We start from the raw sequence: 144,179 nt of genomic DNA, 5'->3' as shown, positions 1-144,179 counted from the left end.
CTATTGATTGCTTATACTGCTTCTTTCTTCTATTTTGTTCAGCCCACTGATAAACCCACCAAAGTATTACTCATCTCTGATAACATGTTTTCATTATGAGCATTATAATTGGCTTATTCTGTTCTGTATTATGTATGGACTTATTTATCTGTACATATTTGTTGTTCCCCTTTCAAATTTCAAGCTGTGTTCCATTTCTGAATTGGGTTCCATTGACTCTCTCCTCTCTTGATACTGTGTCACATTTTCATTAATTTTTTAAAAGATTTTATTCACTTAATTTATTCATTTAAAGATTTTATTCACTTATTTGACAGGGAGAGAGAGAAAGAAAGCACAAGCAGGGAGAGTGGCAGGCAGAGAGGGAAGGAGAAACAGGCTTCCCACAGAGCAGGGGGAGCCCAAAGTGGGACTCGAACCCAGGACCCTGGGATCATGACCTAAGCCAAAGGCAGTTGCTTAACCAACTGAGCCACCCAGGTGCCCCCATTAGTTTTAAAATAAATTCTCTAATATTTGGTTTGAATGTAAGGTTTCATAGTAAAGGAACAATGAACACTGAAGTAAATAATACTAATACATTATTTTCTTAAGATTTATTTATTTTAGAGAAAGAGAGAGTGCACGTGTGAGAGCAGGGAGGGGCGGAGGGAGCAAATCTTCAAGCTGATTCCCAGCTGAGCATGGAGCTCAGCATGGGGCTCGATATCAGGACCTATAAAATCATGACCTGAGCTGAAACCAAGAGTCAGACACTTAATCAACTGAGCCACGGGGTGCCCGAATACTAATATATTATTTATAACAATAATATGATCCCCAGAAAAGATCATTGGCTGTCTTTCTGTCAGGCCATCAACATGTGTCATAAAGTCAATTTGGCCTGGAGCTAAATTGGGTCTGGGCTTTGCAGTTTGGGAACAGAAGCTTCCCTCAAGTGATTTAAATTGCAGATCCTCTTCCCTACGCTCAGACATCAGCAGGCCCTGTACCTGCAACTCAAAGGTCCTTTTCAGGCCATCTGCATACACCAGTATATGGTGCCCCAGCTTGGTTCTCAATGCAAGGTGGTTGCCTATGACGTTTCTTTCTTTGCTCTTTTCTACCTTTAGACCTTAGCAGACCCTTTGTGCTTAATCTTTAGTGGGTAAAAAAATTTTTTTCAACTTCCTTAACTATCTTTCATCTGCAGATGGCTTAGACTGATCATGGGTTTCTCTCACTTGCCTAATACCAGATTTTTGCAAGATTCTTCAGCATGCACCCATGGAGGACTCTCAGCTTTCCTCCACATCCCCTCCCAAATGGGAGACAGCTGTTGCCTCCTACTCAGTGTGAAGATGGAAGTGCCTGGAGACTGTCTCTGGGTTCTTCTGTTCTACTCTCAAACTTCAGCACTCTTTCCTCAGAGGAGGTCTCTCTCCACCTCCTGCTTTTCTGCCAATCACGGCAGGAGCGCTCTGGGGAATCTATGTTAAAAAGTGGAAATTGCATGGAGATTCCTGTTGTGTCTGGGCCTCCCAGGGACTATCATGCCAGACCACCCTCAGCTTTTACAAATTTGATCAATTTCATCAGTGTTCTTACTTGCATCTGTGGCAGTACGTTTTGCTTCCTGCTGCTTTGCCAAGAACGAAAGCTACTGTGGGTTCCTCCTTCCCCAAAATAGACTTGGCACTTTTTGGATTGTAGTTAATTTGACTCTTTGCCCACTAAGCTCTCAGATGTTATGTTCATGTTGTTAGGGTACAAGAGAGTTGTCTTGTGACTCTATCCTAAAACAAAAGCAGAAGTTTTGTTTTTAAAGGTCAATAATTACAGTATCTCAAAACTGCACACTTTGAAACTGTTCTAATTATGAAAAGCTTCAGATGTCAAATTCAAAATGACACACACATTTGGACGTGCATTTTACTTGAAATTTTCTCTACAGTGTATCTGGACAATGATGCTTGGTAACCACAATTCTAAGGCATTTCCTGATAATTGCTATGTCCAATGATAAAAGAAAATGAGTGATTACAAACCCTAACACAGGCATAATATCAAGACAGCTAGACTTCAAGAATAGAAATTCTGGTCTCTCCTATCCCCAAATAAACAATGCAAGCCATTTGGAAAACTAACGGAGCACACAAAATATGGTGGAAAAAAGTCCAAAATACTAACAATGATCAGTTGTGTAAATGAGAACTGTAGCAATAGTTATCTTCACTCTCACCTTCCCTCTCCATGCACAACACATATAAAGAGGTTGGTGCTAGAGGGTTGTTTGATGATCTTTAAATTATAGTAACGTAATCATCCCAAGATGGATAAGGCAACTAAAAGGATACTCAGTTATCTTTTGAGGAAATGTCTATGCATAGTGTATGTGCATGTGTGCACATGCCAGGAATAAGTGAGATACATTAGGTGGGAATAATTATTGTTTCTCTTATTATTATGGGAATTTTTATGGGTAGGTAGTACACTGTATAGATCTTCAGTAGCAAACCAGTGTGAGGTGTGGGCTTATTAATTCTCAGTATCTATTCTCATGCTCTCCTAGGGTGCTCTCCTGAATAGTAGAGACTGAATGTTCATAATTACTTCTTTTCTACTCCTTGTGGTTGCATCTGGGCAGCAGTTACATTCTAGAGTAAGAAACATTTGTTTGATATCCTAAAAGATGTTTAAGAGGAAATTGAGCCATCTTCTGCTGATTGTTTTTTTGGCAACAAGCCGGCATTTTAGTGGCCACCCACTAGTCCATTTCCAAATAGCTGCTGAGGCTATGATCCCTGGCTCATAACAATGACCATTGGTGGTTTGGTTTTGTTTTTCATTAAAAAAATTAATTCCATTTTCTTTTCCATTTAAAAATGTTTTTAAGACTTTGACACTGTTAGTATTGTATACTTGGGTTTGGACAAAAGTATGATATAACCATCATTAGAGCCATCATTTTAGGATACAGGCTATTTCCACTGTCCTAAAACTCTTCTGTGATTTGCTAATTCATCTCCCCCACTCCCACCCATAGCAGGCACTAATCTTTTTATTGTCTCCATAGTTCTGTGACTATTTGTTCCTGAATTCATTAATTCCAATGATGGATCTTGATTGTCACTCCATCTGTTGATTTGTAAGACTTAATACTGCCTTCACTGATGACCTTTCTGTTTTTTATACCTAGAATATTTCTGTTTCCTGGCACTTGTTTATACTGTTACACAAAGGAAAAGCTCATATAAATAGAGTAAACAACTTATGAATTTTAAGTATACAACTCTTGAACCCACAAATTCAGCAAGTTTCTTCCAATCTAAACTTTGATGTGCTTTGAAAAAAAAAAAAATACAAGGGACACAGTGATAGAAACCTGAATGGCTATTCATTTCATGATTACATGTATGGCTCTCCATATAAGCACGAATGGTTTCCCTTTGAAAGAACTGCTTTTGCAAATACGAGGATCAGTCAAAAATTCATGTATGCTACATTCACATACAAGAAAGTATAGCAATAAAAATATAATTTAAAAAATATAATTTCTCTCATACAGCATTTCCATGTTTCCTATGGCAAAATACTATAATTATAAACCTTATCTGCCTTATTAATATTACATGTGAGGTGCCTTCAGGAAACATTTTACATAATCTGAAAATCATCCTATTTCAATATGCCAATGTTCCCTCTCAGCTCTTACAATTACAATGCTGGGAATCTAGCCCAAGAAAATAATCCTAATATAAGAACAGCTTCATGCATTCCAATATTCTTCCATTTCATTTATATTAATAAAAATGGAATTTATCCCTTAATACTAAAAAATAAGTTTTTGATTAGGGAAGACATAGGATGACCACTCTAAATTAGGGAATTATTATCTTCAAATTAATATTCTGGGTTAATAGAAGATTCTTATTCTTTATTGAATGAATATAAGGAGCATGACAAATTACATAAAATAGAGCTCACATGGAAAAGTGGGGGAAAGCATGATTTAAAAATTACAGTGTATTCAGTTTTTCTGATGTGACACTGACTAAATTGTGTTTTAAGGAAAAGAGTTTTTAATTTTATTTTTTGAAACAATCATATTATTAGCATCTAAATGTCATGAGAAAAGATATGAAAATTGATATTTCAGCAAATGTGGTTCCTGCTGTCATGAAGCTCATGTGTAGTTGGGAGAAGAGACATTACTCAGACCTCCCTACAATTAACATAACTTTGATAAGCAGTTTGAGAAGTTGATAGGTGCTAGAATACAAATTGAGTTTTATATACCTCCAAATATCAGAGAATGTTTCAGGAAAAAAGGTCTAAAGGCATATTAAATGGATACCTGAAAAAGTATAGAAGCACACTATATCTCTCTCTTCAACCACTATTCCATTCTGCATCATATTTTTATTTCTTAATTACAAGCCATAATCTGCTCAGTGTAAACTTCTTGACAGTAATGGACGTTGATTTCATTTTTGTATTGTCCATATAGTGTGGTATAGGTCTTACATTTGGTCTTCTATAATACTGTTTGATTCAATAAGTTAATTAGCCTTTGCCAGCAATATTCTAAATAGGGTACAAATTCTGCAAAGGCATATAATATGTTTTATTTTCTTGTGTTCTCCCTTGGACAAAATGGCTTTCTACATGACACAAAATTTAGTTAAAACTCAGTATGTAGTCATTACAATGGAGATAGTAATAGACAGTAGTTAGGAGCATAGATTCCACGATCAGATTACCAGGGGACTTGAATACTAATTTTATTTTATTTATTTATTTTTTTTTATTAAAGATTTTTATTTATTTATTTGACAGAGAGAGAGATCACAAGTAGGCAGAGAGGCAGGCAGAGAGAGAGAGGAGGAAGCAGTCTCCCTGCAGAGCAGAGAGCCCCGATGCGGGGCTCGATCCCAGGACCCTGAGATCATGACCCGAGCCGAAGGCAGCGGCTTAATCCACTGAGCCACCCAGGTGCCCCTTGAATACTAATTTTAACACTGAACTTATTCTTTAACCTCTCCATGTCTTAGCATTCTTGTGCGTAAAATGAGAATTACCAAACTTCAGCTAAGTAAGACTCAGGATTTGGTAAAATCTAAATCTGTAGTCAAATTAGTCTGTAATTAAAATTCTAAGGTTGTCAAATTATTCACGTTGGATATTCCCACAGAATATAGTATAGGAAACACCCTAAAACACCTATTTTCATTTAAGGGGAACCAGATTTAAAACAATACTAGAATTTGTACATATATGATTATATGTATATTGTGATAAAGGGTAAAGCTAATTTTATTAAGTTTTTCAGCACATAACCTCCTATTTCTATCTTTGCCCTTACAAATATTTGATAAATGACAAAATTGAAATTGTGACAATAAATATTAAAAAAAACCTCAGTGGATGTCTTAAATGTCAGATAAGCCATAGTTGAAAATATAGGTAGCAATGAACCAATGACTTGAAACAAATTATAGAAAACTTAAAAATGGAAATATAAGAGAGAAGCTAGGAGACATGGGATGTTAAGACTTCCAATAGACATTTGTTCCAAGAGACCACTGGGAGAATAGGAGATAGACAATATTCAAAGCTCTAATGTCAGAGAATTACCTAGACTATAAGAAAGTCATGGAATAGGGACAAAATAATATTACTACCTAAATATGAATCACAGTCTCTTCCTGACTCACCAATCAGATGTGGCCTCCAGAGTGAACTCTTAAGCATTAGTTTTTGCTTGCCTGGTTATATAATGTGAAATTATAGTATTCTCTGTCTCCTACTTACGTGTTACCAATTGTTACCAATAGATACTTTTTTTTTCCCTCTTGTCTCATGGTTGTTCTGGGTTTTTTAGTTGTTGCTGTTGCCTCATTTTTTTTGTTTTGTTTTTGCTTTAAAGATTTTATTTATTTATTTGACAGACAGAGATCACAAGTAGGCTGAGAGGCAGGCAGAGAGAGAGATAGGGGAAAGCAGGCTCCCCACCGAGTAGAGAGCCCGATGCGGGGCTCAATCCCAGGACCCTGAGATCATGACTGAGCCAAAGGCAGAGGCTTTAACCCACTGAGCCACCCAGGCACCCCGCTTCATTTTGTTTTTGTTTGTTGAGGATGTGTTAAGGAATTCAGAATAAAAGAAATCGGGAGTTCTTATAGAAATTGTATATATAATTGTATATATAATTCCAGGGACAAGGAAAATACTAGATGAGCCTGGGACATTCAGTAGTGTGCCATGAAATAAGAAAATGCTTTAAAAATTAAAAAAAAAAAAAGGAGGAGGATCATGAATATAGGAACTAATCTGAAAGAGCCCTCAGTGATCGAAGCTAGAAGAAAGTGAGCAACAAAACACAATACCAAAGAAAATAATTTATAACTATGATGGAATTGGGGCTTTCTTGATCTTGGTTGCCTGGAATAGATTATGTTGCATAGCAAAAATAGCTTTGCAAATATAATTAAAGTTATGAAACTTAAAATAAGGAGATTATCCTCAATTCTCCAGATAAGCCCAATCTATTCACATAAGTCCCTAAAAGCAAAGATTCCTCTCCAGCTGGGCTCAGTCAGAAAGATGCATGAGAGGAGGTGGCAAAGGAGAGATTCAAAGCATGAGAAGGTCTATAATACCATTGCTGGCTTAGAAATAGACTGAATCAAGGAATGCAAGGGACCTCCAAAAACTGACTATGATGCTTGACTGACATCCAGTATGTAAACTTCAGCTCTACAATCACAGGCAACTGAATCCTGCCAACAACGTGGACTTGGAAGTGACCCTAGAAAGGAATTCAGCCCTGAATACACCTTATTTTCTGTCCTGTGAGTCTGAGAGCAAAGGAACCAGATGAGCTGCACTATGGCCCAGACTCCTGATGCATAGAAACTATGAGATCATAAATGAATGCTGTTTTAGCTGCCAAGTTTGTGCAATATTTTTTTTAGGTTTCAGTAGAAAATTAATAAATAACAACGTATCCATCTGATTAAAATAAAGGGATAAAGAACAAATCTTGAACAATTCCAAATAACAAACATACTGGGAATGTCAGGAACAGAAAAATCACCATTTATACGGGGAATGTCAGGAACAGAAAATCACCATTAGAGGATGCCTGGAGGGCGCTTAGTCTGTTAAGTGTCTGCCTTCAGCTCAGGTCATTCATGACCCTGGGGTCTTGGGATCCAGCCCACAATGGGCTCCCTGATCAGTGGGAAGTCTGCTTTTCCCTCTCCCTCTACTCCCCCTCCCCTGGCTTGTGCTGGCTCTCTTTCTCTCTCTCTCAAATAAATAAATAAAATCTTTAAAAAAAAGGAAAAAAGAAAATCATCATTAGAATAGCACAATAGTAGTTCCTGTAGGTAAGAGCAATGATGAATAATAAAATTTGTGAAGAAATATTTTAGGAGAAAGATATTTGCTTAGTTGCAAAGTAACTCTCCCAAAAGATATATTAATTTCTGAGTGATTTTAACACATGTCCATATAATACTTCATAATCCTCTCACTAGGATTATTGCCCCTCTGCTTGAGTTATGGATACTTAAATATTATATTTCCATTTTTGTATATTTACAAATAATATGTGATAAAATGTAATTAAATGAACAGAACAATAGTTCTAGAGAGGCTGGACCAAACATCAAAGAAAGTTCCAGAAAATAGAAACACATATATAAAACTCAATGAGGTGCAATCTTACTTTCATTTGGTAAAGTTGGGCCAGCAATTACTCCTAGAATTTGGAATAATTGAATCACAAAGTAAATTAATCAAAAAGGGTACCAAAGGCATCTGAAATCACACAGATCAGCACTTGCTGATGTAAACCATTGATAAATTATCACACAGCTTGATTTATGCTAAATGCATATGGCAGAGATTTGATAAAAAAGAAACAAGTAAGTGTGCACAACTGGTTATAATTCTGGAATAAATAATATCAGCAACATATAACAGAACTGAAAACATTCAAATAAATAAATCATAGGTTCAGATGCCTATTTCTTCTTCTTGGCTCAGGTAGTTTTTGTTTTTTTTTTTTTTCCATTTTATTTATTTTTTCAGCATAACAGTATTCATTCTTTTTGCACAACACCCAGTGCTCCATGCAAAACGTGCCCTCCCCATTACCCACCACCTGTTCCCCCAACCTCCCACCCCTGACCCTTCAAAACCCTCAGGTTGTTTTTCAGAGTCCATAGTCTCTTATGGTTTGCCTCCCCTTCCAAATTTTTTTTTTTTAATAAACATATAATGTATTTTGATCCCCAGGGGTACAGGTCTGTGAATCGCCAGGTTTACACACTTCACAGCACTCACGATAGCACTTACCCACCCCAATGTCCATAGCCCCCTCCCCCTCTCCCAATCCCACCTCCCCCCAGCAACCCCCAGTTTGTTTTGTGAGATTAAGAGTCATTTATGGTTTGTCTCCCTCCCAATCCCATCTTGTTTCATTTATTCTTCTCTTATCCCCCTACCCCCCCATGTTGCTTCTCCATGTCCTCATATCAGGGAGAGCATATGATAGTGGTCTTTCTCCGATTGACTTATTTCACTAAGCATGATACGCTCTAGTTCCATCCATGTTGTCGCAAATGGCAAGATTTCATTTCTTTTGATGGCTGCATAGTATTCCATTGTGTATATATACCACATCTTCTTTATCCATTCATCAGTTGATGGACATCTAGGTTCTTTCCATAGTTTGGCTATTGTAGACATTGCTGCTATAAACATTCGGGTACACGTGCCCCTTCGGATCACTATGTTTGTATCTTTAGGGTAAATACCCAGTAGTGCAATTGCTGGGTCATAGAGTAGTTCTATTTTCAACATTTTGAGGAACCTCCATGCTGTTTTCCAGAGTGGTTGCACCAGCTTGCATTCCCACCAACAGTGGAGGAGGGTTCCCCAGGCTCGGGTAGTTTACTTCCATTTAAGGACTCTTAATTAGATTAGATTAGAACTTGCAGTGGGATTAATCTGTCAGGTGATATTCCAAGATCTTCAACCATGGGCCTTGAACATAATGAGGATGCAAAGAAATGAATATTGAATGATAGGAAGTGAAACAAATCTGTTAATCCCAAGAAAACAATAAAGAAGGGGACAGGAAAACAATATAAAGAAATTAGTTTCAGCCATTAAAACTGGCTGGTTTAATCATTATATTGAAGGGAATGAAAGGTAGTCATTCTGAATCAGTCTTCTATAAAATGTTGCAAAGGTTAAATGAAATAGTATGGAAGACATGGCTAAGGAAACTTCCTTTTTCTTTTTCTCTTTTTTTTTAAGTGGAAACTTATTTCTGTGTTGGCTGAAAGAGGTCTCAAATACAAGATAGTCTTATTAATAAGATGTCCTTCTTAATAATTTATTGAACTGAGAGCTTACTGTATTATTCAGAAACTCAAATCCCAGTTCTGCGGAGGAACAAATTCTCAAGAGCATATTGGGGATTTTGGTTGGCAACTTGGTAGATTCATCGCCACTTAACTTCTGTACCTCAACTGGAGGCAGAGGCCACTTCCTAATTGCTAAGCAAGTACCTCAGAGGAGAGTTAAAATAAAAAATACTAATTCAAGGCCCTGATTCATATAGTGTATGATAGTAAACTTGCAGTCATGGTGGAGATAGACCAAGAAAGTACTGAAGAAAAGGCTCAAGAAAGTCGTAAATATTCAAATTGCCTCCTCTACTGACTATGCTACAGTTACTGTTCGCTAAATGAGGACACTGGAGTTGATTTAACTTAATCCATTCATTTATAAAGTTTCACAGCTAAATGCCTGAGACAAGATAATAGTACAAAGGTAAAGGCATATTTACCATATAAAAACACACACTGATATTAAATTTTAGAGCAATCAAATTTTCTAGTTTTAAAAATACCATGCTATACAGAAAATTATGGTAAATAATTTATTTTATTAATAAAGATTTGAAGAGCCAAGAAAAACTATCTTTTTTATTAGCAACCATGCTATTTGTATTAAGTAGTTTCAAAGGTATAGGTGTTTGATAAAGTTTTAAGTTCCATTTAAAATTTTTTTTTAACTCTTTAAATTCAATTTAATTAACGTATACTGTAAAATTAGTTTCAAGGGGGAGAATTTAGTGCTTCATCATTTGCATATAACACCCAGTGCTCATTACATCAAGTGCCCTCATAAGACTGGTTCGCTGTTTACCCCTCCCCCCATGCACCACCTCTCCAGCAACCCTCAGTGTGTTGTATTTGAGAATCATAAAGATGAAAAGCACAAAATATTCCATTTATATTTCATTATGTTAGAGTGAACTTTCTCCTTTATTTGAGAAGTTTGAGTTATATATTAGTATAAACACTGTTCTAAGAAAGTCTTATACTTTTTAACTTTTAAAAACTGAAGAATAATTTTGAACCAGAATTCTTACATTCATCTCCCTGGTTACTCAAACTAACTGACTCCCAGGTTAAAAGGTCATAATAAAAATACATTATATTAAATAAAAACAAATAATTATTATGTTAGCTAACTGCTAGAATTTTTGGTTGAATACTTTTTTAGCATTTAGAATTTATATCTTTTGGGTTCTATGCATGATTTGTTTGGTTAATTGATTTTTGTACATTCTCCCAGATTTATGTTTATTTATCTATTAATGTAATGCAAATGATGGACAGCTCATGAAAAGAACATTTAGATTTTGCCTAGTTGCCTTGAATAAAAATAAGTTCAGGATAGAAGATTAAACCTTTGAGACATAAACTATATTTCTCATCAGAAAACTTAATCCCTTACCACATTGTAGAGGTTAAAAAGTTAGCTTTAATAATGCACAAGTGAATTGGAAATTTATATTTTCATTGACTCAACATTATAAAAAATCACCAAGTCTCAACATAGAATGCTGGATTCGTGATATATTCCTCAAGTTAAAAAAAAAAAAGGGAGAGTAGAATATTAAAAATACAGTGATTTATGAATAGCCAAGATAATTTTTCACATAATTTTTTCCAGAAAATAGTGTAAATGTAAAATGTTTATACCAAAAATGAAGATTTTTTTAAAAAGTTACTTAAATAGCAATTTGTATTCAAAATTTAAATAAAAGTATGTGGAAAACTTAAAAAAAAAACTCTGGCTATAAGGACAGGTCAAAACATCTGATACATTCTGCATTTAAAAATTCCATTAAATTGCGGCACCTGGGTGGCTCAGTGGGTTAAGCCCCTGCCTTCGACTCAGGTCATGATCTCAGGATCCTGGGATCGAGCCCCACCTGGGGCTCTCTGCTCAGCGGGGAGCCTGCCTCTCCCTCTCCCTCTGCCTGCTGCTCCCCTTGCTTGTGTTCTCTTTCTCTGTGTCAAATAAATAAATAAAATCTTCTTTAAAAAAAAAATTCCATCAAATTTAATAGCAAAATATAACTTTAAGGCCAATATAATTAATCATGAGAGAGCTCATGTTAACAATAGAAAATAGTAACTAAAAGAATGTTTAAAATATGTGTTAGATTTCTTGAGTTATAATGTCATTATAAAAATAGTAGGTGTTGGGGCGCCTGGGTGGCTCAGTGGATTAAAGCCTCTGCCTTCAACTTGGGTCATGATCCCACCTGGGATCGAGTCCCATGTTGGGCTCTCTGCTCAGTGTGGAGCCTGCTTCCTCCTCTCTCTCTCTCTGCCTGCCTTTCTGCCTACTTGTGATCTCTGTCTGTCAAATAAATAAATAAAATCTTAAAAAATAAATAAATAAAATCAAAATAGTAGGTGTTATTGGAGTTACAAAGATTACATTTCAACTCTGATTAATATTCAATTAACAAGTAATATTAGATAATATACCATGAACTACAATGTGAATATACCATATATCTCCACATTTACATACTTATATATTCACAAGTATATTGCTATTTATGATAGAATACACTATATTATAATGATATACATTAAATATTTTATATTAATTCAGTAATATATGGATGATATATTATCTAATTGTATGTTAAAATATAATAAAATGAGTATTTGTTGATTCCCTACATTTTGTGAAATATAAAATTTACCATCATTATGTTTTTTAAAAAATTCTAAAACTCAGTGAGATACAGATTATTTTTTTAAATATTTTATTTATTTATTTGACAGAGAGAGATCACAAGTAGATAGAGAGGCAGGCAGAGAAAGAAAGAGAGAGGGAAGCAGGCTCCCTGCTGAGCAGAAAGCCTAATGCGGGACTCGATCCCAGGACCCTGAGATCATGACCTGAGTCGAAGGCAGCGGCTTAACCCACTGAGCCACCCAGGCACCCAGAGATACAGATTATTTTTAGCTCCATCTTACATTTGTGAAAATTAGAACTGAAATTCCTTTGGCCAGAAAGTACATAATATGAGCAAGTACATTATAGTGTGAGAACTTACAAAATCACACATCTCTGACTCTTATTTACCTTCTTTGTATAAAGAGTTGAGATAAAACAATGTGCTTTATTTTGAGGAAAGAACGAGATGTTATACCAAGCCATTTTTATATTGTAGACAGATAGATGCCAATTATGCAGAACACCTCATACATTATCTTACATGTGCTAAGCACTCAACAGGATAAACACATTTGCTATTGCTACTTTATCACCATCATTATTATTAGACTGGCTGCTGTTACCACTTTTCTGGATATTATTCTGCTATCCTAATGCTCTATCATATTAAAAAATATATAAATATATTTGTATTTAGTCATGCAATATATTTTATATATTATTTGTTTTAAAATTTATAAACTATGGTGGGAACAAACCTTTAGACGTTAAAACATTTGATATTATATGTCCACAGATCACCCTGCAGCTTCTGATACCTCTTGCCCAGGTTAAGTTTGCCTGACTGTAGTCTAGCACAATAAAAATGAAAGTTATTATAGTTTTTTCAGGGGCTTAACCAACTAAAAAAAATGAAGCTTATCATTCTAAAATGTACTGTCTTTATGAAAAGTTTTTTCTCTGCTTCTCTGATCTAACATAAATTTTCCATTGTTATGCACATGATCTTTATTTATTTGTATGATTAACTACATAGGAACATTTAATTAAATTTTTGTAAGTTTAACATACATTCTGATTTCATGATATATCAATTATACACACATACACAAGCATGTTGATATTTTGATCCGTCTCCTTCCCATATATTGTTAATAAGCCTGAAAAATTGAGTTGTCAATGTTTGTTAAGAAAAATCTAGGATTAATAACATTGGTAAGTGAAAGAAAATTTTGGAAAGGAAAGCGCTTTGTTTTGAAAACACATTTTAATTTTTTAAATCTCTTCAAAATCGATAATACTTAAATCCATCACTATTTCTAACAGGATTATCATAGCCTTTTAATTAAGTGATTCCCTTGCTTCCACTGTAGAACACAGTAGTCCAACCTGCATACTAATTTCAGGAGAACATTGTAGGAAGGAAATCTAGCAGAAATAATCATGAAGAATGTACAAAGAATTTACATAAAGAAGTATTAATTGGGGGCGCCTGGGTGGCTCAGTGGATTAAGCCGCTGCCTTCGGCTCAGGTCATGATCTCAGGGTCCTGGGATTGAGCCCCGCATCGGGCTCTCTGCTCTGCAGGGAGCCTGCTTCCTCCTCTCTCTCTGCCTGCCTCTCTGCTTACTTGTGATCTCTCTCTGTCAAATAAATAAATAAAATCTTTAAAAAAAAAAAAAAGAAGTATTAATTGGGTATTGAAGTACCCATTTGAGGAGGTTTAATAAGTGGAGAGCACAACAACGTTTTGGATGAGAAGGGAATGGTACTAAGATGTCAGTTCTGTTGTAGTTAGCTTATAGATTCTATGTGAATTTGATCAAAATCACATCGTCTTTTTAGTAGAACATGACAATATATTTATAAAATATATTTGTTAAAACTCAAAAGATATACAAAACACTCTGAAAAATAAAACATGATTGTGGGCAATTCTGTTACATACCATTTTTTTTTAACAAGCCTGTGGCAATAAAGACATGTTATTAGTAATGGAGTAGGGATACAGAGGGAATGAAACTAATATGGTGCTCATGAACATCTTTCATATACGAAAGAGCTAAAACTATAAATAGGAAAAGAATGATTATTCAACAAATGTTGGAGAAAAAAACTAACAATAATAATAAATAAACTATGTATATGGTAAAAAATTAACCCTTACCACACACTCTACACAAAGCAAACTGAATAATATTTAAATGTGAGACTGACACCTGAAACAGGAGGAGAAAATGTTATGCAATATTAAGTAGAGGTGGATGAGAAGAATTTCTTACAGAAGCAAACAAAAAGTAATTAAAGAAAAAACCCAATATGATCATTGCTTCTACGTGCCATGGTAGATTTTTCCAATTGTCTTATTTATTTAAATATAGAATAAATGAATATTAAAATGATACATTTAGAACAGAAAAAAATCAATAAAAGCAGAGTACATTTTTGAAGATCATAAAGGAAAATGCTGATACATTTAACTACATGTATAATTCTCCCCTCTTGAGCTTGTGTGGAACTTATGAATATGATAGAATTGTCATTCCCTGCATTTAGCTATAGTATATGGCAAAGGTGATGGGGAAATCTCTTTCATGATTAGGATACGTTTTATAACATTGAACTGTAGCCAGCTGGAGGGGGATTCTCCTGTTGTCTTTGGAATAAGCTGGAACCTTGTGAAAAGGACCATAAGGGTAAGACCATGAGTCCTTGGCTAGGACCTGAGTGGAGCCACTAGGAACTGAGAACAACTCCCGACCAATAACCAGTAAAAAAAAAAAAAAATGGGCATTTTAGAACTACAACCACAAAATATTAATTTTGTGAACAACCCGAATAATCTATAATAATCTATTTATATATCTATAGTAATATCTATAATAATCTATTTATCTCCAGATGTGAGTACAGTTTTGCCAGCACTTTGATTTCAGCACATGAGGCCACGAGCAGAGAATCCATCTAAGCCACGCCCAGGTTTCTGTCCTGCAGAAACTGATACAATAAATGGGTGTTGTTTTATGCCATTAATTAAAAAATGTAGGGGTAGCTTTTAGTACAGGAAAAGCCATCAAGAAAGACAATTTTTCATTTACAGCATCCATTTTACCCATGTTAAGTATCCAATACAATACTTACAAGCCCCATTGTGATTATTTATCTGCCTGCCATATTGCATACAAAAACAGCATTTTATTCAGGAACTTTACATTTTATTCAGTAACAGCATTTTATACAGTATCTTTAATAGCACATTTCATGACACATCGTATATGCTTAACATACATATATACAACATTTTATATGTTATGAAAATGCTGAAAATGAATAAATATAAATAAAGAAGCATGAATTATGAATATGTATTTAAGACGACTTAGGAAGGAGTAAATGAACAGACTGAAGACTACATGTAAGTAAATATGTACATATGTGTATAATTTATGGTGGTTATATAAATATATTAAGAGCCATTTCTTCAAGGTCAGTTTTGAAGTAGAGACCATTTGTAGGTCTTTTATCTTTGGGGGTTATGACTTGGGAAAAGACTTAATTGTCATCAGGATGATAATTAAAAAAATATTTATTTAAACCAACAAAACGACCATTCTAGAGTACCCTTATTTGTGAAAAAGTACAACAGGTATTCTTCGTTCATTCAACTGGTCAGAGTAAAGTGAAATCTAATTGAATCCAAAGATTCAGATTCCCTGTGACAAAATATTCTGAAAGTTCATTGGCTAATTGAACATTTTTATCTGTGTCATTATTCCAGAAACTATACTCTGTCCACAGGTAAATCTGGGCTGGTAGTCCTGAGTTCTAAAATAACACCACACATATTAATGAATCATTGGTTACGGGTATATTTAAAAAAACACAAATCTACAGGCTATGGATTGGGGATGGGTAAATATTAACAACTATACTGAGGAAATTAATTAAACTGGTAAATATGACTTATTCGATTTGATTATATATCCTCAAAGATACTTTTTTCAAAGAAAGATTAAATTGTATAGAATGAGGAAGTAGAAAAGAATATTTCTTGAACTATCCTAATTAAACAAATATTTATCATAAAAATCCCATTTTCTTTTTTTTTTTTTAAGATTTTTTTTATTTATTTATTTGATAGACAGAGATGACAAGCAGGCAGAGAGGCAGGCAGAGAGAGAGAGGGGGTAAGCAGGCTTCCTGCTGAGCAGAGAGCCCGATATGGGGCTTGATCCCAGGACCCTAGGATCCTGACCTGAGCCGAAGGCAGAGGCTTTAACCCACTGAGCCACCCAGGCGCCCCAAAATCCCATTTTCTTACGAGACTGTAAGCTCTGCATGTAGCACAGTCACACTGAAACATACAAGCACAAGTTTGATTTCATTGCCTCCATTTGAATTCCTTATTTTTAAGTTCACAAAACTATGAGTTACTTGTTACACAAGAATGACTAAGGTATGCTTATACCTTGAAAATAAGTGAATCTGATTGCCTCTGAATCCAAGCACATTTATCAAAATAATGTATTAAGAATAATTTTTCAATATCAGAACTTGGTTAAAAGATTGTTTCTTAAATTTTGCTGATGATGATATGCAGACTGAATACTGATGCCATAATGAAAAGAAAACCTAATTTAAATCTCACTGCTTGTTGTATGTCATATGAACAGCTCAGGTCTTTATTTCAGGTTTTCATATTCCTGTAAAATCTTTTTTTCATGGAAAAAAAAGAAGAAAAAAATATCACTGACCTCTTTCCAAAGCAGTCTTTGCAATTTTTGTAATGTACCTTCATATATATATATATATACATATATATACATATATATATACATATATATGTATGTACATATATGTATATATATGTATGTACATATATGTATGTACATATATATATATATATATATATATATATATATATATATGACAGAGAAAGACACAGCAAGAGGGAACACAAGCAGGGGGACAGGGAGAGGGAGAAGCAGGCTTCCCACCGAGCAGGGAGCCTGATGAAGGGCTTGATCCCAGGACCCAGGGACCTGAGATGAAGGCAGACGCTTAACGACTGAGTCACCCAGGTGCCCCTAAAATATATACCTTTAAATCAAAATAAAAGGTGTGATCCTAGTTATTATTTAAACTACCACTTTACTTAATAACAAAAAAAGTTGAAATTTACCACTAAATTTCAAGACACAAGCTGGATACAGGTAGCAGAGTCTCTGTCCCCAAGAGCACTAGCTATCTGGTGCCTGCTACCTCCCAAATTATCATGTCTCCCATTAAATTACCCTCTTCCCCAGCTTCCCATGTGTATCTGCCTACAATGATTCTCATACGAGAGTGCTTTCTATTTTTTGTTACTGCCCTGAATGATACAATAGTCGTCTAGGACATACTTTTTATCACTCAGAATTTTATGTTGCTTTCTGTACATAGCTATAGTTTTTTCATTTTCCTGTTTTATAATATCACACTGTGTGAATTTATTATATACCCACTGGTTGAAGAGTGATTGACTGTTTCTCATTTTTGCTCTTATAAACAATACTGCTATGGATTTCCTTATTGAAATTTTCTGGTTTACATATGGGAGTTTTTCTTGGATATGAAAATTGCAATGAATTATTCAGTCATGGATTATATTCAGAGTGTGAAAGTGTAAATTATTATAATCTCTTTTTGGGTGGAAGGGCTCTTTGATAATATAAGCAATTGGAATCTGGAATTGAAAACTACTTTCACATCTCAAGTGATCATAATTGCATATGATTCAGCTGGAAACAACTTAAATATTTGCACTAGTGATATCGTTTAATAAAGTATGGAGGATAATTCCACTAACTTCATACAGGTATTAAGCATGTAGCAGATGTTCTTACAACCACATGATGCAAAATAAGTGTATGTAAATTTTTAATTGAATTATAGGTGACACAAAATGTTACATTAGTTTTGGGTGTACAATATAGTGATTCAACAAGTCTATGTGTTATGCTATGCTCAACACAAGTGTAGTTAACATACAACACTATTACAATATGATTTATATATGGTAAAATCTTTAGTGAATGTTACATTCAGGGAAAATGCCTTAAAAATAATTTAATCCAGGGAGTGTGAAAAATATATTTAGTCTTCTGCATTGCTTGTGTGTATTTTTATTTTTATATGAATTCTTGTAATTTCCAAATATTCAACAGTTGGTATGCATAACTTTTTAATCAAAGCTTCCTCTCTTTGTAGCTACAGGATAAGAAGATAGCTATAGAATATAAAGTCAAGCTCATTTCAGTCCAAATCCATCAGGAATTTTATGATTTAAGGCTCAATTCCTAAACTCTGTTTCTGACCCTCTGCATATAATCCTATCTCTGCGTTGTACTTTTTCATAATTTCAATGGTTACTTCTAGTCTTTGCCTTTATCTCGTTTTGCTTGTTGCTCCAAATCATCAAAAACAATTTGGAAGATCCTAACACTTAACAAAATTACAGTCCATTTGTAAGAATAGGGGTATATGAGAAGATAATGAACTAGAACATAATATGATCAGGAAGCTTAATTTTATTGTGGATTCCACATCCACATATAAATCCCATGGTTTATAGATATAGGAAACTGGTGCATGTCAATTTTCCTCTGGTAAAAGGTTAACTCTTAATATCTTCTTCTGATTAATATGTGACATACAAAAATAAACACTAGGAATTAGAAGGACCTATACTTGAGGAATCTAAATTATCTCTACCTTCTTCTGGTTTTTGTCATTATCCATAGAGACCAAAAATTTTTCCAGAAAATGCCAATGCTTTTAGTATGTTCAGATACATTTTAAGTCACATATGGATACTCTTTCTCTTTGTGTAACAATATGGTGATAAATAGTTTTATTTCTCCAATTCTAGAGATTTGGGCCACAAATCACTGAACAATATTTTTCTTTTTCTTTTTTTTAATTTCTCTTTCTTTCTTTTTATGAGAGATAGAGAGGATGGGGGGGAAGGGCAGATGGAAGGGGAGAGAGAATACCAAGCAGGCTCCACCCCCAGTGTGGAGACAATTGTGGGGCTCAATCCCACAACCCTGAGGTCATGACAGCCCAAGATCATGATCTGAGCTGAAATTAAGGGTCAGAGGCTTAAATGATGGAGCTACCCAGGCAACTCCACCAAACGGTATTTTTCAAAAATATCATGAGTTATTTTTTTTATTGAGGAGAATTTTTAAGACACCAAACATTATCTATCATGGCTGACAATGAATGAAAGTTATGTACATAATAAATAGAGATTTATTAAAAAAATAACAACAGGCAAGATTCTAAATTCCAAGTGCAATCAGAATTATAAATGAGAATTTTTGACCTGAATTATTTAAGAAACATGTTTAAGAAAATTCTGTTTTATTTACTTTGAGTCTCACTATTTGCATAAACTACACTAGACAAAGCAGATATTTGGAAATTGGTATAATTCAATATGTTTGCTTCATTTTGGCACAATATATGACAGTTCTTTTTCTTTTTTTTTTTTTAAGATTTTATTTATTTATTTATTTGACAGTGAGAGATCACAAGTAGGCAGAGAGGCAGGCAGAGAGAGAGAGAGGGAAGCAGGCTCCCTGCCGAGCAGAGAGCCCGATGTGGGACTCGATCCCAGGACCCTGAGATCATGACCTGAGCTGAAGGCAGCGGCTTAACCCACTGAGCCACCCAGGCGCCCAATATATGACAGTTCTATACTAAAAATGATATATAGTAAAAAAGTCATTGCACTAATAAAGAGTTCAGTTTTCTAATCTATATACTTATAAAACTTTTAGCATGGGTCTTTTTATTCCTTTTTCCACAATCACGTGGCCAACAACAGTAAAAACTAATTGAATTAATCATAAACTGTCCTTTGGTGTAGTCAGAAAATCTTTGTGTTATATACATTATTGACAATCATAAACAGAGTGAGATGTAATATTTTCAGGACAGTATTAAACTTTCAGTGGATTTATGACAAAATATCAAGTATTGATATTTATAAGGAGTAAGATGACTGTCATTTTTAGCAATAATTAATTAAGGCCTGACTTGTTTTTAGATATAATTCTATTGCACACTTCATAGACTATAGTATAGTATAAACATAACTTTTATATGCACTACAATACCAAAAAATTCATTTGCTTATTTTCTTGCAATATTCACTTTTTTTATTGTAGTCTGGTACCAAATCTGCAATGTCTCTGAGGTATGCCTGTATTATAACAATAAAATTTTAAGTCATGATTAAAATAGGTAATGATACCATGCTAGATGCATGATTATATAACACCAGGGTATGATATTAATATAAATAGAATAACTTTGGGATTTTTATAGTTAATATTAGCATGGATAGGTAGCCAAAGAGTAAGTAAAAAGATTGTATCTTTAAATAACAATATCTCTGACTATGTTGTAACTAGGAATTGAACTTTCCCTCAGATATTGGAAATGATTTGAGATTTGAAAATCTGAAGCAACTCATTGAATAGAATCATAGTGACTTCTTTTCTAGTGTTAAATAGGGCATTTTTAACTTTAACATTTGATATAATACATTGAGTAATTATTTATTTTTAATATGTGTATTATACAAAGTTAGAAGTAAAAATTACAAACCAAAAATAAAAGAATTAGGAAAACATAAGCATAAAAATTACAATAACTTTCTGGGACTGTGTGCCAGTGTGTATCAAATATTTTTAAAAAATTCAATTAAAATATTTATACTATTTTATAACTTACACTATCCTATTAATAATAAAATGTAAATTTATATCACCATGTTAATGGTTATCTTTACAAAATGAAATCATTAAACATTTTTAACAACAGGGGTACCTGTGTGGCTCAATCAGTTAAACATCTTGCCTTCAGCTCATGTCATGATCCCAGTCCTGGGATGGAGCCCTGCATCTGGCTCCCTCCTTAGCAGGGAGTCTGCTTCTCCCTTTCCCTCTGCCACTCCTCTTGTTCATGCTCTGTCTCTTGCCCTCTTTTTCTCTCTGTCTCTCTCAAATAAATAAATTAAATATTTTAAAAAATTTAACTACAAATTTATAATTGCCAATGACATCTCTTCATGTGGATAAAGTTTTCCTTCAAATCACAAACTATATATTTATCTCCAAAAGATCCATTGTAAGATGGTTTCTTAGCTAATAAAATTATTGGGATAAAAAGGACAGAAAGAGTCTTTTAAAAGAGCTGCAAAAAGTAATACTGAGTTGTGATAATCATGGAAAGTTTATGTTAGAATTGTCAAAGAAAATTGACAGAGGTAGGTTTTCAAAATTTATATACACAGACTTGAGCATAAAATGTAAAGCATTCTATCATTTTTTATAAAGATTTTATTTATTTATTTGACAGAGAGAGAGATCACAACTAGGCAGAGAGGCAGGCAGAGAGAGAGGAAGGGAAGCAGGCTCCCTGCTGAGCAGAGAGCCCAATGTGGAGCTCAATCCCAGGACCCTGGGATCATGACCTGAGCCGAAGGCAGAGGCTTTAATCCACTGAGCCACCCAGGCGCCCCGCATTCTATCATTTTGAATATGAAAAATTATCTAAATATATTTTATAAAGGATGAATGATTAAAGAACTCATAATTTAATATGAAGTATACAAATGTATGAGTGCATTCCTTTTTTTTTAAAGATTTTATTTATTTATTTGACAGACAAAGATCACAAGTAGGCAGAGAGGCAGGCAGAGAGAGAGGAGGAAGCAGGCTCCCTGACAAGCAGAAGCCTGATGTGGGGATCAATCCCAGGACCCTGAGATCATGACCTGAGCCGAAGGCAGAGGCTTTAACCCACTGAGCCACCCAGGCGCTCCTATGAGTGCATTCTTAACCACAGTTGCTTGATACTTAAATGTCCATTTGATTTCCACCTTCATTTCATTTCTTAGAAAACTATTATATCCTGCTTAGATTGTATCTCTTTTTTTTAAGATTTTATTTATTTATTTGACAGAGAGAGATCACAAGTAGACAGAGAGGCAGGCAGAGAGAGAGAGGGAAGCAGGCTCCCTGCCGAGCAGAGAGCCTGATGCGGGACTCGATCCCAGGACCCCTGGATCATGACCCGAGCCGAAGGCAGCGGCTCCACCCACTGAGCCACCCAGAGGGTAATTTTGGTGTGCTAAACAACTCCATCTTTAACATACAGTGTTATAATCTAGAATGCTGTGTTATAAATCCTGTAGGCTTTGCAGTCTCATTCCTAACATACATGCACAAATGTAAAGGAAAGACAGAAACTATGTTAGTAACAAAGGTTAAGGAAGAAATGATACTGGCAGATGTTAAAGTGCCTGTTTCACTAAATTCACCTCTCCATAAAAACTAAGGCCCTCCATCAAAATGGATGAATACTTAACATTTACATGAAGGTGGATGGAACTGGAGGGTATTAAGCTGAGTGAAATAAGTCAATCAGAGAAAGACAATTATCATATGGTTTCCCTCGTATGTGGAATATAAGAAACAGCACAGAGGATCATAGGGGAAGGGAGGGAAAAACTGAAGGGGAAATCATTAGAGCAGGAGAAAAACCATGAGAGACTCTTTTTCTTTTCTTTTTTTTTTTTTTTTTAAGATTTTGTTTATTTATATGATAGAGATCACAAGTAGGCAGAGAGGCAGACAGAGAGAGGGCAGGGAAGCAGGCTCCCTGAGAGCCTGATGCGGGGCTTGATCCCAGGACCCTGAGATCATGACCTGAGCCAAAGGCTTAACCCACTGAGCCACTCAGGTGCCCCCATGAGAGACTCTTAACTATAGGAAACAAACTGAGAGTTGCTGGAGGGGCGGAGGGTGAGCGGATGGGGAAACTAGGTGATGGGCATTAAGGAGGGCATGGGATGTGATGAGTACTCGGTGCTATACACAACTGATAAATTATTCAGCACTACATAGGAAACTAAGTATGTACTGTATGTTGGTTAATTGACTTTAAATTAAAAAAAATAACTCCAATGAACCCCTTTAAAGTGTTAAGCAAAAAGTAACATATGTGAAGAAAAATTGCAATTATAGGCCAAATTGGGAGTATTTTTCTTTATTAGTGAATTTTAATTTTTTACCCCTTAATGATTCAAGGTAATAATTTTTAGTAAATATAATTTTTAGTAAATTAAGGTTTAGTAAATTTAACATCATAAATTGCAAAAACAAGTACAAAGCACGCTCAATCCATAGTCATAAAAAAAGCCCAGCTACTTTAAAGTATTATCACATAAAAATTACATTCGTCAATGAGGGTATGAACAGTATTTGATAAGAAAAATCACATACCTCCATATTTCATTTTCCTACGTTCTTTGAGTGGCAAAGTGTTATCTTGCTTTAAGGCAGGGCCTAGAGGACAATAGTTTCCTGCTGTATATTTCTGGAAATACAACTCTTCAAGAAGCAAAGGCTTTCAAAGCTATCAAGGAATTTCAGCTTTCCAAACTTTATTTTTCTCAGAGTTTTAGTCATCGATGATAATCTACAGACAGCACAATGTTTTAAAAGAAAAATTCAGTTTTAAATTGAAGATAAGGAGAATCAAAGAATGCTAGAACCCAAGTGACCTTAAGACCCACGCCTTCCTCTCCTACAGTCTTACTGAATGGAAATTGCGTCCCGCATAGTCTAAATATCTTGCTTGAGGTAAAATATAAAATATACAGTCATTGGCAAGGTCAGATAATGTCATCAGGACTCTGGTGTCCCCTTGCAGTATTTCTTAAACACACCTTCAGTTTTCAGAAAGAATGGTATATATTATATATGTGTTCATGATATATATCTATGTATGTCCATATGTATATGCACATACTTCTATGTGTCTCTGTGTGTATATACATGGGTGTATGGATATACACATATGTAATATGCATTTTTAATTTATAAAAATGAATCGATATCATTGCCTTATTAAGGACTTTCTTCTGTTCCTGCGATGACTCATAAAGATAACAAGAGGCGTTCTTTACTTCTGAAATAATACACAAAATTGGCTATTATAGTCACACACATCTACGTATTTCTTTAAAAGTGTTTGGAACCTAAAGTAGTGATTGCTTCATTAAACTCATAAACTAGACCACCGAGATAAAAAGAAACCCAGTATTCATGGTTACAGGTCCAAAATGTCAATTTCTCTTCTTCACCTTTTACTGTGAGTTCTGCCTTGATGTCTGATAGAAATACAGAGAAAAATACACTTTCCAAGAAGGCCCTATCTGTGTCTCCCTTACAAGACTTCTCTTTACCTGAAAAGCCTCAAATATAATATTTCAGCTCCAGTTCTGCTTACATCATAGACTCTTCATTTTGAATGATCAGTTTCATAATTATCTTATTCTGAAATACAAAATGGAAGAAGCTGTTTTGCAAATTTAGCATACCTAGAATATATACTTCTTCCTATTGTATTCAGTTCTGTGGTTGAAATGCGCTTACTAATACTGAATTTTCATGCCCCATAACTGTTTTTCCTCACGTAGTTCAAGTAAAAAGAAGAACAACAGGTTTCCATGTGTGCTTTGTTCTGAGTGAATCACAAATGGTCAAATATTCAATTACAAAACCCATGTCTCTGTTGTGAATGTAGTACATGCCAGCAAATGTGTACTAGGTCGGTCTGATTCCTGGAGTGTCTGCCAATGTTAAGCAGCCAGTTCATACTTCAGATATGGCTGTTTCGTGCGCTTTAGTTGTGTTTTTATTTGATTGATAGTAAAGATTTGCTAATATGCTCAGCATAATAAGCGAATGTCCAGTTATGAAATTAATAGTCTGCTAAATAATGATATGGGCTATAAAAATGAGATCTCTTTGTTGAGATTAGTAGTAGAGGTGAATTATTTAAAATATTTAGATATTTTCCTTATTCCTGAATGAGCAGACCTTAAGCAACTGGCAAGCCATGTAGCATGCAACTTTAGGGATGAAACCCAAGGCTTGATGATGACTTGTTTGTTTCTGTGTCTAACAGAGGATCTAAGTATTAGTGGCTTGATACTGATCCTAAGTATAAGAATATCCTGCCTATGGAATATTTTTCCTTTTCACAGAATAGACCATTAAGTTTTGATATAAGCACATAAAAGAAAGAATAAGTTTTTTTGTTATTTGTTTTGTTGTTATTGTTACTGGTTTTTTTAAAATATTTTATTTATTTATTTGACAGAGAGAGAGGTCACAAGTAGGCAGAGAGGCAGGCAGAGAGAGAGGGAGAAACAGGCTCCCCACTGAGCAGAGAGCCCGATGCGGGGCTCGATCCCAGGACCCTGAGATCATGACCTGAGCCAAAGGCAGAGGCTTAAACCACTGAGCCACCCAGGCACCCCTGTTACTGTTGTTTTAATCAAGCCTCTGGAACAGAATGTATATAAAATTTTACACCAGTGTGCCTAAAGTGTTAATGTGTGCTAAACAAATATCAGCATGGTAGATGGATTTGGTCTTCAACTTTCATTTGTTAGTATCCAGGAGAAATTATGGAGAACTATAATTCTAAACACAGGTTACCCCTATTACATACTAAATTGACTCAGGTCAGTTTAACAGAATAACCTTGAAGTCACACAAAGAAAGTTCATTTGTCCCAGGCTTCCTGAGATATGCCTTGAATCATGCAGTTTAGGTATATGCAGAGAAGGCAGAGCTATGTTTCTCTGACCCTGAATATTACATTTAACCTCCATAAAATAAGTCCAGTATGTCCTTGAGATATCTGCTTCTTATGTTCAATAGGAATAACTAAGCACAAGGAACCAGTGGAGTCATGATTGCACGGTGGGAATTATGAGAAATATAGGGAGAAAGGAGCCACAAATTTATATTTAGCGGTTAACGTGGGCCCTAGCTCTATATTGCTAATCCCAAGACAGAATTCAGACACAACTGAAATTAATACCATTAATTTGCTGCATAAGTAAGGATGTTCTTGTCAACTTAATTTTGCCTAACTCTCTGTTAATCCTGCAGAGATACAACAAAAGGCTTGAAGACAATCACCTTAGCCCCAGTTGGGCAACCACAACAAAGGGGCAAACTGGCCTCTTTTTCATAATGAAAACAATGCTTCGATAAAGCAGAGGTTCAGAACGAGCACTTCTGAGCTTTACATCACTCTCATTTTTCTGTAACTTGTAAGTATTTGGATTATATATTTACATAATTATTTTAAATTTTTCATCAGAGTCTTTGATATGAAACATTTCCTTTTTCATTGTAGCCATGCATAATTACTTCTAGTTAAGCATGAATATTGGGAAATTTTTTGCAGAAAATAAAAATAAAATATTTCTTCTGCATTTATTCCAGTTTCATTAAAGTGTATGCATATACTTAAATAATACAGAAAAATAATTTTTAATTATTTTAATATAAGTGTATATAATTCTTAAATGCCTTATCACTTCTCTAGAAACAACACTGGTTGCTTCAAAGCAGTTTCTTATAATTAATAAAATTATTCATTAAGCCTCATATTAGCAACAGATTCATAATTTGATTTCTTATGAAAATATTTTCCCCAAAAGTTTCTCAAGTATTTCTTTTGATTAAATACTCAAGCCTCATAAATCTTTGGAGAAAAGTTCAATTACATAAAAAAAAGTTCATTAAATAAAAACTGAATGATTTCTGGTATTTTCTTATTTAAGATGTAAGTTCTTAGAAGGCAAACATATTAGTCTTCATAGATATTAATATACAATAAGCATTTTTAATATTTATAAAACTAAGTTCATAGCTACTTTTCATAATAAATAAGAAAATGTCTTTTAAGACACATACTACATCCTTATCCCTTCATAGTTTTAGAAATTTATTAATTATTCATGATACTGAACATTTTAGTTAATTTAATTCAGATTGAATCTGTATAAGATTTTGAATTATAGAAACTTAAAGATTGGAGATTACCTGTAGGAATTAAGAGAAACCTGAACAAAGAGACATTTTATTTAAATGTATTAGGAAAGAGAAATGTTCATTGTCCTTAAAGGTCCCATTAAAATTGCTTTGACCCTTCTAAGTTAAGGATTTGATTCTGATTAAAATGAAAACATTGAGATGAGTAGTACTTTTAGCCAGAGTGTGAAACTGAGATTCCTAGCTGATTCAAGCAGATGTGATGTAGAAGGTGAGGGTGAGTGTAAGAAATAGAAAACATATGAATCATTTTTGGAATAAGAAAAACAAAAACAGGGGCACCTGGGTAGCTCAGTGGCTTAAACCTCTGCCTTCTGCTCAGGTCATGATCTCAGGGTCCTGGGGTCAAGCTCCACGTCAGTCTCTCTGTTCGGTGGGGAGCCGGCTTCCCCCTTTCTCTGCCTGCCTCTCTGCCTAGTTGTGAGCTCTCTGTACAATAAATAAATAAAATCTTTTTTAAAAAAGAACAAAAACTAAACACTAAATTTATTTCCAGGGTAGGAAAAAAAAATATTTGTTGAATTTGAAAATTCACTCCTAAGGCTATCACTATCACTGATACATAGCAAACTCTTGAAAAAAAATAGAACAGTGCAATTCTTTTTTTATTTTGGTAGATTTGTGAGAAGCTTCTGAAAGCTTTGAAAGATGATTCTTTTGTTGGAATGATAAGGACTAGAAGACTAAGGACACCATATGACAAACACATTCTGAGCATCAGTTTCACATTAAAAACTTCATATGAGGCTAGTATAAAGTAAATGGGAGAGTATAGACTCCAGAATTACTCTGACACAAACATTTTAACTAGAGTAATGAAAACAAAGCATGAAAGCTGGTTCATGAGATGATATTCTTTCATCTTATCCAGAAGCAGCAACCCTAATAGAATTATGGAAAGCTTTATTGAAAACTCAGCAAAGATATCATCTTTGAATATCACTATACAGGGTTGGAGTATCTAGAATGTAGAATATGTATCCGAGAAAGAGTATCAAAGGAGTGGACCCTATCATCCATAGACTCACATCTCTATTTGCAATTTTATCCTACAAGATTAGGTTGTACTGGATTAGAAGTGAATGTTTCTGAAAAGAGACACAGGAAAAGGACAATGCCTGTAAGTTGCAACTACTAAGCTATGATTTAACCTTAATCAAATTTCAATTATCCATAAGTTAAAAAAAAGTTACATTATTGGCTGGGGTATTCATCCTGAATTGCAATACGGGTCTAGGGTTTTAATCACAAAACAAGGCAAGGGTGATTTCTCTGGAACCCAGTAGATTGCTTGGGACCTGACTTAGTATGTCATGCTCAGTAATAACTGCCAATGACCAATTACATTACACATAATCCAACAAAACAGGATCATTCAGGGTTGAAGTTCCAGGTTACACCACCATCAAGCAACCCACACCAGCCAAATTACTAGTTAAAGACAAGGGTATTATGATAAGTGGTAGAAAACTAGATGATGGTTATCAATTACAGTTTCAGAACCAGCCTGCCTCGCTAATTAGCAGCTCTGAAACCAATCACTTTGTATTTGCTTCCTAGATGTCTCTGCTTTACTTCCTTTCCCCCTTTCTTCTGACCTGGGATTATATTGTACAATAAATAAAGCATGTTTCAAGTTCTATTTTCCAGGGAACCCAAAGACACTCCCTAAGAACAAAGTAATATTAATAGATTGGAGGTAGTTCCATTACTAAGTACATAAAATGAGGTCTTATTTAGTATAAATCCAATAGGGGGCAGTCTGGGAAACAAAGACTTATATTTACACCAATCAAATATCTGGTTAAATAGAAGACAGCCATAGTCTTTATTCATTAACATTCTTCACATAATCAATTTCTCCTTTTTAAACAGTTTTACTTTAATTCAAATATATCTGAAACCTAGATATTTTTTAAATGTTCAATATCAAGCATAGAAATTCTACAGAATAAAAAGCACATCTATGTAGCAAGCAAATCAAAGGGTAATTAATATAGAATAGACAATGGAATCCCCTTCACAAAAGAAGTCATTTGGGATCATAAGCGCCCTTTTAACTGTTGTTCATGTTACAATAGACTTCATTATGCAACCTCCAAAGATTTTTCTAAGGTCAAAAGAAGTGACTCTGTGAGTCTATGTGTGTTCCTGCAAGCATGATTCCCCCCTCCGCCCGCAACCCCTGCAGCTTTCTAAAAGCCCATTTAAACTCTTTGTCCCCAAGATCTCTAGAGATTATATCCTGATTTAAGGGCAGATGAGAACTTTCAAGTCAAATCACTGTATTGTAACACTCTGTGAGCATCTGTCGGTGCCAATGAAATGTACAAAGTTTCAGGCGATTCTTAAATATTTAGTGTTAATACTTTCTCATGAATTGGGAAGAGAAGGAGTCAGGAAATAGGCGAGGATAAAGGGATAGAAAGTGCATTAAATAATCTTCCAAGATAAATTAAAAGAGTAATTCAAATAAAGTCCATAATCTTCTGTGGATAAATTGGCCTATTCTCTGTAACTTTCCCACATATAATCTTTCACTGATTTAACAACTTTCCTGTAATACTCTCTGTGGCACTTGGCATTTATATCTATCATCTGTAAATGTTACTCTGTTATTCCACTTCCTATCTATTCTTTCAATCGGTCCATATAATTTTAAAGTTTAGTATATTATACACTTCCTTCTAAATGCTGGATGCTACAGTAGTTTACAACCCAGTAAAAACATAAGCACCCCCATTCACCCTTCCCCAAAAGCAACTACAGGTTAGTGCAAAAACAGTGATGAAGGCATATTAAATTTTTATTGAAACTGATCAGTCATATTTGCCCAGTGAAATGCCTCCACTGAGGAAATATGGATTAATCTGAGAATTGAAGGGTGAGCCATACTTGTTAACACAGTATTTGTATTACAAATGAAAACTAAAATATTCTCAATAGTTGACAGTACACTAGATTATAAATATGTTCAATGTATGTCGATTTTTTTTACAAACTTCATTTATAGACATATTCTGATACATTGAACAATGAGATTTGATTTCTTATATAGGCCGGAAAATAAATTTACTTTTGAGTATTTGTGTGTACGTGTGTTCAGTGCTTTTATCCAAAGAGATGAGTTGAGCAATAAAGACAATCAAAAATTCCCCTTGTATTAAAGGCTCCATAGCCAAGAATATTCCACAAGCATATTACTTACCTGTGAGTTATTGTGAAAAGATATCCAAGACTGAGTATAACTTTTGTTTTTGTCATCTTCCTCCTTCTCGACAAGCTGCTCCTGAACAATGTAGCACATATCATTCCTTTTGTTACTAAAGTATAATGCTCCCTATTAACCTTTACTTACATTAGTAGATGTTCGTTTCTTAATCTAAACTGTATAATTGACCCTGCGAGTTTTCGTTCTCTGTGTTGGTAAATATAGTTTAGTATTTCAACTAGACTGAATAGATTGGGATCCTCATTTTCCTGAGTCATTCTAACCATTTCAGTCTTACTTATATGGATACACTATCTTACATCTACATTCTGTTTTAGTTCTAAAATTCAGTGATTCGATTTAATGATTTTTAGATCATTTCAGGATTATTATTTTTTGTACTTCTAAGTTTCATTTTAACAATTCATATACTAAGAACACACAATCAAATTACAACCTTCAAGAAACTACTGTTTAGGATTGTAAAAATAATGACATATTGTGTTTTTGAAATTAGGGTATATAAACACATAATATTCTAGATACTGCACTAAATAATTTAGAGTGATAATGAATTGCTGGATAGCTATAAAAGTTTGAATATTAATTTAAATATCAAAATTTTAAGAACTGCACAAAAACTGTTGAAAGCAATATCATTAATAAGAGTTATATGAATAAATTATTTAAATGTATACAATGTTTTTTAAATTTAAAAATAGTTTTAACTGACTTAAATTTTGTAGTATATATATTTATAGGCTAATTAGTATACTTAAAACCAATACACCTTATTTTAACAGAAAAATTAAATCTATACATACTTACTTTTAACTTGTATATTTCCAGAGGCACTGTAAGTTTGTTAAGAGAAGCTTTACCAGTATTCTTACCCTCATTTATTATTTTAACCAATGTTTATTGAGCATTAAGCCTATTTAAGGATTAATGGCAGGGACAGTTAATTTGCTAAATATTTTTTCAGCCCCTGTTATGTGACAGGTAACAACACCGGCTCCTCCCCCGTCTCCTTCCTTCTCCCCTTCTCCTCCCCCTCCCCTTCATTTTTCTCCCTCTTCTTTCTTCCTCCTCTATTTCCAAATCTTTTTGGAGAGAAAAAAATTATTTTAGTGTTTTGTAAAGTTTATATATAGTTATATATATTTGTCCTAAAAATCATACCCTGGATTTGCCATTTAATCTATTTAAAATAACAATTTAAAATTTAAGGAATTAATAGTACTATAAGAATCCATATTTTTATTCCTTTTATAAGAAAATAGATAATATGTTAAATGGTTCTAAAGATTATCCTTAAAAGAATTTGTAATATCTTGGGGGAAAACATATTTTTAGCCACTTCTATTTAAAGGTGAATTAACTAGGGTGCCTGGATGGCTCAGTTGTTAAGCATCTGCCTTTGGCTCAGGTCATGATCCCAAGGTCCTGGGGTCAAGCCCCATGTCAGGAGTTCTGCTCAGGGAAGAGTCTATTTCTCCCTCTGTCCCTCCCCACCTACTCATGCTCTCTCTCCCTCTCTATCTCAAAAATAAATAAAATATTAAAAAATAAAATAAAGAAAAAATAACCAAACAGGTGGGAAATAAGTGGTTCATTTGCTTCAGAGGAGCTTATTTAATATCGCTATTTTACTTGACATGAGGTTAGATATACTGTTCTGGCTACACACATATCATCAGAATGATCTGCAGATGAATTAACAATTGTCAAACTTTGCTATTACATACAATTAAGTATACATCATGTCACGTATAATTTACTTTAACATTTCATTTTCTTATGGCAGTGTATATATAACTAGCATTATAAGGTAGGCTTACAGGGCCTGAGGAAATACAATTTAACAAACCAGTCAAGATACATAATTCCAATTATTGAATTACTTAAAAATCCATTTAGTACCTGGTATGTTCAAGTCAACACAAATCTAGAAAGGTGAGTATAAATTTCTTACCAAGAATTTTACTTTAAATAATAAATTGTTCATATAGGTGTTTTAAAAGTTATCTCCATGAATGTAAATAATGGGGAATTGATTAGAAGCAAGAGGATATACTTGGCCATAGCCAGGGAGCTAAATTAGAGCAATCATTTGCTACAACTCCAATATATGGGGGAAAGGAAATAATACATACATACATTAGACTACACACACATACACACAAACAAATACACACGAATTTACCATGAAAAAGAAAAATGCAAGTAAACAAAGAAAAATCACCATTAGACGTTATTCCAAGCAATACACCATTTCACAACAATTTATTTTAAGGAATGTCAGGTAGTGAAATGAATAAGACAAGTGCATTCCTGTCCAACAAGGTATTCAACACCTGGAAGAAAAACAGGTAACATAAACATGATCAACAAAATAAAGAGAAATACAGAGAGCTGTGGAGCAACTAAGTGATAGAATGAACCCAGTATGGAGTAGCAGCATTCTAGAGGAGCCAGAAAGGACACATAGAAATTAAGTGACAAATTGGAGGTGAGGGGAAGGAGAGCAGTGCTAGCATTGTGAAGGCTCTAAGCAGGACTACATAATCTTCAAAAAATAAATGTAGTTTCACATCGCTGGAGCAATAAAAGCTTGAAGGATTGCAGCTATTTTTGATACCAGGCATAAACAAATGTACAAAACCATGCAGGGTATCATAGATCATAGCAAAGATTCTGAACACTACCTGAAGGAAAACACGAAGCAAACACATTTAAGTGAATTGAGTAATGTACTTTGAATTTCAAAATGATATCCTGTTTCAATGGGAAATAGTTGGCATTGGTGAATAACTGAGTTGAGAGACCAGAAAGTAACTTACCTTCAGTAGTCCAGGGGTGGGATGGTTCTCACATGGATTGCAGTAGTGACATTGGAGATAGAATGAGAGATGCAAAAGGGATCTATGAAGAGTAGAACTGACCAAATTTGGAGTCTGACTACTTCGATTTAGAAAGAGATTCAATTTTGAAAAAGGTGCTGCCTTTTTTTTGGGGGGGGGGTCATAAGCATGTTTAGTGGTCAGGAAGACCAAGAAATAAGAAAATTTGCGAGTTGAATATTTAATTTTAAAATTTAATATTTAATTTAATTTAATATTGTCTATGAGTCTGGATACCATGAAATGCCTCATAGCCATTCAAGTTGAGATACCCAGTGGCGAGCCAGACATGTAAGTCTGAGAATGAGAGAGGGGGTCAAGACTGAGACAGCTGGGGTCGCAAGAGTCGACACAGTCACCTACAGATGATGTATACATTGTGAAGGGAATAGACACAGAAGAGATTACTGAAGAACTCCAGCAAATAGTGACTGGGTAGAGAGGCCGGGGGGGGGGGGGGAAGTAAAGGGCATTAGCCAAAGATGATGAGGAAATTCAGGAAATGTTGTCATTTTACCTACTGGAATTGACCTCAGAGAGAAGAAAAGATAAATGTGATTCATTTGTAGCTTGTCATAACCTGGTGGGAGAAAGTAAAAGGGGTTCTTTTCTAATGCCTTCTCCCTGACTTTATTTTCTTTCATTTTAGACCATCATCTGAGACTGGAGAAAGAATAAGAATGTCCGATTGGTTAAGAGTGGAAAAAGTTCAAAACAGGATAGGAAAAACCAGGTATATTGATCTAGAATTGAGGGTTTTGACTTGTAAGCATAATAAAAAGGATAAAGGGCAAAGGAAATTTAGTAGATCATCAAAGGATACATTCAGGTAAACCATTAATTCTTAACTGAATGAGATCATAGGGGCTTAATGGACAGGAAAAAATGGATTAACTTGCTCACTCATCATGGGTTGGTTGAATATGGAAGCAAAATGGACAGGAGATTCTCCTCAGACAGTGAGACATCCGACATAGAGATACCAGAACGTAAACAGTACTTGCCAATGATAGATTCCAGGATGAAGCCAACCATGGGAAGGTTAACCAATAAAGAGGGAGAACACGATCTTTGAATCTGATCCCAGGATCTCTGACTATAGGTCAGTATGGATGTTGAATTTGTGCAGGATGAGGAAGAACTGTATCACAGAGCCAGAGAGGAGAGACTGAATTAACAGACAAAAATCAATGAATGAAAGGGTGTTTTGTCAATTTACAGAATTTAGCAATGCAGAGGGATAGAGAGTACAAGAGGAAAACAGAGAACCAAAAAGAAGAGTAATATTTAAAATAGTGAGATAATTATTGTCTGGAAGTAGAACTGATGAGTTTCCCTAAGAAACAGAGGTTCAGGGATGCCTGGGTGGTTCAGTTAATGAAGCGTCTGCCTTCGGCTCAGGTCAGGATCCCAGAGTCCTGGGATCCAGTTCCACATCTGGCTCCAGGGAGTCTGCTTCTCCCTTTACCTGCTGCTCCCCCTGCTTGTGCACTCACTCTGTTTCTCTCTCTCTCTCTGATAAACAAATAAATAAACAAGCAAACAAACAACAACAACAACAAAACCAGAGGTTCAGTAAGAATAAGCATTTTACATCTAAGAGAACTGGAGAGGACATTACCACCTTAGAGGTGAGACCCATTTTTATTAAGTCATAAAAATATGGGGAACATTCAGTGAATTGTTTCAGATACAGAAAATTTTTTGTTATGATGTGGGAATTCTGGTACTCACAATATAAGGAATTAAAAATGATGCCAGAACTTGGAATTTGGCACAAGAGAAATGAAGGGCAGAACTGGAAGAGGTTTTCTTTTATAAATGTTTATTCAGTAAAAGCCACTATTTGATGAATTCTGACATTTTACTGGAGGTGAGGGGGCAATGCCTATTCTTGAAAAAATGAGAATGACATTTTTTATGCACAAAAATGCCTATTGTTTTCTGTTTTTTGACTGCATCAATTTTTCATGCAAAATACTTTCACTGCCATCTTAGACATCCTTATATATGGGGAACAAGTATCAAGTAATTAGATCATAATATGAAAGACTAATTGAGGTCCAAAATATGTCTTCAATAGAAAGGCTTACATTTATGCTATTCATCATTTGCATTTTGGTGAAAAATAGTTTTTCAAGATATTTTCAAATACCGAATTACAAAATGTTCTGATTATTTTCCCTTTACTAATAAAGAATGCAAATAACATGCATTTTCCTATGAGATATTTGTAATTACTCACAGTTTATGTAAGTTATGGGATTTGCATTTGATTTTGCTAAGGCTAACATTTTTATGTTAGACCTCCAAACCAAGATGAAGTCCCTTATGAAAAGGACCAAATGGAGATGGTCAATGCAGGTGCATAAAGGAAATTTAACCTGATCTTGGAGGAATTTGTGTCTCCTCTCAGAAACCAGTGGAGGATACCAGCAAATCCCCAGGCACTAAGTATATTCACCTCATCTTGACTTGACCAGCTACTGTGATCCAAAGAAGAAGCCTAGGCAACCCATCAACAATAACAACAACAACAAAAAACAAGTTACTTCCATATTTATCTCATAGAAGTCCTTCAGTCTGGGAGCGGCTTGAAGCTCATTGCCCTGGTAGTCTTGAGTTTCCCAGCTTGTTGATTGAAGGCCTTACAATAAATTCATCTTTCTGTCTTGTTTTATTTAGAATGTAGAGTTTGTTTTCGGACATTTCTTGAAGTGGCATTGGAAGTAGCAACCCTGGTTACTTCCCTCCAGACGTCCGACATGGGACGTGGTACCCACCAAGCCCTTTAGGCTCACTCTCTGCAGTGAATCAGGAGTTGCTGGAGGTAAGCTTTCTTGGATTCTGGGTTGTGCTTCTATGAGTTGAGAGTTGACTGAGTTTGAATGCAAGTTTGTTTATACCTGGTGCATTCTGCAATCATGAGGTCTGGCCACACTGAAGAGGCTGCTGTTCCCTCCAGAAGTCTGGCTCATGTCTATTTTTGTCTCAATGGCACAATCTAACAAAAGACAGTTTAAAAAACTAATGACCACTTTGGGATCTTTTGAGCTCAGTAAATTTGTTTTTCCATGTAGTAAACTGGAATCAGAAGGATCCAAAATTACACAGCTAATTTGGGAACTGCTGGTTGTGTGTACCTAAGACATTCTTTCGGTCAGTCTGCAGTACCATCTCTTTGGCTACTGCTGGTGTCCACAGTTCTGTTTCCTTAGCTACTGTTGGTTTCTATTAATGTGCACATGAGGCAAAAAATAAATAAATAAATAATAATAATAGGTTTGTTGTTAATGGGAATTTCAAGAGGCAAAACCACAAAATTGGTCGGCATGAATTGATCACTTAAAAGCTGTTAAAGTGCTTGCCATTTATCTCTAAGTCTCCTACGTTAGGATAAATTGGTCATGGTATGGGTTAGATTAACACTCGATCACCCACCAAAATCAAGAAAATTTCCTTGCAAATAGTACCCTGTAAGCACCATACAATCTTCACCCCAATGGCAACTTCTTCCAAGGTAGTAATTTGACTTTAAAAGACCCAAAGTTTAGCTAAAGAAATGGGATCCTTGATTCTCAAAGGATTGAACATGTCACCATCCAGCACAACTGCTTATTTTATATCTAAGAACTGTGGTCTCAGAAGCTGTAAATACCTACCAAAAAAAAAAAAAAACGACAAACTCTTACAAAGACAACCTGTAACTACAGTCTGTGAATTGGGGTGCCTGGATGGCTCAGTTGGTTAATAGTCTGACTCTTGATTTCTTCTCCGGTCATGATCTCAGGGTTGTGGGATTGAACCCCGCATTGGGCTCTTTGCTCACCACTGAGTCTCCTTGTCCATTTCTTTCTGCTCCTCCCTTCACTTGCTCTCTCTCTCTTTCAAATAAATAAAATCTTTTTAAAAGTTGTGAATTTACCAGTTCACAATTGCTTACTTCTTAGTGTTTAGTAGGAATTAAGGATTCTAAGGGTTAAGAATTCTAGTCAATATATGTAATTAAAATGGCTAAGAATTAATAAGGGTGAAAGAAGCCAACTGTGTATGAAAAGTAAGCAGATGAACTCTTGACATTTATACTTAATTTCTTACTAGAAACTACTTCCACATTGATTGTTAAAGCTGTGTTTGTGTCCTCCATTACCTATAAATAATTAGAAGAGATCCAGACTTTATCACCCTTTGAGGAATGAGCATGCCTTTATTAATCCTCAGGAGAAAATACATTAGCTAGGGGCTGATAAAACCAACATTAAATTAGTTGAACAGCTTCTGGTGGATGTAGCTGTCTTCAGAGGTATGGTATACGATCATGACAAGAAGGAAAGTTAAAAGAGAAGAGGTAATAAAATAATTACTTCATTTCACAATTAAATGCACATCATGATCCTGCCATGTTACAATAAAAGCTCTCGGTAATCCATAAAATAATGGAGAACAATACAATGGGACTGCCTATAGATCTCAGATTCCTCCCAATATGTGACATATTGTTAAGAACAACATGTTTGCATTAAAAATATATTATTTTTTTATAATTCTCTTTATAAAATACTCACATTGCTTTATGTATGGAAGAAAAGTTTGATATGTATTTATATGTTTACAAATTTATTTCTTGAAAAAACAAAACATCAATCTATATTTGTAATGAAATGCTCTTCAAAACATGTTAAAATATATGGGTTTTTGATTCTTAAATGTGTAAATTATAAATTCTCTGTCACAAATGAAATAAAATTTTATAACTTGTCTTCTTAAAAAACAGATTTCATGACAACCAAGTCCAGTTCATAATTCATCCTGACAGTTTTGGTTTATAATTGTAGTCAGAAGTATAAAAATAAAGTGACAAAAACACCACAAAGCATACCTTATCTACTTCTTACTAAAAAAATGTTTTTCAAGAGTAAAATATTTTATTATAATCATTAAATAGGTGATTTTTCTATAAAAAGGAATTTTAAAGCGTAATAATATCTTCTGCCTATAGTTCTTAACAGTTAGCAGGAAGGATTTCCCAAAATATATACTAAAATAGCAAACCAGAAATGCAAATAAGTGATTTGTTTGTGCAAAAGATGTGTTCATTCTGTGTTTGACGTTTATAATGTTTGGCATTTTATTTCCAGCTTTTTACAAATGAAAAATCAAATATAGGATAAGCACCTGTAATGGAGAACAGACCGAGTCGTAGTGATAAAAGTAACCAAAATTACACAGTGCAGTCATGAGACTGATCTCTTACGTAGTGAACTCGATGCAGAGAAGCAGTTTAGGGAGGGTAGGGATTTAGCCCTGCAAAATCCTCCACAGCCGCTCTATATTTTTCTACTAAGTTATAATTCTCTGCATAGTGAGTTTTGACACTCTGTTGCTATGTGCTAGCCCATGGAAAACACAAAGAAAGTAAAAGAAGCAGACATCTAATCATTTTAAGGACATGATTGAGAAATTACATATTTCAAAGCCTCTCCCATCCCACTGGCCATAAATTAGTCATTTTGGCCCCATTTAGCTGCTGATGAAGTATAATCTCAATTTTGGTGTCCATGTAATTTACTAAAGCTTGGAAGGGACTGTATTATAAATGAGGAGGGGGAGGAAAGATGAGTTGGAATCTCTGTCAAACTCTTCCATTAATTCTAGACCTAACAAGGAACAGTAGGTTAAGGGGCACTTTGGTGGCTTAGTTCATTAAGCATCTGACTCTTGTTTTCAGCTGAGGTCATGATCTCAGGCTTCTGAGACAGAACCCCATGTTGGGCTCTGAGCTTGGCATGGAGCCTGCTTGGGATACTCTCCCTCTGCCCTCCACTCACTCTCTCTCAAGAAAAGAAAAGAGAAGAAAAGAAAAGAAAGAAACAATGGGTTAAGAAGAAGAAAGTACTTCCTTATATAATCTTTATGGAAATTAAAGAAAAGACAAGGACACTGCAGAATGTGATTACCTATGGGAAATAAATGTAATTTAAAGACTGCCTTATACATTTACACACACACACAGAGTCACACACCAAATTTTTGGAATATAGTTGGAACATCATTTCCAGGGAATCTAACTTAGAAGCTATCAATTAAAATTGTTCTTAATCTTTTGGCACATTAAAGATATCACCATAGTCTTTAAAAACATGTTCTGTTCAGTAGGAAGAAGGAGAGTTTAGGTATCTCCTTCAATAAAGCATTATTATTTGTGCTCTTTTCTTTTGACATTTAATGTAATTCCAGGAAATGAAAACAACAGTAAAAACAACAAATATACCCATATCATCATCCATCATCTCTAACTGGAACAGCCTGTGGAATAGTTGCAGTAAACATATGTTCTATCCACCAGTTAACTATGTATGTGTGCGGGGGAGGGGAGGAGTATGCTGACAGAGGGTACAACATACACTTTTGTTAAAGGAGGCTTGGTCAGTATATTTAAATATGAAAATGAAAGGAATCAAGCACATCAGTATGCACGTATTCCATTATATGTAGAGTGTTGTAATATTATTTGAGAATAGAGTGTGATAAATAAAAAGGGTATGTACTTAACCCTAGTCAAAATTGAGAGTGTTAATAATCGAATAATCAAAATAATGTAAAATAAAAGTAAAAATAACACTATCCAAAATAGATTAGAAAAAGAAGAAAAGGGGGGAAAAGAACATATAAGACAAGTAGAACACAAAAAGCAATTGGTAGGCCTAACTGTACTGTATTAAAATGATTAAATGTAAATAATAATAACACTCTAAGGCAGAGAATTACAGTGAACTTAAATAAGTGAAAACATTTATATTTTATCCATAAGAAAAATATAAAGAAATAGACTGATTAAAAGTAAAAATATAGGAAACAGTATACTATGCAAAAATAATCTTAAACAAACCGTACTGACTACTTTAATATAAAATGATAGAATTCAGGGAAAGAATGTTGACAGAGATACAGAAAATATATTAGTTTCCTGACTGTCTAATGAAGTAGAATGGCTTCAGCAGTGGAAATTTATTGTTTCATAGCTTTAGAGTCCAAAAGTTTGAAATCAAGGTGTCAGATGGATCCGTTAGTTTGGAGGGCCGTGAGGGAGAATTTGTTGCATGACCCTCTCCAAATTTCTGGTAGTCCTCTGGCAAATCTGGCATTCTTGGACTTGTGACAGCATGACTCCCATGTTCAAATGGCATTTACCCCGTGCCCCCATATCATCTTCTCTCTGTATATGTCTCCATGTTCAAATTTCTTCTTTTTGTAAGGAACTGTACTCATACAGTTACCTCCTTTTACTGTGGTTATCTCTGTAAAGAAGCCATGTCCAAATAAGGTTACATTCTGAGGTACACGGATTAGGACTTAAATATCTTCTTGGAAGTACTCATTTCAACCCATAACAAGGAGCATTTCATGACTACGGGTCTAATCTTCAAAAAAGAGGTAAAAATTCTCACTTCCTCATCATATAACAGAGCTTCCAATCACTTGAAGGAAATTCTAGCAGAACTAAAATGATAAGCCAACAAATGAACCATCATAGATGCAAGTTCAGCACTCCTCACAAAATGTGGATATATTAAAAAGTAAAAATATATGAGAGTGTTAATAATCAAATCATCAAAATAATGTGAAATAAAAATAAAAGTAAAAAATAAGGCAAACAGATAACCCAACTAAAAATAGTCCAAGTAGACGATGAGATGGTGGAGTTGTATGAGATCTATGGCATGCATCAGATACATGAATGGCAAATAAACACATGAAAAGTAAATAGTAAATATCAGGGGAAGTAAATTTAAAACACAACAGGATACTATGGCACAGCACTAGAATGGTTAAAATTTGGAGAATGATAATACCAAGTGTTTAATAAGAAGATGAGGAGTGAACAGAAAATCTCTCTACTTCTATAGGAAATATAATATGATTCACCCTTCATATCGGTTTGACTGTGTTCTTTCCACTCACAGGTCCTTAGGAGCTTTTCTAAAAAGATGGAAAACCTGGAACAATCCAAATGTTCAGCAACAACTGGATGGAAATACAAACTGGGGTATATCCACATAAAGAAATATTACTCTAATAGAAATGGTGCACACTAAAACCATGGGTGAATCTCAAAGCCATTTTGGTAAGTGAAAAGTTCAAAAAGTCATACACACTACATAACTTTATCCCTATGAAATTCTGAAATAAATAAATATAATCTGTTGTACTAAATTTGTGGTTATGTACTAAGTTTGTTGTACTAAGTTTGCAGCTATGAAATTTGGGGGATGCTAGAAATATTTTAAGTCCAGATTTTTGTGTTGGTTATACAAATGTATTCATTTTCTAAACTGTATTAAGCTGTATTATTATACATTATTGTACCTTTGTTGTGTAAACTGTATTTAGATTAAGTTGTTGAGGAAGAAGAAGAGGATGAGGATGAGGACTACAAGAAGGAGTATATGGGACATGATAAAAGTAGCTGTAAATAAACCAAATACTAAATGTATTGATTTTCATATACTCCTGATATTAACGACACTAGTCAGTACATACTTGAATGTCAACCAATTATTGCATTAATATTCTCTTTTTCTGAAAGAAAAGGTTTTTATTGTACCAAACAATGGAATGCTCTAAACATTCTAAAATTAGAAAATCATTTCATGCTCCATGCATTTTATTGTATATTTTTGGGTCTAAATGCATTGAAGTACAGAAAAAAATTCCAATATCTAAGAATTAGGTATACATAATAAATGCATATTAAGTAATCCCTTAACATCTATGCATATTTTACAAAGGCCTTATAAGAGGGAAAAACAAAAGCTTAAATCCCAAATCTAAAAGAAAATGATTCACTTCCTTCTGCCAAAAATGCTGTGCTTTTAAATATCTCTGCAGTATTTTTCAGTCCTTTAGCAAAACAATCCTTCAATTTGATCTGGACAAGGACATATTGTCTGTGATGATCAAGACTCTTTACAACCTGAAGTTTTACCCAAAACACCAATGGTTTGTAGAGTTCTTTATTACTGAAATCTTTCTTAAAAGAATTTTCAAGAGCCATTTTCCATTTTTTTTCTTCACTTCTCTTTTTCTACTGAACAAGTTATAGCAATAATATTTTCATTAAGGATATTTGTTTATTTTTATTAATTTCTCAGATTTTTATCTTTAGGGGTTGCAACAAATAATAGGTGAAATTAGTTCCAGTAAAATGGCAAGGAAGGTCTTCAAAGAGCCTAGGCTTCTCTCTGAAAAGGTTAGATTCACAAAGCCTCCCCAGAGATGAGGATAACCAAACTAAAGTTCCGGCAAGTGCTTAATCATGTTCTCAGGGAGATTTATGCTAAAATTAGAAATATTTTTTTCTAAAATTTCCTATACTATGAACTATTCCATGTTGCTTTTTGTTTTATTTGAATAAATACAAAATATTTTAACTTGCCAAACCTCATCTGGACTAATTTTCTTATTATTAATTAATAAAACAAATATGGAGTCCTGATCCCAAGATATATAGTACTCATCGGCTCAAAGCTAATCATGATCAATATAACTATCTCAACTATGCTGTATCATAATTTAACCAAAAAGATACTGAAGATGTGTGTTCTCATTGTTAATTAAAATATCCAAAATTAAGAGATTTAAAACAATGTATAAGGTACCTGGATGGCTCAGTTAGTAAAGCCTCTGCCTTCAGCTCAGGTTCTGGGAGGAGCCCCAAGTCAGGTTCCCTACTCAGCGGGGTGTCTGCGTCTTCCTTTCCTTCTACCCCTCCCCCAGCTTGTGCTCCTACGTGCTCTCTCTCTCTCTCTCTTTCTCAAATGAATACATAAAATCTTTGAAAAATAAAAATTAAAAAATAAAGCAATATTTAGAAAGTAAGATAAGCTACTTTCTCATAAGATTTTGCTTATCTTCATACATTAAAATTTTTTAATGTTTCAATTATTGTTTATAATACTGTTTGAAATAAATTAAACACCATACTGGGTTTTTAAGATATAGGCCATAAACTTGAGTTTTAAGGCCAAGCTGCTTCAACATGAGGTATTATTATTAGACAAAACCAGAATGAACCTCTCTCTCTCCTTCTCTCTCCCTCCCCATATATACCACTATAAAACAAATAGATTGCTTTATTTAAAAAAACACCTGTTATTAATATTTCATCTTCAGAGTGCCATATCCTAATATTCTAAAGCATATTGTCTAAAATAGGATTTATTTAACCATAAGTTTTTGTGAAAATCAAATAAATTTTATGAAGTTAATCTTAACCTGAAACATACTCTTAAGTATTTCATTAAGATATATTTATTCTGCTTAAATAAGTAATGTTCTACTTTATATATACACATACAGGTTAAAATGCATCTATTCTATACAGCATATAATGAGTGGTAACACCTTGATCATAAAGTACTACCTTATAAATTTCTCTGCTACATCAATAATCAGTTTTAATACCATTTTAGCCAAGATTCATGGTTCCCCATGTTGACATTGTCTCACCAGTAAAATGTTTCTTAGTATATAGTAGTGATGACTTTTATGTTAAGTAAATATCTTTATTTACTCATACAAACTAATAAGCAAATATTAGGGCATCTCAATGAATAAATCAAACCCTTAAAAACAATTATTGACTAAGGACCCTAGTGCATAATATCCCTCTGACTTTGTGTGTGTGTAACCTGTCATATCAAGTGTTTTGATTCTCAAATTTGGTGACCAATACCAACTTTGCTTTATATACATCTATCTATAAAAGAAAGCAAAAACAAATGCTAATAAAGTCTCATTTACTCATTTTTTTTTCATTTCTTCAGTAAGTATTTTTGGCTACCCATATCAGCCTTGCTGATAGATCCATTGTTATAGCAAGTAAAACAACACTAAGCTCATTCTTTATTAAGTTCTTGGCTTAGTGAGAGAAAGATGAAAGTAAGCAACTAGAAGACAGCAACTGCTAAAAAAGTGATTATAAAATTTGTAATCAAAATGATGATTTTATTTAGAATTATGAACTCTCTTGGTGAGGTCAAGAAAGGCTTTAATAAAGACGTGCTTTTAGATCTTGATTTGAAATAACAAATACAGACTTAAAGTCTGGCAAATATGGTGCAATCTTGTCAGAATAAAAAAGTGAGCATGAGAGAAGAAAGGTGGGAAATGAGAGAGCAACTTGGAATCTATAAGAAATCTAGTTTAGTCGAATAGACCACATTGTGGGATGAGACAGAAAATGTATTTGAATTCTATCCCTAAATCACAATATTGATAAATATAATCTAAAATAAAAAAATGAAGAGAATTGATATATACATGTTAACTTTAATCAAACATCTGATGCTTCATATTCTTCTTTCAGTTTATTTTTATTTTTTAAGAAAAGTTTATTTGAGAGAGTAAGAGAGAGTGATAGAGCACACTAGTAGAAGGAAAAAGCAGAGGGAGGCGGGGTAGAAGCAGGCTCCATGTTAGGCTGGGAGACCAAAGCTGGGCTCAGTCCCAGGACCCTGAGATCACGATCTGAGCAGGAGACAGACAATTACCCAATTGAACCACCCAGCCACCCCTGCTTCATATTCTTTGAGTTGAATTTCCAGAATCAAATACACTAATTTATGTTTGCTAATTGTCCTCTACATCAAGAGTCTCACCCATTCTGAGAAAATAACTAAGGCATGACTTTAGAAGAAATGAGCATTTACTGAAGAACTCTATTAAAATAAATCTATGGAATTACAGGTAGCATTGTATTTCCATTTTAGAGATAGGACATTTACTTGCTAAGCATAAATAATCGGCCCATGGCTACCTTTTTGACTTTAGTTGGTCTATGGTGACATAACAGGTATGTTTAAACCCAAGTGTATGCAGTTCTAAATTTTATCTTTATATAATAAATGAATATACATTGTCCATCATCATTTCAATCTCCATAAACAAGAAAACAAACAATTAGAAATGAGACTTAAAAATAAACTAGGATTTTTCTGATTATCCCTTTCCACTCTACTTTCACAAGATCCTTTTAATGCACATTAGTCCAAATAAACACATGTTCTAGAAAGTGGAGAACACAGAGTGGAAGAATCATGTCTTAAGAGGTAGTTTGATAGGGGTGCCAGGGTGGCTCAGTGGTTTAAGCCTCTGTCTTCGGCTCAGGTCATGATCTCAGGGTCCTGGGATAGAGCCCCACATCAGGCTTTCTGCTCAGCAGGAAACCTGTTTCCTCTCCCCTCTCTCTGCCTGCCTCTCTGCCTGCTTGTGATCTCTGTCAAATAAATAAATAAAAATCTTTTTAAAAAATTGTGAGAGATCATTTGATATCATTTTAGTGCCATCAAGCTTTCTTTTGCAGTAGCAATGTACCACTAACTCATATTCAGCTCATTTATTTAGTCATAACATATTTATTGAGTACTTATATGTCAGGCACTCTGCTAAACACAAAAGTAAACAATTCAATGATTACCCCTCTCCTGATAGACTTAACCAGTTGCAAACACAAGCTTATCCATCTTGTATTCTGCAGACATTGACACCCTGAATGAGTTTAGGCAACCATAATCTAATCTCCTCGTTTCACAGCTGAGAATACCTATAACTACCTACAACTCTTAAATGCATTACTAAATTACCACAGATTCCTAAGACCCAGAACTTTTGATTCCCAGGCCAATTTTATTTCCTCTTTAAGCCCATATATTGCTTATCTACTAAGGGGCCGTGTCTTCTTTTTCTCTGTAAGAGGATGCCCTGTCACTTGAACAGAGTATCTTATACTTGTTATTTTTTAGATTTTTTTTTCAAACTTGTCAGAATAGTATTGAAATTAGAGACTAATATGATGTAATATTACGTAATTTATTATGTAATACTTAAAATTACTAAAGATTTATAAAAGGCTAAGAAACACTAACAGCATTGAATTATTTCTTTAGTATGACTTGGGTATGAAGATTAAAACCTAAGTTTGAGGGTGCCTGGGTGACTTAGTCATTAAGCATCTGCCTTTGGCTCAGATCATGATCCCAGGGTCCTGGATTGAGCCCCACATGGAGCTCCACATCGATGGGAAGCCTGCTTCTCCCTCTCCATCACCCGTGCTTGTGTCCCCTCTCTAGCTGTGTTTCTTTCTGTCAAATAAATAAAATCTTGAAGAAACATGATAAAAAAAAAACAAAAACATAAGTTCTATACAATTCACCTCCTGAGATGTCAGCATAAGTGTGTTCCTTTCAACCACAATCTTTAGGGACACATTTTTCATTTTCTACTTAATAGTTTATAGTCAAAATAGAGCCATAACCTATTAAATTAAAAGACATTTACTGAATATCTACCATGTTTAGGGCACTTACTTTTATTCTGTGAGTTAGGGTGAGCCATATAAAACTCTCTTGTGTTTCGTCTCCTGTAGACTTCTTACTACTTAGTAGAGTTTGAAATCTCAATGTTTAGTATTTAACTTATAAAAATAACACAATCATTTTCAATAACATAAAAATATAGACAAATAAAAATGTGGCTTGAAAACGAACCATAGCTTGTCTCAATTTCTGAATTTGTTTTCAATCAGTTTATTGATTTTATTTTCACTCTAAAATTAAGGAAAACATAATATTTTATTCTTTTCAAAGGGATTCATGTGGTAAAGATACGATGGAGTATACTCTAGAAGTTAAACATCATTTTTTTACTAATGGACCCCCAAAACTTTGGAGATTAAGAAAAGAGATCCTTTTGATAAATGATAAAAAAAAAAAATGAAAACATTGCTAATGTAGTAGGCTGGTATTTTGTACTTGCTTCCTTTTGAAATACAGAGCAACTCATTTAACCAGTATTTCTACTAGAAAAAAAATGATAAGCTTTTCAATATGTGATGCCCAGAGACAAATAGTAAAACTAAGATGTAAGGTAAAGAAACAGATAAAAGGAGAAAGCAAGTTGCAAACTAAGAGAAATAAATGAACTAATAATTCACCATACCTAGTAAGAAATTGTTGAAAATTCACGATACCTAGTAAGAAAATCTGCACATCCATTAATAATATTAATACTAATATCGTCACATTTTGTTGAGTTATAAAAGCAAGTGTTGACTAGACAAACTTAGGACACTGACTGCAACTATAATGCAGACCATGATCGTCAATCCAATATTGCATTTTGTATCACGCAAAGGAAAACAACAAATCTGCAACAATTGAACAGCTCTCTTTCATAAGCATGTGATTAGATCATGTACAACCAAAATAAATGTCTAAATTTTGAAACTGGAACTGTGTTATGTAAATAGAGATGGGATTATCTGAAAAATGTAATAAGATATGGACTTGAGGTTTGCAAACCAATGTATAAACAGATATATATGAATTTACTACCTGCTAAGCAAGCACTAAATAACTGATTTATATTCATGAATCCATTGAATTGAATTGTTCAGCAGAGCCAAAATAAATGTTATTATATTTTCAGTGGTGTAATAGTCAAAGCGATCCTCTAAAGAGCTAACAGGAAACTGTTATTTATTTTTACTTTAAAACAGTTTTAAGGTAAAGATCATTAAGATTGAGAAAACAGAAAATAAGTACAATGATGACATTCATTTACAGAAAGGAAATTGATAAGGTGATTGCTGATATTTTTAATGTTGAAAATAAAATAAAAGAAGCAAGAATATTATGCAAACTATTTTCAGTCTACATCTATCACATAAACATTTACAAAAAATACTGTGTTCTGAATGATGTAAAATTTACTCAAATCCAAATACATATTTAAATTTTCCTAGTTGTCTATTAATGTATGAAAACAAAAATACATTTTAAAACCTACAAATAATTTCTGGGGATATAATACTCAACACATTTAATTTGCTAATTTTACATAAAAGATAATGTAGAATGTCATATTATATGGAACCATAACAGCCTCCCTCCCCTAAAATATAAAAACTCTAAGTGAAAAATATGTTTCATTATCATGAGAGGATAAAGCTCTCCCATGGTTAATGGAAGGCTTTTGGTTTCTTTGCTCCATATTTTTATGTTTCAGTTGTTCTCACTTTAAAATTTCTAGGTAATTTGAAATCATAGGGTATAGAAAAATTGCCTGATTTGTTTATTTTACATAATAATTGCCAACATTTATTGAGAACATACATAGTTCATGAAACTTTTAAAACTCCATTAAGTAAGGTACTATTATTACTCTTACTTTACAATGGGGAAACTGAGATCAAAGAATCTAAGCAAATTGGCCATGATAATTCAGGGCATAAGAAGTGCATGAACTGATGGGGCACCTGAGTGGCTCAGTGGGGTAAGCCTTCAGCTCAGGTCATGATCCCAGGGTCATGGGATCGAGCCCCGCATCAGGCTCTCTGCTCAGCGGGAAGCCTGCTTCCCCCTCTCTCTCTGCCTGCCTCTCTGCCTACTTGTGATCTCTGTCTGTCAAATAAATAAATAAAGATTAAAAAAAAGAAAAGAAGTGCACGAACTGAAATTTGCAGGTCAGCTTTAAAAGCTCATACTTTCACTATTACAAATGCTTAAATTTTCTTATACTTTCACCATTTATACTGGTTCATTTCTCCATTCATAGGTATTCTAATTACATTATTTGGGTAAAGTTTCTTAAAATTTAACAACATAAGGACTAAAAATTGAATGTTAAAAATGCTCCAAATTTGTCATATTTTATATTTTTTTCTTTCTAGAGACTATGGAATCACCTCTTGCATAGGAGGGGGATAAGAAGACTTCTTAGTTCTGAGTAATGTACCAAAACATTACACACCTGAAACTAATATAACATTATATGTTAACTAGACTGGAATAAAAATTTAAAACTTAGTAAAAATGAAACAAAAACAAAAACAAGAGTATATAGATATATAGGCACCTAGGTGGCTCAGTGGGTTAAGCCTCTGCCTTTGGCTCAGGTCATGATCTCAGGGTCCTGGGATTGAGTCCCGCATTGTGCTCTCTGCTCAGCAGGGGCCTCCCTCTCTCTCTCTCTGCTTGCCTGCCTACTTGTGATTTCTCTCTCTGTCAAATAAATAAATAAAATCTTTTTTTAAAAGTATATATACATATATGTTTATTTTTTACAAAATTAGGCTTATGTTTAATACACCATTTCAAACTTTCTTATAGTTGGAGTTAGGTTAGAGAAATTTTTATTTAAATATGTATTAAATATACCCACATAGAATAAAGAAAAATGTTTAAACTGATTATTATGGCAACAGAGACTTTTAATTTATTTCATACCTGTATAATTTTCTAAAATTTCAAGAAGGCACTTGTGTTACTTTTAAAATCAGAATTATATATATATATATATATATATATATATATATTTTTTTTTTTTTTTTACATACGACTGCTTCAATAATAGCAAATTTGAATGGAATATATATGCTTGATCACTGATACGAGAAGCACCTTTCGTAACTGAAGATGGTGCAACTGCTGTGTTCGGCACTGGCTGACTAAGGGATCAGATGGAAAATAGAAAATATTTCCAGAGAACAGATGATAATAATCCAGTTGGCAAGTGTCCAATTTGATTTGCTGCCAGCAGACTTATACAATGGAAGTTAAAGAAGACAAGAACTTCAAGAATGAGCTATCTTGGAAGACATGGCTCCTTATTGGAAAGCTTACTGATGTTGCTATTGATTTCTGTAAACCAAAATAAAAATTACTTAAAAGATTAAAGGGTTTCTTGGGAAGCTCTCATTATCCCTGAAATGCCTGTTGTTTCTTGCCATAATAAAATCTATATGTGGTTTTAACTTCCATATTAGTGACATAATTGTTAACATAATCATGAATGTAATTATAATATCTATTTTATGCCTTATTTTAGAAATGGGGGTTTTTAGAAGTTATATCATTGAAACTTCAAATAATCTCATGAGCTGAATACTGTTCTTGCATACTATAAAAAGCAAACAAGCAAAACCCTCTACTCTCAAACTTCGTATTATACTATTTCTCTATGAAATTTCCTCCGTCAACAATCTGTGTTTCCAAGAGACTGTTTCCTTTTTCTATGTCTCTCTTTTATGTAAAACTAACATATTAGATTTGTTTCATGCATGGAACAATTCCCAAAGTAGCAAAAAAGCACTAATTTTAAAAAGTCAAGTTAAGGGAAATCTAGGAAGGTGTAAAAAAAAAGTTAGAATGTGTGAGCATAGAAATTACCTCAGAGAAGTAAAGAGACCAAAAGGCTACCACTTTTGGTTTAAGTTGGGGACCAATATGGGGAATTTTTCTCCCTAACCATTTTTTATTGGTAAAAATGTCTCAGCCAACTCATGATGAGAATCTATATATTTCCATATGCATAAAACAGTGTGCCCCTAGCTTCTTGGGTAAAGTGTGTATTGTCCAAGAGGGCAGAACAATGGACCACTGTCCCTGGTCCTAAAATATACATAAAGAGGACTGCAGAAAATTACAGGAGTTGCAAATGGTAGCTAGAAGCTCATGACATTTAGTTAGAGTGAAGTTAATCAGTCAAGGTGTTATCTGTTCCAGTACAAAAATGTCAGTCTACAGTGAGGTCTTAGAGCTCTTAAAGAGACTTTTTCATTCAGCTTCCCACAGGGCTTCGTCAGATAATTGGATTGGTTTCATGTTTACAGACAGGGGTGTGATTTGGCTAGTGGACAACGACCAAGAGCCACAGGACTACTGTTGATTATGTTTTTATGTCTGCTTTTAATCACCTTATTGTGCCCAAAGGCAAACGCATTAGAGTTCCAGCTGCACAAAAAGATCCAAAAAGACTCTTCCATTTAACCCTCAAATAAGTTTATTCTTAAATTAACTCTATATTGCTTGTAAATAAGAAATACAGGTAAAAATGTGAACAGATAAAATCTCTTTTCATGTTCATCCACTGTTACAAAGGTCATGAACTACAATGGAATGATCATAGATTTTGAAGTCAGAGAAATACAATATTTTATTTTTAGTTTGCCGTTAATAACAGTGTGGGTTTTTGAAAATTAATTTGTTCAGCTTCAATTTCTTTATCTGAAAGAGAGATTTTTTTTTTGTAATTGCAAAAATCAAATATACCCTGATATTAGCAGTGGTAAATAAATGGGAGCCCTTAGTATTATTAGATACCAAAAAAGAAAAAAAATGTACAAAATAAACATGTAATATGTTAGAAACCGGTAATTTCATATCTATGCTCCAGAATTATTTTGTTGTGCAAAAGTTGTCTCTTCCTTCCATGAGAAGGGTAGGAGATATCAGGAAATTGTTTCCAAAATAAGGTTTGCCTGGGGGGAAAAAAATCAGTCAATGGTTTGTGGTTTATCTCAAAAAAAAAAAAAAAATGTGACATGTTGTGAGGCCTAAATGCAATGAAGTATAACAATGTTGCTTCATTTCACCCGGTCAAATGGGGCAGTGGAACATTTTTATTTCAAGTCATTACCCAGGCAATCTTGCAAATGCAAAGTTACAAAAAAAGTAATTTGACTCATTGTTTGGTTGCTTAACTCCTTTTCATAGCAAAAGACTCTATTTGTCACTTTAAATAGCACAGCTAGATCAATGGATTTTAAATAGAGAGGGAAGGATATTTTTTATTATAAAGAGACTCAAACAGAAGCTATAATAAATTTTCAAGAAAGTTATGATTGTAGGAAATGTTTACCTCTTAGAGTAAACCTTGTTTTTCTTTCTTCTTTGAGGAATCATATTCAAAATTTCTAGACTAAAGAAGTAGTTAAGAAAATAAAATACTTAGCATATATATATATATATATATATATATATATATATATATATTACTTTTACAATTACACTCTTAATTTCCAAAAGCATATACATTTTAAAAAAAGGTCACAACATAAGACTATTTTCAGATTTTCTTATATAATCAGTTACTGAATAGATCTGGATTTGAAAGACATTTTACTTGTATGCTTTATTAGTACTTTCCTTGATAAGACAACTTAAGAGTACCCAATATGTTTCCAAGGATATTTTTTAAGTTTGCCAGAAGTTCCTTTTGTAGTTATATATATTTTGATATTTCTTCCAAATCATAGTAACTTGTCTGGAATCTGGTCTTTCTGTGCAAAATTATTCTACCTCTGTGAATCCAGAGAGCAGAACATCAAGCCAAGAAGGATTTTTTTTCCATTCCTTGAAATCTAATGAAATTTTTCCTGCTGGTGTTAAAAATAACTTAAGATTGGGGCACCTGGGTGGCTCAGTGGGTTGGGCCTCTGCCTTCAGCTCAGGTCATGATCCCAGGGTCCTGGGATAGAGCTCCACAAAGAGCTCTCTGCTCAGTGGGGAGCCTGCTTCCCTCTCCCCCTCTGCCTGTCTCTCTGCTTACTTGTAATCTATCTCTCTCTGTCTAATAGATAAATAAAAAATCTTTTAAAAAAATCTTTACAAAAATAAATAACTTAAGTAAGATCAGTTCCTTCCTTGGAAAATACTTTCTCCTTTAGGGGATGGGAATGTCTGTAACTATTATTCTATCCCTGTTCCACTGTTGCATTTTGGAAGTAGGTAAACTTCTTTTGTAGCTTCTCAGGTCCACAAATGGAGACAAATTTGCCCCAGGATAGATCATACACAGAGACTTACCCATACTTAATTTAGGTGCCGACATTGGGAATGTCTGTGCCAACAGACTGGATTTTGGACTCTGAGTTCATGTTCTGATGGGTTGAGGTTCTTAAACACTTTGGGCTGAATGTATTTTGTGTATAGGGTAGAGATGAATCTTTAAAGACTAAGGGCAGGGGCACGTGGGTCGCTCAGTCAGTTAAGCAGTTGCCTTTGGCTCAGGTCATGTTCCCGGGGTCTTGGGATGGAGCCTCACATAGGGCTCCCTGCTCACCAGGTAACCTGCGGTTCCCCTTGCTTCTGCTCTCTCTCTCCCTGTCTGTCAAATAAATAAATAAAATGTTTAAAAAAATAAATAAAGGCTGAGGGCAGACTGCAGTTGTTTAATGAATGCCATTCCCTGCAAATGATATTTGTGCCTTAATCCTTAGAAGCTGTCTGTGTATATTATTTTACATGAAGAAATGAAAGAAAGAAAGAAAGAAAGAAAGAAAGAAAGAAAGAAAGAAAGAAGAAAGAAAGAAAGAAAGAAAGAAAGAAAGAAAGAAAGAAAGAAAGAAAGAAAAGAATTTCCGGATGTGATTGAATTAACTCTTGCGATAATCTTATCCTAGATTATCTGTGTGGGTCCTAAATGCAATCACATGTATCATTTTTAAGGTGGGGAGAGTAAAAAATTTGACATGCACAGATGAAAAAGAGAAGGTAATGTGACCATAGAGGCAGAGATTGGAGTGATAGGGCCACAAGTTAAGAAAAGCCATCAGTTATCAGAAGCTGAAAGAGGTTAGGAACACTTTAGAGCGTCTAGGACTATGACCCTGCCACCACCAGATTTCAGCACAGTAAAACTAATATTGAACTTCTAGCCTCTAGAACCATGAGAAAATAAATTTCTGTTGTTTTAAATCACCAAATTTGTGATAGTTTATTACAGTAGTCATAACAACCCAATACAGAGGAAGGCCTGTCCAAATTTCTGTTGCCTATGTCCTATCAGTCAACAAATGTGACAAAATTGGGGTGCCTGGGTGGTTCAGTCAGTTAGCTTCTGACTTTTGGTTTTGTCTCAGATCATGATCAAACGGATCATGAGACTGAGCCACACGTCGGGCTCCATGCTCAGAGTAGAGCCTGCTGGAAAGATTCTCTCTGTCCCTTCCCCTACTCTCTCTCTCAAATAAATAAATAAATCTTAAAATAAAATGTGACAGGAAAGACTACCTGGTAAAATTAGCCCTAGTGAGACACTGTTCCCCTAAAAATTTGTCAGAGGAGTTAGGTAACTATCTTACAATTTTTCTGTTAACTTTTATATTTATCACGTGAACAAGATAACAGAGAAAAATATGTTACCACTTAGTCTAGAAGAATTTCTGTGTCCTATTTCTTTTTTTTTTTTTAAGATTTTATTTATTTATTTGACAGAGAGAAATCACAAGAGAGGCAGACAGAGAGAGAGGAAGGGAAGCAGGCTCTTCACCGAGCAGAGAGCCCCACGTGGGACTCGATCCCAGGACCCTGAGATCATGACCCGAGCCGAAGGCAGCAGCCTAACCCGCTGAGCCACCCAGGCGCCCCTCTGTGTCCCATTTCTTGATTAGACATCCCAAATTATAAGTCTCCTTGGGAGAAAGAGCTCACTTTGAATTCTTAAGGGTGAACAAATATGTGCATTCTTGGTAGACTTTCTGAGCCCAGATATACCTATTATACAAGTGATGCTCAACTAGGAAGAGATACATTTACACAATTTTTGAACTTGGAACTAAGGGTTATTGTAATAATGAAGTTGTCACAACCATTACCAGAAGCAAAATAGGAAAGGGTGTGGCCCTATCCAGTTAACACTGGTGGTGCTGGATTGCAAGATATGGAATTAATATTAAATGGCAGTAGCCACGATAGCTTCCTCAGATCAACCCCATCCATCAGCTCAGCCCCACTATTACTGCATGTATGCCTGTTTGTTCCTGCTTGTTTTCGAAGTCTCCCAAAATAATCCCCAAAGCTTTCACAAAGAACCCAATCTGTTTCCAGTAAATTTCTTTTCTTTGTGCAAATAGGAATCTAGGCTGAATTAAAAGATAGGGAAAGCCATACCACGCTTTTTGAACGATACAGAAAAAAAAAAAGTGTACTGAGCAGAAAGAGTAAGTCATTTGAAGACGGAAAAAGAGGCAAGAGTCTGAAAAACATCCTTTTTCCTCGTCTGGTTCTAATGCCTTTTTTAGGGACAACTGTATGTTTACATTTACAGTTCATATAAAAAACCTGAACACCTTTATTTTTTTTCCATTTTATTTATTTTTTCAGCGTAACAGTATTCATTCTTTTTGCACAACACCCAGTGCTCCATGCAAAACGTGCCCTCCCCATTACCCACCACCTGTTCCCCCAACCTCCCACCCCTGACCCTTCAAAACCCTCAGGTTGTTTTTCAGAGTCCATAGTCTCTTATGGTTCGCCTCCCCTTCCAAATTTTTTTTTTTAATAAACATATATGTATTTTTATCCCCAGGGGTACAGGTCTGTGAATCGCCAGGTTTACACACTTCACAGCACTCACGATAGCACTTACCCTCCCCAATGTCCATAGCCCCCTCCCCCTCTCCCAATCCCACCTCCCCCCAGCAACCCCCAGTTTGTTTTGTGAGATTAAGAGTCATTTACGGTTTGTCTCCCTCCCAATCCCATCTTGTTTCATTTATTCTTCTCCTATCCCCCTACCCCCCCATGTTGCTTCTCCATGTCCTCATATCAGGGAGATCATATGATAGTTGTCTTTCTCCGATTGACTTATTTCACTAAGCATGATACGCTCTAGTTCCATCCACGTCGTCGCAAATGGCATGATTTCATTTCTTTTGATGGCTGCATAGTATTCCATTGTGTATATATACCACCTCTTCTTTATCCATTCATCTGTTGATGGACATCTAGGTTCTTTCCATAGTTTGGCTATTGTAGACATTGTTGCTATAAACATTCGGGTACACGTGCCCCTTCGGATCACTATGTTTGTATCTTTAGGGTAAATACCCAGTAGTGCAATTGCTGGGTCATAGGGTAGTTCTATTTTCAACATTTTGAGGAACCTCCATGCTGTTTTCCAGAGTGGTTGCACCAGCTTGCATTCCCACCAACAGTGGAGGAGGGTTCCCCTTTCTCCACATCCTCTCCAGCATCTGTCATTTCCTGACTTGTTAATTTTAGCCATTCTGACTGGTGTGAGGTGATATCTCATTGTGGTTTTGATTTGTATTTCCCTGATGCCGAGTGACGTGGAGCACTTTTTCATGTGTCTGTTGGCCATCTGGATGTCTTCTTTGCAGAAATGTCTGTTCATGTCCTCTGCCCATTTCTTGATTGGATTGTTTGTTCTTTGGGTGTTGAGTTTGCTAAGTTCCTTATAGATTTTGGATACTAGCCCTTTATCTGATATGTCGTTTGCAAATATCTTCTCCCATTCTGTCAGTTGTCTTTTGGTTTTGTTAACTCTTTCCTTTGCTGTGCAAAAGCTTTTGATCTTGATGAAATCCCAATAGTTCATTTTTGCCCTTGCTTCCCTTGCCTTTGCCGTTGTTCCTAGGAAGATGTTGCTACGGCTGAGGTCGAAGAGGTTGCTGCCTGCATTCTCCTCAAGGATTTTGATGGATTCCTTTCTCACATTGAGGTCCTTCATCCATTTGGAGTCTATTTTCGTGTGTGGTGTAAGGAAGTGGTCCAATTTCATTTTTCTGCATGTGGCTGTCCAATTTTCCCAGCACCATTTATTGAAAATGTCTATGCTACCTAAAGCAATCTACACATTTAATGCAATCCCTATCAAAATACCATCCATTTTTTTCAAAGAAATGGAACAAATAATCCTCAAATTTATATGGAACCAGAAAAGACCTCGAATAGCCAAAGGAATATTGAAAAAGAAAGCCAAAGTTGGTGGCATCACAATTCCGGACTTCAAGCTCTATTACAAAGCTGTCATCATCAAGACAGCATGGTACTGGCACAAAAACAGACACATAGATCAGTGGAACAGAATAGAGAGCCCAGAAATCGACCCTCAACTCTATGGTCAACTAATCTTCGACAAAGCAGGAAAGAATGTCCAATGGAAAAAAGACAGCCTCTTCAATAAACGAACACCTTTATTTTTAAGCTTACTTTTGTTGGTTTCCATCATTGTCATTTGAAGTATACTAACCACAGTGAATTTTAAATATGAATTAGAAAATTACCTCTTACATAACTTCACAACACAGTTTTATTAGATTGAGGTTATAGGATCTAAAATATAAAACACTGAAGTACACCTACTTAATTAATTTTTGGTGTAGCATATTTAAAGTATATAAAATTAGCAAATATTCTTGCCATTATGTAGCAATATAATTGTATGAAAGCATCTACACCTTTAAGAAATCAAAATCTCAGCTCTTCATCAGTTTTTTTGGTTTTGTTTTTGTTTTTTTAAGATTTTATTTATTTATTTGACAGACAAAGATCACAAGTAGGCAGAGAGGCAGCAACAGAGAGAGGAGGAAGCAGGCTCCCTGCTGAACAGAGAGCCCGATGCAGGGCTCCATCCCGGGACCCTGGGATCATGACCTGAGCCAAAGGCAGAGGCTTTAACTCACTGAGCCACCCAGGCACCCCTCTTCATCAGTTTTGTTTTAAAAACTCTTGTAGAGTTTCATTTCAATTTTTAAAATATTTTTGTAACATTTTTATTTTGTGATATTATATCTTAAATGATCCAATATGGCATCATATAGCATTTTTAGTGAGATAGCTCATTATAATATTATTGTGTGGGGAAATATTAGACTCAGTTATATCTTAGTATAGTTAAAAAATAGATTATTATTGAAACTTTTCTTTAATTTTCTCAATATATAGTGATTTATCAAATGGACATCATATTCACATATACTTAAGGATCCTGTTTTGGAGGAATATGTTTAGAGAACAGCTATATTAAAAAGAAGGTATACTATTCTTTTGTAATTGTAGTATTCAAAAAATTGTATTCAATAATTTCATTCAAAATTGGGTTTAGTAAAACCTTTGTAAATGAACAATAATATAATGTACTTGAAGTATTTAATAAATAACAAATAGAAATTTAATTAATAAGTAATGGAAAAGCTTGACCTGTAGAAACTTAAACATAAAGAAGAGTTATTTAGATTTCTGCTTTTGATGGCAGTGGTGGTAATGATGGTGTGTGTGTGTGTGTGTGTGTGTGTGTGGCGTACATAAAATCAAATGTAATAAAGAAAATGAAATTTCTTTCTAGAAATGCAATATATTTTTGACTGTACAAATTACTCAAATTCATGAAAATGTAAAAAGTAAGATTTTAAAAAAGATACGTTGGACTTGAATCATAATACAAAAGTCACTAAAATGCATTTAACTGACAATGTCATGCTCTTGCCAACTGATTTTGGCCAAACATGTTTAAGTGCTGGCCAACTACTCTAGCAATGATGGATAGCAGGAATGCTAAAAAGCTCTAACATGAATGCAGTTGATACTGAATATTTATCCCAGCTTTAAATTCTATTGCATACTAGTGTTTAGTTTAGATGCACAGACTAAAAAGATAGGTTTCATTTATGAAACATCCTTCTTTTTGATCGTAGGAAATATTTCTTAAAGCAACCAGAAGAACTATATAGATAATTTCTTTGTTTGTTACATTGTAAAGACCTGGAAATATTCACATTATTTAATCTAAACACATTGTTTTTTCCTGAGCTATATGGTTTGATGGTCACTATAGCAGAGAAAATTAGTTAATGATTTTATGACATTTTAAGATCCACAGATTAATATATTATAGCCTTAATGGTGTCGTTTCATCAGAACAAAATGAAAACTAAGAGAAAATGAAGCATAAAAGCATAAACATAAAGAAAACTAATTAATATTTCTTTTTCAAAACACTAACAATTGGAGACAGTGAAATTTGTGAATAGGCTTAAACATCCACTAAATTACAAGGCTAACTTCTACCTAGATAACTGGATTTATGTGTAAGTCATCATAGACAGTGCCTGGGCTGTGGTCTGGAGGTGATTCAGCTACTTTCAGCTGAGTAACTCGAGGCCTTAGTTAAGTCCACTGTACATAACTCCAGATGAGAAGAGTGTGGAGTTACCTAGAAGTAGAATTTTGTATGTCACTTAAGTCAGTATAAATTCAAATTCAAACTTGATTTTATACATTTAGGGTGTTAAATAAAATTTCTATGGTAGGCATAAAGAAAATATCTCAAAAATATACCAAGAAAAAGGATATGAAATGGGTATTCACACAGTTCCCTACAAAAAATTCGAGTAAATATAAGGGAAGACATCAAAGGAGGAAACAAGAATCTAAAGTATAAGACATACCAAAAAAACCCAGCAAAATGGCACAAGTCCTACTTTATCAGTAATTACAGTAGTGTAAATGGATAAAATTTTCCAAATTTTGGAAATTGTGATTGGCAGAATGAGGTTTTTTTTTTTTTTTTTTTTATGAGCCATCTATATGCTGTCTACAAAGACACACTTCCAATCCAAAGATAAAATTTATTGGAGGAATGGAAATATATATTTCATGCTAATAGTAACCAAAAGGAAAAGCAGTAGCTATATTAATATCGGGCAAAGTAGATTTTAAGTCAAAACTCTTGTAAGAAACAAATGGCATTATACCCTAATAACAGGATTAATTCATCAAGAAGATGTAACATTTATCAACATACATGGAAAGCAATGGAGCCCAAAATATAGAAGAAAACACTGACAGAATTAAAGGGAGAAATACGTAATTCCACAATGATAGTTGGGAACTTCAAGACAAGACTTTGAATAATGGATAATCTAGACAGAAAATCTGTAAGGAAACAGAAAACAACATTATAATCTAAGTAGATACAATAGACAAAATAGAATGCTCAACACCAAAACAGCAGAATAAACATTCTTCTCAAGTACACATGGAAGATTCTCCAGGTTAATAACATATGTTAAGCCAGAAAACAAGTTTCAATAAATTTTAAAAGATTAAAATCGTATGAAGTATCTTTCTAATCACAATGAAATTGAAAATAGGAAGAAAACTGAAAAATCCACAAATACATGGAAATAAAGCAACAAATTCTTAAACAACCAATGAGTCAAAGAAGAAATCACAAGGAAAATAAAAAATACTTAGAGACAAATGAAAATTAAAATAAGGTATATGGTAACTGTAAAGGAAAACATAACTGCAGATATCTACATCAAATAAGAAAAAAAAAAACAGAACAATAGCTTTGAAGAGGGAGAAAAGAAAAGCAACCAATTTAAAACTAGCAGAAGAAAGGAAATAATAAAAACTAGCATTGAGATAAATGCAATCACAAATAGAAAATCAATAAAGAGAATCAATGAAATAAAAAGTCATTTCCTCTGGAAAAAAATAAAATCAACAAACCTTTAGATGGACTGAAAAAGGAAAAAGAGAAGACACGAATCACTACAACCAGAAATGAAAGTGGAAACACTACAAGTGACCTTACAGAAATAATAAAGGATTATTAGTAAATTTTATGAGAAGCTGTACAGTAAAAAACTAGATAACATGGATGAAATGAACAAATTCCTGGAAACACACAAATTATTTAAACCAATTCAGGAAAACACAGAAAGTCTAAGTAGATGTATAACAAATGAAAAGATTACATCACTAATCAAAAATCTTCCAACGAAGAAAAGTCTAGGATAGTATGTCTTTTTTGGTGAACTCTATGGAATATTTAAAGAAGAATTAACACCCTGCAAAAATAGGGACACTTCCTAAGTCATTCTATGAGACCAACATTACCCTGAAACCAAAGCCAGTTAAAGATATCACAAGGGAAGAAAATTACAGACAAATATCCCTTATGAATATAGATGAAATAGTCCACAATGAAATCTGAGGAAACCAATTCAATAGCACATGATTGAATAAACAGACTGTGGTACACCCAAAGAATAAAATATTATTCAGCAGGATGTTTAACTGACCGAACCACCCAGGTGGCTTCTAGCAGGATGTTTTAGTAAAATAGTAAAATAAATAAATAAATAAATAAAATGGTAAAATAAATAAATAAAATAGTAAAATTAATAAATAAAATATAAAATACTATTCAGCAGGATGTTTAACTAACTGAGCCACCCAGGTGTTTTTATAATGTAACCTCATCCCCTCAGGTACTTTGAATGGATTTTCTGCTTCTTTTTACACTTAAACTCTCAATTTAGACAATAATCTAAAATAAAACCTGTGTTTACATAATAAAAATAAATTCCACAACAATGCAAATAGGTAGATGCATTTACGACCATTTTGAAGATTGAGTTTTAGGAATATTTTTTCTGAAACTATAAATCTTGTGATAATTACAAAATTCACTTTGGGTCTCCTGGAAAATATCTCTAAGAAATGAGAAGTTTTTCTATAGGGCAGGGGAAACAGGAAACATTTTCACCAATTAGAAGGATGTTTTTGAGTTGGTGTGACTTTTAATATGGTATATCATGTAAATATAAATATATTCATTGCATAGTTTGAGGAAGCATCTCAAAAATACAGAATCTTTCTTAAGAAAGGCTGAGAACAAGCTGAGGGTTGCCAGGGGGAGGGGGGCACAGAAAGGGTGTTGGGGTTGTGGACATTGGGAAGGGTATGTGCTGGGGTGAGTGCTGTGAAGTGTGTGGGCCTGGCGATTCACAGACCTGTACCCCTGGGGCTAATAATACATTATATGTTTATAAAAAATTTTTAAATGTTATTAAAAAAAAAGAAAGGCTGAGAATGCAGGAAGATTTTAACAAAACATTTTGTGAATATTTGTATTACTCTGATTTAAATATAGATTAGGCTAAATTAGGTGACATGCAAAAATTTTTTCTGGAAACCCTGGGAACAATCAAAAAAATAATCATGTCTTATCAGCTTTGGCACAGTACCACAGTATGACAGGTTTGCTTGACTTCCAAATGAAAAATTCAAGTCACATGTACTAAAAAACTAAGGAGCAAAAAATAGTGATTTTAAATGTGAGTCTGATCTTAAATGCAGTTTTTATAGATTCTTAGGCTTACCAGTTTTCATTTGTTATTGATTTGTGACTTTAATATAGGCAACCCCGTATAACACGCTCCAGAATGAAGTTGTTTAACATGTGAAAATAATATTGCTCTCCATGGATATGACTCTTAATTATAATATTTTGAATGGCAAGAGCACATACCATTTGTGTGTTTTAGGGCATGGCTTTTTCACCATGGGTCAAAACTAAGAACTAACAAAGCACTGAGGTATACATATTTGAATAATGTACTGATAATCATCGCTATTTTTTTTCACTGCTGAAAAGTTGGTAGGAGACAGGTAGAGACATGATCATCTGCTTATGCTGACCTATAATTTATAATTTATTGATACAAAATAAATCATATAATTCACTATAAGAGGATTTAAAACTCAAGTATTGTAAAGCCAGAAAAGAGAGAGAGAGGGAAAAAAAACAAAATTGCAGTAGAGAAACAGTACAGAAAATGAGGCTAAACTATCAGAGATATCTTGTCAAGCCTTGTGTTAGCTTGCAGCCCAAAGTTCACTCAACCAAAACACTTTACTGGTGTCTTTCACTCACAAGTTATTGGTCTGAGCAACTAAATTCTTCACAAGCTTTAGCTAAATAAATGGGGTCAGGGACCTAAATAAAACTCTCTTACAAAAATTAACATTTATTCAAAATGTTCAGATTACAGCTGTTTCTTTAAATAAACTGAGCTGAGATTTTTCATTATTCTTAGAACTGGACTACGAGGCACTACTAATTCTAAAAAACAGCTTTGTAAATGTTCTCTGCCACATATTTATTTCTGTATTTGGGGGGAAAATGTGTGAGTCTTATTATAAGTGGTCTGAGTTCCACAGAGTTTTATAAACTGGATAGAGCTAAGGTCAAATATTTGTAACAGTGAAACCCAGTAAAATTGATTAGTCACCAGACACAAGACTTAAAACTGATATTTAATGTATAATTTTAATTTGCAAGAAGAGATTTTTCACTCAATTCCAAACTATTATTATAATACTTACTTTGTTTTTACACTTACATAAACCACACACAAAAATAAAAAGGTTCATTTCTCCTTGAAGGAGTTTACACCGTTGTAAGAGAAAATGTTACACAAAAGAATGTGTATACAACATATATAGCTCCATTAGTTTAAAATAAAACTGAGGTAGCATATAATCATTTATTATTATAACACAGAAGGGACTAATAATGCCTCAATACATCCAGTCCCACAACATTCATTTTATAACATCAGAGGCACCATTCTAGGATGAGGACAAAGAGACAACCTTAGCATCCCTGTCCTAAGTAGTTGGTATTCTGGATCTGGGGCTGTGGCAGTGAAGAAAAAAGTTAAAGCAAATAAATAACCCTAATACTATATGGTGTTTTAAATATAAAAATCTATAGAAGTGAAGTTAGCCATTTTTACTGGAACTTTCTTTGAAACTTTAGAGATCATTTGGAGAAAGTGACCTGATGTTTTTTTTTCCAAATTTAATATACCTTACACACAATATTGTGTTAGTTTCAAGTGTACCATATAGTGATTTAGCATTGACACTTGTAATTGCCACAATAGATCTAGCTATTATATGTCACCATGCAAAGTTATTACATATCATTAACTATATTCCACATACTGGACATTGTATCCCATGTATGTGTGTATGTATGTATTTTTAACATAAAATGTATCATTAGTTTCAGGGGTATAGGTCTGTGAATCATCAGTCTTTGTACCTTTTGATCCCTTTCTCCTATTTTGAGCATCCTCCCACCCCCTTCCGTCTGGCAATCACCAAATTGTTCTCTGTATCTAGGCGGCTGTTTCTGTTTTGTTGTATTTGTTCTTCTGTGGTCTATTTCAGATTTCACATATGAGCGAAATCATATGGTACTTGTCTTTCTCTGTCTAGTGACCTGATCTTTAATTAGCACAAAAGAATTAGTCATTTAGAAAAGAAATAGGTACGGGTAGGGTGTGCATGGCAGAGTAAGAACGGCATGAAATTTAAGTCCTCTTTGACGGAGAAAACACATGCAGAGAGGCGCAATAAAGCTGGTGAACAGATTGACATGGTTGGATGTAGGACCTGGAGACAAGGTCCTTGTATGCCATGCTGAAGACTTCAGAGCTTACTGGGGCAACGAGCAGTCACTTTCAAAAAGCAAAATGATGGTAGACCGCAACAACCATTACCAATTCTTTCTCTTTCATCCAAGTTTTTCATTTCCTACCTCTTATATTTAGGTTGGCCCTATGACTTAATTTGACTGAAAAGAAAAATTGGCAAAATTGATATATTCTTGAAAACTGCTTGCACTATTACAGATAGCTTTCTTGATTGCTTTCAGAATCTTGTGACTGAAGCCATGAGATGAAACCCAGAACGGCCTGCTCAATGCCAGACAGGTGAGTCAGGCTGTTCTAAATATTATAGTTCACTACGTTTTTAAAATGTATAGGATATACACTGAAGGAATAAAAAAATAGAATGAAGAGAGGTTAGCAATTACTGAAATTATCTTCTGAAAAGATGGATTTAAAAAAGAAGAAAAGATGGATAAAACCAGAATTTAACTATTTGAGTGATGTAGTTGGGAGGAAAGAGATTAGAATTATGGTTCAGAGCCACACTCAACAGGACTCATGCTCAATTACATCGCTTTAAGGAAAGAGAAAAGTCTAATGTGACCCGAAGATTTCAATGTGGAGTACATTGGCACAGCTATGTAGACCAAGCAGGTGAAGAGAATCAAAGAAAATAATTTTGAGTGCACTTTTCATATTCAAGATATTCTTCATTTAAGAAGATGATTCTAATACAAATCTGAATTGCTCCACATGAGCCTAAATGTCATTTATTTGAATAAAATTAAGATTTTATGATACTTTACTGAGGAGAAATATCACACACACACACACAATATATATATATATATTCCCCTACCCTGTCATTATTATATATGACATAAATATTCCCCTACCTTGTCACATATATGGCATATATGACATATGCCATGTATATGACACATGTATGACATATGACATATGACATGGTGTGCATGTGTGCGTGTATTCCCCTACCCTATCACCTAAAGAAGGGGTTATAAATCCCTTATAATCTACTTTTGACATATGACATATGTGTGACATATGACACACACATATGATATATATTTCCCTACCCTGTCATTATCATATATATGACATATATATTCCCATACCTGCTCATATATATGGCATATATGACACACAAATATATGTGACACATGTATGACATATGACGTGTGTGTGTGTGTGTGTGTGTGTGTGTATTCCCCTACCCTGTCACCTAAATGATAAAGGATTATAAATCCCTTATAATCTAGTCTTGACATATCCATCAACACTGAATGAATATATTAATATAGTGGGAATTTCATTTATTTGGTCTTGGTTGAAATCTGAATGAAATGGGATTCTTACATGATGCCAACGTTGATCTTAAAGAGAAAAAAAAGAATATTGGCATTTATGCTTAAAAAAGCATAATTAAAAATTTTCATATTTCACCCCAACTTTTTACCCCATTATAGAAATCAGGAAAATGTGTCTATATCTGTGACACAAAGTAAAGTGATTCTGTCTGCTTCGGCTATGTCTGATCTTTTTCACAACAAATTATTGCTCCACAGGATTAAAACTAATGATAGGTTCACCAAGAAAATTTAACAGTTGCATACATTCTCTCTCAAATTTACTATTCATACTGGTTGGCAAGAATGAAAACTAAGTGATTCTCAAAGGAAATAATCAATGACAAATCAATGTCAAAAGTTAATAAAAGGTGTTTGTTTATTAACACTGATTTATGACTGCTGTTCTATTATGTAACTATGGGCATATCTAAAAATTAAGTAGCTAAAACCATCAAATAGTCATATAGGCCGATTGCAAAATAAAGCCAATGAATACTAGGAGAGGTACCTTGCTAGCATTGCTTGAAAAGTATAAATATTTTCTTAAACTTGATCAAATCATGAATTAAACTTACTAGAGTCTTAATCTGTGCCTATGAAATAAAAGTAGATATAAAAAATATTTCATTGTTTTAGCTAACCATGGTCTTCACGGGGGCTCTACCAAGTATCCCTGAAAACCAGCTATACAATGCAAATGCTTTAAAGAGTGCAAATCCACATAAGTTGAAACAGACTCATACACTGTCCCCCTAAAATTTCTTTTTCCCTCATGTAGTGTAGTGTGTGGAACATAAGGACGAAACCCACATTGTACTAACACTTAAAATGTGGATAAGCTTATTCTACTAAGAAGGTGTCTTATGGAATTTAAAAAGCAATTTAAATGCATGACTAGAAGACTTTCTCAAGAAACTCTTCTTCCTGAAGACATTGTTTTAGACAGGTGATGCACCAGCAACTGGTAGGTAGGCTTTCAGGACTATTTGTCTATATCCTGTTCCTCCAACAGAAGAACAGTTGAATTATTTCCCCATAGATATGATGCTATATCATCTTATTATTTATATTATTTATAATGTGTTGTCTCAGATGAACTGAGATTTATCATTGAGGTGATTTTGAATATCAAATATCGAGAAGGAAGATTACAATAATGCATTAATATTATAGAATTTATTACTTTAATCAGTTTTATGCAGTATATAAATATACTTCAGAGCAAATAAAATTAATGATGTGAGAATTATTTAAAAGCTGTGTGTTTTCTTCCTCTAAACTCCAAATATCCTGGTAACAATACTTATGGGGAAAGGAATGATGTCTTCAACATAAAACCCCATTATTTTTCATGCTAAATGAAAATATCTACACTTCCCTCTCTTTAGTACATGCGATGTTCTCTGTATTATTTCTTTGAGAATCTGTTTAAATTTTGTGCTTCATTCTGCTATAATTATTTTGAAAATTTAAGATCACTCTTCATTTCGCAAATGAAAACAAACATAATTTCTGTATTTTCCGGAAGCATTCTTTGAAGGAATACCTTGGTTTCAGGGGTTCATTCTGTTACTAAGCAAATTATCAATAGGCATCCAATTTTCTGCTTCAAAAATGTACAATAATCATTTAAAATATTCCACAATTATACCCTTTGAAAGTGACATCATTAAATGGATTGCTATATGATAATCATTTAGAAAAACAAAGTATTGGGGCGCCTGGGTGGCTCAGTGGGTTAAAGCCTCTGCCTTTCGCTCAGGTCATGATCCCAGGGTCCTGGGATCGAGCCCCACATCGGGCTCTCTGCTTGGCAGGGAGCCTGCTTCCTCCTCCTCTCTCTCTCTCTGCCTGCCTCTCTCCCTACTTGGGATCTCTATCTGTCAAATAAATAAAATAAAAATCTTTTAAAAAATTTAAAAAAAAAAAGTATTTTGGCCAGTTTTCTTCTACTTCATTTCTAGAATACAGTAGGATATTTTTGATTAATGTGTTTGAGACTGTGAACACACTTTTAAGCCCTTTCTAAATGACAGCTAGTCAATAGCTTTCTTTGTCTATGTTCAAAGTTCTGAATACATTGCCGGGAAGCCCATGTGCTTGGAAAATGTTTTCCAAGAAAAAGAAAAAAAAAATTTTGATTTGCAGTGTATTTCAATAAACCTCTATTTAACCCTCAGAACAGTTAAAAGACAAATGATTAAATAGTAACATACTCCAAAATAAAAAAACTTTCTATTTAAAAAGGAGGATTCATATTAAGTCCTGATACAGAAGGAAAACATTAAAATTATGTCTAAATCCACTTGTCCTCTGGACTCTGGAAAACAAACTGAGGGATAGAGAGGGGAAGGGGGTGGGGGAGAGGGTAACAGGGAGATGGGTATTAAGGAGAGCACGTGTTGTGATGAGCACTAGGTGTTACACACAGCTAATGAATTGTTGAACACTACATCAAAAATTAACGATGCACTATATGCTGGCTAAAGGAACATAAAAAAAAATCCACTTGTACTGATATCCATGTTTTCCATACATCCATTATTTACATTGCTACTGTATACATATTTAAAAGGCAAGGCCAATTATAGGATGTACCATTTAACAGTTCATTTGTGCTTGATTCTTTAAAGATAGATGTTTTGAGTAGTGAATTGCGTTTTGGTTGCTCTAACATTGTCACTGATGTTATAATATGCATAAGCAAAAGAGCCAGTAAAAGGAAATGTCAATTACTGAGGTATTTATAATTTGGAATATTTAATTAAAACAATATCATATTTGAAAAATCACAGTTCCATTAAGATGTAATAGATATTGAAAATAAATTTGAGTCTTTGAGATATTATTTAAATAATATCTAATAATAATAATATCTAAAATAATAAATAGAGTCTCAGGTATTCCCATTCAGTTTTAGGATACTTCAGTAAATAATCCTGAAAGATGTAGGGAAGTTCACATAAAAGAAATTGTTCAAATATGTGCCATAAATGAATATATTTTACTGTATAAGTTAATATTATAAATTAAATTTTATTTATTTTGTTAAAAATAAATTTTATAAAATAAATTTTATTTATATAAATAAAAATACTATAAATATTTTCTTTTGTCCTCATAAATACCCCTTCCAATGAAATATTTTGTGGAACAGAGAGCTAAGTTGAAGGATTCTTGGTAAATGATGATGGCCTAAAAATAAGGTACAACTTTGGACATTATTTATAGTTTCAATTTTACAATTTGAATAAACAGTAGTTTTATCTATGAAATATTAAATTATGATTTTATAGAAATTAGCACATAACCTAACTTAAACTAAAATACACCACATTTTCATTATCACTTGTGATAATTTATTATAATATAATAAACTAGCAGAATTAGTATAATGCCCAATTATTTGGATAATGAGTTTTGCTTTTTATTTGTTTTACTGATTGGCTTACAAATGTTTAGAAGGGTAAGATACAAACACCATTCTTCTCTGCGTCATTTGCTAGCACTTCTCCTTAAAGCCTCTGATTATGAGGGTTCCATTTACGTTAAGATACAGCCTAGTACAATTTTTTCACTTTATAGATGATGACACTCATGGCTAGAGGGCCTGGGTGATAGCAGTTTAGATCACAAAACCAGTTAGTGGCAGAACTGGGAAACTTTCCCAAGTCTAATGTATATTCAGAGTTGACACATTTCAATTCCAAGTACACCACTTTAGGAATGGAAGAATAAAAATGTTTAAACAACGGGGTGCCTGGGTGGCTCAGTGGGTTATGCCTCTGCCTTTGGCTCAGGTCACGGTCTCAGGGACCTGGGATGGAGCCCTGCATTGAGCTCTCTGCTCAGGAGGGAGCCTGCTTCCCCCTCTCTCTCTGCCTTCCTCTCTACCCACTTCTGATCTCTCTCTCTCAAATAAATAAATCTTTTTAAAAAATTGTCAAAACAAAATAAATGGGATGCATTTTTTAAAAAGAGGACGGATACTAATTAAAATTGAAGGATTTAAGAATATTTAGTTCTGTATTTTTTTTTCTGATTTTACATCGTATAGGTATATTCTAGGCTAACCATACAAATGAATCCCATGATTAACTATAAAATCTGATCTGATACAAAGACCAATTTAAACACCCTCCTTCCCATCACTTTCCACTCCTCAGCCCAAGGAGGGAATCTGAAAGCCTCCTCAGGCCAAGACTTCACCTTTGAGCTCCATTTTGCATGCAGAATTTCCAGATAATTCTAAGTGCCTTGCAAGTGCACGCAACCCAAAAAACCCAAAAGGAGGTGAGGAAGAGGACACAATTAGTTTGGAAACACAGTCAGCCTGAACATGTATTCAGGGTGTGTTAGGGTAGCTAACTCAAGACAAAAACAGCAATTCTTGCTCTACTCTCCCTGAGCAGAAAGCGTGATGATTCTTCCCAACACACCACAGGCTCATTAGTCCCTCTCCTCTGGCCTGGGGTTCCTGTTCAGCCCCAACCTGATCACATCCCATACTCCTGTATGGTGAGCCACATTAAAACTTTGGGAGCGGGAGGAAACTTTTATGAAACAGTGACAAACTGTCTTTGTGATCCTGTGTTTGTGATAAGTGGTAAGTCAAAACACGGGGTCCTGTGCGGGAGACCTTGTCCAGGTTTAAGGGTATATATGAGTTGGGCTTTGTGGAAGCTCTCTACTCTAGAGCTTACCTCACGTTGGAAAAAATTCCCCAAATATGTGACTGGCTCTTGCTAAATTTACTTCAGGCTACTCTCATGATCTAATGGCTAAAACGAGATCTTATTGATTTGTAGTTTGTTTGTTTGTTTTCCCCTTTAGTTGGGAAACCAGCTTGGGAATTTCTGTCTTAGAAATAAGCTTTTATGTTCTGTTCTCTCTCTAAATTTCATCTTAATGGCCCCCAAATTGTTCTCTGCCTCAGCACAATTTAAAACACTATCCGAATGGTCAGGCCCTTGGAATCTGCTTCCAGACCTAGCCTATGGCTCCACAGCGGCTTCACGATGAAGAATTTTGTCACATTTGTCATCCTGAAGTTCTTAACAGTAAGCACTTAGGACGGGCCTGGGAGATGAGGGTTCTCCCAGATCCCCATCTTCCTTCTTACACTTTGCTTGTGTTTTGCTTTGGCTCACAGTGTCTCTAATGGCGATAAAACAATGAGCCACTTCTTTCAATCCCTGCAGGCTCTAGTTTATGACTGAAAACAAGACAAAAAATTCCTATCAACGAAATCTTCCTTATTCTCTGCTTTCATGGAACCCATTTCAACCTAGACTCAAGTTTCAATTCCGTGCCATCTTTGAAAGTGGTAAAAAGCAGTTGTTTGTTTTTCCTACCATGTTTTCCACTGATGCAAACTAAGTAAGAGATCACCTAAGTCTGCCTTAAAGGAGGTTGTGGTTTAGACATTGTAGGCCTGCATGACAAAGCTCACTACCTTCTCACCTCACCATAACTGGTGTTCATTCTTTCAATCCAGCGTTTCTTTTTGTCTTTAATCACTCCACCGTAACTTCAAGTATTAAGTTCTAAATATTTTATTATTCTTTTGTAAATAAGTGATAACAAAAAAATCCAACCAGGTTGATTGAAGCAATACCACTGATTTAAGGGATATTCACTATTAGCAATATTCAACCCTGAGTGCTTACTAAAAGCTGGACACTGGGATAAGTCATCTTTAAATGCATCTAACGTTCAAAAAAACTTGCAAATCAGGTATTAGAATGCCCAATTTTTAGATAAGGAAAATGAAGCACAGAGAAATTAAGTAAATTACCTGAAGTCTAAGATTGTTGTTGGGTTGTGGCCCTAGTGCTCTCTGACAGAATGTACCTTCTTAATCATTCCATATGTATGCATTTACCTCCATTTATAACAACCTTACTCCTGATTAACCTGTGATACACGCCACAGGTACTCTTCTTGGGTTTTTTGTCTGTTATTCACTCGTGTTGGAAGTTTTCTGTTTGTCAGTTAGACTCACCTAATTCAGTATTGCTTTAAATTATTTTTGTCATTAGAAAGCCCTGTATTTCTCCATTGACTTATTTCACTAAGCATGATACGCTCTAGTTCCATCCACGTCGTCGCAAATGGCAAGATTTCATTTCTTTTGATGGCTGCATAGTATTCCATTGTGTATATATACCACATCTTCTTTATCCATTCATCTGTTGATGGACATCTAGGTTCTTTCCATAGTTTGGCTATTGTAGACATTGCTGCTATAAACATTCGGGTACACGTGCCCCTTCGGATCACTATGTTTGTATCTTTAGGGTAAATACCCAGTAGTGCAATTGCTGGGTCATATGATCTCCCTGATATGAGGACATGGAGAAGCAACATGGGGGGTTAGGGGGATAGGAGAAGAATAAATGAAACAAGATGGGATTGGGAGGGAGACAAACCATAAATGACTCTTAATCTCACAAAACAAACTGGGGGTTGCTGGGGGGAGGTGGGATTGGGAGAGGGGGAGGGGGCTATGGACATTGGGGTATGTGCTATCATGAGTGCTGTGAAGTGTGTAAACCTGGCGATTCACAGACCTGTACCCCTGGGGATAAAAATACATTATATGTTTATTAAAAAAAAAAAAATTTTGGAAGGGGAGGCGAACCATAAGAGACTATGAACTCTGGAAAACAACCTGAGGGTTTTGAAGGGTCAGGGGTGGGAGGTTGGGGGAACAGGTGGTGGGTAATGGGGAGGGCACGTTTTGCATGGAGCACTGGGTGTTGTGCAAAAACAATGAATACTGTTACGCTGAAAAAATAAATAAAATGGGAAAAAAAAAAAGAAAGCCCTGTATTTTTATATTACAAGAGAATTCACTTTTATGAGAGAATTCTGTTCTTATAGTTCCTTATTTTAAAAGATTTTATTTATTAATTTGAGAGAGACAGAGAGAGCATGAAAGAGGGAGGGGAAGAGGGAGAGGGACAAGCAGACTCCCTGCTGAACCTGACCCAGGGCTCCACCCAGGACCCTGAGATCCTGACCTGAGCCAAAGTCAGATGCGTAACTAACTGGCTACCCAGGCACTCCTGTTTTCTTTTCTTTTTTTTTGCCTCACATATATTATTTTATGTAGTAAGACTTATTTTGATTTGTGGAATGATACGTGAATATAATATTTTACCCAAAGCTTGTCCCTTATGTCAATACCATGTACTTAATATTCTACTTAGTTTTACCAAGTTTACATGCCATTTTATGATCAATAAAGTTATTACATGTAATTTTTAGGTTTATTACTGAAACTTTTATTCTTGCAGGTTGCCAAGAACACATGGTTTTAATTATGCCAGATTTAAAATGACTTAAAATATTTGTATAAAACATTCTCATGAATTACTATGCTTGTAAGAAGTTTCCATTAAGCATTATTATTGAAATGTCATAAAATTATATCTTAATTAAGGGTAAATGATACCTTTAGAACAGGTGCACTTTCAAGTTGAGAAATATCATTATTCAAGTCTCTTTTTTAAGATCTTCTGAAAACTTGTCTACTTTCCTTATGTAAATATTGTACATACCTTAAAAATCATTCCTAGTTATTTTATAAATTACTTTTTGCTGTAAATCACTTACTCTTTTAGTTTAAGTACATATTATTTCAATCAAGAATATTTTGATTATGTAACTTTAAAATTTAGAAATGGCATTTAACCCTATTTTAGGAAATGATTCCTTGACAAAATGAATAGGCACATTTACCTTCCCATTCAAGAAAATTCACAGAAAATTGTCTTTCTAAAATGAGGGTTTGCGATACCTATTTTAGCTATTCATTTCCTTCCTTAAGTCATGTTAAGTCTATAATGAATGTTGTACAAACCATACAATAATCCACTATTAAATTTTCTGTCCTGAAGTAAACAAAACCAAATCTAAACCAACAATTTTTTCTGATCATATAATCAACAAATTTACTTAAATCGGTATCATTAAAGGACAAAAGCTAATGGAGATTTAAAATCAGAAGGTCCATTATAACAGCTTCCTACCTGCATGTCGACTAGTATCCTCATTATCCAATTACTCTTCTATATGTCTTTTATGATCAGTCATTCTAAAACATACTTCTGATTATGGCAGTTTCCAGTTGAGAAAAGCCCTGTGGGTATACACAGGTTGCTGAAATAATAACTAGTTCTTAGTATGGCATTTAAGTTTGCCTACAGTATAATTAAAATGTACTTCATATTTGTCTCTAATAACTACCCTCAACATTTCACAATGTGTCACAAAGATGCTATTGGCTGGGTCACTGATGGTGGGTACATTAATTTTAGGTGATGTTCAGATAAACGTTTTTATTTACACATATAAATATATATACATGTACATGTGTAAAGAAATTTTGTATATATGTTAAGTCACATAAGTAAACATTGACTAAAAACTATTAAGTAGATTTTGATACAGGTGTTACAAAAATATGACCACCTAGGGACACCTAGGTAGTTTGTTAAGCATAGGACTCTTCATTTCAGCTCAGGTCATGATCTCCGGGTTCTGGGATTGAGCCCTGCATAGGGCCCTATGCTCGATAGGGAGTTTGCTTGGGATTCTATCTCTCCCTCTCCCTTTGCCCCTCTCCCCAAGTGTGTATGATCTCTCTCTCTCTCTCTCTCTGTAAAATAAATAAATAAATATTCACACACACACACACACCCCAAAAATATGGCCACCTAATATGATACTCAATTTTCAGATTATGTGTAGTAATTATTGTCAAGGACTACTCACTCCTAGAAGCTTACTTACTTTCTGTCCTTTGTATATTCTCCATGCTTTCTTACTTCTAAAACGTTAGTTATTCCTTTACCTGTAAACATCACCTTTTATCATCACTATTCTAAATGTTATCTCTCTTATGCATCTAGCATCCCTAAGGAAGAAGGACTGCCTCTTTTATTTGCCCAGTACTAGGCTAAAAGCCTCAGATACACTAGAATTCTCAGTAAATAATTACTGAATTGCACCAAAAATGTCAATATTCACAGTGAAATTGAACTAAATTCTTCCCAATTTCCAAGCTGGGCGTCATCTTCCTTTAAACAAATCACTGAGCCCAGATGATTTCACTGGCAAGTTTTATCAAAGATTTAAAAATGAAATAATGCTCATTCAATACAAACCCTTTCAGAAGATAAAGAGGAATGAGTGCCCCAAAGTCATCTGGTGACAGTATTATGTGATCAGACAAGAAATTATAAGGAAGCTACAGCTAAATATTCCTCTGAAACACAGATGCATTATATCTTATTTCCTATGAAATGTAGCAAATCAAATTCAGCAATATATAAAAAGATAACACCATGAAAAAACAGGGTTTGTAACATAATTGAGAGGTTGGTTTAACATGGAAAATGAAACAATTTAATTTACCAAATCTCGGGAAGAAAAGACAAAACACACACACACGCATAATCATCTCATGAGATACAGAATGCATATTTGATAAAATTCAATACCACTCATGATAAAAAATTTTAAGAAGCTGAGATGGAAGGGAAATTCCTCAATCTGATAAAAAAAAAAAACCTATGAAAAACCTACAGATGACTTCTTCAATGTTTAAAGACAGAATGTTTTTTCTCTAAGATTGTGAACAAGACAAAGTTTTCTGTTCTCACCTCTCCCATTCAACACTGGAAAATATAAACAATGTATTAGGTGGAAAAAATGACTAAAAGCTATACAAATTGGAAAGGAAGAAGAAAAGCCATCTTTATCTCAGACGACGTGATTATGTACATGGAAAATTCTAATAATTCCACCATAAAGATGATAGAAATAAGTAAGGCCAGAGAATATCAGGTCTCTCTGTTTAAAAAAAAATAGTCAATTGTCTCTAAAATCTATAGTAACATACATTGGGCTTAGAATAGTCAAAATAAAATTGGAAAAAAATTGAAGTTTGTACTACTTGATTTAAAGATTTACTTTCAGGCTAGCCTTGATTCTTGTGAAGGAGGTATAAGGATAAGTATATTTAAAAACACAATGTCTTAGTAAACCAAGAACTGAAAAGGATGATATTAATTTGGTAAAGAATAATGTGATAACCGAAATCTAAGTTGGTCCCCAAGAATCCTGCCCTCTGTGCACACACCCTGTATAATCCCCTTTTCTTGAATGTGGATAGGATATTGAATACTAAAAAAAAAAAAATTACTCCTGTGATTAGTTTTACCTGTATGACGAAGGTGAAGGAATCCCATAGATTTAGATGTAATTTAGGTTCCAAATTCACTACTTTGAGTTAAGGAAAAAGAGATTACACTGAGGAGGCTGAAGGTTTCAGGTGAGCTTTTGAAAAGGAGATTGGACCTTTGCTGTAGGAAGACATTCGAATTAGCAGAGTGTATAGCAAGGACCTGACACCCACCCCAGGAGTCCTGACCAGCAGCCGACCAGCAAGAAAATGGGGTCTTCAGATCTACCACGGTTATGTACTGAATTCTGCCAGTACCCTGGGTGTCCATGGAAGATGTTTCTCCAGTGGTGTCTACAGGTGAGGACATGACTAGCTCATACTTTAATTTTAGCCTTGTGAGACCCTGAACAGAGTAAAAACATGCTACAGTCCTGATCCACAGAAGCTATGAGATAATGAATATGTATTGTTTAGGCTGCTGAGTTTGTGGTAATTTGCTACACGGCAATTGAATAGTAATGCAAAGAACAACAAAATAAATACACAAAACTACAGTAGACATCATTCGTAATAAAGAAACATAAGGAATATTTCTTTTAAAGCTATGAACAGAGAAAGAATTACTACATTTTCCCAAAACTTTACTGGAGTGCCTATCTAGGAGAGAATCAAGAAAAATCATTAGATTTAATTAGGACTTAAACAGAACCAATTTTGTCATTATTTGCAATAGAACCTTTTTCCTCAAAACCTGAGAAAATCTATAAATATACTCTACTAGTAATAAGTTCAGCTGGTTTGCTTGATTTATACAAGCATAAGGCAGTTGTAAAAATGGAATATGTTAAAACATATTATTTGAAATACTGGCAAAGCCTATAATTTTTTGAGAAATGTATCTACATTATCTTTATGAAAAAAGGTATAACATTTTATTAAAGACATTAAAGAAGAGTCCTTGAAATGAGAATTTCATAATGTCTATGAGTCCAAAATATAAAAATGTTCACTCTTTCTAAATCAATATAAAATATCATTATGATTCTGGACAAATTCTTAACAGGCTTTTTTGTAGAACTGAACAAAATAACTCTAAACTCATGTGGAAAAACTGTCAGGAAGAAAATATACAAGAAAATTTCAAAAAAGAAAAAGTGAGCTCACTGCCCTATCAGATTTCAACAATTACTATAAAACATTATGAATAATAAGACAGTCTAGTATTGGAAAAGATGTAATAAATGGCCTAACAGAACAAAATGGGGAACTCAGAAACAAATACATGCTTTTACGGAAACTTGATATATCACAGGCATGTTATTGTAAATAAATAGATATGGATGGACAATTCAGTAAATGAGACAACTGGCTATCCATATGGAAAGTAAAATAAAACAAATTTCTTTTTCTTCACACACAGAGATCAATTTTATTTGGATTAAAGACCTAATTGCAAAAAATAATAATTCTTTATTTGTTAGAATATATATAAGGATATCATTATGACTTCTGGGGAGGGAAGAACTTTCTTAAACAGGCAAAAACATGTTAGTAAAAACATGAATTTTAAAAGCCCATCTATGAGTCAACATACCATAAAAGTCACAGACTGAAATTAAAAAATTAAAACACATGTAAGGGGCGCCTGGGTGGCTCAGTGGGTTAAAACTTCTACCTTCCGCTCAGGTCATGATCTCAGGGTCCTAGGATCTAGCCCCACATTGGGCTCTCTGCTCCGTAGGGAGCCTGCTTCCTCCTCTCTCTCTGCCTGCCTCTCTGCCTACTTGTGATCTCTGTCTGTCAAATAAATAAATAAAATCTTAAAAAAAAAAAAACACCATGTAATTTACAAACATTGAATAGCCAAAGTAGAGCAAGAAGAAAAAGATAAATATATACTTCTTCATTCCCCCACATAGCATAACAGTTAAAATATATAATCAAGAATTAATATAAAAGGTAACCCAAATCCTATTTTGTGTGTGATGGAGATCACTTAGTTTTCTTGAGCTGTGTTTTCTGCCAACACCATGATCAGTGACATCATTATGTCAGCCTGATACTGGCCATGGTGGGAGAACAGGTCTTCCTAATTAAAAAAATAAAATAAAATAAAATCTTAATATCTGCAATGGAAATGTTAGGATGTGATCATTTATACCACCATTATGAAGAACTGCAAAAGATAGTTTGCACAGTTCAAGTTGCCACTAGTCAGATTTTGTTTTAGTCAGCAAAACCAGCCCAGCACGCATACCTGCAAAATCTTCATCCAGCAGTTAGAGATGATATACTTTGAATCTTTTGCTTTTCTTCCCCCAAATCCTATTGGACAAGAAAATGATAGAAGTCAGTGAGAGGGATGCTTGACCTGATGTTATAATCTTTCATGATTTCCCCATAGAAAATACATGGTAAGTGGACCACAGTCCAATATTAGTGAGATCATAATGATGTCTATAAGTCTGCAAATCAGTGGTTTGCACAATGTTTATATTAGACCTTAAGATCACTGTGTTTAACCTCAGTATACGAATAGGTCATATGAATATATAAGAAAACTACCAACCTAACAACAACAAAAACAATAACAACACAAAACTAAAAATAAACCTGGTGGCAGGATCGACAGAATTCACATTTAGTTTCCTGAGAGCTATCTTAAGATGATATACATGTGAGCTTATATCAATGCAATTGAAGTGTTATTACTACTATTCTGGATCTCTGCATAGATCTAATCATTGCCTTTATAATCTGGGTAGAAACATTTAAAAAACAAAGAGCCCAATTAGCTCAATCATTGCCTGTGTCTTTTTTTTTTTTTTCCATTTTATTTATTTTTTCAGCGTAACAGTATTCATTCTTTTTGCACAACACCCAGTGCTCCATGCAAAACGTGCCCTCCCCATTACCCACCACCTGTTCCCCCAACCTCCCACCCCTGACCCTTCAAAACCCTCAGGTTGTTTTTCAGAGTCCATAGTCTCTTATGGTTCGCCTCCCCTCCCCAATGTCCATAGCCCGCTCCCCCTCTCCCAATCCCACCTCCCCCCAGCAACCCCCAGTTTGTTTTGTGAGATTAAGAGTCATTTATGGTTTGTCTCCCTCCCAATCCCATCTTGTTTCATTTATTCTTCTCCTATCCCCCTACCCCCCCATGTTGCTTCTCCATGTCCTCATATCAGGGAGATCATATGATAGTTGTCTTTCTCCGATTGACTTATTTCACTAAGCATGATACGCTCTAGTTCCATCCACGTCGTCGCAAATGGCAAGATTTCATTTCTTTTGATGGCTGCATAGTATTCCATTGTGTATATATACCACCTCTTCTTGATCCATTCATCTGTTGATGGACATCTAGGTTCTTTCCATAGTCTGGCTATTGTAGACATTGCTGCTATAAACATTCGGGTACACGTGCCCCTTCGGATCACTATGTTTGTATCTTTAGGGTAAATACCCAGTAGTGCAATTGCTGGGTCATAGGGTAGTTCTATTTTCAACATTTTGAGGAACCTCCATGCTGTTTTCCAGAGTGGTTGCACCAGCTTGCATTCCCACCAACAGTGGAGGAGGGTTCCCCTTTCTCCACATCCTCTCCAGCATCTGTCATTTCCTGACTTGTTAATTTTAGCCATTCTGACTGGTGTGAGGTGATATCTCATTGTGGTTTTGATTTGTATTTCCCTGATGCCGAGTGACGTGGAGCACTTTTTCATGTGTCTGTTGGCCATCTGGATGTCTTCTTTGCAGAAATGTCTGTTCATGTCCTCTGCCCATTTCTTGATTGGATTGTTTGTTCTTTGGGTGTTGAGTTTGCTAAGTTCCTTATAGATTTTGGATACTAGCCCTTTATCTGATATGTCGTTTGCAAATATCTTCTCCCATTCTGTCAGCTGTCTTTTGGTTTTGTTAACTGTTTCCTATGCTGTGCAAAAGCTTTTGATCTTGATGAAATCCCAATAGTTCATTTTTGCCCTTGCTTCCCTTGCCTTTGCCGTTGTTCCTAGGAAGATGTTGCTGCGGCTGAGGTCGAAGAGGTTGCTGCCTGCATTCTCCTCAAGGATTTTGATGGATTCCTTTCTCACATTGAGGTCCTTCATCCATTTGGAGTCTATTTTCGTGTGTGGTGTAAGGAAGTGGTCCAATTTCATTTTTCTGCATGTGGCTGTCCAATTTTCCCAGCACCATTTATTGAAGAGGCTGTCTTTTTTCCATTGGACATTCTTTCCTGCTTTGTCGAAGATTAGTTGACCATAGAGTTGAGGGTCGATTTCTGGGCTCTCTATTCTGTTCCACTGATCTATGTGTCTGTTTTTATGCCAGTACCATGCTGTCTTGATGATGACAGCTTTGTAATAGAGCTTGAAGTCCGGAATTGTGATGCCACCAACTTTGGCTTTGTTCTTCAATATTCCTTTGGCTATTCGAGGTCTTTTCTGGTTCCATATAAATTTTAGGATTATTTGTTCCATTTCTTTGAAAAAAATGGATGGTATTTTGATAAGGATTGCATTAAATGTGTAGATTGCTTTAGGTAGCATAGACATTTTCACAATATTTATTCTTCCAATCCAGGGGCATGGAACATTTTTCCATTTTTTTGTGTCTTCCTCAATTTCTTTCATGAGTACTTTATAATTTTCTGTGTATAGATTCTTAGTCTCTTTGGTTAGGTTTATTCCTAGGTATCTTATAGTTTTGGGTACAATTGTGAATGGGATTGACTCCTTAATTTCTCTTTCTTCAGTCTTGCTGTTGGTGTACAGAAATGCAACTGATTTCTGTGCATTGATTTTATATCCTGACAATTTACTGAATTCCTGTACAAGTTCTAGCAGTTTTGGAGTGGAGTCTTTTGGGTTTTCCACATAGAGTATCATATCATCTGCGAAGAGTGATAGTTTGACTTCTTCTTTACCAATTTGGATGCCTTTAATTTCTTTTTGTTGTCTGATTGCTGAGGCTAGGACTTCTAATACTATGTTGAATAGCAGTGGTGATAATGGACATCCCTGCCGTGTTCCTGACCTTAATGGAAAAGCTTTCAGTTTTTCTCCATTGAGAATGATATTTGCGGTGGGTTTTTCATAGATGGCTTTGATAATATTGAGGTATGTGCCCTCTATCCCTACACTTTGAAGAGTTTTGATCAGGAAGGGATGCTGTACTTTGTCAAATGCTTTTTCAGCATCTATTGAGAGTATCATATGGTTCTTGTTCTTTCTTTTATTAATGTGTTCTATCACATTGATTGATTTGCGGATGTTGAACCAACCCTGCAGCCCTGGAATAAATCCCACTTGATCGTGGTGAATAATCCTTTTAATGTACTGTTGAATCCTATTGGCTAGTATTTTGGCGAGAATTTTTGCGTCTGTGTTCATCAAGGATATTGGTCTGTAGTTCTCTTTTTTGGTGGGATCCTTGTCTGGTTTTGGGATCAAGGTGATGCTGGTCTCATAAAATGAGTTTGGAAGTTTTCCTTCCATTTCTATTTTTTGGAACAGTTTCAGGAGAATAGGAATGAGTTCTTCTTTAAATGTTTGGTAGAATTCCCCTGGGAAGCCATCTGGCCCTGGGCTTTTGTTTGTTTGGAGATTTTTGATGACTGTTTCAATCTCCTTACTGGTTATGGGCCTGTTCAGGTTTTCTATTTCTTCCTGGTTCAGTTGTGGTAGTTTATATGTCTCTAGGAATGCATCCATTTCTTCCAGATTGTCCAATTTGTTGGCGTAGAGTTGCTCATAGTATGTTCTTATAATTGTCTGTATTTCTTTGGTGTTAGTTGTGATCTCTCCTCTTTCATTCATGATTTTATTGATTTGGGTCCTTTCTCTTTTCTTTTTGATGAGTCTGGCCAGGGGTTTATCAATCCTATTGATTCTTTCAAAGAACCAGCTCCTAGTTTCATTGATTTTTTCTATTGTTTTTTTGGTTTCTATTTCATTGATTTCTGCTCTGATCTTTATGATTTCTCTTCTCCTGCTGGGTTTAGGGTTTCTTTCTTGTTCTTTCTCCAGCTCCTTTACGCGTAGGGTTAGGTTGTGTACTTGAGACCTTTCTTGTTTCTTGAGAAAGGCTTGTACCGCTATATATTTTCCTCTCAGGACTGCCTTTGCTGTGTCCCACAGATTTTGAACTGTTGTGTTTTCATTATCATTTGTTTCCATGAATTTTTTCAATTCTTCTTTAATTTCCTGGTTAGCCCATTCATTCTTTAGAAGGATGCTGTTTAGTCTCCATGTATTTGGGTTCTTTCCAGCTTTCGTCTTGTGATTGAGTTCTAGCATCAGAGCATTGTGGTCTGAAAATATGCAGGGAATAATCCTAATCTTTTGATACCGGTTGAGACCTGATTTGTGACCCAGGATGTGATCTATTCTGGAGAAGGTTCCATGTGCACTAGAGAAGAATGTGTATTCTGTTGCTTTGGGATGAAATGTTCTGAATATATCTGTGATGTCCATCTGGTCCAGTGTGTCATTTAAGGCCTTTATTTCCGTGTTGATCTTTTGCTTGGATGATCTGTCCATTTCAGTGAGGGGAGTGTTAAAGTCCCCTACTATTATTGTATTATTATTGATGTGTTTCTTTGATTTTGTTATTAATTGGTTGATATAGTTGGCTGCTCCCACGTTAGGGGCATAGATATTTAAAATTGTTAGATCTTCTTGTTGGACAGACCCTTTGAGTAGGATATAGTGTCCTTCCTCATCTCTTATTATAGTCTTTGGCTTAAAATCTAATTGATCTGATATAAGGATTGCCACCCCAGCTTTCTTCTGATGCCCATTAGCATGGTAAATTGTTTTCCACCCCCTCACTTTCAATCTGGAGGTGTCTTCGCGTCTAAAATGAGTTTCTTGTAGGCAACATACTGATGGGTTTTGTTTTTTTATCCATTCTGATACCCTGTGTCTTTTGATTGGGGCATTTAGCCCATTAACATTCAGGGTAACTATTGAGAGATATGAATTTAGTGCCATTAGTAGCCTGTAAGGTGACTGTTACTGTATATTGTCTCTGTACCTTTCTGATCTACTACTTTTAGGCTCTCTCTTTGCTTAGAGGACCCCTTTCAATATTTCCTGGAGACCTGGTTTGGTGTTTGCAAATTCTTTCAGTTTTTGTTTGTCCTGGAAGATTTTGATCTCTCCTTCTATTTTCAATGATAGCCTAGCTGGATAGAGTATTCTTGGCTGCATGTTTTTCTCGTTGAGTGCTCTGAATATATCATGCCAGCTCTTCCTGGCCTGCCAGGTCTCTGTGGATAAGTCTGCTGCCAATCTAATATTTTTACCATTGTATGTTACAGACTTCTTTTCTCGGGCTGCTTTCAGGATTTTCTCTTTGTCACTAAGACTTGTCAATTTTACTATTAGGTGACGGGGTGTGGACCTATTCTTGTTGACTTTGAGGGGGGTTCTCTGCATCTCCTGGATTTTGATGCTTGTTCCCTTTGCCATATTAGGGAAATTCTCTCCAATGATTCTCTCCAATAGACCTTCTGCTCCCCTCTCTGTTTCTTCTTCTTCTGGAATCCCAATTATTCTAATGTTGTTTCGTCTTATGGTGTCACTTATCTCTCGAATTCTCCCCTCATGGTCCAGTAGCTGTTTGTCCCTCTTTTGCTCGGCTTCCTTATTCTCTGTCATTTGGTCTTCTATATCACTAATTCTTTCTTCTGCCTCATTTATCCTAGCAGTGAGAGCCTCCATTTTTGATTGCACCTCATTAATAGCTTTTTTGATTTCAACTTGGTTAGATTTTAGTTCTTTAATTTCTCCAGAAAGGGCTTTAATATCTCCAGAGAGGGTTTCTCTAATATCTTCCATGCCTTTTTCGAGCCCGGCTAGAATGTTCAGAATCGTCATTCTGAACTCTTGATCTGACATAGTACCAATGTCTGTGTTGATTAGGTCCCTAGCCTTCGGTACTGTCTCTTGTTCTTTTGTTTGTGGTGATTTTTTCCGCCTTGTCATTTTGTCCAGATAAGAGGATATGAAGGAGCAAATTAACTACTAATAGGGTGGCAAAGACCCCGGAAAAATGCGCTGTAACCAAATCAGAAGAGACCCCAAATTGTGGGGGGAAAAAGGGGATAAAAAACAGGTTCTGAAAAAAAAAGAAAAAAAAAAAGAAAAGAAAAAATTTTAAAAAATAAAACAAATAAAAAAATATAAAAAAGAAAGAAAAAATATATATATTTAGATGAACTAGTCAAAAAACGTTAAAAAAGAAAAGGGTAAAAGTTTTAAAAAAATTTAGCAGAAGAAGAAAAAAGAAAAAGAAAAAAAAATTGAAAAAAGAAAAAAAAATTGAAAAAAGAAAAAAAAATTGAAGGAGCCGCAAGACTAAAGAATCATGGGGAGAAAGCCATGAGTTCCGTGCTTTGCTTTCTCCTCCTCTGGAATTGCTCTGCTGTCTTAGGAATTGAATCTGCTTTCTCCTTGATAGATGAACTTCGTCCTGGCTGGATATTTTGTTGATCTTCTGGGGGAGGGGCCTGTTGTAGTGATTCTCAAGTGTCTTTGCCCGAGGCGGGATTGCACCGCCCTTACCGGCGGCCGGACTAAGTAATCGGCTCGGGTTCGCTTTTGGGAGCTTCTGTTCCCTGAAAGCTTTCCGTAGAGTTCCAGAGGACGGGAATGAAAATGGCGGCCTCCCAGTCTCCGGCCCGGAGGAGCCGAGAGCCTGGGGCCCCACTCCTCAGTGCGCCCCCAGAGGACAGCACCCAATCACTCCCGTATCCCCAGCCTCTAGCCGCGCTCGGAGCTCACCCAGCCCGCGACCAGTTCAAGGTAACCCCGAGCTGAGAGTTCAGTCCTCGGCTCTGTCTTGGCAGCCGGCTTCTCCGTTCTAATAGCTGCGAGCTCTCCGACACTCCGACACCCCCGATCCTTCTGTGACCCTGCGGGGCCTGGGGCCACGCTGGCCCCGCGTGGGCTTCACCCCGGTTTAGCCCCTGGAGCAATGTCCCTCGGTGGAACAGACTTTTAAAAGTCCTGATTTTGTGCTCCGTTCCTCCGCCGCTTGCCGGGAGCCGGCCCCTCCCCCCGCGGTCTATCTTCCCGTCGTTTTAGATTCACTTCTCCGCCAGTCCTACCTTTCAGAAAGTGGTTGATTTTCTGTTTCTAGAGTTGCTGTTCTTCTTCTCTTCGCTCTCCCGTTGGATTTGTAGGTGTTTGCAATGTTTAGATAAGCTATCGAGCTGATCTCCTGTTACCTGATGTAGTCTCAGGCTGCTACTTCTCCGCCATCTTGACTCCCACCCCATTGCCTGTGTCTTAATGAAAGAGTCACTATTTTCAAAGTATAAACATTTTACCATGTGTCAGAAACCAAACTCTGTACACTTGAGTAAAACAAAGCAGAAATATGAGTTTATTACAAGGGTTTCAACTTACAAGCTGTGAAACACAAGGTTATGGGAGCAATGGGCTGTGAGCAGTTTGCTCACAGACTAACAGAATTTTATGGGATAAATATGAAAATTATTTGTTGTTATTCATTTGATTGCTTGCCTCATGGTCTTCCTTATTGGGGTCAGGGTAGCTGAGTAGGGAAATAAGGCAATCCAGAGATGCAATGAATAGACTTGGCATTTGAAGATGGACTGGAGTCTCCTACTGATCTCTAAGAATCACTGTAAATTCCTGTTAGGTGAGGCCAAGTTTCATTTTCCTTTATACTTTGCATTGACCATCTCCACTCTGTCTCCATTACAAGTGATTTCATTTTAGTTTATTCTAGATGGTCTAAACATTTTCAAAAATCGATTTATTCATTTATTTATTTTAGAGAGAGAATGAGAGAGAGCAGGGGGGAGGGGAAGAGGGAGAAGAAGAGAGAGAGAATCTCAAGCAGACTCCCCACTGAGCATGAGCCTGAAACTTGGCTCGATCTAACAACCCTGAGATCATGACCTGAGTCAAAAAGTTGTGCACCCGGGCTGCACAACACTGCCCCGGCCAGGGCCTCGAGCTCCTGCCGCACTGAGGAGAAGGTGCTTCTGAGCAGCTGGGTGATGCGACTTTGCTCCGCTGAGGGCGTCTTGCAGCCAGCCACCAAGTGGTAGAGCCACACAGCCGGGCGCACATTGCCCTGGATCTCTGCCACAAGCGTTCGCACTCCTCCAGGCTCACTATCGGTTCTGAGTCCTGGCTTTTGACTTTTTGACTCAGACACTTAACCAACTGAGCCACAGGTGCCTCTGTCTTAATTTTTAAAAACTCAAAATGGCATAATTGGAGTTAAACTTAAAAGTCATGATTCTTCTCTTCCAAGATAAAAGTTCCTTATGAAATATACCTGAAGATAATCATCCAATTTCTACTCCATTCTGTATATGGAAGAGCTTAAAATTTTGCAAGTCAATCCATTCTGTTTCAAATTCACTAGTTACCACAATTTCTTTATGCTGAACTTGAATTTGTCTCATTTTGACAACCATCTATAGATCTTTGATCTTCTCCCTTATTTTATGAAAGAACAACAAAAACTCACTACTCTCCTTATATCCTTTTGCTTTACTTATATTTGTGCTTCTCCTATGGAAAGAAAGCTTACAAAATGGTGAAGAGATAGGATATAGAGTCAACAAAATCTTAAAGGTCACCACACAATCAAAACAACTGAAAAAATAACATGAGAAGTCCAAATAATAAAATTTATGTCAAAAAGTCAAAGTTCTTCGAAAGTAAGCTCCCCAAGAATTATTTTTATTTTCTGTCCATATGAACAGGGTTTATGACAATGGGAAAGGTTGAATAAATAGTACAATAATAAAGATGATTGAGATGTCAAATAATCTCATTTAAAAATGAGAATGGTCATTCATAAAATATTAACATTTTAATGTGATATCAGAAAGCTAATAATTATTAGATCTTTATCCAGAATATGTCTGAATATAATAATCTTTTAAATTGGATGATACTTTCTATAATGATTATTTTGGCATTTTATAAAAGATAAACATGTACATTGCAAAAAAAGTCATAAATATAAGTATGTATAAAAGTAAAATAAAACCCATACGAGACAGTCAATGGAATATTTCTACTGTGAAAATGAGTAAAGGAAGCCTCATTAAAAATGGATTCAGTGGATGTTTGGGTGGCTCTGTCCATTAAGTGGCTGACTCTTGATTCCAGCTCAGGTCATGATCTCTGGTCACGGAATCATGCTCGGGGCAAGGCTCCATGCTCAGCATAAACACTGCTTCAGAGTCTCCCCCTGACCCCCCGCCGCCTTTAGATTTATTTATTTATTTATTTGAGAAAGATAATGAGCAAGAGAGAGCAAGAGCATGAGCTGTGGCTGGGGGGAGGGGGAGGCCCGAGTAAGAAGGAAGCGAGGGAAAGGGAGAAGCCCACTCCCTGCTGAGCAGGGAGCCCAACGTGGGGCTCCATATGGGGACTCCGGGATCATGACATGAGCCAAAGGCAGATGCTTAATCAAATGAGCACACAGGTGCTCCTAGATGCTCTCTCTTCCTTTGCCTCTCCCCCTCCCCTCAGGTCACTTTCTCTCTCTCAAATTAACAAAACCTTAAAAACAAACAAACAAACAACAACAACAAAAACCAGGAGGCCCTGCAGGGGGCGCTCTCATGCACTTACACTTAATAGCCCCCATAACCAGCAGGTAAAAGGGAAAATCTGAGTAATTTGACCAAGAAAATTTTTTTTTTCCCACAAAGAAATATTATCTCCTGCTTTTTAGAAAAATAAGGAAGATCTCTCCCTGCTCCAGCAAAAATGCACTAAACCACTGCTTGGAGCTGATGAGAAACCATCACAATTTCTTAATTCTTGTTGTTCTCCAATGAACTTTTGTTCAAACTCTCTCCGATTTCCACCTAACACCTAACCCAAATTGACCTTCCATTCATCTCTTTGGACTTTGCTATCGTTCACCATAGTTTGCTTGAACCAAATTGCAATTCCTCTGATATTCTGGAACGAACTCATTTTGCTAGTAAAATAATTGGCTGTTTCATTTTTAAGTTTAACATTACATTAACAGTGAGTGTCCTTATAAAGAGACTTTGAAATAATCAATTGCTGGGGCCTAGCCTATTTCTTCCCAATAGACTCTTTGAAAAACAACTTGCTTCCTTTTGATAATTGCTTCTAAAGCAGTTTAAAGAATGAAAGATCTCTCTCTCTCTCTCTCTCTCTCTCTCACACACACACACACACACACACACACACACACACACACAAACTTACAGATTCACAGATGCAACTTGCTTGCAATAAAACAGTTTGAATTTAGGAATCAAACCTATGTTTGGTATGTTACTGACTGTGTTTTAAAAAATATAGTTTCCGGGAGAGACAATACTACCATATTTCATAGGGGCCGCCTTGATCCAGTTTTGAGATCACGGCTAACAAACAAGTCTCAATTTCACTTTGAATGAGTTTGCTAAGCTTGCCTACCAGCCACTTCCCTTATAGACTTAAACTCCTGGGTTACAACACACATACCCAGCTGCCATAAATCCCAGATACCAAACATCTAGGGACAGTTACTTCTTTGTTAGGCCCATGGAAATAAGCAGAACACCCAATCTGTAGGAAGCCAGCTTGTTACACATAAATCACCTCTTATAAAATTCCAGCCTGCTGTTAGCCCTTTTTTCAGAGCAAAACCCATATGGCCCAGTGTGGCAGCCTTCCCTCCTCCAAAGCTGTAAATAATAATAATTTTTTTTATCAATCCTAGAATCACTGTGTTATGTTTTGTCATCTTCAGAATCTAACTAACATTGAATAGAGGCATAGTCCCTGTCGTGTGTGTGTGTGTGTGTGTGTGTGTGTGTGTGTGTGTGTGTCTGTAGATAGATAGAGTTTAGGAGGTATATAGATCCCCTATGTATTTCTATGCATACATATATCTCCTTTAAAATGCTCATCCTCTATAAGGTAAAAGGTGTTTGCCCCCTACATGCCTTGGTGTTATGAAAAGGGTCAGAGAGAGATACTCAACTGGTTCATTTAGGTCACTTTGTGTTTGGGGAAAGAAGAGAATAGGTTGAGAACGTGGTGCCTTTCATCTGGAGCAGGCTTTGCTAAAATGTCCTGATGGAGTTGCCTGCCCTTGATTTAATCAGACAGATAGAATTTATCATTCTAAAGATACCTATGTAATTTAAATAACACCAATTCCCCATGCCCCTTCTCAGTCAGGAAGACATTAGATTCTGCTTAGCTTCGAAGTAATAACTCAACTCTTCTCTTTGGCCAAGGATCCACGCAGGTCATTCCCACTTTGTCTCAGAATAGTCGAGGCAACATTAATGCTTACTTATGTTTCTTAAAAACTCTCCTACTCTGTGATTTTGTGTAAAGGTTCTTCATCCAAGAAAAAAACACAAAAACTACTCACGGATCTAGACTCTTCTTTTGGACTAGAGAATTCATCTATAATAACTATTTCCTTCCATTCTAATATACAGTTCCACATATTCTACTGAAATCGGGAATTCATCCTACATTCAGTTTTGCATTCCTATGTAATCAAATATTTTGTGAACTTTTTTCCATGTTAATAAATATTTCTCAAAAACAAAATTTCCGTGGCACCACAACATGTCCTCATTTATTTAATAAACCCTGTATTAATTAATTATTCTTGGATTTTCATAATTATTGTTTTATATATAGTGATACCCTATGATTATATTTCATTTACCCTAGGATTGTTTTCATTAAGATGGTATTTCTAGAAGTAGATACACTGTGACAGTTAATATATTTTAAAGCTTTTAACATGTATTTTTTTTCCAGTTAGAGCCCACCAGTGTATACTCCCATGAACAGATTATAATGAGAGTATCCTGAAGGTCCATTTTCATTTCTAACAATTTTTTTATTCTAAAATAACTGTTTGTGAAACTGAATGATAAAAACCTCTGTTAAAATAATAAGATAAAATAGTGATTTTAGTACTAGAAAGAGAAAAGGATTTGATAAATAAGTACAAAAAGATATGCTACCTATGTGTCAGTAGGTGAGAAAATATGAGATAATTGTTTATGGAAACGATACTGACTTTATCTGGTCAGATCTCAAATGGTTCTATCATTATTACTCAGACTTGTGTAACCTTGAATGAGTTGCCTAACTTTTCTATACTTCAAGGTCTCATTTGTAAAACTTATTATTCTAATCAATGTCATTAAATAATTGTCAGGATTAAACGAGAAAAGTTAGTGGCCCAGAGTAAACCTTAAATATATGGTGGCTCTCCTCCATGTTGCCACTGTGAATTATTCAAAAGCAATACAAAAAGCAATCTATAAAATTTATCAACTTCTTTTGTGCAGAAAAAAAAAAATCAACCACGACTGATCTTTAAACATTTCACTTGGTCGCTATAGAATGATGAAAATGTGTATTTGTAACTCTGTGAATCCTTTTTCTTTTCTTTTTAAACACAGCCTGGGCTAGGAGGAGGGATGGTGAAGGGTGGGCAGGAGTAGAGCTACAAATGCTTTGAACATTATGACAGAAATCTTGCTTTCCTTTTCCCTTTTTTGACTCTCGGTAACTATGTTCAAAATCATTTCTAAAGCCATTGCATTTGGAACATATGAATAGACTTTGATTCAATGAACAATCACTCAGTCTGAATAATTATCCTGTGAAGGAGAATTGCATGTAGTTTAGGCACCATTTAAAAATCAATGTTGTGTATAGATTTCAGGGTTGCTAATCTTTATCTCACTTGTCTCTGCTAATACCTATTCAATTGTGTCTCACAAGTGTGACTTTATTAAAAGTGTGACGTGCTAAAATTTCTATTGGAAGTGAAAATAATAGATATAGCTATTTTTACTATCTGCTAAACATTAGTCATTGTTATATAATGTGGTTATTTGGGACGTTGTGAGATTTGTTTTTCATGCTATTGACAACAATGATCAATCTTTTATTAAATAAAAACTTATTGAGGTGTTATACTGAGAACAGAGCGCTATACAAAATAATGCAATTTCCCTCATGAATTTGTCAATGTGTTCTTAAGAAACACACAATAAAAATGAAAACACAAAACTAAAACGATAATTTCAAATTTTGATAAAGGTCACGAATGAAATGAACAGCTGGATGTGATAGAAAATAACCCATGGGTTGGCCAAAAGTATGTTCTCTATGGCAGTAACACTTGAGTAGAGAAAAAACTAGCTCATTGATGGTCATGGGGTACAAAGTGCCAAGATCATGAAGTAGGAATGAATTTGGTTTGATCTAGAAAGAGAAATAAATTAGTGTGGTTGAAAAATAGTGAACAGGGAGGGAAGAGTAGGATGTGAAATCTGAAAAGTAAAAAGACTGAAATCATGCAGGAATTTGGTAGCGAAGTAAAAGTTCGTATTTTATTCTAATTTCAAAGGAAAAGCTCTATGACAAATGGTGGTGGAAAAATTGGACATCCACTTGCAAAAAAAGTGAAACCAGACATAGACTTGATGCTTTTCACAAAACAGCAACTCAAAAGGATCACAGACCTAAATATGAAATGCAAGCCTATACAACTCTTAGAAAATAACAGAGGAGAAAATCTAGATTACCTTGGATATGATGATGACTTTTAGAGGCATGATCCATTAAAGAAATAATTGCTAATCTGAACTTCACTAAAATTGGAAATTTCTACTATGCAAAGACAAATCAAGAGCATTAGAAGATAAGCCACAGCTGGGGAGAAAATCTTGCAAAAGACACAGCTGAGAAAGGACTATTACCCAAACGATGAAAATATGCTCCATGTGATATGCCATCAGGAAAATGCAAACTGAAACAATAAGATACCACTATATACATGAGATTGACCAAAATCTGAAATATGGACAACACCAAATGCTGGCAAGACTATGGAGCAATAGGAATTCTTGTATAATGGTGGTGCAAAGGCAGAAATGGGATAGCCACCTCAGAAGACAATTAGGCTGTTTCTCACAAGGGTAAACAAGATATGATCTACCAGTTGTGCTCCTTGGTATTTACCTAAATGAAAGGGAAACTTATGTTCACATAAAAACCTGAACAAGGATATTTACAGCAGCTTTATTCATAATCTCCAAACCATGGAAAGCACCAAGATGTGCTTTGGTATGGTGAACAGATAAATATACCACAGTACATTCAGACAATGGAATATTTTTCAGTGCTTAAAAAAACAAAAACTAAAACAAAAAACGCATTGTTGAGTTATGAAAAGACAAAGAGAAAATGGAAAGGCTTAAGTGAAAGAACACGGTCTGAAAAGGTACACGCTGTACGATTCCAATGACATGACATTCCAGAAAAAAGCAAACTATGGAAACAATAAAGAGATCAGTGTTTGCTATGGGTATGGGTTTGGGAGATGGATAGGCAGAATACAGAAGATTTTAGGACACCGAAAATACTCTGCATGAATTAAAATAATGGATGTTTATCATTATATTTTTGTCCAAATCCACAGAATATAAAACACTGAGAGTAAGCCCTAAGGTAAACTATGGACTATGGAATACTTCTGATGTGACAATGCAAGTTCATTTTTAGTAAAAAAAAAAAAAAATACATACATATATATATATATTTATATAATTCTGGTGAATGATGTTGATAATGGAGAAAACTATGCACATAAGAACAGGGGGTATATAAGAAAATCTGTACTTTCCTCTTAATTTTATTGTAAACCTAAAAGTGTTCTAAAAATCACATTTAAAAAAATTGGCATAGGAATTAATAACATAGGAAAAATAATTGAAGCAGAATTTATTAAAGGTTAGATAGATCTTATCAAACTATTACTGAAACTTACATTTTTAAAATTTTTAAAAACTTATTCATTTGAGAGAGAGAGAGAGACAGAGAGAGCACAAGCAGGGGGAGCAGAGGGAGAAGGAGAAGCAGACTCCCAGCTGAGCTGGGAGCCTGACATGGGGCTCCATCCCAGGACCTGGAGATCATGACCTGAGCTGAAGGCAGAAGTCAGGTGAGCCACCCAGGTGCTCTTACCAAAGCTTTTCTCATATCCATTGAAGAAAGAAGCAAAGATAGGGCTTAAACCTATAGTTAAAAGCCTTACATCCAATGATCTCTTCCTATGTTGGATTAGTCCTGGTTGTACTCCTGTCTTGCCAGGAAAGAAACCAAATAGAGGAGAATACATTTTTTTTTTCCAAGACCTTAGGGCCATCAACAAAATCATTCTCTCCTGCTCACTGGCAGTACCTAAACCAAATACCATCCTGACAACAATTATGCCTGAAGCTACTGCTTCACTATTGAATTTTTCTTGACTTTGCCAGTATGTCTCTAGAAGAAGACAATCACTACCCTTTGCCATTACTTGGGGAGGACAGCAATGCACTTGGACAGTCACGACTATAGGGTTCACTGAAATATCCTCTTATTTTACCTAGGACTCCTATCAAATATCAAACCATCTAAATTTCCCTTGTGAGGCATTTCTGATACAAGATGTAGATGATTTCTAGTTTGTTCAGAAAACAAGGTAGTCTTAAAAAGCTTTCCATTAACTTTGCTTTCAGCCTTAGCAGAAAAGGGGCATGAAACTTTCAAAAACAAATTATAATTTAGCCAAAACATAGTCTACTTTTTAGTGTGTGACATATCTAAGGAGGGAAAAGCATTCTCTCAACAGACTAAAGCCTGTCCAAATGTATCCTAGATCCCTCATAAAATACTAGTTAGTAAGATTTATGGGTTTAACTGTAAATTGCAAACAATGAGTGGCAAATTTTTCCAAGATGGTAATGCCACTTTATGAATCAACTAGTCTTCAGTTAGACAACTTTTCCTCTGATAAGCAAAACAAGATCAGCACTTCTAATACCCAAAGAAAACTCGTGAATAGCCTCCTTCCTTAGCCATCATAAACAATGGAAAGCCCTTTAGTCATTTGCGTTTTAGAAATCTGGTAAGCCCTTGGAGTTTCAACTCAACTTTAATTAAACCATCAAATACCCATCACTTACCGTAGCCTCACCGTTGACCTGATTGCAAAGGCTTACCTCCTTTTCCTTGGGCAATAGTTGCCATTGTATAAGACTTGCTGGTACTTCTGCTGAACTAGTTCTAGGCTCCCCACTTCATCTCATGGTTCCTCATTCAATACAGACATTATTACTGACTGAGAACCCACAACACTTTTTTAGCCAGCCAACAGAATCTTAGAAGATTCTGTTACTTTTTCTGTCTCTCATTATTATTCACCACCACAACACCCTGAATGCTGACACTAGTTTTCCTCTAAATCAGAAGTTGGAGAAATGTATGATTGACCTCAGGAAACTTTTTGCACCAAATCCAGTTTTATTACAGACTCTCATTAAGAACCCTGATCTAGTATTATTTATTTACAGATCCTACCTCAAAACTGAAACTGGAGGTAATCAAGCAGAATATGCTCACTTAAACTCTCATTTACAATACAATCCTCCACCTGAGGTAAGGGCAACCTACACAGAAGAATTCACAGCACTTACCAGAGACTGTCAACTATCTAAACAATAGAGAGTAAACAGACACCCAGGGTTGTGAACTGAGATGTAGCCAACCTCCCCAAATTCATGTTTTGAAAACCTTAACTCTCAATGTGACTTCATTTGGAGATAACTTCCAAGTCAGGACTAATCAGAGAAAACTATATAGCCCCTTAAAACTAATCACATAAGATGCCCCATTTCTAGTTAACCCATCTTTGGCCACCCCTTGCTAATAACCTCTAATCAGAATATATCTGAAGCCATTCCCTTTTTTAATTTTTTCACTATAAACTATTCCACTCTCCTGCTTGCCTTTGAGTCTCTGCCAAATGCAAGCAATAGTGGTTGTGGCTCACTACCTCACTATAGCAAACTGAATAAACAGGTTTGTTTTTTTTTTTTTTTTTCTCAGCTCAGCTATCTTTATTTATTTCCACAACCCATATACATGCAACTAATTTTGACATGGCCCCATTGATAGCTGAAGCCAAGTGTGAGTTTTAAAAACCAAGTTAGAAGTATACATTCTGTATGAATACCAAAAAAAATAATAATATTTTTATAAACACTGATGTTTTATTATTTATTTTTCTGTGGTCACCAAAATTTGTGTTTGGTTTAGTTTCATTTGTTAGTTTTTTGGTTTTTTTTTAAGATTTTATTTATTTATTTGACAGACAGAGATCACAGGTAAGCAGAGAGGCAGGCAGAGAGAGAGGAAGGAAAGCAGGCTCCCCGTGGAGCAGAGAGCCCGATGTGGGGCTCGATCCCAGGACCCTGGGATCATGACCTGAACTGAAGGCAGAGGCTTTAACCCACTGAGCCACCCAGGCGCCCCTCATTTGTTTTTTTTTTTTTTTCTTTTCTTTTTCTTTCTTTTCATTTTTTCTTCTTCTTTTTTTTTTTTTTTTTGGCATTGCTTAATTTTTATTAGTGTGTATTGAGATTTTTCTTCTTGCAGGAAAAAAATGAAGGTTCTGGTTGTAAGATACATGATTACTGGACAAATTGGAAAGCATATTTGAGAATACAGAGTAAAATAAATACCACTCAAAATCACAGGTAGGGCTATTAATTTTTGTGTACTTTTTACAGACATTTCTTCCAACACAAACTGTCATTGCATCAAATCATTATTGTCATCTTACTTTTTAAAATTACTGAAATATTAGTAGCATGTTTCCTGTTGTTAAGTATTCTGTTAAATGTGGGTTTTATTTTTTATATTCTATTATCTTGATGCATCATAACTTTTTTTTTTAATGGGAAATCATGGTTTGTGGGCAGTGTTTTGAAAATATCACTGGCACCAAATTCAATAGTCTCCATAAGGAAAATGTCTTGCAATAAGGGAAGGCTTTTGGAATTGAGATCACTAGAAGCTTGGGTATCACTAATGGTGGATCAGGTTCTAAATGGTTAAAAAATATAGCACCCACGTGTATCCATATTTATTTCCTCATAGTATTTTTTTTTTAAGATTTTATTTATTTATTTGACAGAGAGATCACAAGTAGTCAGAGAGGCAGGCAGAGAGAGAGGAGAAAGCAGGCTCTCTGCAGAGCAGAGCACGATGTGGGACTCGATCCCAGGACTCTGAGATCATGACCTGAGTCGAAGGCAGAGGCTTAACCCACTGAGCCACCCAGGCGCCCTCCTTATAGTATTTTTAATTACCATTTTTTTCTTACTGCCAGAATTCCTTCCTAATTTTGGTATCTCTGTATAGTCACTATACTATAAAAGAAAGAGATGGTAGGATTATAAACCACTAATTAAGCTTAGTACCATAAATATAATGTAATAAATGCGAATATAAATAATATTATTTATGAGAACCAATTTTGTGAACATTCAGGATGGAGAAATTAATCATTGGATAAAGTAAAAACTATTAAGAAGAGCTATTAGAACAACTTTGCTGTGCTATGAATCCAAAGTATTCCAAGATGGATGTTTATTGTTTCACTTTTATATCATGTTGATCTGATCAGTAAAATAAAGGAAAGGCAAAGTGGCAAATTCTTAAATTTATGTACAAAAGGACTAGCATGCCTTAAATAATTATTCTTAAGGAGCTGAGGGTGGGGGGTACAGGAGTTAGAAAGAATGCCAGGCAGGAGAGAATTAAAATAGTTTTTAGAAAAAGATGGAACTTGTAAGGGAAATTTGGAAAGAGGAAATATATTTATGGTGGACTTTTATAAAAGGTATACAATCCAATTCCTTCATCTACCGTCATCATGGGATGTACTGATTAATGAACAATCTCAATTTTTTTAGAATATTGTGGATTTGGGTTTGGATGTGGGACACAGAGGCAGAAGAATAATTATTAAATTTCCTTACCTACTGACAAGCCCTTAAAACAGGCAGAGTGACCTCCACCTTTGCTAAGGGCAAAAGACAATCCTAGCCTGATCAACCCCCTACTCCCAACCAGGATCTTGTAAGTCTATTTTAACAATTCCTTTAGGAAAATTTATTTCTAAACCTCCAAGATAGTGTCAACAATCATTCCCAAGCATATGGCCCATTGATATACATCTAAAGGGTCTCACGAGAAGGTTTTATTACTGGTAATGAATAACCTTTTCCCCAGACAATAACTAGCCCCTCAAGGTCCTAGAAACCTTGCTTCCAAAATTCTCTAGAGACTTAGGCCATCCCTAACCCCCTCCCTAACTTACAGGTATATAATAGACCACTCCTCACAACCCCCAGGCACCTTCCTGCCCCCCCCCCCCATCCCCGTGCTTTAATTAACCACCATTTTGTACCAAAGATGTCTCAAGAATTTTTTCTTGGTCATCAGCTCCGGACCTCACCCCACCGAACCTCATCTATATTTCCTCTTGTAGAATGTTATCAACTCAACAAAATAAAAACACTGACTTGTGGTTAATCTTGTCATTACGCCTGAGTTTGTAAATGTTTTTCTCTGTGATTACATTTCAAAGGGATGACTTCAGGCTAATGAGAAAGACAAGGGATTTTGAACTGACAAGGGTCTAGGAGAAGGTTTCTATCTTAGAAGCACAAAGAAAGAATTTACTGTTCAAAGTTTTCTCAAGTAAGTGCTTTAAAGAAAAGGAAGATCAGGGGCCTGTGGTCTGGAAGAAGATTGTCTAAAATTTAATCAAGCTGAGGGGAACTTTAAGGCTGTCTCTGTCAGTTGCCAGGGGAACATTCTGTATTCTGACTTTGTTAACACATTTGAAGTTCAAATTGATAAGTTCAGGCAATAACTAAGGTGATTTACACATACCAAACTGCTTCCTTATGTTGCATTTTTATAGAGGTGTTTTTCAATTTCTATGCTTTCATACTTTTCATTACTGTTTGCTTCATGATTTCCGAACCTTCACATTTCTCCCAGAAACTAGGTACGAGGCAGAGTTTTCCCACACAGTGGAGGGAGATGAAAGTTTCCTGCAAAATCTGAAATGGGTCAAAATCCACAAGACTTTCATTTGACTTTTTTGGTAACAGTTTTGTAGTCCTAATTATGCTTAAATTTAGATAACATTTGTTTGATTTCCTTGAACATAACACAGCTACCTGAATAATCTTGGCAATTTTGAAATTGACCCTGAGTAAAGGAAATTCATTCCCAATTTTTGCACTAAAAACAAATACCTCAGTGATGTGTAGGTGATAATTATATAGCATATTTCTAAGGCATTGATAAACCACAAGCAAAAAATAATAGATGACCACAGAGACAAATATATATAAATACTACACTGCTGTACCATGCAACACCTTGACTTTTTCAACTGCTGACTCCCTAAAAGTTGACAAGAATAACTTGCTGATCAAGAAAAACTGAGTTTATTTCCTACCATAAGGAGGAACATCAACTTGACAGAGTGTTACAATGACTCAGAAGAGAAACATCCGCAGGATACATTCTAGGGTTTTACTGTTCTGCATGATGGCAGCTGTAGTTAGGTATTTTCATGCTGAGATGCAGTTGTGATTTGAATAAAGTTTGCTACAGATTTTAGGACTAATGGACACAGGGTTGTGACTCTTGTTTGAATAAACTGTTTTTGATAAGTCAATGGTTTGCCCACTTAAGTGATCTGTTGTTCTGAGAAGTATGCTATTTGTGCACACCATCAACCTTTTGCCCTGAGAATGTTGCTATTTGAACAGTCAGATAAATTGATTTTTAGGAAATTCCCAAAGTGAGCAATGAACTTGTTTACTGGTTTATAGTCTAATCCTCCTGGACAAGAATCTTTTGGAAAAAAAATACTAGCATCATGTTCCATAGACAGCTTAAATTCTCAGCATAATAAAAATTATAGAGAGAATTTTCCCCGGTGAATTAATATTATTAAAGAATTCTAGACACATCTGAAGTCATAGCTAAATAATTTATAATGATTAGTTAATTCTAGAAATCTCAGTACTCCTTTTATGTACTCAGTGCTTCCCCCATTATCATACTTAATTAAAAACAAAATAAAATACTTTATTAATATAATGGTTTTGCTTTTTTATGCAAGTACCCTTCCTTCATCTCTTTTCTCTTTCTGTCTCGCCTTCTATAATATTGACTATCTACAAACTATCTCACATTGACATACATATAATTTAACTGTTGACTCTGCAAAGTACCACAAGACAATATAACCTTAAATCCCTTGAAACAGTTGTGAAACCTTTTTCTTTAAAACAGATGTTATTTTCCCCTGAATACAGAGTTCAGATGTTTATGAGATTCCTCAGTTCACATTTGCAAGTAAATGGTGGACATGCATATAAATGAGACCATTTTACTAAAATTGCCCAAAGTCATAAGCAAATGCAAAGTGTGTACAAACACAAAATCAATACTACTAAAACGTTAATAAAGTTGATTTTGAATAGTGCCTTTAATTTCCAAGGATATTGAAAATATGTTTTGTTATTGTCACACATTTTTTAAAATGATCTAACGGTCCTTAAATTTTGACTTTTGAAAGTTGCTTTATTACTCTCAAGGTGTGAAGATAGAAACAAAATTTGTTTTGCAAACAGCTCTTTTCTTTCTTCCTATATTTATGACATATCCAATGCTTCCAGGAATATTAAATTCAAAACCACAAGTGCTCTACATAGATATCATCCAGATGATGTCTCTTTATGGTTTTAAAACTTTTAGCCAGAGTGAAAAACAAACAAACAAAAAATAATGTGGATGTTCTATTTTTTAAAACTTAGCCTTGAGATATTTTTTTCCCATAAAAATCTTACAAATTAAAGTAGAGCTTGTTTGATAATGTTTTGATTTGTTTTAGGAGAAAGTATGATTCGAGTGTTCAATACAAAGTGCTTTGCTATCTAGTGAAAACACTTCGAAAGATACTGACAAATAAGCCAAATATCTGAACAAGGCAACATGTGATGATTACTGGGTAGTATATACAGCCAAACTTGAAGAAAAGAAAGTAAGAAAAAACTGAAATACATTTGTTTCCATTTGGACTACACATCTGAATTTGTGATGTCATTAAAGGAAGCCATTCGGGGGCACCTGAGTGGCTCAGTGGGTTAAGTGTCTGCCTTCAGCTCAGGTCATGATCCCAGGGTCCTGGGATTGAGCCCCAAGTTTCTCCCTCTTCCCAACCCTGATCATGCTCTCTCTCACTTTCTCTCTTAAATAAATAAATAAAATCTTTAAAAAAAATGAGAAGAAATCTATTCGTATATTCTCCTTTTTCTTCATTATTTGATATTTTGCACATTTCATTTCCTCTCCATATCACTTATATATGGTTCTTCAGTGTCCTATCCTATATATATTTTTCTATTTACAGTCCTTTCCTAGATAGTTATGTATATTCTCAAGTTATACACATCACATAGGTATCCTCCATTTGCCACTCCAGATGCACTCTTTACCTGACTCCTCTTTTCTCGATGCCCTAAGGAGCTAAATTTTCCAGTCAGTGTCATGTAGCCCATTTGTCAGCAGATATGCAGCTGGATTCACCTCACTGGAAGCGTAGGCAGGGTATAAAAAGCACGAAAGCAGTCCTATCAGGTTTTTATCTTCTGGGCTCTTAAAATGTTGGGTTGTTTTGGAATGACTGATCTTTTCAGGCATTCCTCTCTAGAGTTACTCTTCAAATAACTCTAAGTTACCCTTACTGAAAGTAATCTCCCCTACCTTTTACATCTTGAAACACAGTATTTCAAACTTGGCATTATGGACACTTGGGAATACATAATTCTTTGCTCTGGGAGAAGGCTGTTCTATGCATTGCAGCATGTTCAGCAGCATACCTGACCTCTACACATTACATACCAAGAGCAACCCCCCAGCTGTATGATCAAAAGTATCTCCAGATGCCACATGTCCCCTGGTGGCAAAATCTTTCCCTTCCAAGAACCACTGTTTTAGGTCTATGACTGTGTATTATGGTTTGAGAGAAACAAAATCAAGAGTAGATAGATAGATGGATGATAGGTAAGTAAAGAGATAGAAGACAGAGATAGATATAAGTAGCTATGTATGTATATATCAGTTTCATATGTATGTATATATCAGTTTCATATATATAAGATTTATTATAAGAATTGGCTCACACAATCTGGAGGTTAAGGAATCCTACTGTCTGCGATCTGTAAGCTGAGAAGCGAGTGGTATAACTCAGTCCAAGTCCAAAGACCCAAGAACCAGGGGAGTTGATAATACAAGTCCCAATCTAAGTCCAAATCCCAGTCTAAGTTCAAAGGCTCAAGAACCAGAAGTACTGATGTCTGAGAGCAGAGATTGATGCCTCAGCTTAAGCAGGGAACAAACCTGCCCTTCTTCCACACTTTTGTTCTACTCAGACCCTGGGCACATTGGATGATGCCTACTTGCATTGGTGAGTATAATCTTTATACAAATGCTAATTTCTTTCACAAATGCCATAACAGACACACCAAGAAATCATGTTTTACCAGCTGTCTTGGCATCCTTTTAGCTTCATCAAACTGACACTTAAGAGTAACCATCATAGGCTGGTAATCGTTCTTCTCAGATAATGGCACTGGTGTTCCAAAATGCTTTTGGTTTCCTTAAGCCATCCACAGATGTGTAAACTATCTATTTCTTAAACTCTCTACAAATGTTCCATTTGAGTGTACGTTTCTAACACTCTTGACATCCTGTGTAGAGGATGGAGTCTGAATGCTCCAGATGAAATTTTTGGAATAAATCTATTATAAGCAAATAGCTCAACTACCTTTTTCCCACAATTGGTGGGCCCCCTATGACATTCCTTTGACCAAGATATTAAAACTTAACTAGTCATAGGAACACTGGCACACTTCCAAAGCTCTGCAAGGGCCATCCTTCTATAGTAGAGAAGATAGTAGTGATGCTACAATGGAATTATTCTCTGATTTCAGTGGGAAGAATTGGATTTTTAGGTCATATTGGAAATGTAACTGTCAGAGATAAGATAGGGATCTCTAGCCTCTTTATTATTTCAGTTGGTGATAGGACCATTCACCCAATGACATGAACTAGAATCACAATTGACAGCTACCTTCCTTATCACCACTTTCAATTTATTTACATTTTTCAAATGTGTTCCCTCTCCTCATCTTTAATATCCTCGCCCTAGGTGATGGCTTTTTGCTTGTCAATTAGCTAAACTGAACTTTGTTTCCCAAAATTCTCTTCACCGAATGTTTACAAGTAATTTTTACCCTCAAGCGAAATTTCTGTGAGATTTGGAAATCAGAAACAGAAAAACATCTATTTTTATGCACCGAAGGCCAGTGTTATGCCAAGTGCTTGTGACTTACACAGTATTACTGATCTGCTAGTTCTTCTTGTTGGTGTGGGTCAGTGCCTGGTGTGCACGTTTTCCAGAAATGGCCAGATCTTCTCCATCAGCCCCTCTATTCCTGAACTAAGCATGTGTGAAGCTCCATAATGAAGAGTAACAGCTTCTCCCCTCGTGGACAAGGGTTTGGGCAGTGCATCTGGTTGTTCATTTTGCCTAGAAGAAGAGATGGCCAGAGGTATAGGTCTAATAGTTTGGCAGGAAATTGGTAGAAACTTGGTAACAAGGAATTCTGGCAGAGAACATAGCCCTTTCAGAAGGGGCAGAAACTATAAAGATATTTGTGTTACAGGTAAGTGATCAAGAAGGATTAAAAATTAAACAAAATAAATCACCCTGTGGATGACAATCAGATTTTCTCCAGCTATCCTTTTTCTTTGCCTAATAGACTCACATAGAAAATGGCTGGTGAAGCAAGGATGGATGTTACATAAGGACTGAGCAAAATGACTTCTAATCACCAAGGTCTACTCAGCTACAACCACAGCCTCATGATCAACTAGCCAATATCAGAAAAGAATAATGAGTTCCCATACTCTAATGTTCCCGGTAGAATCAGCCAGCTTCGTGGTGGCAGGTTGATAACAATGGTTTTATCATGGAAGAGACAGAGCATCGTTCTCCCTGAAAGAGGCACTTACTCTGGTTACAGATTTGCATTCTCTTACTTATTCCTTCTGATGAAATCAAAATCTGTGGACTTACAAAATACCATATTCACTGTCTTAGTATTACACACAGTATGACTTCTGACCAAGAAAATAATCTCCCAGCAAGTGAAGCATGGCAATGGGGTTGATAACTCTGGAGTTCACTGGTCTTATTATGTTCCCATTACCATAAAGTAGCTATCCTGATAAAATAATCAAACAGCTTTTCTCATACATACAGCTGGGGGCCAAAAACCTAACTAGCATGAAGTAAGATCCTCTAGGGTGTTGTAAAAAATCAGCACTAACATATGTGATGTTTTTCTTAGAGCCAGAATTCAGATGACCATGAGTCAAGAAGTAGAAATTAGAGCATATCTTTTCACCACTCTTTAAATGGATCTTTTCATTTTAAGTCTGTTGGTCTAAAGATCTTAGTTTCCCAAATGATTCCATCAGGAGATTCAGCAAGAGTTCCATTAAACTTGAAGACAAGATATATTCTGACCACACTCCCTTCCCAATAGGCAAAATGTTGACCACTGTACTAGACAGAGCAACTTATTTAACTGAAAAGAAGCTGAGTTGCTACTACACACTGAAGATGAGAGGGATGTTTGGAATGCAGATGATCCACAGGGTGTCTCTAAATAATACTATGCCCTGTGGTTAGAGAAAATGGAAAGTGCAACAACCCACTACAAGGAGTGCAGATAATGGCCCAGACGCTTTAGGAAAGGAATTTTGGATCAGTCCACTAAGCAAGTATTTATGACCACTGAGTTACTTGCTGAGGGCAAAGGAACATATATTGAGTAGTAAAAAAAGAATGTAATAAATATCAGCTATGACCCTGTGCCCAGTTGCAGAAATGACTGTAATTGTTATGAACATTTCTCCATATTCTGATCAGAACATATATTATACATATGTATACTTATATTCTAAACCTATTTTTATTTTCTTTCCTTCTACTAAGTCACTTAGAATTGTAAATTTTAGGTAATTTTATATCCAGCATTTAATTTATAGGCTATTAATAGAGAATATAACTCAGCAGAGGAATGGACATCTGAATATCCCTTAGAGAGAAGAACAAAGATTTGTATCTTCTTGAGGAGTGGATTACTGCATCTTTGGTAGATGTAGCCAAGCTGTGTCATGTTAGTGGAAGTATAATTTTCCTATTTCCTGATTCAAACATTAAGGTATGGCTAAAAGTGCTGGGTATTGGTGCCAGATTGACAAGGATGTTAGTGGGTTTGAACATCGTCCAGTTAGCTAAGCTAAAATTGCATTTCCCAGAATGCCCTTCCTCACATGTCCCTATGTTAGAATTGGTCCAGTAGAAACTGGTGTGAGGTTTGGAATGTGAAAGGGAAGTAGCATCTTTTCACATTCTGAAGATTGGTGAGGCCAGACCCTATTGCAGTTCCATACAGTGTCACTCATCTGCTGACTCAACTATTGGTAACAGCCATATTCACCAATCAGTAGCTCCCACCAGATTTGGCTTCTTTAAAATTGTGGGGCAAGCACATGGGCAGCTCAGTGGGAAGGGTACCAGTTTATGCATTACTTGTACCACAATAGTTGAAATAGTGAGAGACAGATGCATATTCCAATGTATTCTTTTGTTTCCAGATTGTCATTGTGAGTTTCACGGTATCCTTACTCTTACAGTTTTTATGTCCTCCTTCCCTTTTCAACTTTTGGCTCTGCTTGGTTCAAGTCCAACACAAGATACAGAAAAAACATTCTTACATAGATACTTAAACAGTATCCACAATTATATAAGGCATTGCATGTGCAATACATTCTTTATTCTCTATTGTTCTAAGTCGTTCTGATTCTCTCTGATCAAATACTAATATCCCTAGTTTGAAACTCTTATCAGTTTTCTATAGCATCAGCTCTTAATTATATAGCTGTGCCTTTGGGTAGAGAAGGATAGGAAACATACAGATTGATTCTGCTCTAGTTTTTATGGAAAGAATGAGTCTTTATCATTCTACAGTGAGTCTATATTATTCTGTACTCATGGGTATTATAATATTACTATTAAAGTGATATGGAACATCCCCTTGGCTGTAGCATCCTGAGTTTTACTACTTTGCCATTCTATATCCCTTGTTATTTAGGCAATCCTTAAAATATGACCTCCAAATATGATTACCATTGACCATACCAATGACTATATTTCAAATGAAAACAATCATGATAAGATCCAGGGAATTTTTGTAATGCCTTTAGTTAGTTTAATTTGCTGAAATCTATTTTCAATAAACATAGTTTTAACTCCTTAATTTTGATATCACAAAACATACTTCAACATATTTTGCCATTAGAAATATGTTTAATCAGAATGTAGCTACAGGTTATTTAAAACCTGGGCTTGTACTAAATGTTTATTTTCACACTATTCAATGCTAACCTCTCCAGCACAAAATTTCTTAAACTTAACATAAAACAAACAAACAAAACAAAACAAAAAAACCACTCAGGAACCTTAAGAAACATATACTCCTAAGAATTTGTTTCAGTAGATCCTAAGGATCCCAGGATTCTGTATTAGAGCAAACATCCAGGTGACACAAATATACACATTCTGTAAAGATTGCTAAATCAAATAGATTAAACTGAGGAAAGTTCATTAAATTTCTGCTCAATTTTCTCTACTGCAATTTGCAAAAGTTCTATAAGCACTGCACATGAAACAGAAAATAAAAGAGCCATAGATTTTTTTCCCCCAAATTTGCTCTCAATCCAATGCACATTTTCAATGACGAATACAAATCAGAGGTAGTAAGAATACAATTGGAATTAATTACTTTCCAAGATGAAGGGGAAAATAATAAAGGCTGAAAAATGTCCTTCCTTTAATACCCATAACAATGCCTTATATTTTCACAATGCTGTACAGTTTTCAAAGCACTTTTAGATACCATTTCATTTGATTCTCACAATTGAATAAAGTTAGGAATGGGATTTGTATTGTTCTTTCCATGCCACATGAGTGAAAAAGTGAAGTAACAACACAAATGTATTTCATGTCACCTTTTGGTTAGGGACTGAGCGCATGAAATGCTGCAGGGGACCTCTAGGGACATATGTACAGAAATAGAGAGATGTAAATTTTTTTTTTTTCACCAGATAGAAAACTTTGAAAGTCAAAAGAAGTCATTTAGAATGTAACCTCTTTTAGAGAAAGGTACTGAAAACAGTAAAATAATTCACTATTATGGAGAGCTAAACAGAATTCATGTTTTAACACAAAAGTAATAACTAGAACAGAATTCCTTTTGATTCCAGTTTTTAAATATCAGTAATTATGTTACTAAAGACAAATTAAAGATTGACAAAAATATATTATTTTCAAGAGTTGGTGATTTTAGATATAGTTCTAGTTAATATTTTTTGTGTGTCTACATATTTTGAGACTATATAGATGACTGTGCCTATGCCTACTTAATCATCAATATTAATGACTTCATCTAAAGTGTACCAGGAAAATAACTGCACAAATTTGAATGAAAAGGAGTGAAATATACATAATTGAAGTGCTAATTTGTTGTATTCTATGCAAAAGATAATTTTTCAATGTAACCAATATTTTTGAATAAAATATGGATTTCATAGGCTGAAAATAAAAGGCAGAGAGGCACCTGCGTGGCTCAGTGGGTTAAGCCTCTGCCTTTGGCTCAGGTCATGATCTCAGGGTCCTGGGATCACGCCCCACACCAGGCTTTCTGTCCAGCAAGAAGCCTGCTTCCCTCTCTCTCTCTCTTTCTGCCTGCCTCTCTGCCTACTTGTGATGTCTCTGAGTTAAATAAATAAACAAAATCTTTAAAAAATAATAAATAAAATAAAATAGAAGGTAGACAGAATTTTAATACAAAATGACTTCCTACAATGGATTTCTAAGACATAAATTTGAAATATAAAATTAATTGAAGGGAGCCTGGGTGGCTCAGTGGGTTAAGCCGCTGCCTTTGGCTCAGGTCATGATCTCAGGGTCCTGGGATCGAGTCCCACATCGGGCTCTCTGCTCGGCAGGGAGCCTGCTTCCCTCTCTCTCTCTCTCTGCCTGCCTCTCTATCTACTTGCGATCTCTCTCTGTCAAATAAATAAATAAAATCTTAAAAAAAAAATAAAAAAATAAAATTAATTGAAGAACATTAGACTCCAATTATGTTATATAATCTTACCGGATATAAGATTTTTAAAATTCTATTTGTGTTAATATTTGAGCTCTTAGAAAACAAATAATATTCTGGCATGATATTATGGTCTTGGACATAAAGATAAATGTGCTTTTTCAAGTATTAATTAGTATTAAAATTCATAAAGCCATCCTAAAATTTAATTCCAGAGCTAAAATTTTGAACTGTCATGAAAATAGCTCTATTGATTTTCTTATACTAATTTATAACTACAGAGATTAAAAATGAGGCCCTGTAAAATCTCCAAAACCATAAATGAAAGGACACACATTTCTGAATGGTACTTACTATGCCCTCAGGGAGCCTGTGAATGGGTTAAATATAACTAGTTTGTGTAAAGTCTGACTTTATTAACTACAGAGCCCTAAAATTCCAACTGTTGATTAAATAAAACAGAAATTCTTTTTGGAGCTTTTAACCTCTGATTTTAATAAAACAAATAAAATTCTTCTTGGATCTGATTTAAATAAAACAGAAATTCTTCTTGGACATCTTGACCTCTCAGTCACTTGGCTGAGTTCATTTAACTAACAAATAAACAAGCTATGATTTGAATTGTGGATTTGTAAATCCCTGTTCAGTGTGCTTTCAAGGACACTCCCATCCTTAACAGAGAGCTGGTGATTCTATATTTAGAGTAGTACAAGGTTTTACTCAGTTTCAGGACCAAAAATCAGGATGTATTTTACCACCTCCTTATTCCTCTAGTTACGCTGCCATTCTAACTGCAATATTGTTGTTGTAATGGTAGTTGTCACACAAAGTGCCAATACATTGTTAATGAATCATTTTTGCCTACTAAATCCTGTTTCTTTGTGGTAAGTTGGGTTTTCTCTACCTTTGTATTCTTGGATTGTACTGCTCCTTCTCGAATATAATAGAAGATCAATACATGCTTGTGGAATTAGGAAGTGAGTAGAAGTACAGTGTATTTGGGAGAGGGATTACAAACTTGACAATCCACATGATTTAATTATCAGGAAAACTGGATTGTCTGCTTGTCAAAGACACCTGTCCAACTCTACCTCTGTGACTTTAATCACATGATTCCAAACACCAGAATGCCTTTTCCTCTACTCCCTACCCCAGTCATTGGTTGTCAAAATCAAATCAAAAGTATCAGTCTCAAATTATTTTTTTGTTATGAATCCTCTTCTGAATTTATCTACAACTTGCTGTACTTTTATGTACATATGGTATTTATCACCAGAAGAACCTATTAATGAATATACTATATGCCTGTGAGTTCCTCATGTGCATGCCGGTATACTTACACACTCACACAAACAAACACTATAGTTTTTTAAAACTCCTTATAAGCTATCGTCTTATTCATTTCCATATACTTTGCACATCTAGCATCTTACCTGGGCATACATTATCAGGTACTTAACAAATAATTATAATAAAATTATAATAAAGAATCATAAAAGGAGTTTTGCATGAGACTAAACATTTTTAAATGCTTACTTTTATTTTAAAAAGATAGTTTTTATTTTAAAATAAGTTTTAAAAATCTCAAAATCTATATGGATTTTTTCTTTTTTTTTTTTTAAATGTTTTATTTATTTGACAGAGAGAAATCACAACTAGGCAGAGAGGCAGGCAGAGAGAAGAGGAAGCAGGCTCCCTGCAGAGCAGAGAGCCCGATGCGGGGCTTGATCCCAGGACCCTGAGATCATGACCTGAGCCGAAGGCAGAGGCTTTAACCCACTGAGCCACCCAGGCGCCCCTATATGGATTTTTTCAAGGAAAAATAATTACTATTAATTACATATGATGATATGGCCAAACATGATAATTCAGTATATTTTATAAACAGCATTATCCTGAGATCATGACCTGAGCCAAAATCAAAAGTCTGACGTTTAACCAACCGAGCCACCCTGGTGCCCCAGTTTTTTGTATATTTATAAACATTTTCTAAATACCACTGTCATCTTATGCAATGCCTGTATTCTTTTAGGAGCTATTTATTCCCTCAAATTTTTCTTACAATCTTTACACAACTTCCAATGATTAAACTGTAGTTATGTATATTTAAGATCACAAAATTAATTTTGGTTTCTTTTATTCCTCTATTTATAACATGAATGCTGATTAAAACAACTTTAATTATGAGATACTTGTTTTGAGGAGATATAAAGACATTTTCTTTGTGACTTATACTCATTTTCCCTTATTTATCTTCTCATTCCTCAAAGCTAACATTATAAAACTCTTACATTAGCCTACAGTTGGGCAAAAGCATCTAACACAAAGCCTGTTTTATAACATCTTGATATCTCCAGTAATTTATTGAAGACTCTACTGAAAGTGAACAACAGAATGCTTGTCCTAGTACAGAATGGTTGTAAGAGCATTGATTGTTTATCCTCGTGGTCACAGGGATGACTAGGACCTCTGGCTCTCTGTCTCTGCCCAGCATCAGGAGAGAAGATGGTATTGTATATCACTACTCCAGGAAAAGATAAAAATTTGAAATTTGAAATATGGTTTCTACTGAATATCTATCATTTTGCACCATTATAAAGTCAAAAAACTGTAAGCCAAAATATCATAAATCATGGACTATTTGTATAATATTGAACAAAGCTTAATTAATGCAGAATTTAGGTAGGTGTTGAATACTTTGTAAAATTGACTTTTTAGTCACCTCATTCACTGGATCCTGGATCCCATCTACTCTTGAGCACACAGGGATTACAAATCAACAATGATCCCCTTTTGTCACTAATCTTGTAATTTTCCCTCTTTACTGAGTCACTGGCATACAAATAGGCTATATTAACTAAAGCAGATTGAAAACAAGGTCTCCTGGTATCTCTAGATCCCCCTTCAGACAATTCACCATTTTTCTCCTTACTGTTAGAGCAAAATGGTTCCCTCATCCTTTCATTGAACTTTAAATGTTATCTTATGGCGGATGTGTCCTTAGACTTTTTTCTTTGTCTATGTTGTGAGTGAACAGTCTCCTGGCATTAAATACCATAAATACCTACAACTGTCAAAGTTCCAATTTCAAACACTAATGCTGACACCACTTCTGAACTTTGGACTTATACATCCAATTTCTTACTTGGCATCTTCTCTTGGATAAATAATAAGAGTCTTTGATTTAATAGGCTTCTAAATAAACAAACTTCTTAAAAACTAAAACAAAAACAAAAACAAACTTCTCATCTGCTCCTACCCTAAAATATGTTTTAAACACCTTCTCTTCTCACATTCTTCCTTTTTATAAGAAATTGCAATTGTATGCTATAAGAAAACTGGCTGATCTCCCTCATAAACATAACCTGAAACAGTTCATAAATCAAGCATTATGCAGGAAGGAAGATACCTTACATAACCAAATGACGTTTATGCTAAGGAAGCATATTTGTTTTAGCATTTTATAATCATAAAATATAATTCATCACATTAAGAGATTGAAACAGAAAAAAATGTGATCTTATCAATATAATAAGTATTTGAAAAGCTCAATGCTCATTTAGAAGAGAATGGAACTTAATTACTTAAGAGTTTCTGCCAATCTCTACAGAATTGTGAAATATTGAAATTGGAAACAAGAAAGGTCACTACCACCATTTCCATTCATCATTGTACTGCAGGATCTAGCTCACAAAATTAGTCTGGAATAAGAAATAAAATGATTAATGACTAGAAAAAAGAAAGATCATTATTTTCAGTTGAAATGATTTTGTATACAGAAAATATAAAGAAACCTACAGGAAAGTTATTACAATAAGTACATTTAATAAGTTTATGAATACATGTACAATATAGAAAATTATATTTTAGCATCACACAGCTAGAAAGTATCTTAAAAGTACAATGTCAAGTATGATAACATAAAAAGTACCCATTATGTGTGAGTAAATATTTTAAAAGATGTGCAGGAATCTAACAAAGAATGTAAAAAGAAACCATATCTCCATAAGTTAGGACTTATTTATAAAGTTTTCTTAATGAGCACATTGTCATACTGCCAGAAGGACAAAAATATAAAAGCAGGAAAGCATGTAAGAGCTAAAACTACAAGACTTATAAGAACGAGCATCTCCTAGTAAACCTGGCCAGGAAAAAGCTTTTATATGTCATACCAAAAGCATATGCAACCAAAGACAAAATATTTTTTTAAATCTTTTTTTTTAAGATTTTATTTATTTATTTGACAGAGAGAGAGAGATCACAAGTAGGCAGAGAGGCAGGCAGAGAGAGAGAAAGGAGGAAGCAGGCTGCCCGCTGAGCAGAAAGCCTGATGCGGGACCAGATCCCAGACCCTGAGATCACGACCTGAGCCAAAGGCAGAGACTTAACCCACCGAGCCGCCCAGGTGCCCTTATATTGTTTTTCTTTAAAAGTTTTTTCTTCAAATGACACCATCAGTCAGACCCATCCATTGAGGACGGAAAGGGAGACCGATCACCTCACATTAGTCAGGGATACCCAGAGAAGGGGGTGTCCAACCGGATTGAATCTGAAGAGTGCCTGACTGTGTGAATCTGTCTGTCCGGCTCCACTGCTTCAGCTACAGAGTGGGCTGCACCCTGAGTCTTGTGGAGCATCATATGGCATAACGGTCATCTACTCCATGGAGTAGCCCGGTCTGGGCCTTATTCGGATAGACCTTAGCTAAGACATTCCTAAGTTCCCAAGAGGGACACGAGCAGGACAGCACCTGAAAGAATCCCCTCCCTTTGCTGTGACATCATTCATGATGGGAGGGAAAGCCGGTAAACCCACTGCCTTAGACTGCATGCTTAAGAACTTTAAAAAGGGCTTCATCAGTGACTACGGGGTTCATATGACCCCGGGAAAACTCAGGACCCTCTGTGAGCTAGAATGGCCTAGTTTTGATGTTGGATGGTCCTCAGAAGGAACCTTAGATTTGCCCACCATCAGACGTGTTTATTGTGTGGTCACGGGAAACCCAGGGCACCCAGATCAGTTTCCATATATTGACTTCTGATTAGAAATAGCCAGAACTCTTTCCCCATGGGTACGGTTCTGTGTTTATAGTAAGGGACGGTGTAGGATCCTCATCACTCAACCAACCAGAAATACTCAGAATAAAGCCATACATCAGGGGGACTCAGAGGAAGAGTTCCCACCTCCATACCTCCGTATGTTCCTTTGGCCCCTGACTGCTTCTGAAGTGGGTTCTAGCACCCTGCCACCTTCAATCTCTCCGCTGCCTCTGGCTCCACCCCTCCTCCCCCAGTTCTAGCGCCAACTGCAGCCTCTCTGACACCTGATTCCTCCAAAAGCCGCAGTCTCCCTGCCGCTTCCGGTTCCCCAACAGTCAATGGTTTCACTACCAGCCTCTGCACCGCCACCAGCTACTCATGATGGGGACTCCTCCCCAGAACCTGAACCCCAAAACACCACACGCCGTCTCTGAACATGGGAGATCTCAACTTACCAAATGCCCTTCCATGAGACTTGAGGTCCTGATACGACTGGTGCAGATGGCACCCCCCCAATCAGGTTGGCCCATCAGCTATTATCAGCCTTTCACCACTACCAACCTCCTAAACTGGAAACATCATACTCCCACTTATTCAGAGAAACCACAGGCAATGACTGACCTCATGGAATCCATCTTCCAAACCCACTGACCAACATGGGAAGATTGTCAACAGCTCTTTTGCACCCTGTTCGACACCAAGGAGAGAAGAATCCTTCAGGAGACGTGTAAGTGGCTAGAGGAGGTAGCTCCAGCAGGTGTTATGAATACCGAGGGATGGGCTGAGGAGTCTGTACCAGATAATCAGCTTGACTGGGACTTCAGCACAGAAGAAGGCCATAATGCTATCAAGCATTACCAGGAAGCCATCCTGTGAGGTCTCCAACAAGGTGCCAAGAAACCTACCAACATGTCAAAGACAGCTGATGTGACTTAGGACAGGGAAGAAACTCCTGGTAATTACTGAGAGCAGCTTTGTGAGGCTTTCTATATATATATTCCATTTGATCCAGAAGCATCCGAGAACCAACGGGTGGTAAAGGCAGCCTTCATGGTACAGTCAGCTCCTGAAATGCATCACAAGCTCCAAAAACTTGAGGGTTTTGCCAGGATGAACATCATCCAGCTACTAAAAATAGCCAATAAGGTCTATCAAAACCGAGAGACTGTAGCAAAACACAAGGCTGAAAAGAAGATGAAATAAAAAGACGCCCTGCTGGCCGCAGCCCTTCAACAAAACTCTTAACTACAAGGACTGGCAGAACAGTTAAGAGAACAGCCTCAACAATGCAGAACCCTCAAAAAGGGCCAACGAGCATACTGCAAGGAAACGGGGCACTGGAAGAATGAATGTCCAAATCGAAGGCCAAAACCATTCACATCCTCCACCCGACCTGAAACCCAGGCAGACCGGGATCCAGACTTTATCAGACTAGCCAACATAGACTCGGACTGATGGGGACTGGGCTCATTAATGTTAGGCCCCGGGAGCGCATGGTTAATGTAAATGTGGGTGGTCAGAAGATCACTTTCATAGTGGACACCGGGGCAGAACACTCGGTAGTAACTACACCAGTGATACCCCTTACAGGACGAACCATAACCATCATGGGTGTCACAGGGGATCAAGCCACAAGCCAACCCTTTTGCCAATCCCGAACTTGTAAGCGAGGTGGACACATTGTGTCCCATGAATTTCTATATGTTCCAGACTGCTCACTCCCTTTACTGGGAAGAGATTTACTTTCAAAATTAGGAACACAAATCTCTTTCGAATCTTCTGGACAGGCCACCATGAGTCTAAACCCTGCCGGACCTCAACTCATCTTGTCCCTCAACACACCCCAGGATGAAGAATGGAGACTGTTCGAACAGAACACCCTGAGACAAACCCCGAGGGCTACTGGACTGCAGTCCCCAATGTATAGGCGGAAGATAACCCTCCTGGACTTGCCATCTGGTGAGCTCTAGTCATAGAACTAAAGGCTGGAACACAGCTGCAACGGCAAAGGCAGTATCCGATCTCATGGAAAGCCCAAATAGGCATACAGGCCCACTCAGAGAAACTAAAAGAAACAGGCATTCTAGTCAAATGCCAATCTCCCTGGAACACTCCACTGCTCCCAGTGAAAAAGCCCAATGGCGACTACCGAACCATCCAGGACTTGCATGTCATAAACTGGGTTGCTCAGACTCTACACCCAGTGGTGCCAAACCCCTATTCCCTCTTAAGCGAGATCCCACTGGATGCTGCCTGGTTTACATGCCTTGATATAAAGGACACCTTTTTCTGTATTTGCCTAGCCCCCATAAATCAACCTCTCTTTGCCTTTGAATGGACTGATGTCAGTTCGGGATGCCAGATGCAACTCACCTGGACCAGACTTCTGCAGGGGTTTAAAAACTCACCAACAATATTTAGTGAAGCCCTGTCCTCTGACTTGGCTGACTTCCCCAGGGAACGAAGTGGCTGCATGGTACTCCAGTATGTTGATGACCTTCTTGTCGCCAGCCCAACTAAGGAAACCTGCCACCGAGCAACACTCGACTTCCTACATCACTTAGCAAAAAGAGGATATTGAGTATCCTTGAAAAAGGCTAAATTATGTAGACAAGAGGTCAAATACTTAGGATTCATGCTAACTCAAGGAAGATGGGCCCTCAGCACCAAACAAAAAGCCGTGGTAACTAACCTCCCATGGCCCACCACCAAACAAGTTTTGTGTGAGTTCCTGGGGGCTGCAGGATTCTGTAGAATCTGGATACCGGGTTCTCAGTGGTAGCCAGGCCCCTATATGATTCACTAATGGGACTGGATAATCAGCCTCTTCAATGGGAAGACAGAAAAGAGAAGGCTTTCAAGGAACTCAAGGACTTACTTGGAAGGGCCCCAGCCCTAGGCCTACCCAATACCAGGAAACCCTCTGCCTGTATGTTCATGAAAAAAACAAAATTGCCTTAGTACTTCTAACCCAACCAATAGGCCCTTGGGAAAAGCCGATTGCATATCTGTCAAAGAAATTAGACCCTGTCTCCTCCAGATGGCCCCCTTGCCTATGGGCCGTGGCAGCTGCCACACTTCTCACTCTAGTATAGAGCTGACAAGCTCACTCTAGGATAACAGCTCACAATAAATGTTCCCCACTCAGTGATCACTCTTCTGAACAGTCAGGGTCAGAAATGGATATCAAACACCAGGCTCACTCAATATCAAGGGCTACTTCTAAAAAATCCTCGCATAAACCTACAGACTGTGTAGGCCCTCATCCCGGCCACATACCCCCCAACGGTGGAAGGGGAACCAGAACATAACTGTTTGGAAATCATAACTGAATACTATACCACCCAGCCGGGCCTCCAGGACTCCTCTCTGACGAGTGCTGACCTTACCTTATGCACTGATGGTAGCAGCTTCCTAAGCAATGGCCCAAGAAAAGCGGGTTATGCTGTTACCATGGCTACAGAAGTCCTAGAAGCTAAAGCACTCCCTCCAGGATGGTCAGTTCAGAGAGCTGAACTGTGGGCCCTCATCTGCGCACTCTTACTGTCTAAGGACAAAAAGGTCAACATATATACTGACTCAAGATATGCCTTCACTACTCTACGTATACATGGGGCAATCTACAAAGGAAGAGGACTCCACACATCCGATGGAAAAACCATAAAAAACAAAAACGAAATCCTCCAGTTGTTAGAAGCAGTATGGGCACCCCGGAGCTTAGCCGTCATCCACTGTCAGGGACACCAAAAAAGAGATGCTGAGCCAGTTATAGGGAACTGCTTAGCTGACCAGGCAGCCAGGGAAGCTGTCCAAGATGGACAACCTGCCATTATAGCAGCCATTACCCGCTCCTTATGAAATCCCACTTATACAGCAGCTGAAAATGACTGGGTCAAAACTGAGGGAGCCATTCACCATCCCCAAGGGTGGTGGATCCTCCCAGATGGGCACTTACTCATTCCAGCAAACCTCGACCCTTATGCTGTCACTGAACAACATTCAACTTCACACTTGGGAAAAACAGGGCTTGGAAAACTACTAGCAAAACATTTCTACATCATCAGACTCGCAACCTTATGCAAGTTGGTCACAGATCAGTATGCCACTTGTGTTAGACACAATCTAAAAACCGGAACTTCTCCGCCCCCAGAGTGCAGTGCACAGGGACAGCTCCCTTTGAAGACCTGGAAGTGGACTTCACAGAGATGACTCCTTACCAAGGTATAAAATATCTGCTAGTTCTGGTCTGTACCTTCTCAGGATGGGTAGAGGCATATATAACCTGGAACAAGAAGGCCAGAGAAGTCACCAGAGTACTCTTCTGGGAGATAGTGCCTTGGTACGGGATCCTGCTTACCATACATAGTGACAATAGTCTGGCTTTTATCTCTGAAGTTCTCCGAGAGCTAACTTCAGCCCTCAACATATCCTGGAAACTCCACACAGCCTACCGGCCTCAGAGCTCAGGGAAAGTAGAATGTATGAACCATACACTCAAGGAAACCCTATCCAAATTACATGCTGAGACCTCCTCAGGGTGGACAGATCTACTTCACTTAGCAGGTCTCCGCTCCCACTGTACCCCTCAGAAAAATGGATTCTCCCCATTTGAAATACTCTATAGCAGGCAACCTCCACTGTTGTCTTCTTTTCTTAATGTCTTAGGAGACACACACCTCCAGGACCAACTGTTATCCCTAGGAAAAACCCTCACAGAATTACACATCCACATATTAGAGAGGGTCCCTATATCCCTAGGAACCCCTGTCCATTCCTTCCACCCTGGAGATGAGGTCTGGGTAAAAGATTGGAAACATGAACCCTTTTGCCCAATCTGGACTGGCCCACATACAGTAATTCTCATAACTCCCACTGCCTTCAAGGTTACCAACATCACCATGGATCCACCATTCATCAATGAAAAGGCAAACCCAGACCAGGCTACCTGGATCCCACATCCATCACCATCAAACCCTCTGAAGATCACTCTAAAGAAGGGCCCCTAAACTTTAAAATACATCTTCTCCTTTCTCAACCCAGTTGGAACCTCATGTTATGGCTACTAAGTTTCCTCTGCCTCTTCCCGCCAGGGACCCCTGGTAACTCAACAACATACGACTGGAAATTAACCCAGACTTTGGAAGACCAGGACAAAGTCCTTCGTAACCAGACCACTGGCAAGTGTTCCACCTTCCAGATATCCCTATGTCAACTCCTGGCTCCATACAAGGAGCAAGTGCTTGAAGGGAGGCTAGGTAAAGAACAGGGACACCTGTTCTTTGCCCAGACCAGGGGTTAGAGGAATGCAGGGAAAACGTTTGTGACTGATGGGGTTGTGAGACCATAGCCCTACGGGTGACATCAGGCAACCTTCAGCTCTCCCCAGTTTACATGTCCCAGGCCAACCAAACACTCACAATTACCCCACAGAACTGCAGAGGCTCCTACTGGGACTAGCCGCAATGCTGGGGACTGCGTTGGTATGTTTCTGGAAGGGACCCTGGAATGACATTCACTCTCCACTGTGACAGACCCCCTCCATGGCCAAGGTTCTCTTCTATAAACCCCACTCCCCCAGGGCCAACCATTCAAAACTATACTCGTCAGCTCTTAAACACCTCCTACCACTTATGGCTCAACTCAACTCTTCCCCAACTGGTTCTGCCTGCTGGGTCTGTCTCCCCTTGGCTCAGTCGGCTTTCTTTGGTATCCCTGTCCCTCCTAACTGGCCATTGCCCAATAATACAAGCCCTATGAGTTTGGGCCCTGTATAAAACTCAGTCCTGCCGCTTCCAGCTAACAATCTAACCTGCTTTCTTCCCCCCCAGCTTCACCAAGGCCCCAGACCCAGGCTGCCAGAACTTCACAGCTCCTCTACCTTACTTACTTACTTACTGCATTCCCCATCCCCACTCCCGCTCCGGCCCTGGCATCTTCCTCTCCTGCAAAAACAACCTTCTCTTTAGGTGCCGCAACAAAAGTAATGCCCCTTCTGTTTGCATACTTCTGTTTTTGTCCCCCTCTGTCTCACTATATTCAGACTTCCAGTTCCAGTCCCGGGTCTCACTTCACCAGAGAAGTCGACAGGCAGTAGTAGTCTTACTGTTCCTCCTGGGGGCCAGAGTCTTCGCCAGCATACCTACTGGTGCATCAGGCCTTGGGACTTCCCTTAACTTTTACTTCAGGCTTTCACAGGCTTTCCGATGACATGGAACGCATCACAGATTCATTGACATCCCTCCAGACACAACTCTCCAGTCTGGTGGCAATAGTTCTCCAGAATCGGTGAGCACTAGATCTCTTCACTGCTGAAAAGGGAGGAACCTGTCTTTTCCTACAGGAAGAAGGCTGCTACCATATCAACCAGTCCGGGATTGTCAATTCCAACCTTCGTGAGCTCCGGGAATGCATCCAGCATCATCGATAAGAACTCACACCGGGGTTTCAACCCACAATCATGGACATCTTAGCTATTACCCCTAGCAGGCCCTTTATTGTCCCTACTCCTCCTAGTTACCCTCATTCCTTGCCTCCTCAACAGCCTCATCCATTTCATCAGAAATATCGTCTCTTAACACATGACAGCCTGTATCCTCGCCCTCCGAGGATACAGTCCGTTAAGTCTAGATAATGATGATCTCTAGGGTACCCCTGCCAATCATCAAGAGGGGGGGACATGAGGCAGATAGAGACCCCCAGGCCCCAGCCCCTTCCTGTCTGCTGCTCTCCATTAGGCAGAAGAAAAGACCAAATGGCCGTCCTGTTTGGTTAAGAAAAGAAAAAACAAAAAAAACAAGTTCCCTGGGATGATTTAGCACTCCCCTGAAATGCCCTGCCCCTGCATAGATTATACTTCCACACAAAGGGGGCCAATTGGGCCTGAGAGACAGCGAAAACAGCCCGTTACCATCCCCCATCACCCATAACCATAAAAACTCACCCCTACCCTGTCAGGTGCTCAGTCTTTGGGAAAGGACCCCGCTAAGCCTGCCGGTGATAATAAAGCTAAGTTCTCCCTGATTTCCGTGTGCCGCTTGAGTTTCCTCGGTTGCTTCAGATTTTCCACAACACCTAAACTTAAAAAAATAATCTATCTTGCTGACATATCTCCTGCATGGCTTGTGTTTGGGTGACAAAGGTTAGGGTAGGTGCTGTTTCAAGTCTGTTTCTTATGATTCTTCTTCTTAAACAAGTGGCCTACCCAGATCCTTTATTGTCATGCCAAGAGCGGCACAAGAGAAAGTTCACCAAACAAACATGCATGTGTCTTAATATCTCTGTGGATAAAGCAAGTTACATGAGTGGGCTCAGATCAGGGGGTGAGAAGTCAATCCAGTTTCTAGTGGAAGGAACACAGATCACATCACATGGTATGAGACATGGAAACAGAAAGAAGTAAATTAGGACAATACTACCAGCACCAACCACTGCAATCTCTCTTTCTCTCTCTCACACACACACACAATTTGCTGTTTAAAAAAGTAAAGTAAATAACAAGCACCAAAGAAGTAAATAATAATATTTAAATGATTGAAAGAAAGTTTGGGCTTTTAAAAACGTAGCCTCATATATTCTTTAGTATTGGTGATAAATGCAGTACTTTACACAACTATCAGCAGATTCCCCCGCAAAACGACTTTCAGTTGCCATGTGTTAAAAGCCCTCTGGACTGGGGGCGCCTGGGTGGCTCAGTGGATTAAGCCGCTGCCTTCGGCTCAGGTCATGATCTCAGGGTCTTATTTGCCTATTGTCAGAAAGACAAAATTATCTCCACTTCCTGTTTTTGAATGGCTATGAGAATTGTTAATCTCTGCTTTTGATTTTCTTTCTCAATCGCAAAATATGTCTTCATTACTACTGTTCCAAAGATTTCATATTAATAAATAATATTTAGCAAAAAAGTCTAAAAACTGTTAATGAATTAAATCATTAGACATGTATAAATGTATATTTATAAATTAGTAGCTAGCAAACTTTTAAGATCCTTCTAACATTAACATATAATTTTAATTACTTTTACTTACTTAGTCCTTAAATAATCATTTGAAATACTAGATTTATGTTGTAGGACAAATGTCACTAAGTATCAGCTTGTTTATATTTAATGCCCATTGAACCTGGTGGTTTGTTATAATTAGTTGTATAAAAAACATTATTATGTGCAACGTATAAGTCTATGAACTGTGTTTCCAATACCTTAACAACTACCACTTGTGCAGTTTGCCTTATTATCACAAGTAAAACCATACTTTATTATAAGTTAAGATTGAAGGAAGGAACTATTTGGCATTCTAGCCAAAATCACTGTCACAGAAATAGCTTTCTCTTATGCCATTTCCCTTTGCTGTCAAAAAGGTTCTTGTTATTGGAATATGATATTTAAATGCCGCCTGTAAGGGAAAATTATAGTGACACCACATGACCTGTTAAGTGTTATGTTCTGTGACCCTCTGGTCATTTTGATGGCTCTTGGTTTGCAAAGGCTCTTATTTATTGGGAGCAGTTAAAAAAAAAAAAAGCCTCCAGACAAAATGACATATATATGTAACATGAGGTAGAAAAGAATGCTCATGAGTTTCACAGGTGATTCACTGAACCTAATACTGGTACATAAATACAGAATGTCACACACACACACACACACCCATACACCCAAGTATATGTACTATATTAAGCTCTCTCTTTTTGTATGTATATATCAAAATTAATATAACACAGGACTATCTACATTAGTAAAGTCATCACATGCCATGGGAAAATTTTAACACAAATAGAGATTTTTGATGTAAAAGTCTGATTTGTTTTATATGCATTTGTAATATATATCATTTAAATGTATCCGTATTATGAAATATACACATTTTATAAGTGCAAAGTCACACCATCTTGAATACATGAGAGCTATCATATTCTCTTTACTCCTATTAAAAAGTCTAGCTGCTGCCATTCCAAACCAAATATGATTTTGTTGATTGTTGAAAATCTGTTCCTAAATGTTCAAATTCTAGGTCCCAATTCATCTAATTTAAGTGAATCTCTTCTTTGTATTCTCCTAGTAATTTTTTCATTTCTGTATTTGAATCTTTTAAATTCTATTGCTTTATCTTAGAGGGCATGGAGGTCAGCTTATATATTCATATACTTCCAGTACTTAGCAAAGTGCCTTATAGAAAATGCTAGTGGCTTGCTAGTTTGATCAATTTGAATTATCTGCACACTTTTGAAATAAGGATAATGGCTTAGAATACTATTTTTTTTTGGTGGAGGGGAAGGATATTACACTGATACAGGTCAGAAATGTGAACCTTGCCGAAACATGGAACAGCACCGGACCCCATAGACTTCTTGATAAAGAAGTCTACATATCCTTTTTTTTAGCACATGAAGTGTAAATCTTCAGATTGGTATAGTGTCTATATAAGAATTTCTGTTGAAGACTATATACTCGATCTTTCCTGTGGGTACACTGAGTTCATGTTCCTGATTATTTTTCTTGTCAAGTGGACTGTAAATCCTAATGAAATTCTCAGTAGAAAGAGTCTAAAATCTTCTTTTCATTAGCAAATGAGGCTTCTGTTACCCACAGTGATCCCTGAAGTCCATGTAATGGGTGACACTGTCAAAGAGAGGGATTCTTCATTGGGAATGAATGAGGAAAACAGTAATGGGTTCTAGTTAATCAGACAGCATCCAGGTAAATTCTGGCCCCCAACTCCCAGTGGCAGCTTATCCTGCTGGTAGATGAGCTGCTACCCAAGAGGAATGACAAACCTGGTAACTAAAAGACAGTTATAATTTCACACTAAGCTTCCTGTGCACATACAAGCCAATTCTGTTCCTGAGCCGAGCAATATAAAAAATCACTTGAGGAAAATATAGAGGAAGTTATGAGTATTACCCTAATTATGACAAATTTTACTTGAGTGAAAACAAAAAAAAAAATTGTTTGAATGTCATCAACTACCTTTTCTTTAAACAGTATGTACTGCCTTTTGTATGGTACTAAAGCAATATTTAATAATATTAATTCTTCTCATCAACTGAGGATCTACAGTGTGCTATCTATATCATGTTAATATGGTACTGAATTAATACTCTTTCCAGGACACATCAATATCCCCATTTTATAAATGAGTAGATTGTTCTCAAAAATTTATAGCAACTGACTAAGGACACAAATCAAGTGACAGAGCTAATGTTTGTTAGCAGAGCTCTCAGAATCTAAGACCATGTACTTTCACTGATTAAGCTATAGTGCTTTTAGAGTGTTATTTCAGTAAAAGATCAGATCTTCACTGGTATATACGTGGTTATATCACACACACACACACACACACACACACACTTATATATACTTAGGATAGTAGAAAGTTATTCTCTATTGCAAACAAAAATCTTTTTTTCATCTTTACTCAAAATAATCTTTTGTTTCACCATTGATCTTCACCATTGTTTATATAACTTTATAAAAATATGGATTGAGACACATTGCGCATAGAAGTAAAGTACATAGTCCCCGCTGCAATTTGTAAACATACAGCAGTTACACAGAAGATCTCATAATGACATGGGAAAGAAAAGAATGCTATCTCTGACTTTCGACCTACCATTAATCACGGATTCATTTAAGACTTTTAAAAAACTTCCTTAAGTATGTTTATGAAAATAGGGGAAAGATATATTTAAATTTAAACTCTTCTGAAAAATGAGTTTGTATGATCCTCAAACTCAAAAGTGGCTTCCTTGTTTGTCTCATGGAAGGAGAAAACTCAAGACAAAGAGACACAGGTTTGAACTAAGGTCATTTGAAGTTTATAGGTATCGCATTTTAAAAGACATCTCGGCTAAATATCACATTTCATTATTAAACAATAAAGTTTCCATTAAGGTTCTGTTAAAAATATCCATTCTTTATGATCCTACCATAATCTCACTTATTCTAAAAGGACCACCCTTGTCTTGTTAATCTTCATTAATTGCTCACTGAGGATTGCTCTTTCGAAGAAGCTCTTTTATCTTTGTTGAAATATGTCCTCTTTTATACTTTCTTTCTTCTGATTTACCAATTACAGCTGCTATTCATTCTAATCCTGATCAAGGCTGGCAGGGGATCTCGTGCTAATATGCATTAAGGTGACAGTAAACAACAAATGAATGCAGAAGCTTGTTTGTTTTGAAAACAAATTTTCATTTAAGAAAGTTTTGAGAAGAATAGAGAACTTCTTGGGTTGAGAATGTTCTGTGTTTAGAGACTTGTGTCAGAAATGACAGATTCTCTGGGACTTCCCCTTCCACGGAGGGCTGGGCTTGTGATGTTGAATATCTTTTCATGTGCCTACTGGCCATTTAGATGTTTTCTTTAGAAAAATGTCTATTCAGACCCTCTGCCCATGTTTTAACTGAGGGTTTTTTGTTGTTGTTGTTGTTTGGTGTTCTTGAATAGTGTGAATTCTTTACATATTTGGATAGTAATTCCTCATCAATGTATGATTTGCAAATCTTATCTTCCATTCAGTATGTTGCCTTTTCACTTTGATGATGGTTTTCTTTGCAGTAGAAAAGCCTTTTAGTTTTTTTAAATTAAATTAAATTAAATTAAATTAAATTTAGTTTATTTTTTTTCAGTGCTCCAAAATTCATTGTTTATGCTCCATACCTGGTGCTCCATGCAATATGTGCCCTCCTGAATACCCACCACCAGGCTCACCCAACCCCCCAACCCCTTCCCCTCCAAAACCCTCAGTTTGTTTCTCAGAGTCCACAGTCTCTCATGGTTTGTCTCCCCCTCCGATTTCCCCCAACTCCCTTCTCTCAATGTCCTCCGAGTTATTCCTTATGCTCAGCAAGTAAGTGAAACCATATGATAATTGACTCTCTTTGTTTGACTTATTTCAGTCAGCATAATCTCTTTAAGTCCCATTCATATTGACAAAAGTTCAGTATTCATCTTTCCTGATGGAGGCATAATACTCCATTGTATATATGGACCATATCTTCTTTATCCATTCGTCCATTGAAGGGCACCTTGGTTCTTTCCACAGTTTGGCAACTGTGGTCATTGCTGCTATGAACATTCAGGTACAGATGACCCTGTATACATCTGTATCTTTGGGGTAAATACCCAGTAGTGCAATTGCAGGGTCATAGAGTAGCTCTATTTTTAATTTCTTAAGGAATCTCTACACTGTTTTCCGAAGTGGCTGAACCAACTTGCATTCCCACCAACAGTGTAGAAGGGTTCCCCTTTCTCCACATTCTCTCCAACACTTATTGTTTACTGTCTTGTTAATTTTGGCCATTCTAACTGGTGTAATGTGGTATCTCAATGTGGTTTCGATTTGAATCTCCCTGGTGGCTAGTAATGATGATGAACACTTTTTCATGCGTCTGTTAGCCATTTGTGTCTTCTTTGGAGAAGTGTCTGTTACTGTCTTCTGCCCATTTTTTGATGTGATTATCTGTTTTTTGAATGTTGAGTTTGAGGAGTTCTTTATAGATCTTGGATATCAGACCTTTGTCTGTATTGTCAGTTGCGAATATCTTCTCCCATTCCATGGATTGCCTCTGTTTTGTTGACTGTTTCCTTTGCTGTGCAGAAGCTTTTGATCTTGATGAAGTCCCAAAAGTTTATTTTCACTTTAATTTCCTTTGCCTTTGGAGATATGTCTTGAAAGAAGTTGCTGTGGCCAATGCTGAAGAGGATCCTGCCTATGTTCTCCTCTAGGATTTTGATAGATTCCTGCCTTATGTTGAGATCTTTTATCCATTACGAGTTTATCTTCGTTGTCGTGCCCGCACGACAAACAGCAAGGGGAAAAGAAAGGGGAAAAAGAGGGAGAGTCCCGGGGGAAAGGGAATGCGAAGAACACGCGAGGGACACCAGGCCGATTGACACAAGTGACAGAGTTCTTTATTAAGCACATACTCTTATAATCTGTTTCATAAGTGATTACCATAGCATATTTCTGTTTCATAAGTGATTACCACAGCATTTTTGCGCAAAGACGAGACATGTCTCATGTACAGGATGTGTCAGTCATAATTATAGAAAATGCAACTGCAGGGTAGACCACAAGGTCTGCTTTCGGAATGACAGCAGAACATGGGAGAATAATCTTAAGGCAAACAACAGGGCCTTAACGAGCCCAGGGGATTAGCCATGAGTGCCCTCCGACCGAGGACCAGGGAGCCTTTGCTACCACCTGCTCAACTCGCTCTAGGAGAGCCGCTCACAACACTTTGTGTATGGTGTAAGAGAATGATCAAGTTTCATTCTTCTATACATAGCTGTCCAATTTTCCCAGCACCATTTATTGAAGAGACTATCTTTTTTCCACTGTATATTTTATCCTGCTTTGTCGAAGATTATTTGACCATAGAGTTGAAGGTCCATATCTGGGCTCTCTACTCTGTTCCGCTGGCCTGTGTGTCTGTTTTTGTGCCAGTACCATGCTGTCTTGGTGATCACAGCTTTGTAGTAAAGCTTGAAATCAAGCAATGTGATGCCCCCAGTTTTGTTTTTCTTTTTAACATTTCCTTAGAAATGCAAGGTCTCTTCTGGTTCCATTCAAATTTCAGAACTGTTTGTTCCACCTCTTTGAAAAATGCTGGTGGAATTTTGATTGGGATGGCATTGAAAGTATAGATGGCTCTAAGCAGTATAGACATTTTAACAATGTTTATTCTTCTGATCCATGAGCATGGGATGCTCTTCCATCTTTTTGTGTCTTTTCAATTTCTTTCATGAGTGTTCTGTAGTTCCTCAAGTACAGATCCTTTACCTCTTTGGTTAGGTTTATTCCCAGGATCTTATGGTTCTTGGTGCTATAGTAAATGGAATTGATTCTCCAATTTCCTTTTCTATATTTTCATTGTTAGTGTATGAGAAAGCAACTGATTTCTGTACATTGATTTTGTATCCTGCCACATTACTGAATTGCTATATGAGATAGAAACTAGAGATACAGTAGAACACATCAATGAAACTATGGTTTCATGATTTTTTTTAATGGTTTTTTGAAAGAATCAATAAGATTGATAAACCATTGGCCAAACTAATCCAAAGAAAGAGAGAGGAACCAAATTAATAAGATTATGAATGAAAAGGGAGAGATCATGACTAAGGAAATAGAAATAATCATCAGAAATTATTATCAACAGTCATATACCAATAAATTAAGCAACTTAGATGAAATTCCTAGAAACCTATAAACTTCCAAAACTGAATCAGGAAGAAATTGACAACCTGAATAGATCAATATTTAGTAATGAGATTGAAGCAGTGGTCAAAAACCTCCCAGAAAACAAGAGCCCAGGTCCTGATGGATTCTCTGGATAATTCTACCAAACATTCAAAGAAGAAACACATCTATTCTCCTGAAGCTGTTTCAAAAAATAGAAATAGAAGGAAAACTTCCAGGCTCTTTTTATGAAGCCATTATTTCCCTGATCCCAAAACTAGGCAAAGGCCCCACCAAAAAGGAGAATTTCAGACCTATATCCCTGATGAATATGGAAGCCAAGATTCTCAACAAGATCTTAGCTGATAGTATCCAACAGTACATTAAAAAGATTATCTGTCATGACCAGGTGGGATTTATCCATGGGATGAAAGTGGTTCAACATTCCCAAATCAATGTGATAGAACAAATCAATAAGAGAAGAACCACATGGTCCTCTCAATTGATGCAGAAAAAGCATTTGACAAGATACAGCATCTGTTCCTGATTAAAACGCTTCAAAGTATAGGGATAGAAGGAACATTCCTCAACTTCATAAAATCTATCTATGAAAAACCCATAGCGAATATTATCCTCAATGGGGAAAAATTGACAGCCTTCCCTTTGAGATCAGGAACACGACAAGGATGTCCACTCTCACCATTGTTGTTCAACATACTACTAGAATTCCTAGCAACAGCATTCAGACAACAAAAAGAAATAAAATGTATTTGAATTGGCAAAGAAGAAATCAAACTCTTTCCCTACACAGATGACATGATACTTTATATGGAAAACCCAAAATACTCCACCCCCAAACTACTAGAACTTATAAAGCCTTTTAGTTTGATGTAGTCCCATTTGCTTATTTTTGCTTTTTTTCTCCTGCCTTTAGGTCTACAAATACAATGGAATCCAATGTAGTTTTGCTAATAGAAATTACTATATATTTATATATATATATATATATACACACACACACATATATATATACACTATATATATATATACACACATATATATATATATAAAACTTTAAAAGTATGTGAATATTTTGCTATAATTCAAAATTTTAAAACATTTTCATGTGAATTTATTTAGATAAAGTCAAAAGTGATTAGAAATGTGTTTTAACATTTTTTTCTTGATGAACTAGGATTTGGTTAGAAATTTTTTGGACTAATTCTTGGTTAAGAAGCCCTATTGGTATATTTCTTAGATCCTACTGTTTAATCATAAGAATAAGGCTTAATTAATTTTAGCAAATAATTAACATTCAGTTATTAATTTAACAATATGGTAAAAAATGAAAGGCATTAATGCAAATGTTCAGATGACATGTAGAGATCCTATTATGTGTGTTCTATTTTCTTTCATTGACCTTATAACATTGATTTTGAGATGTTTGACACCATTATGCTGTATGGAAACACAATATAACACAGCAAGTGAACTATAAAATCTTTTTGCTACAGATGGACTCTGATGCTTAAATACCTTAGCCAATTTACTTAATGTCTATACTTTTGAGAAGAAAGAGTACTGATTTCATAAAATTGAGAGTATAATAGGTTCTCAACAAATGTTGGCTATTTTCACTACAGAAAAAAAGTATTGCTTCTCCATGTATGTGTATGATTTTGAAAACTATAATGTGTGTACCATTCAGTAATTGATCATCAGTGCAAAATACACTATACACTATGCAAGATTGCTTATTGTTGCTGCCCATTCATTTGTTTTAATTTTTTACCAGTTTGTCAAGCCTCTTTTCAGCAGATCCTTTAAAAGTACTCAAAAGCTTTGTTATTTCATTTAAAAGTCCTGATTTTGTGCTCCGTTGCTCCGCCGCTTGCCGGGAGCCGGCCTCTCCCCCCGCGGTCTATCTTCCCATCGTTTTAGTTTCACTTCTCCGCCAGTCCTACCTTTCAGAAAGTTAACAATCTTTAAATATATGAAGGGGAGGTTGTTCTCATTTTCTTATGTTCTCAAAATTTATTCAGGACTCTGTGTGGGAAGGTTGAACAGAGTGCAAATTTAGTCATAGAGTTTGAGTAAAAAAAAAAAAAAAATATATATATATATACACACAAATACACACACACACACATATATATATATATACACATATATATGTATACTTCTAGTGTGCTAGTAGGCAAATGACTCATTTTTTAATATATTATGAACCAGAAAAATTTCATACAAATATTGAATATTTAACACTAGGTACTTTGCATTACTACAGATTAGCTACATCCAAAAGAACAACAAAAATGTCAAGTTAACTCAGTATAGAGCACATTTGACTGTCACTCTGGAAGACAAATATCAAATACAGAAGGACTTTTAGTTTTTATTCAATTTACTCCCTCCCAAAAGTGCAACAGTTGTTGAAATTATGCTCACACATTGGTTTGTTCACTATGCTCACTATGTAGACTGACGTTTGCAATATCCAATAAACTTCCTTGTTCCTTAAATTTGGTATTTAAGAGTTAATGTTTATTAACTGCTACTAATTATTAACTCTAGTAACTCTAGTATTTATCTGTATTACTATTTTTAAAGAAGATTAAGCTATTTAGTTAGGAAAGATAAAACAAGGAGAAATCTCTTAAAATTATTAAAATTACTTATTTTCTAAATTTAACAAATGTCATGTTCATTAAAATATAGGTTACAGATGATACTATATAACTTTTTAAGAAGAAAGCATAAGAAAATAAAAATTAGTATTTAGTCTAATTGCGATTTTTTTATTTTAACCTTTTGATCACTTAAAAAATAACTCACAACACCCAGTGCTCCATGCAAAACGTGCCCTCCCCATTACCCACCACCTGTATAATTCTAGCAATAATTTTTTTTTGTATATGCCCTTTATCCAAATGAGAAATTTGATTTCTATTCCTACTTTATTGAGAGTTGTTAACATGAATATTTGTTATTTACAAATTCCTTTCTGTGAATTTATTGAGATGATCATCTTTGGTTTCTTTATTCTGTTAATGTGGTGTATTAAAGTAATCAATTTTAAGATATTAAAAAAAAAAATAACTCACTTCATAAGAAGCAATCTTGCCTGAGATAATACCAAAGAGATGCGTTTTGTACTGATTTTTTGTTTTTCTATGAAACTCTTGTAAGGTTTTTGATCTTACATTATGTCATTCTTGCATGGCATCATGAAAATACAGCTATATCCTACTTTCCTTACCATACCACTCCTTAATTAATTGCATTAATGAAGTAGTCATAGTTTACAGCTTTCATAATTTCTAAGCAAGTGTAGAGAAGATGCAAAAGATCAAGATGCACTACTTTTCCACTAAAGAACTTAAACAAGGTGCGTAAAAGGACCAGCTACTTTTACATCTGAAGTATTCAGTGATGGTTTTCATGTAGGTGTCTAAGCAAACAAAATGTCTAAAGGTCATTGCTAGCCCAAGAAAATTTTGTGAAAATTAAAAAGAAATACAATTTTAAAGGAAAAGAAAATAACAAAAAACAAGAGAAACAATAATTCCTCAAGATATTTTATTCGTATCATTTGGAAAATTATCATTATAAATAAAATAATCATTGATGTGAATGATACCTGCTGAAAGTGGTGCCTTTGTGTAGTGCAATATAACTCCACAATTTTAATTCTGTCCCAGTATATCTTCATACTACCAGTTCAGGCAAAAGTTGTAAACCTATTATATATTATTACACAATCATGAAGTTTCATATTTTTGATGGTAAGGAAGGTATCTTTAAAACTGTTAATGATAATGCCCTTGATGTCTAATTCCATAATGTCACAGAAGAGTCCAAGGAATATTAAACAAGAACAAATGCATAAAAACATAATTATTTAGAGATAGTAACTATACAACTAGATATTTATGTAGACAGGGAGGTGGATGGATAGATGAGTGATAATAGATAGATCATAGACAGATGAAATACATCTATACATACATATGACTTGTCAATAATTCTTATGTATTTAAATGGGGTTATTGAGATAAATCTCTATTTTGTATGCTTTTTACTTTTTCCAATGTGTTTCATATACTATATCCTATTTAAAAACAATTAGTAGTTTTATAAAGTATAATAAAGCAATTTTATTGATTTTAATCACAATTTAAATGATGAAATTATTTAACTTGTTCTTCTAAGGTTAAAATATTCTTTAGAATATAAAGTTAAGAAAGAATAATAAACCAAAGATAATAAATCATGAAATTTAGATTAAATGTGTTTTAACCTTTTACTTTTTTCTCATCATATCCTTTTTGCTTGTTTCCTCTGCTACACCCACTCACAGATTCATCAACAAATGTTCTGATTAAAACGATGTTGATTAAAAGTGATTTAATGAAAGTTATAATACACCATGTACAAACTACAGCTTATATGAGAAAGAACTTATTAATCACATTTAAAAACCGTCCTTTAAAAATATGGCCATTTTCAATGAAGCATTTTTCATTGCTCGGTCTCTTCAAATTTTATATTCTATATGGGTTAAAATCAATGTAGAGAGGAGTCTACATTCTTATATATTATTTTTATATATAATCAAAGAAAGAACAAATAATGGCAAGAAAACCAGAGAATGCTAGAAATAAAAATTAGTCTAACACATACAATTATCTACCTCATCAATGGATAGATTGTACATATGCTACCCAGAAGACGTTGCTCTATTATCCTTATGGATCATGGTTTTCATTTCTCTAGTTAAATAGTGTTTCCTTAGCTTATACTTCTACTGAAATATAGAATATCCCTGCTTGGTTCAGAAGGATTCTGATTCCTGGTGTATCCCAGACATTATTGATGAAGTTTCTTTGGAAAAGTCTTTGAGAAATTGAAAATTAGGGAATTTTTAGAAAAGTTGCTAATAAGGACTGAAAATGGTCTATATTGTAAAAATTTTATGGTGTACATGCTGAGTGAACATTCTAGTGTACATTTATTGTGTAAGGTGTTGAAATTTAGTCAATACCTTTATTGGACTTTACCAAAGATGGAAATACAGTACCTTTACACCATAAAACTTAGGATAGGAAGGGGTCAGCCACTCTCACATCAGAAATAGGTGTGTGGTGATTCTGATGCAGGAATCCAACCACCTAATATGTCTGAGGGATAAACAAGAGGGAAAATCAAAGAAAAACCAAAATGGAAGTATAGACTTGGTTGCAAATGAGGAAGCAAGGGGTCATCCACAGTACTTTAAGACAGTGAGTTCCAGGCACAGAAGAATGAGTTTAACACCTACCCACATATACTAGCCAATCAAATAGGATTTAGTGAGAACTCTGCAAAGTAGATTGGCTTTGGGGGAAGTAGTAACAATAGGAGCAGTTGGCAAGATTCTCCTGTCAAATCATTCATCTAGTATGTAGTCTTCTATTAGCACATTCTTTCATAAGTCACTCAAATATAATTCAGAGATTGTTATGCATTGTTATTGCAACTATATTGGCAACTAAAAGATCCACATCTTACCAAGTTTTTGTACCCCGTATTTACTCCCCAAGCATTTAGCAAGTTGCTATATATGTGGATTATGAGACATATTCAATTAACTAGTAGTAAATAATAGCCTACTATGAGTCAAAACATAGTATTCACCAAATATGTTTTTCTTATCATTTCTCTATTTTTTAAATTGATACAATATTCACATACATGAAATGTTGAGATTTTATTTTTTTTAATGTTGAGATTTTAAAATGTATTGTTCTATTATGTACTATTTGATCCTTACACCCCTGACCCATTTGTGAAGGCTCTTAAAACAACCCAAAAGATTCTCAGTTTATCATCCCCCTGAGATTCAGATTTGACAAAGCTGGTACAAAACTCTAAAGGAAATTTTATATTACTTTGGAAGATGTTATATTTCTATTCTTTATTATACCAAATAAATACCTATGTTAATTCTTTAAATGAAACATTTCACCTTTAAAAACAATGTTTTTGTTACACTTTCAAGTTTTCTCTATAAACTAGAGTATTAAATTCATTTTTTAAAACATCTGCATGGCAATAATTTCTTTTTTTAAGTAAAAATAAGCCAACATCATTAGTAGTAAAATCGTGTGTGTGTGTGTGTGTGTCTCTGTGTATGTGTTGTTATTCTTTCTGCAACCTATTTCTTAGAGGAAAACAGGGCTTTTGCTGGAAATATTGGAAGTTTTATGTAATAAAGGAAATTTATTAATACGTAGGATGATGGTGGTTCCCAAATATCTGACCAACCATTGACTCCATTAGGCAACTTTATCTTGGCACTTATCAAGGAAAAATAAAGGCAGTTTGCCCTTAGATTAGTAGTCTTTTTAAAAAAAGTTTTCATTTTTCTTCATGTCATACCTCACTCTTACAGTTTCTTTTTCAGTATAATAAAAGGACTCAATCCTATGGAGAGGGAAATTTATTTCCTTAAGCATATGGGTATCTTGGGAATAACTGTATAAAATGTACAACTGCAAGCATTTTTCCAGTACCCATTTTAGCATGATAAATTAAATATAATTGAAACCTTAATATCCTGTTACTCTTGATCTTCTTTCCTATATACCTAACATAGATTTTTTAAATTACTGTTTTTTCCTTGCAATTTTATATTTTTACATCCAATTTGACATTTTTTGTGATTATGCTTATAAATGAGTCACTACATTATTTTCCAGTAAAAACAAATCATCCTTTAATTCTGGTTGATGCTTTGATGTCTACACAACTATGTGTACATTGATTTAATCACTGTCTTGGGTGCCATCCCAGATGACAAAATTTCTACAAAGTAGTCTGTCAGAGATCAAAAACGTATTCTCAAAGTCTACTCATGCAAAGATGATTATGTGCTGAACTAAACGTTGTGAGCAAATTGTCTAATATGCCAGAAAATAATGGTGTTATGGGGGAAGAAAATGAAAAAATAAGATAAAGAGAATAAGGAATATTTTGGCGGAGCAATAGGCAAATATTTGAGATTTTTAAATAGGCCGATGATTGAAAAGTTAAGATTTGAACAAAAACTTTGAGAGATAACCAAGAAGTAGATGTAGATTACAAGTAGATGAAATAAAAACCCTAAGCAGAAATGTGCCCAGAGTATCTGAGAAACAACAAGAAGACCATACTGACTGAAGTGGAGCAAACCAAGGAAAAAGTAAAAAGAGAAACATTCAGACAGGGGGTGTGAAGCCAGCTCATGTGGGGATTTAGCCATCATTTAGATTTTTGACATTTACACTAAGTTATGCAAGATTACAGAAATGGAATGTCATCATGTTGCTTCTATTTAAAAGAATGACTCCATCCTCAGTATAAAGTGCAAACTTTAGGTATGAAAGCAGGATCTGCTTATTCCAGCCATCCAAGTTAGAGATTATTAGTATAGAGCATGGTGTTGGCAGCAGAGGCAATGCCAAGTGCTCAGATACTGCATATATTATAAAGGTAGAACCAACATTTTTTCTATGGTGGATTGAGTGTGGGGTTTAAAGATAAGGTACGAATGGAGATGAAGAGCCCTATCGGAATCCAATGTTTTTGACCTAATGAAGTTACCAGTAGGGAAAGGAAAAGATGAGGTTGGGAAGAGACTAAGAGAAAATCAGGAATTTAATCTTGAATATATTACATTTGATATCTTAATTATTCAGTTTGAGTTTGGAGTTTGGGAAAGAGAAGAGTAGAGACATACATTTCAGATTTTTTTTTTCTCTTTTGCATGCAGTAATTAAAAACACTTGGTCAGGGGCACCAGGGTGGCTCAGTCAGTTAAGCACCCAACTCGATTCTAGTGTAGGTCATGATCTCAGGGTCCTGAGATCAAGTCCCATGTTGGGCTCTGTGCTCAGTGGGGAGTCTGCTGGATATTCTTTCCTTCTTCCTCTTCATCTGCTCCTCTCCCCCCATCCCACTCACCCCTTGCTTGCACATACACACACTCTCTCTCCCAAATAAATACATAAATCTTAAAACAAACCAAACCAAACAAACAAAAAACCCCTCTTATTCAGAAAGAGATGACCAAAAGAGTATAGATAAAGAAGAGGGAAAATAAGAACTCAATTCTGATGCACTTCAACATTAACATTCATGGATAAAAGCAGGAAGCAGCAAAGAGCTAGCAGTGAGACAGGAGGAAGTGAGATCCAAAACACCCAGCAAAGGGAATATATCAGAAAGGAGTAATATGTTGTTTCAAATGCTAAGAAACATTTACATTAACCAGGATTTGGATCAAGATGTCTCCTGTCACCTTAGTAACCTAAATAGATGGTGTCTGTGTACAGAAAGAAAATCTAATATATGGAGAAGATGCAGAGAATGCATGTCAATTTCTCCATCTCAGCCTCTTCATATTCTCTAAAACTGTACTTCAGTTGAATCTTTACAGTCTAAACAGAGATTCTAAATTATTGCTGCTTTTCTTCTGTGACAGATATCTACTAGGCTTAGTTTGAAACTGTGGATTTTAAAATAGGACAAAGAGAGAGAATGACAGACGAACAGAGACAGAGAAAGAAAAATTGTTCTTGCATTGAAAATGTTATTTAATATTATCAATATATTACCAAATATATAAATATTATCAAGTATAGATAATTGAACCACTCATAAACCATTCGGTTAGTTCAACAACCACTGTCTGTTGGAATAAGAATTATCTTAGGTGCTGATGGTAAATGGTTAAGCAAAATTAAGAATAACTGACCTCAGGGAGTATACTAACAGAGGAGGTAGATATTAAGCAAATAATGATGTAAAGATGCTTTAAATATGTAATAGTTTATAGACATTTGAAAAGATTTGAGTACAGAACAAGATGGGGTTGAAATTTTCCTGACACCAACATAATCTATCCTAAAATACTGACTGTAAAACAGTAAACTTCAAGATCAGGGATAATTAGCCTTGAGATTATGGACAGGCTTCAAATGATTTAAGTCTCTGAAATTGCATGCAAAATCTTCTGAGTATGTGAATAAGCAATTTCCCCCCAGTGATTAGGCTGATGGCTATCATCTATTGCCAAACAGTCCTTTGACCCCAAAAGTTTATGAACAATACTCCAGATGAATGCTAAAATGCTATTTCAAACATCCTGCAGTTTCTAAATAGCCAGATGTTTGGAAGCATGAGGATACATATATGGATGATTGACTAAATTTCAGTTTCATATAGATGTTTTGACAGCAAGTACACTGTGTAAAAAATGCAAATTAGCTCATTAGTTTGGGGATAAAGCAATTAATGCTGGAATATGACCAGGCATTAAGATTCAGAGGATGAAATGAGGATTAAAATCTTCCTTACTTGAAGGTTGATAGGTTTTGCTTAACATTTTGTAAGGGATATAAGCCAAGAGAATAAAAACTTTAGTAGGATTTAATTAATTACATACTTCCCTTAAACTTTATGTTAAATCTTAAAATATTGATAGCCATAATTTATTTTTAGCTACAGAAGTTGTATTTTAGAGTATAAGAGTATAGAGAAGAAAAAACTTTCAGATTCCATTTAATTCTGCTTCCCACCCTACCCTTATTTTACTAGTGGAGAAGCAGAGTCTCCATTAATTTACTTATCCACAAGTATTTATTATTTGTCTGATATATATATGTCAGTATGCTAGAAGAAGGAATAAAAGCCAGGAGAAACAAGGCATAGCTTCAAGTTCCCTTCCAATTTTAGTAGACAGAGCTCCCCCCGCCATGATTAATTTTGAATGTTATTTTTTTGAGAAGGGGGACAGAAAATATCTTAAGTCTGTTCAGTGTGCCTTCTTGATTGAGCATCTCGGGGACATTTCTTAAACCTCAGAGTCTCCCATTCCTTCCTCAAGGATATAAATATATTTCCCCTAAATAAAATGTTATAATATTTCCACTCTTTATGAAAACTTAACCTTTAAAAATTTCTGAAGGAGTTTTTTCATATAGCTCTTTGATCTTCTTTGTCATTTGGAGTCTTCAGGTCATTATGGTTCAGAATGACTCACAGCTTGGGGATTGTTGCAAAAGTTGGTTCAACAGAATTAATGGACCTGGATATTAGTATCTTAACAGAAGCGTTGGCCTATAAATTCTCCAAAATCACTGATTTATTTTATAAAAAGGACTGATTCTTCATTAGCTAATAAATGATGACCTTTACTCATAATGTAAAAGTAAAACACAACTAGAGGCTCATGGAACAATGGGTTAAAAGGTACAAGGGAGTAGCTCTCTGTTATCCTTTTCCAATCCTGACATAGGACCTGACTTATGTCTCAGGATTCTCAAGATCACTTTCTATAACAACTTCCATAGAGCAACCAGTTAAACCTCATAATTCAATTAAAAATAAACTTCGAAAATTGTAAAAATCTCTGAGAAAAATCAATTGATTTTATTTTCTATTTTTTACGGAGAAGACCACTTGATAACATGGGTAATTTGCAAGGGCAACAAGCTGTTACTGAGTAAGAATGTGCTTAGCATAGACTGCCTACTACTCTAATGTTGTTCTTGTGTTTTAATATCCAAAGATCTAATCTTTGCAATCAGTTCAGGCAAAAAAAAAACTCATATATTAATATTTTTCCACATAAAACAGACCAAAATAGCAAACATTAACAGGTCTGTATCAGGTGGAATCTATTTTATTTTCAGTTATCTGAAAGAAAAATACATTTTTAAACATTTTCAGACAGAACCATAATCTAATAAAATGTTAAATATTGTGTGTCTTAAATATTATACTCACAAGCAATTTAATCATTTTGTCAATGTATTAATAACAATTATACTGTAACTATAACTGTGTTTAATATCTTAAGAATAACTTAGATCCTGAAAGCCTGTTTATGTATCACTGAGAGTTCCAGAAATTCACACATAAACTCATCAGGGAAACAGATGAGTGCATACAGGTCAAGAAACTGATTTTCTAAAAGATTCATAGTGAAAAGCTTGGTCACTGGGCTTCTATATTCTCCTTGATATTAAATCTCCAAAAATTCTTGAAATGGGAGTCAGTTTGATGAATAAAGAACGTGACTAGTTCTTTAATTATGAGTGATGCGAAAGAAACATTTCAAAAATGTAAAGATAATTTTCCATATTTTAGTAAATGACAGAGAGACATATATTTCATTTTTTGTGTATTCTATTTTGCAAGAACAAATCCTTCCATTCTGTAGTAAGTTACTTGGAGTAGCATATTCGTAACATGCAGAACATTGTGCAGATCTCTGTTATAGAGTAAAGCTTGTGAAGAATTATCAGTACTGAGAACTCTTAGCTCTCTCCATGATACTTTAAATTTATAAACTATCTTATTCACATGATATCATTAATCTATTTTAGTTGTTTCTGGAGATTTTATTTGGCCACCATATTCTAGAAAGAAAAACTCATATGTATTTTTCCACTAGCCAAATTGAAGCCTAAAAGTATAATATATGTGAAAGGTTTTTCAAAATGTAGATTACCAAACATAAAAATACCTTAATTTTTTTAAGGTTTTATTTATTTTTCGACAGAGACACAGTGAGAGAGGGAACACAATCAGGGGAAGTGGGAGTGGGAGAAGCAGGCTTCCAGCTGAGTAGGGAGCCTGATGTAGGGGTCAATCCCAGGACCCTGGGATCGGATTATGACCTGAGCTGAAGAGAAATGCTTAATGACTGAGCCACCTAGATGCCGCAATAACTTAGTTTTCAATTATTAATTGTTGGTGGGAATGCAAGTAGGTGCAGCCACTTTGGATAACAGTGTGGAAGACCCTCAAAAAATTAAAAATAGAGCTACTAAAAAAAAAAAAATAGAGCTACTCCATGACCAGCAATTGCACTATGCGTATCTATGCCAAAGATACAGATGTAGTGAGAAGGACATATGTACCCCAATGTTCATAGTAGCAATATCCATAATAGCCAAACTGTGGAAAGGAAGGAGATGCCATTCAACAGAAAAATGGGTAAAGAAGATGTGGTCCAAATACACAATGGAATATCAGAAAGGATGAATACTCAACTTTTGCATCAACGTGGATGGGACTGAAAGAGATTATGCTAAGTGAAATAAGTCAAGCAGAGAAAGTCAATTATCATATGGTTTCACTTATTTGTGGAACATAAGTGGAATAACTATTTGTGGAACATAGCATGGAGGACATTGGGAAAAGGAAAGGAAAAATGAAGAGGGTAATTGGAGGCGGAGATGAGCCGTGAGAGACTATGGACCCTGGGAAACAAGCAGAGGGTTTTAGAAGGGAGGGGGATGGGGGAATGGGTTAACCTGGTGGTGGGTATTAAGGAGAGCATAGATTGCATGGAGCACTGGGTGTTATATGAAAACAATGAATCATGTAACGCTACATCAAAAATCAATGATGTACTGTATGGTGACAAACATAACATAATAAAAATAAATAATTAACTGATAACAGGGTCTATCAATAATCAAGGCTTTTTGGAGTGAAATGCTAACCTCTTTGAGAAAAAAAAACAAATACAGTAATATATGTAAGTTTGTACTGTCAACATGTTAAGTTATGATGGTTTACTCATTTAATTTTCAAGTGTTATTATGTGTTATTATGGAAGGAAAAATTAGTAGGAGTTATAGAAAGTATAACAAATTGTGTTTTTTAAGGTCAAGCAAGAAAATCAGTCATAATTGTGCCTCAATGTGAAGGTGGTAAAGTTTATCGCTACTTTTAAAAGATTTGTAGATCCTCTTCTCAATTCCTTATGACTGGAAATTCAGGACATACAAAAAAAATGATACTGAATATAAACTTAATACAATGAAAAAATTTTCCTTTTGTGTGTATATTTTATTTTTATTCTTTTTTTTTTTTTTTGGTAGAAATTTTCTTAAAGACTCAGCCTGAACATCTGGGTAGCTTTATATTTAGTAAGAGGAGATGGCACAAATAGTAAAATAAGTTTTAAAGATTAGTTGGAATAACTCTACCCCTTGACTCTTATGTGATTCAATGTTTGTATGTGTGTATATGTGTTTTTTGTTTTGTTTTTTTCAATTCGTGGAAAAGAAACATTTTACCTTGGGCCTGAGACATGGAGGAAGGATAGCTTAGTGGTTTACAGTAGTCCTCCTTTATCTGCTGCTGCCCTTTCTGTGATTTCAGTGACCTGCCTTCAGTGATGGGGGAAGAAGATGATCTTTTGACAAACAGTCAGAAGGTCCATAGTAGCTTAACACTACATCCCAATGCCTATATCATTCACCTTACTAGATCTCACTGTGTAGGCCTTTTATCATCTTCCATTGTCACAAGAAAGATGAGCACAGTACAGTGAGAGATTTTGGGGGAGAGAGAGAGAGAAGTATGACTTTTGTTGTAGGATATTGTTATAATTGTTCTATATTATTATTATTGTTTTCAATCTCTTACTGTACCTAATTTGTAAAGTTACAAATAGGTACAAAATAGGTACATACATATAAGAAAAAAAAAACATAATGTATATATACATTTTGGTGCTACTTACAGTTTCAGGCATCCACTTGACATCTTGGAACACACACCCCCTTTACAAAAGGGGGACTACTTTATTTCCTTTCTAGAATGTAATCTTTTTTTTTTCTCAATAACAGCAAAGTGTAAAAAATAAAGGTCTCTTTGGAAGCATGAAAATAAAATCCAGGGAGAAATTCCATGTTAAGAATAGTAAGCATTTCATTTCCAAATATTTGAAAATAAATGCTATCTAAATAATAATTAGCTGACTTTTTTCTAACTTTCATTAAAATATTTATTATTATGCAACTATAGTTTTATAGTTTCAGAGAATGAACAGCATTGTACCTGAATCTCTGATTTTTTTTTGATCTATCTTATCAAAATGAAAAATGTTACTTTAAGTTAGGCATTCTCACTTAAGTTTTTAAGTTGAGGAAACTGCAGTGAAAGAAATATAGATTTTTTAAAATTTTCATGAGCAATTAATTCTCTTTATTGGAAGAAAATTGAATTCTAATTACTAAAAGAACAAAACAAAACAACAACAACAACACAAATAAAATGTAACATTTTTTTCCTGTAAACTCTAAATCAGAGACTAATCAATTATCAGATTTAAAGGAAAACAAAATGTGTAGTATTCACATTGAGTTTCATTCAGTTCTAAAGTTTATATGATGACAGCTGCTTTAGTATATTTGGAAAATCATGTAACAGATTGGTATTATCTTTTATGGTTGTATATCTTCTTTTAAATTTTTGTTATATAATAAGTTTATATTAATTTAATTTAGAATTGTAAAACTGTTCATGACTTAACGATGAAACAGAAATTAAAAAGAGGCCATGAGAAAGCGCCTTATAGCTGGAGGAATTACATTTTTGTCACTCAAGATCTAGTTTTAATTTTAGAAAGGAAATATTCTTTAAGTCCTATAGATCCTTCCCTGTGATGGTGATTGGAGAATGATAAGTAGCTTTCTAGGAATATCTTACATAGAGTTTTATTACTTTTACATAGAGTTTAATTCAGTGCCTTTTCCTCAGTACCATGAATTTCTAAAGCAATGTAAGTGATCTCTGAACATTATATTCTAGACTCTCAGCAGTTCTAATATTCTTTCCTAAAAAGAACACTTGTTATGATCATGGGGTGTTGTATGTAAGTGACAAATCACTAAATTCTACTCCTGAAACCAATATTACAATGTTAACTAACTAGAATTTAAACAAAAACTTGAACCAATAAATAAATAAATTAGGATGCAATTTTTTATAAAATTTTTAGAGATGACAGAAATAGTACATAACAGTATCCTAATGGTAAAACAAACCCTTATTTTCTAATTGGAGGAATTAAGTCTAGGAAATTGAGTGTATTGCATGAGAAAGACTAATCATATTTTTAGAATTGGATAGAGGATTAATCCTAAATTTTCCTGTCTCTCATCCCTATGCTCTTTCCAGTACATTGTGTTGGATTCTTCTATTCAATGTTGAATTAAAGTAATTATTATTTTAAATAGAAGATACTTAGGATAGAAGTAAGTATCAGATAAAGAAACAAGTAGTGACTATGTAATTCTTATTGTGACACTGTGAAATAAGAAAAATAAACAGGAATGGGATCCTGATTTTTCCATTCATTAGTTCACCAAGAAATACACTACAAAATGTTTAATCTTATTTAGAACGCTAGGTTGAAAGGTTGGGTTGAAAATAGCTCAGTTTTGGGGCGCCTGGGTGGCTCAGTGGGTTAAAGCCTCTGCCTTCGGCTCAGATCATGATCCCAGGATCCTGGGATCTAGCCCCACATCTGGCTCTCTGCTCAGCAGGGAGCCTGCTTCTTCCTCTCTCTCTACCTGCCTCTCTTCCTAGTTGTGATTTGTAATAAATTAAAAAAAAATAAAATTAAAAAAAAAAAAAAGAAAATAGCTCAGTTTTATGGACTTGACAATGAATAACTGGAGAGCTCCTAAGTAAAGTTTTAATGGTCCTGTGAGGCAATATCTTTTCTTTTTATTTAAATATTGGTATTTCCACCCAGTTCAATTACAAGAATTTCAAAATATCAAAAAGTCCAAGCTTAGTCCTGAGTTGACTCTTAATATTTTTAAGGTTATTCTCAAGTAATAAACCTAAGGGATTGTACTCAACTTCTATATACCCATATAAAATATGCACAAACACTATATAAATATATACACATACTTGCACATACACATACACAAACACACACACAAACATTACTGAATCAATAGAGAAGAGTATTATTCTACCCAATTTGTATATGTTTTTCACTATCCCTATAATCTGCCACCTCCCCTGGGTATAGAGCTATCTAGATGTATAGAATCAGATTTTAAGGCTAAGAAAATTTTAATAGTAATCAGTTTGCATTGTCATTTTCATTACTGATATATTCCTACCAGGTTTTCAGTTGTAATTTATCAATGGAGGGTTTTTTGTTTGGTTGGCTGCTTATTTTCAGATTCTACAAATTACTTTCAACATAAAATATATTTTCAGGGAGATAGCTAAGTCTGCTGTTAGTGATTAGGGATTCTTATAAGGCTGACTTAAGCAGATGTTCCATTTCTATTTGTTATTTATTAATATGGCAAGGATATGCAAGAAAAAATACACCCTCAAGGAAAATTCAGTACATTAAGACAAATAATAGTATATGTTAAAACCAAACAGGAATCAACCTGAAACTTCGTTCAAAATGCATACACTTAAGTATAAAATTGACACAAGAATATGTTAAGACCTTAAATATTTAATTAGAGCTGCTATTTTATTTAAAATAATTAACATAGGTCTAAAGTCATTATATATAACTCGTTAAGCTGCTTCCAACTCACCTACATAATTATTTAGAACTTTTTCTCTTTTTTTGTATTTTGCTTTAAATTAAGTTTTAATGGGTAGAAGAGATGTGTATTTTTCTCTTTCAATCAGTTCTTTTGGTGTTTTTTTCTTTAAATGTGAGCCACACATATATTAAACTGAGAAATCCTACAAGCAGTAAAATCATATTTTTGGTTTACTTTTCATAGATTCATATTACCATTTAAAGTAGCAACAGTACTTTCTTTGAGTACTAATTGACAGTTATTAATTATATAGAAGATATCATGACAAAATGTCTTGCTTGGATGACATCAGCATCATGGTGGCATAAGATGTTCCCCTTTACCTCCCCTCTTAACAACTAAAATTTGGCATCCACAAATGAGCAGCGTGTCTTTGTGAAAGTGGTGAAATCTAGTGCCATCTGCTAAGGGACCTGGAAGGAGTCTTGCCCACCTGTGCATCAGGTGGTATACAATCCTCAGTATGGGCTGTGGAACCAGCAAGAGCCTGTGAACTAGCCTCTCCTCTCTTTGCCATGGTTGGGGAATTATAGGATATCGCTGACTTGAGGAGACACCCACAGATGAAATAGCATTTGTAGAAGTCCTGGCTTCCTTGGGGAGACGTTCCAACGTCCATGAGAGAAAAAAGAAACAAATGAGTTTGGCCACAATGGATAGGGTAAGAGGAACTCTGTAAGTGCTGCCTCTCTCCCAAGATGGTACAGCATAAAGCTGAATTAGCCAGCTGTGACCACTCCCATGAAGAAAAGGGAAGCAAGTATCTCTATCTGCAGATGATATTATATTATATATAGAAAACCCTGAAGATACCACCAAAAAACCGTCAGAACTAATAAATAAGTTCAGTAGAGTTATGAAATCAATATATGAAATCAAATCAATATATGAAATCAATATATGAAATCATTTTTGCCTCTATACAATAATAACAAAACTATCAAAAAGTGAAATTAAGAAAGTAATCCTGTTTAAAATTGCATCCAAAAAATATCTAGTAATAAATTTAACCAAGAAGTTGAAAGGCCTGTACAATGAAAACTACATTGATGGAAGAAATTGGAGATGACACAAATCAATGGAAAAATATTCTATACTCATGGATTAGAAGAATTAAAATTGCTAAAATGTCCATACGACTTAAAGAGCCTACAGATTCAAAGAAATTTCCATCAATATTCCCAAGATACTTTACACAGAAATAGAAAAAAAATCTTAAAATTTGTATGGAATCACAAAAGACCCCTAATAGCCAAAGCAATCTTGAGAAAGAAAAAAGCAAGAGACAACACACTTGCTGATTTCAAACTATATTACGAACCTATAATAATTAAAGTGGTTTGGTACTGGTATAAAAGCAAAGGCATAGATCAATGCAACAGAATGGAGACCCTAGAAATAAACCCATGGTCGGGGCACCTGGGTGGCTCAGTGGGTTAAAGCCTCTGCCTTCGGCCCAGGTCATGATCTCAGAGTCCTGGGATCGAGCCCCGCATCGGGCTCTCTGCTCGGCGGGGAGCCTGCTTCCCCCTCTCTCTCTGTCTGCCTCTCTGCCTACTTGTGTTCTCTGTCTGTCAAATAAATAAATAAAAAATCTTTAAAAAAAAAAAAAAGAAATAAACCCATGGTCAATTATTTATGAAAGGAGCTAAGAATAGACCATGAGGAACAATAGTCTCTTCAGTAAATAGTGCTGGAGAGTGGGATAAACAGGCAGAAAAATGATACCAGACTCCTATCTCACACCATTAACAAAAATTAATTCAAGATGGTTTAAAGACTTAACTATAAGACTTGAAACTGGAAAACTCCTGGAAGAAAACACAGG

This window comes from Meles meles, chromosome 17 (genome assembly GCF_922984935.1).
Source record: "Meles meles chromosome 17, mMelMel3.1 paternal haplotype, whole genome shotgun sequence".
NCBI lineage: Eukaryota > Metazoa > Chordata > Mammalia > Carnivora > Mustelidae > Meles > Meles meles.
Note: the sequence above shows the minus strand (reverse complement) of the source record.